General features: G+C 43.1%; 1 protein-coding gene across 2 annotated transcripts; it reads right to left on the bottom strand.

Annotated features, from left to right (window-relative positions):
* Positions 1-29,370: 29,370 nt before the first annotated feature.
* Positions 29,371-142,319, bottom strand: SEPTIN7 (septin 7). 2 transcript variants are annotated; one of them, XM_075586617.1, is made up of 13 exons: positions 142,169-142,319; positions 83,409-83,515; positions 76,158-76,258; positions 73,688-73,822; positions 58,608-58,725; positions 56,661-56,753; positions 55,719-55,815; positions 43,829-43,880; positions 43,296-43,421; positions 39,585-39,605; positions 33,512-33,647; positions 32,415-32,554; positions 29,371-30,439 (listed from the first exon to the last, which is right to left on the bottom strand). In XM_075586617.1, exons 1-13 carry the CDS (start codon positions 142,302-142,304, stop codon positions 30,400-30,402), a joined length of 1,302 nt encoding a protein of 433 aa, XP_075442732.1. In that variant the 5' UTR covers positions 142,305-142,319; the 3' UTR covers positions 29,371-30,399. The 2 variants fall into 2 exon arrangements, with proteins under 2 accessions (XP_075442732.1, XP_075442733.1); XM_075586618.1 differs by lacking the exon at positions 39,585-39,605.
* Between the last annotated feature and the right edge of the window lie 1,860 nt (positions 142,320-144,179).

The raw sequence follows: 144,179 nt of genomic DNA, 5'->3' as shown, positions 1-144,179 counted from the left end.
AAATAATCTATTATCCATATCTGGATGTGTATTTATTGAAATGCCATCTTTATGTTTTTTTACAACACGAATGGTACTGCAGGCCAACGGGGACCCACGGGGACCACCTGATGACCCCCGGACACCTGCAGGGATCACCCCGGGACACATGTGGGGAGCAATCGAGGGCCCCATACACCCATGGGACCACCCGAGGACCCACAGACACTCGTAGGGCCGACCCGGGGGCCCCAGATGCCCACAGGGACATCTGGTGGGCCCCCAGAAACCCACAGGGACCACTTGGAGGCCCACGGACACTCGCAGGGACCACCTGAGGACCCCAGGACACCAGTGGGGACCATCCGGGGAGCCCCGCCGGCCTATGTTATCAATCGTGTGCTAAAAAAAAAAATATGGTTTTATGTGGGGGCACAGGGTGTGGGGTTGTGTATTGGTGCTTACTACATATTTTCATATACATTTTAAGACTAGTGTATTGTAGCAGGATGGCTCTGGAGAAGAACCATGTTGATTTCATGTCCGGGGACCCCCTGCTTCCCGAAATACAGGCCCCGTTATGGGATGCCGGTATCTCCTATGCATGTAAATGTCCTGCGTCACGTGACAGGGACATTTCAATGAATAGGAGATACTGGCACCCCATAACAGGGCATGTATCTTGGGAAGCAGGGGGTCCCCGTACCTGAAATCCATGCGGTTTTGCTCCGGAAACCCCCTGCTACAATAAACTAGTAATAAAATTGCAGAGATTTGCGCAGGGAGAGGTGGCTCTCTCTCTCTGCAGCAGAAACAACTCGCCAGATGATCCCTTTACACAGGAGCAATCTTCACGTCGCCGGCGACCGCTAAGTGTCCCGAGCAGTTGCATAAATTTGTGTTCATGCAACCGTCTCTCTTTCGGTGTTCTAAGATTACCTTTGAGTATAGCCACATTCATATCAAAGGTAATCTTAAAACACCGAAAGAGAGACGGTTGCATGAATTCAAATTTATGCAACTGTTCGGGACACTTACACTGGCGACACACTTAATCGCAGTGCGGCCAGATCCGCAAGCCGGGAGATTTCCCGGCTTGCTAGTGGCCGCCCCTCGACGCGCGGTCACGCGTCTTCGGGAGCCTGCGCCCCCTGCACGCGCGTCCAGGGCTCCCTGAGGGAGCCCTGGTGTCCCGCGATGTGGGGGACGGAGGCAGGGGGTTCCGGCGGACCAGGCAGCGGTAGGGAGAGCGCCCCGATCGGAGGGCGCTCTTCCGCTGCTTCAGCGCGCGCCCGTCACCCTCCGGCGCGCGCCAGGCTACTGCTGCGGCCAAGAACGGGCAAATGCTCGAATAAACTTGGCCGCAGCAGTAGCGGTGGCCTAAACCGAGACTGAAGTTTTGAGAGTCATTACTGACACAAGTGAACTCTCTTCCCATGAGTGCTAAAGGCCATGTCTATACAATCTTCTCTATATGAATGCACACGCAGCTATCTCTTACACATACATATACTCTATGTAATTCTATCCCTATATACCAATAGGGACCACATAGTATCTGCACACACTTTTAGTAATGCAACACTCTCTCCCATTTCCACACCTATACACACCATTGATATACACTCCCACTCCACACACACCTTCTGTAAAGCGCTGCATACACTGTGGGCTTTTCATTCATTTATATTTAAATACATACACACACGCACCACTAACGTTCAGGGACTATTTAACACCTCAAGTCATAAATCGCAACTACACAAGGGGGAGGGATATGCACAGATAACATTCAAAGAGACACTGTTTTTAAGTAAACCATTGCCTGCTTTATTCATTGTAACGCCACCAGAAGAAGAGATCAGTGTATCTCGAAAGCTCGCACAAATAAAAGCATTTTGTTAGCAACAGAACGGTATCGTCTATTCATTTTTGATTATTCAAGCTCGGCTAACATGGTACTGATACCTCTACATCTATATTATATATATATTATATATATATATATTTATAGATATATATATATAAATATATATATATATATATATATATATATATCTTTTATGTATTGGGGCTTTTTATATGCATTGGGGCTTTTCTAATGAGTATTAGTTTTTTTTTATATAGTATGTATTGGGGTCTTTTTATGTATTTTTTTATATGCATTGGCGCTTTTTTATATAATATGTATTGGGTTTTTTAATATGTATTTTTTTGTACGCATTTGGGGCTTTTTTACATTTATTGTTTTTTTTATGAGATATATATATGGGTCTTTTTATATGTATTTTTTTATATGTATTATTTTTTAATGTATTTTTAGGAGGAGGTTTATATGTATTGGGATTGTTTTTTTATATATGTATTGTTTTTTTTATATGAATTGGGGTCTTATCTATATGTATTTTTTTATATGTATTTTTTTTACATGCAATGGGGTCTTTTTATATGTATTGTTTTTTATATATGTACTGGGGTCTTTTCTGTATGCATTGGTTTTTTTTTTTTTAATATGCATTGGGACTTTTTTATATGTATTGTTTTTTTTAAATATGCATTGGGGTCTTTTTTTTTATATGTATTTGTTTTTTTTTTAACCTGTAGCTTTTATATATATATATATATATATATATATATATATATATATATATATGTGTGTGTTTTTTTATATGTATTTGTTTTTTTTTTAACCTGTAGCTTTTATATATATATATATATATATATATATGTGTGTGTTTTTTTTAATGTATTAGGGTCTTTTTATATGTATTTGCTTTTTATATGTATTTTTTGTATGTATTTGGGGTTGGGGAGTTTTTTGTCTTGGGGGGTGGGGTTTTTGGTATATATTTTGTGGGGGGAATTGTGTGACGGGGGAGGGAATGAGTGTGAGAAGGGGGAGTGAGTGAGAGTAGGGTAATTGATGGAGGGGGGAGAGTGAGAGGAGAGGGGGTCCGTGAGGAAAAGAGGGAGTAAGAGTGAGACGCAGGGGAGAGAAATACATGTGAGATGGGGCAGGGACTGAGTGACAGTGGGGTAATTGATGGAGGGGGGAGGGTGAGAGGTGAGACGGAGGGGAGAAAAATACATGGGAAGAGGGAGGGAAATAGAGGGGGCTCGCGAGGTGTGAAATGGGGCTCACAACACTGTCGACAGGGGTGGAGGGCCGGTCAGAACTGTAGTCCTAGGCCCTGGGAAATCTGTCTGCGGCCCTGCATCAGACAGGCAAGGGGGGGGGGGGGAGAAAGACATTGGAGGACAGAAATAGATAAGGGTGAAATTAAAACGAGGAAAGAAGAAGACGACATTGGAATGAAAAACATGCTGGAAAGGGAGAGGGGAGAGAAGAGAGAAAGACATGCAGGGTGGAGTGGGGAGAGAAAGATATGCTGGGGGGATAGGAAAGAGTTGCTGGGGGAGAGGAGAGAGAGACATGCTGAGAGGGGGGTGGAGAGGAGAGAGGTGCTAGGGGGGATAGGAAAGAGATGCTGAGGGGGAGAGGATAGATGCTGGGGAGAGAGGAGAGAGAAAGACATGCTGGGAGGGGGGAGAGAGAAAGATCTGCTGAGGGGGGTAGGAAAGAGTTGCTGGGGGAGAGGAGAGAGAAAGACATGCTGAGAGGGGGGAGAGGAGAGAGATGCTGAGGGGGAGAGAAGAGATGAAGACATGCTGGAAGGGGGAGAGAGAAAGACATGCTGGTGGGATAGGAAAGAGTTGTTGGGGGAGAGGAGAGAGAAAGACATTCTGAGAGGGGGGAGGAGGGAGATGCTAGGGGGAGAGGAGAGATGCTGGGGTTAGAGGAGAGAGAAAGACATGCCGGGAGCGGGGGAGAGAGATGCGGGGGGGGGGGGGCGAAAAGAGAAAGACGAGGGGAAAAGAAGAGAGAAACATGAGGGTAGGGGAGAACAAAGAGACATGACGGGTCAAAGTAGACCAAATGTGATTATGTCGTAACATTTGCAGGCCCCCCATTTTTCAAATTTGTCCTGGGCCCCAAAATTCTGTTGGTGGCTCTGCTAAGCGATAATGGGGAAAGGCAGGGTGCAGACATGCAAATGCACCACAAGTGATGTTTCTATTTCCTACAAGGATACAAATAAGTAACATTTTCACTTGAAGGGTTATATAATCTTACTAAAGAAGAAAGCAGCATTTATTTTCGTTGCGAGCCACATGGCACTGAACCTTTACACCACACCACATGAAGCTACCCGCTTTAGAATAGGTTTTTACAGATGAGCGCTTCCAAATTGCTCTTATTCCAAAAGGGGTCATAAATAACGATTTGGACCGCTGCTAGGAATGAAGGGAAGAAAGCGGCTTGTGAGTTATTCCTGCTCTTCACCGTTACAAAAAAAATCAATGATGTGACCGGAGAAGCAGTGGCATCTCATCATAAATAGAAATCCACCAAAAAGGAAAATTGGGTGAAACTGAAGGGAAATGTATCTAGAAAGCACCATCAAACGGCCGTAGGGAGCGAGAAGGGTCCGGCAGTAATTCATGCTCATAGGGCAAAAATGTGCTGCCTTGCATAATGATGCTGAGCATGCAAACTTCCAGTGCGCTCTCGCTCAGCGTACTATTAGATTATATGGGCCATGTTTACTAAACAGTGCTATGCCATCAGACAGGTTTCACCATAAATATTTAAGTATGGCCCTTTACAGCGCATTAGATTTAATGTGCTACAAGCGGTCTTCCGGCATGGAAGGTGTTCTATGGAGTAACACTGCTTAGTAAATAGAACCCAATGCCTTTGCTTCTAGATCCGTCCTACAGTAGTTACATGTAAAAAGGTGAGGCTGACACGGAGGTGTGTTCAAAGAGTAGAAATCGTTTATTATGATCGCAGCATCAATACGAGTAAAATAGCCAGCTCTGTCCTTTGCATGCAGGACAAAGCAATCAAGAGTACTCTTCTCTGATCAAGACACAGGAATCTTATTCAGGGCTTATACTTATATCTTAGAAAAACTGTCACACAAATTATTCTTACTACAGCTGAACCTCGTTGTAACGCGGTGCTCGGGGGCCACAGTATGAGACCGCGTTATAACCGGGATCACGATTAAAAAAAAAAAAAAAATAGCTGCCGCGATCAGGGATTCCGCATCCGTCAGAGGGGGTGAGCTGGGATAACTCTCCCAGCTCTCCCTGAAGCCGGCGTCGCAGTGGCAGGCCCCTCCCCCCCTCCCCCCCCACACACACACGCAGCACTACCTGGCATCTGCAGCAGCTGATCTGTGTGCTGTGCAGAGAAGCTGTGAGTCTGCGAGAAGGGGGGGGGGGGGCGCAGGGGGAAGATCTCACAGAGTCAGGAGAAGCCGGGCAGGAACCAGCTCCCTTCTCTCCTCCCCCCCAGCAGAGGTACAGGGAGGGAGGGGTGGGTGTGTGTGTGTGTGACAGTGACAGACTGAGGGGACAGTGTGTGTGTGTGTGTGTGTGTGTGTGTGTGTGTGTGTGTGTGTGTGTGTGTGTGTGTGTGTGTGTGTGTGTGTGTGTGTGTGTGTGTGTGTGTGTGTGTGTGTGTGTGTGTATATCAAAAAGAAACTATGAAGTAGTGCCTAGTGAATCCCTAAATGCATAGCTGACAATAAATATAACCAATATAATATATTCCAAGGACCTGTCTAGGATTAGGCTAGATAAATAATAATAATGATATACCTAACCAATATCATAGAAATAGTATTCCAAGGGTTAATTTGTATAATATAACTACTCTAACAACTAGCCTCTAAAACATAACATATGAAATACTGATATAAAAAACATAATGCATTTAATAAAATTAAAATAATATCATAAAAAATAATAAAATGATAAAACCAATCAATGAGTGTCCAGTTCAATCCCAAAATGTAGTCCATCAGAGTGTCTGCAGCCCGAATAAGGGATCACCAATCCCTGACAGGAATCTATATATGGAGAAAAAACAAAAAGGCGCACACCTAGCGTATTACCGTAAAAAATATATATTTATGGGACATAAACTTAGACAAATGCCCACTCACAAAAATAGCAATAGTTATAGCGTGTATGAGAAATATCTCAATCGCCAACCACACGGTCCTCTCGGTGCACCTCGAGATCCCAGCGTTCTCCAACGTCGCTTCTCCACGACTGCGGAAGCGGAACTTGCCTCTCTCAGCACGCGGATGAACAGTCCCTCCGGATACAAAACCGTCAAAAGTCTGTACTAGCAAATGCCAACACTTGATCGTTGGGAGTCTTGGAAGTGCATGCACAGCTCATACACAGCCTCTCTGTCCTCTGCTATGTGAGTGTAAGCCACACAATTAAACCACGCTCCTATAACGGGTTGAGCTGTACTTCTCTCTGCACATACTCCAAATACCCTTGATTAATTATCAATCTTAGAACACTTTTTTCTTCATTTAGCAATATTTGTTCTTAATCCTTTAATACCTCTCTCCATTGGATGGTCTTTGTTTCGTGTTATCTGTTGCTGGGCCTAGCTGTGTGGGATTCATGGAATTCCAAGGTTGGCTTTTTCTTTTATTGCCTTGTCTCTGAGACATTAACTCATTATTTAATGGATCCCACGGGCCAATCTCTCTTCTTCCCCAGAATCCTGAGGGTAACGTCCAGGGGTGTTTCAGGTCCAACATATCCCCCCTTTTGGCCCAAATCCAAATAAGGACCTACCTTCTTCTGACTCTTCTTGGAAGGCATGTGAAGAGAGTACAACATTCCCACGCCTAAATATACTGAATATGATTACTTAATAAGTCGCTTATATAGTATGCTCTGAGTGTAAAGTCCAGGGGTGTTTCAAATCCAACATTACATTTACAAACACAGTTTTGAGGGACCCATATGCTGTTCTAAGAACGACACAAAAGCTTCGCAAGTCATTCCTATTTTTTCAGCTACCGGCTGTTTTGCTAATAAGGTAAGTTAACTTAAGGGATTTTAGCGGTTAGGGTAGTGGGTTAAGGATAGGGGTTTTATGGTGAAGAGTTAAGGTTTTTAGGGCAGAGAATTAGGGTAAGGGGTTAAGGTTATTAGGGTAGGGGGTAGTATTAGTGGTTAAGATCTTTATTGTAAGGGGTAAGGTTAGGGGCTTACCTTGGCAGTTAAACAGTGACGAGATGTCCCTGCGGCAAACTGAGTAGCAGCTAAACACCCCCGAGACCAAATGTCCTAGACTTGTGTAGCCCTGGTTCCTAGCGAACACAGACCACTACCATATGCTGTATAACCTGTAGGCTCACAGGGCCTAAGCCTCTGCCACGGAGAGCCTGGGGCACGCGCAATACTTGATACTTGGTGCAGCGCCTCCACCTGCGACAGCTTCCGCCAGAGGGGAAGTGGTTCTTCGCAGGACCTTATGTACATCAACACACACACACACACACACTGCAATATAACCAACCAATAACTTTACTAGCATGAATAATATGGCGTAACCTCACTTTTCCTTTATCATCAACCGGTGTCCCTCTTTGAGGCAGACACTATACACTGCGTCTCGCAGGACGCTCACTACCCTCCTTCACCGGGTGATCCGACCCCGTGTCCAGTTCCCTCGTCCAATATTTCCCCCACCCTCAAAGGAGACAGTGAATCTGTATGTGTGTGTGACTGCGCAGCCACTGTGTCCTAAATAACTGGTGATACCGTTGGTGCACTTGTAGTTTACCTGCCGGGCACTCCAGTACCCGGTCCTGCAACAGTCTTCACAAAGGATCGATGTGGGCCTAGGTGACGTCGCCCGTAGGTGTCCGGGGCGATCCCACCCAGACGCGCAGCAACACGGCCACGGGGTCTGAGCCCAGACCTCCCGCTGACTTGGAAATGTCCCGATAGTGATCACACACAAAGTAAGGGAACCGGAACCTATTTATGGTCAGTCCCTAGCTCAGCTTCACACTACTGGGGCTCAGGGACTAATTGGGCCTGGGGTATAAGGCCTAGGTAGGGGCGGAATGCCTCCCTACACCGGAGCTCCTTCTCCTTCCTCCTACCGCTGTCAGGATGTGCTCACCACAAACGAGACGGGACCGCGGTGCTGAGGTGGGAAAGATTATTACGCCACCCACAGCCACGAGGGCACGTCTTGATTGAAGAGTGGTCTGGGATTCCGGGATCGGGGTAGGAGAGGTACGGATGGTAGAGGGTGCGGTAGCCAAGTCCGGGGTTAGAGAGAGAGACGTTATCATTTACCGTAAGCCGGAATCGGAATGCCAGAGAGGGAGAGTCGTGATGCCGTATGCCGAGTTCGGAATGCCAGAGGTGCAGGAAGACGTAGCAGAAGCCGGTCCGGTACACGAGGAATCTGTGAAACAGAACTAGGGAGGCAGAGAGTGATGAGTACAACTGGTTCTATGCTCAGCCGACGAGTTAATGAATCTGGAGGGTATGAGGAACCAATAGCCGAGTAGCAAGGTGGGGGTGTGTGAATGGGCCAGGCTGAGACAGGGATAGGTCTAGATGAGTTCCTGGAGGAGGAGCTATAAATCCTAGAAGTATTGGTGAATTGTATTGTGGCATTGAAAAATGGTACTGCGTCTTTAAAAGGTTGGTGCGCCCCTGTGTGGTCGCGCCTCCATGTGGCAGCGTCTGTAGCTGCGTGCGCGGACCCACGCCCTGAACCGAGGGCAGAAGAGGAGACTTGATGTGCGCGCGCGCGCATAGGAGGACCAGAGCTCGCGCCATGGGGAAGGAGTCCATGCGAGCCGCAGGAGGCCCAGGCAGAGCCGCGGGTGAGTAAGGAGCACGCCGTGCGTGGCGGGACTCCTGCATCCTTACAACCGCTCGCTCTGACTCACGTGCGCGCCCCACCACCCATTTTCCTCCTTTCCTAGCATCTCATTGGTCCTCGCGCGTCACGAGGGTCCGCGGGGACTCATAGTTCCCCGGCCTCCCTCCTATCACAGCTCTCCTCCTTCGCGGGCTTTGCCATTATGCCCGCGCATGCGCAACCTCCTGTCGGGCCGGTCCTGCGCCTGCGCCAACCTTCAACATGGCGGCTCCCTCTATCGCGGAACCTCCGATATCGGAGCGTTCCCTACTGCGGCACTCTCCCACCCCACAACAACAAATGTCGGTCAAAGGGGGTCCCGGCTACATCCTCCCCCCTGTGGATTCCAACGTCCCCGCTTGGACAATACCGTTAAACTGGTACAACGTTATATAATGAAAATGCATAACATACGACATTCTCCCCATTCTACATCAGATTGTACATTTCGCTAAACATCACAATCACTGATTTTACTCGATTGCGAGCCCACTGGTGAGCCTCATAGTGGGGTGCCCCAAACTGATCATAGGACATCCTCATTGGAGGCTGCCTTAACTGTTGCTTGGTCACTCCCTCAGGAGAATGACTATCTTGGTCTTGAGGCTCAGGTTCTTCCCTTGTGGGGATTACAGTCTCTATATTATCATGACTTGGTACAAAGCATGGACTCAGCGGGTCCAATGACGAACTTTCTGGAGCCACCCCATGGGGCGTGTGCTCCCGAGCCCTTTACCCGTAGCTCCACCGGGAGGTGCTCTCTGTCGAGGGCCCCTTTGGGAGGTTCCCTCTTGTGGGTCTTCCTGAAAGACTAAGCTCCCTGGCCCCGGCTCGTCTTCCCCCAATGTCGTCTCCCCATCCAATGATGATGCAGTGCACTCCAAATCCCCCTCTTCGACTCTTGGAATAGGGAGCAAATGATTTCGATGCCAGGTCTTCACCCGACCCTCCGAGTCCTTAATACGATAAACCGGAAGGCCGGGCATCTGTGATGCTACCACGTACACTCCCTCCCTCCATCGGTCAGCCAATTTATGTTTCCCCGGTACTCCCAGATTATGGAGGAGCACGGCGTCTCCCGGTTTAATGTCTCTGTGTTTGACTTCATGATCATACCGCCGTTTATTCCCAGCATTTAGCTTTTCGGTAGATTTCTCGGCCTGCAGGTAGGCCCGTTGCAGATTCTCTTGCAGCCTCTGTACATATCGGAAATGAGTAGTATTATGCACCCCGTCCGTGGAGACTCTCAACCGTATATCCACAGGCAGTCGGGCCTCTCGACCAAATATTAGAAAGTACAGAGAGAACCCCGTGGAATCGTGTCGAGTACAATTGTAAGCGTGCACTAATGTTTCCACATGGCGACTCCATTCAGTTTTTTCTACTCCCGTTAACGTGCCTAACATGTCCAGTAACGTGCGGTTGAATCGCTCCGGCAGTGCGTCCCCTTCTGGGTGATATGGGGTAGTTTGGGATTTAGCGATATGTAAGATTTTTAGTAGTTCTCTTATCAAGTTACTTTCAAAGTCTCAACCTTGATCGGAGTGTAGTTGTTGGGGAAGCCCATAATGCATTAAGTAATTCTCCCAGAGCACCTTGGCAACCGTAATGGCTTTTTGGTCTTTCGTCGGGAAGGCCTGGGCGTATCTAGTGTAGTGATCAATGATGACCAGCACGTTGCCGATGCCTCGCCTATCGGGTTCAATACATAGGAAATCCATGCATACTAAGTCCATGGGCCCGGTGCTTTTTAAGTGGCCCATTGGGGCGGCCCTGGTGGGCAATGTTTTCCGCTGAATGCACCGCACACACCGTCGACAGTGATGCTCTACTGCTTCTCTCATTTTCGGCCAGAAAAAAACGATCTCTCACCAATCCAAAGGTCTTGTCGACCCCCAGATGACCGTGTTCATCGTGTAGTGCCCTCAGTACCAAGTACTGTAATCTTTTAGGTAGTACTAATTGCCTCCTATTCGGGTGATTATGGTACTCTACAACTCGGTATAGCAAATTGTCCCGTATTTCGAATTTGTCGGCTTCTCGCATCAGTATACCTACTACATCACCCGGAGCCTGTCTGAGGAGGGCCGGGCGGTTTTGCCGGATAGCATAGCAAATGGCCCCCGTGACCGGGTCTTGTTCTTGGTAGCGCACCATATCTTTCCAGGCTATGATCTTGTCCGGAGTGACGTGCATACCACTTGGGTCTCGATAGGCTTCCGGGATAGCGTTGGATGCGCATCCTAGAGAGTCGGCCACCCTTAATTCACAGAATGCCACTTGATCATTGACTATGGCAGCGGTACAACACAGAGCCCTTATACCAGGCCCCGGGATGTCTTCCCATTGGTCATCATCAGCGGTAGCGGCCAGCCCCGGTCGTCTAGACAGGGCGTCAGCCCCAATGTTCAAGGGACCTGGTTTATATTTCAGGGTGAAATTGTAGTTGAAGAGGGCGGCCAGCCAGCGGTGTCCGGCCGCGTCGAGTTTAGCTGAGGTCATGATATAGGTGAGCAGATTGTTGTCGGTCCGCACCTCGAACGACACCCCGTACAGGTAATCACGATGGCCCATTTGAGGGCCAAGAACTCGAGCTTGTGCACGGGGTAGTTCTGTTCACTGATGGTAAGACTGCGGCTGATATAAGCTACGGGTCGCAGTCCCTCAGGATATTTTTGATGTAACACCGCCCCTAACCCGCCTAGGCTAGCATCCACATGTAATATATACGGTTGCTCGGGGTCTGCATAGGCCAACACGGGGGCCGCGGTCAAACTCTGTTTCAGGTCCGTGAAGGCTTGCTCACACTCTGTCATCCATTTGTCCCCGAAGGGCTGTCGGGCAGGCGTGGCCTTCTGACCGGTGTCTTCCGGATATATTTTAAGAAGACCGTTAAGGGCTTTGGCCCGTCGGGAATATCCCTCCACAAACCTGCGATAGTATCCGCAGAATCCCAGGAATGACCGCAACTCCCCCACATTGTCAGGTCGGGGCCAATTGACGACAGCTTCTATTTTGGCGGGATCAGTGGCAATCCCCTCGGCGGACACTATGTGTGCCACGTAAGTCACCGATGTCCTGCAGAAGCGGCATTTATCCAGGGAGAGCTTGAGTCCTTCTTGAGCTAATCGGTCAAGTACTTTCAGGAGCCGAGCCTCGTGTTCCTCCAGGGTTTTCCCGAAGACTACGATGTCATCCAAATACACGAGACATTCTCGGGGATTCAAGTCACCTAAAGTCTTCTCCATTAGCCACTAGAAGGTGGCGGGGGCACCACATATACCTTGGGGCATACGGGTGAATTGGTAGAACCCCAGTGGACAAATGAATGCCGTTTTCTCTTGGTCCGCGGTACTCATGGGTACCTGGTAGTAGCCAGACCTGAGGTCCAGTACACTGAACCATTTGCTTCCATGTAGGGCGTCCAGGATTTCTTCTATGCGGGGAAGATTATACTGGTCCGGTACCGTCCGATTGTTCAGTGTCCGGTAATCTACGCATAACTTCACTGTCCCATTCTTCTTTCTCACTACCACTATGGGTGAAGCGTAAGGGCTTTGTGACTCTGTGACGATTCCAGCTTCTTCCATCTCATGGAGGACTGCCCGTACATCATCTACGTCTCTAGGAGCGAGCCGACGGGAACGTTCCCTGAAGGGCTTTGTATCATTCATCCAAATAGTGTGTTGAGCACTGCGGCTGCACCCCACATCCATCTCCCCGGTAGAGAATACTGATCGTCTCTCTTCCAGCTGCACTCGTAGCCATTCCTTCCATGCGTCGGACAGTCCGGACGAGCCAAAGTCGAAGTCTAGGTGTGAACCGAGACCTTCCACTTGGGTAGCCTTAACTTGTACTGCTTCATCTACCGAGCTGACGAGGTAAATCCTCCCTATTTTCTGTCCTGCGTCGATGGCCATGGGAAATGGCGAAAGATTCTGGACCATCACATAAATCCGACGGGGGATGGCGGTCGGCCAATCCCGGAATTCCGGTACCAGCCGATATCCTCGGCGGACATCTTCTTCTGGCGTGCTTTCTAGGGAAAAGAGCTGCTCCTCGTCTACTCGTTCAGCGTATGCACACCAGACGGGTACCCTCTGTGTCTCTCCTGATAAAAGTCTGGTCAGCCCCCCGCGGCCGCAGAACAACAGTCCATAGTCCTCCGAGGGTGTCGGAGGGGAATCCGGATTCACCTGGACAAGCTGCAGCTGTATGCTGGACATGGGCAATTCATTAGTTTCTTGTAGATAGGCCCAGATAACGGCTTGTACAATGTCCGCATTCGTGCCTAGGATGATCGGATACTTAGGTGGGCCTTTGGGTTCTGGGCACACCAGGGCGTCCACATTCATGGGGTGAGACTTTCCAGTATTGAGCTGTTGTATTTCCAGGCCCACAGTTACTATGCCGTTGATGGGGTAGTCTGCATTGCTTAGTCCTCTTACTTTGATATGCCCTGCCGATTTCAGAGGCCGCTTCTGGAGGTGTCGATCATAAAATCCTCGATATATGATGGTCACTTGAGATCCCGTGTCCAGTAGCGCGGAGGAGTAGATACCGTCTACTAGCACCTGGATCAGCGCTACCGGTCCCACGCGGTTACTCTCGTCCTCGGGCCCATCGCCACTTTGGGTGGAAACAGGGCTTTCTTCGCTGGCCGCGTAAGCACTGCATATCACGGCATGGGGCGTGAACTTCTTGGGTGACGGGCTCCGGGGGCGGGACTCCCCCATCCGGCAATCATAGGAGATATGCCCCTTCTTCCCGCACTTGTAGCAGGACATATCCCTGGGTGGGGTACGGCGATCATACGGAGGCGAGGTTCGTCCGGCGTACTTCGGCCGTTCCGGGCCTGGTTTATCCGGAGGATCCTCCTTCTTTTCAGCACTCCCTTTGGGTTTGGGGCTGCTGGTTGCTTTAGCCTTCTGTGGGGAGTGAAGCATGAGATGCATTTCGTGCTCTTTGACTTGCTGTAATAGTTTGATAAACGAGGGGGGAGGCCCTCGAGTGAGGTTATCGCGAATCATGTTTGCAATGGGGTGACTAGGACTGGATCCCCGTAGGTATTGTTTGCGGAGGTATTCGTCCATCTGTGAGGCGGTCACATACTTATGGTGCAGCAGGGGCCCTAATGAAATTTGCACACGGTGGATGTAGGCAGACAAATCTTCTCCATCTTTTTGGTTGATGGCATAGTGTTTGGCCCACAAGGCCCCATCATCCTCGGTCGCTCTATAGGCCTCGACGAGGAACTCGATCATCATCCGAGAGGTAAGGTCGGGATACTGTTCTCGGTGAATGCTGATCAGGGTGGATGCCGGGGGTCTCAAGCACTCCAAGAGCCGTTGACGTTTCACGACGTCTGTACAGGACCATTCTTCCATTACCCCCCGAGTGTGCTCCTTCCAGGGGTCTATCCCATCTTCCCCTGTGGGTACAGGTAGAGTCCAGAGAAGGCCTTCAATTTCCTTTGGGAATGCGTGGCCAGGGTGAGTGCTTCTACTAACGGAGGTAAACTTGATGGGGTGGTTAACCAGTCTATCTTATCATTTTGTTTCTGCAGCATGTCACTACGCACCCCCGCTTTTTCGAATACGCTAGACCCGGGATAGCTAGATTCTGACTGACAGCTGCCCGCTTCACTCGCGGGGTAGTGAGCAAAGGGGAGCGTAGGGTCGTTGTCACCCAGTTCCCCCACAGGGGGGTCCCAGAGTGGATAGATAAAGGGGCTGCCGCCGGGCGGAGAGTTGGAAAGCGGCAGATATTGAGGAACTGCAGGTTCGAGGACTACTAGATCTCGCCGGCAATCTACTAGCAAGGGGTTCCACTTAGCATCTTGGTCTATGAGGACATCTACCAGGCGGGCTTTGGCAAAACCCGGTAGTTGTCGTAGGGCCGTTTGCAATGTCTCTAAAGGTAGGGCCATGGGTACTTGGGTCACAGCCACGGCGCGGCGGGCGTTCGCATTTGCCACGCCCAGTCGCGTACTTTCTGACGCGGGGGAAGGGCCATGGTGGCGGTATTTTTTTTTGTTGCTCGAGGGGCACCCCAGGTCTAAGATCTCAGCAGCGCCTCCAAATGTAGCCCTGGTTCCTAGCGAACACAGACCACTACCATATGCTGTGTAACCTGTAGGCTCACAGGGCCTAAGACTCTGCCACGGAGAGCCTGGGGCACACGCAATACTTGATGCAGCGCCTCCACCTGCGACAGCTTCCGCCAGAGGGGAAGTGGTTCTCCGCAGGACCTTATGTACATCAACACACACACACAGCAATATAACCAACCAATAACTTTACTAGCATGAATAATATGGCGTAACCTCACTCTTCCTTTATCATCAACCGGTGTCACTCTGAAGCAGACACTATACACTGCGTCCCGCAGGACGCTCACTACCCTCCTTCACCGGGTGATCCCACCCCGTGTCCAGTTCCCTCGTACAATATTTCCCCCACCCTCAAGGGACACAGTGAATCTATATGTGTGTGTGACTGCGCAGCCACTGTGTCCTGAATAACTGGTGATACAGTTGGTGCACTTGTAGTTTACCTGCCAGGCACTCCAGTACCCGGTCCTGCAACAGTCTTCACAAAGGATCGATGTGGGCCTAGATGACGTCGCCCATAGGCGTCCGGGGCGATCCCACCCAGACGCGCAGCAACACGGCCGCGGGGTCTGAGCCCAGACCTCCCGCTGACTTGGAAATGTCCCGATAGTGATCACACACAAAGTAAGGGAACCGGAACCTATCTATGGTCTGTCCCTAGCTCAGCTTCACACTACTGGGGCTCAGGGTCTAACTGGGCCTGGGGCATAAGGCCTAGGTAGGGGTGGAATGCCTCCCTACACCGGAGCTCCTTCTCCTTCCTCCTACCGCTCGCTCTGACTCACAAACGTGCCCCACCACCCATTTTCCTCCCTTCCTAGCATCTCATTGGTCCTCGCGCGTCACGAGGGTCCGCGGGGCTGCTGGGACTCGTACTTCCCCGGCCTCCCTCCTATCAGAGCTCTCCTCCTTCGCGGGCTTTGCCATTATGCCTGCGCATGAGCAACCTCCTGTCGGGCCGGTCCTGCGCCTGCGCCAACCTTCAACATGGCGGCTCCCTCTATCGCGGAACCTCCGATATCGGAGCGTTCCCTACTGCGGCACTCTCCCACCCCAAAACAACAAATGTCGGTCAAAGGGGGTCCCGGCTACACTTGGATAAGGACTGTCCAGAGAGCAGCGATCAGATTTAGGGGTCAAGTGATTATTGGAACATTGACTGGAGAAGATATCAGCTCTATTAATTTAAATGGGACTAAAATCCATTCCACATGGGGAAGCGGCTTCACAGCACATTGAAAAAGGACCAAAATGTGTGTGGCTGTGTGGCACCAAATGTTTTGACAGTAAAAAGGAAGAAGCTATGATATTGGATTTGCAATAAAGTGAAATTGTCATTGTATACAACATCTTGCCTGACATTTTAATGATAGGCTTAATGACCTGACAAACATAAACCCTAAACAAATGCTTAAGAATCATATTTCAGTGAGACATCCTAAGCAATCTTGTAATTGACTAAGAACATTCACATTGGTTATGGCAGCCATTTTTAAGAGGAAATTATTATCCGGTTGCACTGTATGTCTCGGGGGGTTGTGAACTTCTGGAAGATTTGACAGTGTTTTACAGTAAGTGGGCGGGGAGATTAAAATATGATATCATTTTTAGTGGGTCAAAAAAAATGACATTTGTAAAACAATTGAACGCGATTGTCTTCCTCCACGAATGTAATCACGCTCAAAGTACAATAAACATTTCGCTATTTTATTTGGAAATGAAGAAACATTTCCTTTTTTGTCTGTGCCTCTGAATGGGGAGCGATTGTCAAACGACAAAGTGTTGACTGAATCTTAAGACCGCAATGTCCCTGTTAAAGGGCCAATAAAATAGTAGAGTGGGGGCTTTGCCTGTGCAAACGCCTGTTCAGCACAGTGACATCACACACACAAGAGTAGCTGCTAGAGGAAATCCCTCCCAGGTCTTAGTATCATTTATGTGGAAATGGTGGTGTGCTTACTTTTGATAAAAATAAATACAATAAAGTTGGTAGAGCAGAGTTTGTGGGAGTTTCAGTAGACTCAAGGTTACCACAAAGAAATGGCAGTGAAGGGAATGTCTATAAACCAAGATCAGACAGGTCAGTAAATGTATAAATGCGAATTAATGTTTTGGTTTTTTTTAAAATCTGTTTGACTTGTTTGAATGGTGAGAGGTAACACATGAAAACATAGGAGGCGTTACATGCATCTTTATCACTGTATCAATATGAGTTCTCTGGGAACTTCAACATCGAGCCAAGATTGGTGAAACAAACCGAATGATACTTTTCTCACTAATAATCATTTGCTTCATTTTTTTTTTTTTCCAAACCTCCGCTGCCAGAGGAGCATTGAGAATCCATGTTGTATTAACCTGTCAAACATATCACTACAGTTCAGTCACTGTTGTCCTAGATGGCACTGTACCTTTACCATGCTCAAACAATCTGTTAGACACGGGACTAATAAAGTTTCTTTTCATCTGCTGCCCCCCTCTGGTATTATCGTGCAGTTCGGTTTCCAATACAAAGTGGGGAAAAAAGATGCTGACTTTTGTGCAATGTCAAGTAAATAGCTGGGTAGGGGATGATAATGGTATACTTGTCTTTATAATAGTCCCATAAAGGTGAAAAGTGTGCGCAACTAAGAGCCCACCAATGGTAAACAATGACTTGGTGAAAATCTAAAAATGTATATGATAATGAAATATCATATGTGTGTGGTGTGTGGTGTGTGTGTATACAGTGTAACCCCTCTCCTTACCCGGCTCAAAAGGAAGGTGTTGCACTGGTGTATGGTAGGTGTTGTGCACCAGACTGTTTTATGCACACTTGACCTCAGGGCAGGCGTTCGGCTGGCTGGAATGATAAGCTGGACTGTGGTTGATGTTGAGATGGTGAGAAAGGGTGCCAGAGATTTTTAGTATAGACAAATAGGACTAGTTTATTCACAACAGGACAGGCTTTTGTACACACAGCATCCCTTTTTGAAAAAGTCCTGGCTTGGACGAAACGCGTAAGAGTGTTCATGCTGTTGTACATTGCTGGTTACTAATAAACTTTTTTATATTCATACAACTGGCTGAGTGAAGGTGCTGTGAACCTCGGAAGCAATCTCTATTTTTTCATCTGTGACGTCATATCCGGTTGGGGCACGCAGACGCCAGCAAGCAGAATCCCAGCACACAGAGCCTCCAGGATCAAGCTTGCAGCCGCAAACAGGAACGGCTTTCAAGGGACCTCCAGGATCAAGCTTGCAGCCGCAAACAGGAACGGCTTTCAAGGGACCTCCACGCGATACACAGGGGAGACAGGTGAGGATATATTGGTAGCCGGGCCGTGATTTACTTGGGGGCGCCCCCTTGGGAGGTGTCCCCTTGTACCTCTAACCGGTTTTCCAGTACCCCACTCCCCTTGTTAGTATCGGAGATACCCATATATTGCCTTATTACCTGCATCACCTATATACCGGCGTCAAACCTTCTTTCCTAAACACACTCCATAGTGCCTGGTAGTGGCCTCGATAATTGGGGTTACCCTATTTTTTCCATATGTTGGCTACAAGGAGGGTACACCTCATTCTGGGTTCTCACTACCCGTCATCCTATGCATAATTCCCATCAGATTCTTGTCTGTTAAGTAATCTGCAGTGCTTTTGATGTGAATGGCCCATTATATTCTCGCACTGCACACACTATTCCCTTGTAGTTACAGATAGCTCAAACTGTTTCTCTTAGGCTGCGTCCATGGTATGGACGACCGCGCGGACAGACGCTGAGCGATCAGACTGCCCAAAGGCAGTAATCATGTCTATACGGCGTGCGGGCGCGTGCACGCGGAAGCAGGAGGGGGCACGCGTTGCGAATGAAATCCGTTTAAACTGATTTCTTGGCGAGACGGGCCGGTCACGTGAGCGGTTCGCCCAATAAGGGTGAACCAGCTCCGTGATGTCACTGGCACACCCCTAGACAGCACGCGTACCATGGCCAGGGAAAGCCCCTGCTTTCCCTCAGCCTCCGCACGGGCGAAGTGTCTATGGACGCAGCCTTAGTGGGCCTATTCTGATAGGAGCATTTTTCCTACGATGTAAAATAATAAAGGATGACTTCAGATACTTACATAGGACAAGTTGCACAATTAAACATGGGACAGGGAGAGACCCCCACCTTCTTCTATCCTGATGTCATGGGCTCCTGCTGGGGCCTGAGGCCCAATCCCCCCGAACCTCCATCTTTATGGGCCATGGTGACATAAGAGATCACCATGGCAATTTGGGAGGTGGCAATGACCCTTTTAGTATACACCCACTCTGGATGACAGTGCATCCTTTCTGGAAAGAGGGCGTTGCTAGCCTGGCAGTCGGTAATTAGCAAATTAAAGTAATCACCGTGTTCATACTGCATAAACAACTAAATTAACCCTTTATCTACATAATTGTAATGTATTTTGGGGGGGGGAAGGAGATGTGTGTGGGACCAGGGAAGAAGGGAGGGAATGATTGTGAAAAGGAGGGATTGAGTGAGAGTGGGGTAATTGATGGAAGGGGGGGGGGGTGAGAGGAATTGTGAGAGGGGGTGAGGTAGTGAGTGAGGTAGTGGGGGGTAAGAGTGAGATGAAGGGGAGAGAAATAAATGGGAAGGGGGGGGGGGAATAGAGGGGGCGTAACTCTAGTCCTGTGCCCCAGGAATTCTGTCTGCGGACCTGCACATATACCCTAAGGGTCCCGCTTTCAAACTGATCTCAGCAACAGCTTTATCCGCAGCAAGTGAGCTCTGGCAGCATGTAGGGAACAGAAAAAAAAGGTACAATAGTGCAGACCATCTAAGTTATGTATGAACATTTTTTCCGGTAACTTAAATATGTGGAGAAAAACACTAGGGTTAGGGAGTGATCACAAAACCACACTAATTGAGGCAAATAATGAGTAAATAAATGGTAATCCAAGAAAGTGGGTGCAAACTGTGAACTGAAAAGTGAATCAGAAACAGGGGGGGGGGGGCAGGAGAACACAAATTGGATGTGTCTCCCAAAAGAATCCACTATAATGCACTCCTACTAAATTTAAAATTTAACTTTTAATATATTATCATAAAACATATATTACCAAAAACGTTGTGTATTGTGCATTAAAAATAAATTAAATTGACAATAACTAGCGTCCGTGTCAGTGAATGTGTGTTGGAGTGATCTCAACCAACAATTGGTAGTAGAAACTGATCTCAACCAACAATTGGTAGTAGAAACTGAAGGACACAGAACGCTGCTTAGTCAGGGTATAAACCCCTCTGGGGCACCTATGAGATCAGGTACACAAGTAATAGTAAATAAATAAATAGACATGCACACTCAGTGACTGAGATGTATCGTAAGACTACCGCAGTCCTGCTTAGACTTGTAAACCACAGAGCACTTGAGGATGTTAATTATACATGTGTTGCCATCCAATATATATAGAGAAGTGCTACTGATAGTATAGTGATGGAGGGTGAATGATTCACAGCATAGTGAAACAAATGTTCACAGCATATTGATCATTGAATCATTCTATAACACACTCCAAATGGTTAGATCATATAAAAGCAGGCGTGCTTGCACACTGAGTGTAAGTGAAGTACCCAATTCAGATCTGCATAGATAAGTCCAGGAGACTACAAAACACTACATAAAAGCAGCTCCAAGTAGGAGACTGACAACATGGCGCGTCCAACGCGCGTTTCCCTCCAGCAAAGGAGCTTCCTCAGGGACAAAGTTTCTAAACACTGCTGTCCATGTCGATAAAAAAAGAAGCGGGATAGAGACAGCCATTTCACGTGACCCAAATAAAATATAGAATGTATTAAAGTTCATAATCAGAAGTTGTTGGGCCCAAGATAAATATAAGAAGCAGGTGGGCTGGGGGGGAGTAAGTATGGGGGTCTTAAACAGTTAACCATGGCCCCCAGAGAGTTGTTGAGAGCAGGTGACCCAGGGAGTCTCATTTTGGGCAATGCTGATATCTATGGGTTACTATTATTCCCGGGAAGGAAAAAATTAGACCCTGAAGAAGCTCCTTTGCTGGAGGGAAACGCGCGTTGGACGCGCCATGTTGTCAGTCTCCTACTTGGAGCTGCTTTTATGTAGTGTTTTGTAGTCTCCTGGACTTATCTATGCAGATCTGAATTGGGTACTTCACTTACACTCAGTGTGCAAGCACGCCTGCTTTTATATGATCTAACCATTTGGAGTGTGTTATAGAATGATTCAATGATCAATATGCTGTGAACATTTGTTTCACTATGCTGTGAATCATTCACCCTCCATCACTATACTATCAGTAGCACTTCTCTATATATATTGGATGGCAACACATGTATAATTAACATCCTCAAGTGCTCTGTGCTTTACAAGTCTAAGCAGGACTGCGGTAGTCTTACGATACATCTCAGTCACTGAGTGTGCATGTCTATTTATTTATTTACTATTACTTGTGTACCTGATCTCATAGGTGCCCCAGAGGGGTTTATACCCTGACTAAGCAGCGTTCTGTGTCCTTCAGTTTCTACTACCAATTGTTGGTTGAGATCAGTTTCTACTACCAATTGTTGGTTGAGATCACTCCAACACACATTCACTGACACGGACGCTAGTTATTGTCAATTTAATTTATTTTTAATGCACAATACACAACGTTTTTGGTAATATATGTTTTATGATAATATATTAAAAGTTAAATTTTAAATTTAGTAGGAGTGCATTATAGTGGATTCTTTTGGGAGACACATCCAATTTGTGTTCTCCTGCCCCCCCCCCCCGTTTCTGATTAACTTAAATATGTGCACTCACAATACAACAATTCTTTAAAACATATGTACAAATATGTTAGTATGACTGGGTGAGATGGTTCCTGGCTCAAGATCGCGATCTCGCCGCCACTTTGGAAGCATTCAGTGTTGTCCTTGGATCCCCCGCGTCGCTTCCGGTTGCCCGTTTCCTGGCTCGGTCCCTCTCTCTAATCCTCTAGCCAGGCACTCAAAGACTCAGATGTTTTGCCCAAGAGGTTAATCTACATTAACTTTACTAATCAGAAGCGACTATATAAAGAAATTAAATAATTTGTCATGTTGGATGTGCATCCTTTGCGTTCTCTTGTTTATCCAAGTTCACATTCCCAGTTGCACTCCGGTTGGTACTTAAGGTTGCCAGGTGGCTTCTCCAAAAATAATGGACACAATGGTGAAAAGTGCAACGAGTTTGAGAGACACACACACCCCTCTCACAGCTCTATGCTGTTTCCTCCTCTACTTGGTCCCACCCCCAGACTCCTAACACCTCCTCCCTATTGGCTGCATTACCCAGCAATAGCCAAGCAAGATGGAGGAAGCTGCCCAGCCTCCTAGCAACAGCCTTGCTGTCTCCCTGCTTGGGGAAAACCTACAGCCGCACAAGCTGGTCAGGTATCTATGTCCAGAGAGGTAATGCCAGACACATACATGTCCAGTATTACATCTCTTTTTTTTACTGGACAGTGTCCAAATAAAGGACCGTCCGGTCCAATACGGGAAACCTGACAACCCTATGTACTATTAAATATATAACATTGTACATTTGTGGTTGAGCTCACCAAGATTGTGTACAGTTAAAAATGAGACAATCAGGACAATGTTTTAAAGCCACTTCAAGCACTAGACAATGTAACTTTTCCCCGGTTAATTATACAGCTAAATACAACAATAACCTGAATCCTGGAACTGCCTATTATGACCAAACAAGTAAAACATCAAATGGATTTTAAGAATGCAGCCCACGTATACTTGGGTTGCTTTATGGTTATTGTAATAAGCGACCATCAACAAATGTTTAAAAATCGTTTTTTTGTATCACTATCTGGAAGTCAGTATACCTAATAATGTCAAGCAATAAGATAGAGATATCTACTCAATGCTGTCACTTTCCAAGTATGTGTCCTGTCTAGGACAGCTACTATATAGTTATTTATTCTTCGCGACGCGTGAGTTATAGCTAATGGGAAGTTGCCTTTTCTAAATTAATTTGATGCACTCTAACATACAGAGGAAAAAAAAACAAAGACTGATGTTGGAAGCGTGTTCAAGGCAACTCTCAGGCCCTTATTCCACATGCTGTGAAGCCGCTTCCTGTAGATTTAGGCCGAGGGCATGAGAGGAGTAGCTAATGGCCAGGGGTGGGGGGTGAGTAGGCATGGGCTGGCGGTGGGGATAGAGTAGGCAAGGGTAGAGCCCAGAGGGAACTGGACCACATAGGCCTACCTGTGTCCAGAAGAAGGGCCCAGCTGGAGGGAGAGGCTTGTCCACGCCAGCCGGGCACATAACATTTGTCCCAGCTGTATCCCGCCAGCGGCCCCGATTCTATGGAATTTGCTTCAACAAAGTACAGGAGGGAAGATGGAGAGGGAGAGAGGGCGAGAGGTGCTAGAACAAAAGGTCATGCTATGAAGCTAGAGGGTAGCAGGCTAAAGGGAAATGAGAGGAAGTGCTACTTCACCGAAAGGATGGTGGATTTGTGGAATAGCCTCCCAACAGAGGTGGCAGAAGATAGAACAGTAAAGGAATTCAAAATGCTTGGGGAAAAAACAGCTATTCTGAATATAAAAGAAAGCCAAGGATCAAATAGCATCTGAAGTTTTATGAGAGAGGAGCATGGGCAGACCAGGTGGTTGTTTTCTGCAATCCATTTCTACGTTAATAAAATTCTTTCAAAATACTTCTAATTGGGCAGATTACGTCGGCCCAGTGGTCACTAAAGTCTGTTTCTATATTTATGGTCATGAGATCAGGCTTTGGATTACATTGTGAAGCAGTGTCAAAAGGATACATTACAATGTTTATGCCTGAGGACTTTCCACTTACTGATGATCTACTTTGTTATTTGTCCAAATAAAACACCCAAATTATTCAAATTTATTAAAATATTGTGGCTGTAAGACTTGGGGAGAACAGGAGCAAAAAAAAAAAAAACCCTCTAATTGAAATAAAAATTTAAAGAAGTTATTCTTTCCACTTTGGTATAGCAAGGAGATCCCTTTGACGGAGACGTATATATATACATACACATACACACACACATATATATATATATATATATATATATATATATATATATATATATAGTTAAGTTATGGTGAGTAAAAAAAGTGACAAAAACCCTCCACAGCAAAGCATATAGCAAATGTAAATATACTGTATGCTCATTTGCATGTCTTAGGCAGGTCTGCAAACCCGCCTTTCACCATCACCCTCACACAGCACTTCCACTGCAGCAAGGGATTCTGGGAAATGACATGCAAATGAGCATACAGTATATTTACATTTGATATATATATATATAGATATATATATATATATATCTATATATATAGAATCCACAGAAGCAGCCACTTGCAAGTAGAAAAAATTGGGTGCTTGTCCCATAAAGCAATAATAAACCATACGATACCGTTTGAAGAACGAGATCAGGAGAAAGCACTCTGGTACGTTTGATCCCAAGTTTTTGTATTGAAAAAGACACATAAACCGACGTTTCGGTCCCCCAGTGGGACCTTTCTCAAGGTGGTGCCTTGAGAAAGGTCCCACTGGGGGACCGAAACATCGGTTTATGTGTCTTTTTCAATACAAAAACTTGTGATCAAAATTACCAGTGTTGTCTCCTGATCTCGTGCTTCAAACGGTATCGTATGGTATATATATATATATATATATATATATATATATATAAAAAAAACAAGAAAACAACAGGCGCACTCATGGTGTAGTATATCAATAAAATTTATATAGGACTGAGAAAATAAAAATTGCGCACTCACAAACGTGACAAGATCATAAGCATGTATGAGTAAAAACTCAATCGCCAGCGGTGACAGGATAGCGTCTTCGGGCTCCACCGTGTGCTGCAGATGTCAGTAGCTCCGTGGCCTCCGTGTACCGAACGCTTCCCCACTCCAATCTCGCGAGAGTCGTGACGTCTGCAGGAGCTCTTAGGTGACGGGAGAATTTGAACAATCTCTTGTCTCCTCTCCTTTTACCCGCAGGATACAATACTCTGAATAAAGTCCGTAATGGCAAGCTTGTGGAAGTGCACAAATGTACAAATATTACAAATGTGTTGATACAAATGATCCGAAACACACCCTACGCGTTTCGTCCTTAAGACTTCGTCAGGGAGTATAAAGCACAAATGGCTGCAGACAATTTATACATATAGTGACCAATCAAGACTAGACATTACTAATTACATAATTGGCACCATAAGAGTGAATTCTAATGTTAACTCCTTTCACTGCTGAAAAGGAACAACTACATATATAATAATTGTTACAAATACAGACAATATATTCTATTAGATAGAAATCAGTTGATACAAATATATATATGAATATACATAAGAAAAGGATTGAAATGCGCAAAAGGATAGAACTGATATGAAACATACATTCTATATAATAGGTAAATGTATGTAGACATAATATATGGGAAATTGCTATGGTTAAATACAAAAGATTCAGAGGAACAACCATTATCAACATTATTAAATAATCTAAATATAAAAATTAAATAAGTATTAATCAAGGAAAATGAATTTAAAATTAAAAACACCTAAATAAGGATGGAGGGATCACAGAGAACAGAACACAGATGCAGAGAAAAATGGTGACCAATGCCAGAAGACATCACAATAAACATCACATGCGATTGTGAATAATATCGTAAGTAATATAATAATATAATAAAATAAATAATATTAATTAAAAAAAATAATATATATATATAAAATAAAAATGAAGATAACCTCAATGTCCTTAATATCAAAAGGGAGATTCACAATGATTATATATATATATATATATATATATATATATATATATATATATATATATACACATACATACATACACACATCTAACCAGACTAATGTCAGAGACATAACACAAATATATCAGAGATGGAATTGTAAAATACCTTATATATAATAAGACATATCAATATTAACCAAATGATCTTTGTCAATCTGAAGGGAACAAAAAAACTCGTTCAAACCAGACCTCCAGAGAGACCAGTCAATAATAGGGATCAGAAAGCTAGACCACTGTACTAATGTCAATGGTATCATTGAGACCATTGGGATGGAGAGTCCCCAAAACATATACCCAATATGTTTCCCTAATACATATTTGCTTAAATTTATCCCCCCCCAGAAAGGAGGGTGAAATGTGCTCTATGCCCATAATGGACAGAGAGCAAGGATCCTTGGCATTTTCTATATATATTTTTTATATTTTTATGTACATATAATCTTTTGTGTTTTTTATCCGTATATATTTTTTTACACTTATGTTTTAATCATTTATTGGTTGCAGTTTTCTCACAGCATACAAGGATTGTGCTGGAGGATTTTGGTAGGCGCTAACATTTTTTCCTTTTTTGTTTATACATATATATATATATATATATATATAGTGTATATATATATATATATATATATATATGCAAATATAGCTGTGTGCTCATCTGCACGTCTTAGGCAGGTCTGCAACCCCGCCTTTCCCCATTATCACCCAGCATACAGCACTTCCACTGCAGCAAGGGATTCTGGGAAATGACATGCAAATGAGCACACAGTGTCACTTTTTGCCTCAATAACCATTTTTAACATGGTTCCCTATAGGCTTAAGCTTGCTGCATGGTCACAGCTTTGAGCACAGCCAGGGTTAAGGTGCATACCCAGAAAACCACCCACAGACAGCTGTTTCGACCTTGATGGGTCTCATCAGTGTGGGGTTGATTTTACTGGGAATGCAAGAGAGGCTTATGGGATAGGCTAAACCATAATACTGAGTTAAGTTATGGTGAGTAAAAAAGTGACAAAAACCCTCCACAGGAAAGCAAATATAGCTGTGTGCTCATCTGCACGTCTTAGGCAGGTCTGCAACCCCGCCTTTCCCCATTATCACCCAGCATACAGCACTTCCACTGCAGCAAGGAAATATATATATATATATATATATATATATTTTTTTTTTTAATTGATTAGGTCAGGGATTCTATTTAATTTTTCTGCAGGAAACTTTAGTTGTTTTATTAACAGTGTATATATTAGAATGGTAAGTAAAAAGTAGAAGAACGGCGGTCACTGCTCCTCTGAAAAAAACTCTCCAACCAGGCGTATAAAACAAAAAAAACTTTAATGCATCAAAAAGAACATCCACATGTCTATGACACTCTGACGCGTTTCGTTCTGGGAACAGAACTTTATCAAGTTTGATAAAGTTCTGTTCCCAGAACGAAACGCGTCAGAGTGTCATAGACATGTGGATGTTCTTTTTGATGCATTAAAGTTTTTTTTGTTTTATACGCCTGGTTGGAGAGTTTTTTTCAGAGGAGCAGTGACCGCCGTTCTTCTACTTTTTACTTACCTTTCTTCATCTATTGCGAGCAGGAGCACGCCACCGCTACATACAGCAACAACAGCAACGTTCCTTTACAGCAGCATCCGGCAGTTCTACAGTTCAAGGGATGATGTGCACCGGCTGAATTAACCCTTCGATCACAAGATGCAGGTGAGGATAGCAGTAGCTGGACCCGTGATTTACTCCTGGGCTCTGTCTAGATAGGGCTCCGTTGTATCTCTACCAGCCGTGCTACAAAAGCCCCCCATCTAAGATAAGGGTCTACAATTGAAAGTTTGGAGGATTTATTGAATGTCTTATTTTGTTGCTGCGGTGGTTTCACTCTGATTCTCTCTACTTGTCCACATTACCTGCAAGGTTGTAGCATCAGTCTTTTGGGGATATCCCTCATTTTTTCTATATATTAGAATGATTATTAATACATTCATTACCAACAGGGAACACTAGAGGACTCTGGTCCTCAAGCTTTTCACTGTGTACAAATACAGTAGATGATTACATCAATAGTGAGTGACACTCCTTTATTCAACGTATTATTGCAAACTTTGAAGTTCAATACACTCCTACAGACAAATGGGCAATTATTTATTAACAAATAGATTTTACAAAAGTATAACAGCAGTAATAATTAAAATCAAAGGGCAAAAGCAGTTTGCGATCCAAATAATCTTTGTAATACTACAGTACATTCCCAATGCCATTTTCCCAAGAATTAAATGCGACTGCCTTAACACTTGGTACAAATTCCTTGTGCCCAATACGTTCATGACATACATTCATTTCAACTTGTATTAGTATAGTTTATTATTGTAGAGGTATCCAAATGGGTGATTTGTGGAAAGACATACAGATCACGTTGTTCTAGGGCAAGGCTCTTACCCTAAAATCAGGATACAAAATGTGAGAAGAGCCAGATAAGTATTTTAAAGTAATTTCAGCTATATGTAAGAAGACCAACAAATGTTATATTCACTTAGTTTGAATAAAAGAAAAACCTGAACATTTAACATTAAACAAAAGCACTTATTCACAATTTTTATTATTCCATCGAGGAGTTACGTTCCAGTGGGAAAACAGGCACACCACCTGCAATGAAGTTAGTCTTATTCAGAATTACCAGAGTAAACCAGTGGGACAACTGGTGGTCGAATACCATTTGCACTAGAGCCTTGTGATAAGGGGAATCTCTTCACAGAACTGTCCGACTTTTGTCTTTGCATATTGAGGTGCTGAATAAATAAGTCCCTTCTGTACCAGAGGAAACTGTACTGCAAAGAAATGCATTGTTTTCTCACCGTCAGTGAGAGGTTAAGAATTGTATAGTGTGGAAGCATTTGTTTTAATCTCTACTGGTTCCTACCATCATGCATCCAAGTGTTTACCTAGACATTACATCTTATTTCTACAGTCGTTTATAGAATACAGTAATAATGAAACCAAAACTAACTATAAATTAACAGATTGAAAAATCTTTGTGGCAGGGACTCCTTTTCCTAATGTTACTTGTATGTCTGAAGCACTTATTCCTATTATGTGTTATATCAGTGGCACACAAACTTTTTTGCCCTGCGCCCCCCTTTACCTTCTCTAGAGCCTCAAATGACGCTGCATTGCTATGCCGCAGGTCATGTGACATCACGTGACCCCCGGCGTCATTCAACACCGCGTCGCCATGGTGACTCGTTGCCAAAGCCGTCGGAGTCAAGGTAAGAGAGAGTTGCAGAGACCTCGCGCAGTCCCCCAGCATTTCATTTAAATGCTTTGGGGAAAAGCGCGGGGCCTCTGTAAACCCCCCCCATGTTATATTAGGTCACGTGTATTACCGCTGTGACTCACTATGTACATGGATGGCGCAATAAAAATAAAGATATACGTAAGATACATACAGGCAACATCTAGGTTTAATTAAAAAAAATACAATTTCTCCCTCAAACTGTTCACTCGATAAGCTTCTGTTTGCTTCAAAAGTTGATCTTGTGTAAGGTCCAAACGTTGATTGCATTGCCTTTATTCATTAAAAGTTCAATCCTGGGCAATTGATTCTGTATCATAATATAGATGACAAGTTCAAGCCAAGAAGATATATTAAGCAACCAGGAAAGACAAGTCGCTTGCAGTATTACATCACAACATTGTTTATTATGTGACTTTGTACAATACAAACAAAAAAAATACAGAAATGCAGTATATGAACACAGCTAAATGCAAAATTGTGATGTTCCTCTCCTCGCGAGGCCATGATTCCCATTTCTAGTAAAACATGAAACAGACTGCACAATAAAGGTAGGAACAGACTGGTCGTTAATTTCACCTAGAAAGGACTTATCAATGCATCGTTCCTGCTGCTTTACCACAAAAATGTAGGGTAGGATTTAAAGAGGAGAAAAAAAAAAAAAAAAAGGTTTACTCTCTGGTTCCTACTGCAAAGAAATAAGCTATACTTTAATTCAGTAGGACCAATACTTGGAAAAAAAATATCTAAAGTAAATGTTATTACAAAAGGAAGCAGTAATTCGATTCTTCTGGCTAAAGAAGTTACTAAATGGAAATAGAGTATACTTAAAGAATTCCCCAAACACAAGAGGGTGCTTCTAAAAAAAAGCCTTCTGTGCACTGTTAACCTATATTTCCCATGTGTAGTTTTAAACAATGGAAGTGTCAAAATTAGGGGAAAATGTAAATTACAATAAACCGTATGCTGTACTGTATGGAAGTCTTGTATTACATATGAGCGAGTTAGAAGATGCAACAAAATATGGCGTTTTTATCTTCATTGTAAGCCAGAGTCCTTGTATTGTGGAATATCCTGCTACCAGCCCCCAGAACTTGATTATACAACAGTAAAATGCTTTATTATCTTGCTTTTAAAATGAAGTCATCGGTTAAAAAGAGAGGGAAGAAAGGGGAGCAATTACTTGCAGCGTATAGTTCTCCAAGTATGCAAAACTTAAAACAATTCAAGGCATCTTAATCTCCATCAAGAATAAAAAAAAAAAAAAAAAAAAAAAAGGTCATGCCGTTTTAATCCAACATTTATGGATGCAACTGGTTTCAAAAGTGGCTGAATGGTTCCGACAAACACTGATGTCTGGGCTGGCAAGTTGGCAACTGATAGAGAATATGGTGGTCAAGGAATGATTCTAAAATATCTTCCCTTTCTTCTTATTTTTCTCCAAAGTTCTGTGGACACACACAAAATTATTAGATTGCAAATATAAAGAAAAATATCCACATAGATCAAAGATATTGCAAAGCAAATATTAGGTAGGTTTTTTTCCTCCTGATCTTACAGTCAATGCAGAATCTCAAGACACACAAAAGGTCTTGAGCATAAGTTTTTTTTAATATGAAGGACTGTTATTCATATGTGTATGTATATATGTAGAAAGAAGATCTGGAAGCCCAAGGCTCAGAAATGATAATCGGCATATAGAAATGAAGGACCTATTTTCAGGTGGATCGGTTTACCTGCTAAGAACAATGGTCTATCATGTTACTATGGCGATGATGATTTCAATTTTAACATTGTCAAGGCATTGATTCTCTTTTTAGCTACGTCGCTATGACAACATTTAGCGTGTGCTCCAACAAACACAAGATTGCAGATCAGCAACGTGATATACGCACAGGGGTGCGCAATATTTTAGTGTGTGGCAGTGTGTGGCAGTTACATAGGCCTCCTGCCTCTTCCCCAAGGCATTTCAATGAAATGCTCTTCCCCAATGCAGAGAAGAGCCACCAAATTAATAAAGGGGGTGGACAATCTAACTTATGAGGAGCAGCTAGCTAAATTAGATTTATTTACATTAGAAAAGAGGCGTCTAAGAGGGGATATGATAACTATATACAAATATATTCGGGGACAGTACAAGGACCTTTCGAAGGAACTATTCATCACAAGGGAAGTACATAGGACTCGGGGTGATCCCTTAAGGTTGGAGGAAAGGAGATTTCACCAGCAACAAAGGTAAGGGTTCTTAATTGTGGATGTGATGGCAGATACAGTCTTGCAAAAAAAAGTTGATTTAAGGGCAATACCAACATTTCGACCATATAAGTAGTCTTTGTCAAGGTGAGGGCCCTCACCTTATGCGGTCGAAACGTTGGTATTGCCATTAAATAATTTTTTTTGCAAGACGGTGTGCCTTGATGCTTTCCTTCTACTTCTACACCAAATAAGTAAACATGGGAAGGATGTTGATCCAGGGAATAATCCGATTGCCAATTCTTGGAGTCAGGAAGGAATTTATTTTTCCCCTTATGAGATATCATTGGATAATATGTCACTGGGGTTTTCTGTTTGCCTTCCTCTGGATCAATAAGTAAGTATAGATATAGGATAAAGTATCTGTTGTCTAAATTTAGCATAGGTTGAGCTTTTATGGATTCATGTCTTTTTTCAACCTCATCTACTATGTAACTGTGACTGCGCGAGGCCAATGTAACTCACTTACCTAGATTCAGACTGCTTCGGGCGAAGCGACCAACATTAAATGAACCGCGGCATCATTTGACACTGCGTTGCCATGTGACCCCACAGCGTCATTTGGCGCTTGATAGAAGGTGTCGGGGGGCACGAGCAGTGGGGGAGAGCAGGCAAGGGGCGCAGGGTAAAAAGTTTGCGCACCCCTGATATAAAAGATCCAAAAGATTCCTCTACTAGTTGGACTCTATGTTCCTTTATCAAATATCATCTGGACAAATGATCCATGCATATTCTCAATATATGTACGGCTTACTATTGTAGCTAAATCAGGAACCCAGTTAAAATAAAATAATAAAACTTTATTACATCAAAATAATCAGTGACTCTGTGCCTTTATTTACAGTGTATATTATTTAAAATCCCTTCAGGAGTTGGGTAGATTATATGCTCCGATTACCAAGTTTGTAACTTATGAATACATTTAATAATGTGTCTTTGGTAGGTAGCTTAGATCTACTGTCATATACCTATCCTCATGCACCATGTCATGATAAACACAAATACAATTGAAGGCAGAGCGTTTTTTTCCATTACATAGCACCCCTGGTATAGTACACTATGTTTAACCAAGTTTCATCTTTGACCCATTACACTGTGCTATCCAGCATATTTTTGGTGTAGTCTGCTTAAGTCAGAAGATGTCTGGGAAATGTGAAATATTTCAGTAACCTGGAAGAATTCTGCTGTTCCAGTATGCGCTGCTGAGCTTCCCAGTTTAACTTTTCTTCCTCGAACTGACGCCGTTTCTCCTCCAGCTCCTTGTGCTGAGCCTCCAAGTTCTTTTTCATTTGTTCATGGCGCCGCTGAAGCTGCAATAAAGCCATGAAATCAAAGATTTAATTAATACAAAGTGGAACCGGATAGATCTTTATTGCAGCTAAACTGGCTATTTGCGGACTTTCAGCAATCCTACGCTGGTATTTTTCACATAGTATTGTAATGCTGGTTATTCACTGAGAGACCCTTCACTTCATTAACTATTACATACACAGACCATGTTCTATGCCAGTGGTTTTCCACCATTTTTAGTTAAGGAACGCTATAATGATAATGTGAAAATTCTGCAGAACAGCAACCCTCTCTAACATCGCGTCTGAGATCATATACATTGTAAGGAACCCAAACCCTCTCAAATATCACGTCTGAGATCAGATGCATTGTAAGGAACCCCAACACTCTAATAGCGTGTCTGAGATCAGATCTATTGTAAATTCTTCTGTATTTTGTACAATTTTCAAATGACCCGAAATTTGCAGGGAACACTTTAGAGATGCCCAAGGTACCCATCGGCTCCTAGGAACCCCATGTGAAAAATAGTTCTATGTATTCAACCAAAGAATTCCAGAATTATTAGAATAACTGATTAGATAGTTGGCAAAACCATCTGATGAAGTATATACATTTTTTTTTAATGTTTTATTTGAAAGGTCTTTCTTTTAAATAAATCATTCACATGACAACACAATAAAAGAATAATACAGAAATAAGACTAATGGATGTTTACTGTGGTCATGCATTAAGACACCCACTGGTGCTGCTGATCTTAAAAGATAGAACATTAATTAAAATAATGACAAAGTGCACCAAAACTTGCATTTGGGCAAGTCACTCTCCTGTGTTTAAGGGACCAAAAATAAGATTGTACACGGTCAGCAATATACAAGTGTAAGTATTTGTAAAATATATCATTATACACCTTGTGGAAACACTTAACCCTAAAAGATTTGAGTGAACTTTATTAGTCTAGAAATCCAAAATGTAAATACCTCAGCTTCAGAGTCCTTAAGTTTCTGAACTTTTTCTTTGACCTTCATCTCAAAGACTTGCTCCATTTCCATCTCCATTTTCTTCATCTTGGCCACATGATCCCTTCTCTCCTCTTCCATCTGAGCCAGGGGGCTCCTATAACATATTAAATCCACCAATTACTTGAATTCGTGCTGGGAATTTAACGAATGCTTAAATAGTCACAGAAGGGAAGACCAATGTTTAATGACATAACGATGCAACGTGATCTAATGTATAAATGCTTCCACCATATGCAGATTGCAGACAACCACCATGAAACAAACTTCAAAAGGTTTCTTGCTTTATTAAAGCGCCACAATATTTATTTTCTGTAAGATGCAAAACAGATCGCATAGTAGCAAGTAGCTTGTTCTAAGAAACAAATATACCGACCACTTAAAATCCCTTTAAAAAAAACAACTGAGGATTTTACCCACGTCATGGGGTCCGACACTGCAGGGACCCCATAACGTAGTGGCTTACACCCCGGGCTTTCTGCTTAGTCTCGGGTCAGATTGCGTTATGCTCTCCTATGGAATGCTGAACCCAATCTTCCAGGAACAGGACTCCTGTTCCGTTTGCCTCATCAGACATCACAATCACGGGATCACTCTGAGCAGAGGCCATGTGATCGATGTGTCAGATGGGTTGTGGCACTCTGGTGCCGGAGGAGCTATGGGACAATGGTGCAGCAGCTCCTCAGGTACCCAAAGGGTTGGTTATGTATGGTAGAAAGTTTGATTTTCGATATGCGTCATTGGACACATTTTTAGATATTCAAAGATTATGACAAAGATCTATTAAAGAATGAAAAAAGTTGCTGATGGAAAAACAATAGCTATAAAAAAATAAATCCTCCAGCGTTTAATAATCCAAGGAAACATTATACACAGACCTACATAGTAGGTAGGATTTTGAAAGGAAAGCTGCTTTGACCACAAACAATTGCTGTATTTCCACACTGTACAGCAAATGCATGGAAAATATCCTTGCAAAAAAGGAAGTGGTAGCTGGAACCTTTCAATGAAATAAGCTACTTAATGGAAATAGCACATATCTGGAGACAAACCAAGACGTGGTTATTACAGAAATAAATGGCTTTTCAATATACATGCCTTGTCAACGTTCACATATATTACAACTAAAGATTATTTTTATGTAACCTCACATGACATAGGCTGGGAAAAAGGATATAATGCATATTATACTAAGAGCACGTATCATACTTTGTAAATACTATACAGTGGGCAGTCGTTTTGTAGAGTTTGAAAAGCTGACATCCTCCAATGTAATAATTTCTCAGAATCTTCCTTTTCCAGGATGACAAAGAGTGGCATTCCTTTGACATGAGATTTTAAATATTACTTTGGCTGTATCGTAACATAATAGCAAGTTGTATTTGGCAATTAACCAAACCCTGTGGCATTTACCTACAGCAGACACAATTAGGAAACCTGACAGAGGAAGAAGGTATCATATCAGGTGAGATACCATTTCCATGCATGCAGCAACATTAACAAGACGTTATTTGCAAAATCATGAGGAGGGGGGCTGGAATGAGCTGGCTTGCAGCGTTACATTATTCTGCATGATGCGTGCATCACACACAACTTATTGTTTACATTGCATGATCTTTTACTGAATGATGAGGCAGAAGCAGGTGTGAGACTAATTGAAGAAATTAATGTGAACCAATTAAACGGAGGAAACAAAATATTTATTGCAAAAGGAAGGATCGCTTCCTCCCAAAATACACTTGAGGGCATATTCTATATCCACCAAAGCGTGCAGTCTGGTCTTTTTTGGCCGAAAATCCCCATGGGGATTTTCAGACAAGACTGCCTTAACGGCCACTTCGGAATACATAGGATAAGGCACTTGAAGCAATTGAACAGTTCCCAATTGGCAAAATTACTGAGTAAATATAGCACCATTTTTTATTTTTTTCCCCCATCCATTTTGTTTCTCTTTAGGGAGATTTAAAACTGGTTCCACTTAAACAGAATGGGAAGTTTTGCACTAATTCCAGCACTGGCGACCACCTGGTTCCAGAGACACTTATTGCTGAAGGTAGAGCGTTTGTCCCCTCCAGAGAAAACAAAATGGCGATTTAAATTTCCACCATTACGCGGGACAACAGGAAGCCACAAATTCAACAGCACCCCGGTACGGTGACCAGCCCCCTTAAACTATTATTATTTTTTTTGTACTATAAAGTCTGCAGAACTGCTTATGCTGGTACTTCCCTGACCAACCATATTTTATACAACAATATTTTTAATTACCTCCCTCCGGTTGTCTTTTTGCTTTCTCTCCCCTCACATCACTAACCTCAGCGATCTCGCTCTTCATTGTCTCTATCAACACTGTGAGCCTCCCTTCCCTCTCCCTTCATCTGCCTCAGGATGTCTCTTTTCTCTCCTTTCTCTTTTGGTCGTTTAGTTCCTCTCAATCTCTCGCTTTCCTGTCGGCTTCTCTCCTTTCCTCTCATTCAGGATTGTCCCTGTCACCTTCTTCTGTGCGGCTCCCTCCAGCGTCCGATTGTCTCAAACTATTTGACGTCTTTTAACAGCTGCTGCTTTTTCCTTTAATAGCCAACTCGTGGTAACATTTTTTTTAAATAAAAATTAAAGTGCAAGCTTTTAGGACACATGGGTCCTTTTTTAGGCAGATTTTTTTTTTTTAACCTTTATCAAGTTAACCTGGCTACAACAGATATATGTCTAGCATCTTTGTCCCTCTGCATCTACTAGTCAAAAACCCACCCTTCCATTTCATGTGATATTGTTAGTGTATTTAAGTGTGCCTATATTGGTTGCATCCCATTCTTACGTGCCACATTTTGCCCCTCTGCAACTGTGAGACTTTTTAAAGAGCTCAGATTTTATGTACAACAGAAACACAATAACCATATAAGCCTATGTATACCCTTCAGTGTTATAGTCTGATCTATACATCTGCTCTTTCCACCATACACCTCCGATCCTGCAATATCTGGTAACTTACTCCTCCTACCTGCATCTCAACATGCCCAACTTATTGCTTTTTCTGTTTGTTCACTTCTTTGTAAATGGTTTTATTTTTTCAACTCTCCTCCCATCCACATTGCTTCATCTCTCCTTATCTCCATATTTGCCTACACACAGCAAAACTATTTACATGACTGTACCAGCTACTTCTGCACTACGCCGTAAAAAGTCCCCTCACAAATCCTCTTGTCTCCTTTCGCTCTCGCTACTCCCCCTCTTGCTGCTGGTGACAGCTTATCTCCCCCTATCACCTCCTTTCAGTCACCACTACTCATTCCACTTACCCAGCTCCTACATGGTCTTGCTACTCTCGAGAGCTTCGCTCCATTGACATCTCTGCTCTGGCATCTACCCTGAATGCCAACTTACACTTTCTTAATCCTCTGCACCTGACAATCTTGTCGACTCTTACAACTCTATCCTCTACTCCATATTTGATCTAAATGCCTCTTTGGGTCCCTGGCACACCCCTGTCTCTAACCGACAGCCTTAACTAAACTCATTCACGCTTCCTTCGCATTTGCTCCTCGGGGTGCCTATTGCGGAAATCTCGCACTCATGCTGATTTTCTACACTATTCATTTCTCCTGTCGTGTTTAAACGCTGCTCACTAATGCCAAATACTACTTCTCCTCACTCATCAACATTCACAAATCCAATCCAAAGCCGTCTTTTCTCTGTATTTTACTCCCTCCTCTGACCTTCTACCGTCCTTCACTTGTCCTCAAGCCGTTGCTGACCACTTTAAAGCCAAGGTGGATGCCATCCACAATGAGATTTATTTGGTCCTTTTCCCCTCCTCTCTGCTTCTACCTAAACATCCTTCCACTCTTGACTACATTTCTCCTGTTAAAGAGCTGGAAGTTTTAAGCTGATTTTATCTTCTCCCTCTATCACGTGCCCTCCAGATCCCATTCCCTCAAACCTCAACAGAACTCTTACTCCTGTCTTAGTCCCCACTTCCACCCATACCGTCAACTGCTCCCTGTCCGTTTCCCATAATCTATAAGCATGCGGTCACACCTACTCTCCAAAACAACACCCTTGACCCCAAGTGCCTACCACCTTGTATTCCCCTCCAGCCTCCAACCTGCTAGAATGTTTCGTGTTCTTCCGTATGATCAGCTTCCTTAACTCCCATGCCCAGAGACTGTCCTCACTAAATTAGCAACTCTATGAAGCAATATTCTAATGTAATTTTTTCCCAACTTATCCTACTCACTCCCTGCTGCCTTCGATACTGTTGATTACTTCTCCTTCGTGTTCTACAGTCTGGTTTTCCTCATCTGCCCCATCGCTCATTTTCTGTCTCTGTTGCCAACAGATCTTCGCCCCCTGTTGGTCTGTCTGTTGGTGTACCTCAGGGCTATGGTCTGGGACCTCACCTCTCTCTACACACTATAACTTGGTGACCTCATCTACTCTTATGGCTTTAGGCATCCTCTATGCAGATGATATGCAAATATATCCATCTACCCCATAACTCATACTCGCAATCCAGTCCCAAGTCTTTGATTGCTTCATTACTATATTTCCATGGATGGTGCTCTGCTGCCTCAAACTTAATGTCCAATACTGAGCTCCACATACAATATTTCCTCTTACACCTGTCCTACTATCCCCTTTTTCCACCACCGTAAACTGAACTACAATTTATCCTCTTGTTTAGGTGTGACATTTGACTCTCCCCTTTCCTTCCCCATTTACAATTTGGCTATAATGTGTTGCTTCTTCCTCTAACATTGCCAAGATCCGCCTTTTTTTCTGTTAATCTACTAAAACTCTAATTCATACACATACTCTGGAGCAGGGGAGTGCAAGATTTTTGTTGGGGGGAAAGGGGGGCGCAGTGCATACAGAGGCCCCGCGCTCTTCCCCAAGGCATTTAAATTAAATGCCGGGGACAGCGCAAGGCCTCTATACTCTACCCTACCCCGGCTCAGAAGACGCTTTGCTGTGGTCAATAACACCACAGGGTCATGTGACGTCAGACGACCTGTGGCGTAATTTCACACCACGTCACCATAGCAACGCGCAGGGTCATTTGACGCTCTCTGAAGGCGAGGGGGGGCGCAAGCACGGGAGGAGCAGTGGCAGGGGGACGCAGCGCCAAAACTTTGCCCACCCCTGCTCTGGTGTACTGTAATATTCTGCCAACAGGCATCCCAACTTTCTCCTTTGCAATCAATCCAACATTATGCTACTAGAATAATTTCACTTTCTCCAAGAACAGTCCCTTCTCAGCTCCTCAAATCCCCATCCCTTTTCAGATCACCTACAAAGTTCTCCTTCTTACCTTCAAGGCTCCCCACTAATCTGCTCCTCCCTACTGTACATACCAGCTTTGATCTCTCGTTACGTCTCTGCTCGTCTCCTGCACTCTGCTCATAACACTCTCCTTTCCACCTTTACTACTCACTTAAACTTGTCCCCCTCACTGTCCCTTACACGTGGAACTCCCTCACATCCATATACGACAAGCACCTCCGCTCCCTAGTAAGTCAAACCTTAAAACTCACCGCTTACATGAAGCATTTCATTAGTCTGGACACATGGCTACTGTCCCACACCCGGTGTCGCGCCAACTAACCATAGTGGCCAAGCACTGCCATGTACTGGCCTTATTCCCTCACCTGCCGTCTCCAAGTCTCCCAACATCCCACTTAGATTGTAAGCTCTCCAGGGCAGGGATTTCCTTTCCTATTGTCCGATTGTGTTTGTTGCACTTATTGTATTATCATTCCCTGTATTGTATGGTCTCCTTTGTAAAGAACCGAGTACATCGTGGGCGCTATATAAAGCTATACATACCTTTAAACCTCGACTTGTGCACTATTATGCTGCCGGCTACTCTGGCAATGAAAGGATTGATACTAAATGATATCGCAATACAATGTTTTTTTTTCTTCCTGAAAATAGTCTTTTGTTATCTTTAATTTTGCTTTGGGGGCTGGGAACAAATAAAACAAAAAGTTTTTTTTTGTTTGTTAAAGTTTTGCAAAAATGTGAAAGGACCACTTACATGCCTTCAACTGGGTCAAATCTAAAACAAAAACACAAAAAAATATAACGACTTAGCATGCTTAAATTAAAACAAACAAAAAGCAATTAAAATAAAAGCTTAATTTGTGCGATTATCATAAGGATAGTGGAAAAAGGTAAGAAATGTGCAACTTAAAAGCAGGATTAAATTTTTTTTTTTTTTTTTTTTTTAAAGGAGACAAGGTTAGTTAAGGAAGGCAGCTAAATATTGGTTGTAGATTAGTAAATAGGAGTAAATTATTGCCAAGATTACCAGGCGAATTACAGTGTGCAGTAGTGCCTCAGTGACAGCTCCATCAGTACACATGCATTTATAATGCTTCACATTCATTTAATAACATTCACAGGTTATTAGTGATTAACTTATGAATTAAAGAACAAATCCTACCGGCAGATTCTATTATATATATATATATATATATATGTTATATACTGTATATAGATGTACCGTGTTAGCCGAGCTTAATAATCAAAAATGTATAGACGATACCGTTCTGCGGCTAACAAAATGCTTTTATTTGTGCGAGCTTTCGAGATACACTGATCTCTTCTTCCGACGGTGTTACAATGGATAAAGCAAGAAAAGTTTAACTTAAAAACTGTGCATCTTGGAATGTTATCTGCGACTGAAACCTATCCCTCCCCCCTGTGCAGTATGTTATGACTTGAGGTGTTAAATAGTCCTAGAATGTTAGCGATGTAAGTGTGTGTGTGTATGCATGTAAATATAAATTTATACTGCGCTCACAGTGTATAATACAGCGCCTTACAAAAAGGTGTGTGGAGTGTATACCAATGGTGTGGGTAGGTGTGGAGATGTAAGAGGGTGTTGCATTACTAAAAGTGTGTGTAGATACTATGTGGTCCCTATTGGTATATAGGGATGGAATAACAGAGTATACGGTCTCCGGAGCTGAACCCCATTAATTTCAGCTCTGGGACCCCTTGCTTCCGGAGAAACTTGCCTCCGAATTAGGTGCCGGTAGCAATTCTCCTCGGCTGACAGGGTTCACAATATGTCCGCTGTTGAAAGCTTTCGTGTCTTGCGGGCCAATTGGAAACCGCAACGTCATCAGTGTGGCTTCCTATTTGCCCATGTGACGTGGGAGAGTTCAACTCTAAAGCCCTGCTTGCTCAGCCGGAGCTCCTATCGGTACCTACTTCGGAAGTATCTCCGGAAGCAGGGGGTCCCAGGAGCTGAAATGAACAGGCGTTCAGCTCCGGAGGCCCCCTGCTTCAATGCTATATACATTTTTTCAAGTGCTCCTTTGAGACTTGGAATCATCTCCATCTGAAAATGGTGCTCTGGATTTACGGCGATATAAAAATTATTTTTCAATCAGTTGTGCAAACTTTGCTGGGACGCGTTACAACGCACACCACTGTACGTCTTGCAGATGTCGGTCCCATACAGAATGAGAGAATCATTCATTTATATTATTTTTGGAGTGCTTTTTCCTTTTGTGGTATGTACACACGTCATTCTCCCACAATTGTTTCAAATGAAATTGTGTATTTTAACACGAAGACAAACTCTTGTTCATTCTGGCTTTCACTCCACTGATATGAATTATTCAATTGCTAAAATCAACACAACACTCCGTATTACATGATTATCTATTTGAACTTGAGACCAAAACTGTCCAGTCTTTGGAAGTGTATCATATCTGCAAGGATACATCTATAAAATGGAGTTGCATGGTGTTGGATGTAGAACATCTGATATTGTTTTGGACACAACGGAAGTAGCAAAATGGTCATCAATTCGTTTTATAATGATGCTTTCTTTAATGCCCCACTGTTCTGTTAAAACGTAGGCAATGAAACCACAAGTTATTTTGTATGGTCAACATAGGCATGCTATTTAGGAAAGAAGGTTTCTCAAATACTGAAACCCTATGTGAAATAACCCTATTGTTAGATACTGAACTTCTGTAATGCTTATTCTCTGGCAGGCCAGAAGGCGTCTCCACACAAACAACGACTGCGCAACCTGAACTCAGACTGGCCTCTACATGAAATCAAAACCAGATCTCTCATATCAGAGAAATCTAACCATTCAGCCATCTACCGGCCCGGGGGACACATTCCTGACCAATCTGATCATTACTGAACAAGTCGGTCATACCTACAGACTTAGCAAGACTGCCGTGATTGAAGAAGCAAAAGTCCAACAGCGCCGGAGACCGTGTCTGCTGCCGTCATGTCACAGGGAGTCACGCTTCCGAACGGTACACATGCACCATTAATCCTCCGGTGTTGCGACCGCGGCAGCGAAGACCGTTAGCTTTGCTACATCTGTACATCCTCATTTCTCCAGCACGGAGGGTTTCCCAAACTTTTATATTTGCTTAGAACCCATCCCCTCTTGAACCTATGGAAGGTTCTCAACCATTTTGTTTTCCAGATTAGGGTGTTGACTCAAACCGGTTCATACTAGGGCTTTCACTACTGGAGGAATGTAATGGAGAATATGGTCTTCTATAAAGGTTACTAAAAATAAGTATTTTCTGTGGGTTTTATTTCAACTGCAATAGCAGAGAAGTTGGAACAGTGGAGATCCTGTCTACTAATGTACTTGTTTGAATCTCTACACACATTTCTGAAATTATGAAAATCTGCAAAAGTTCAAAACATAGGTTCAACATCAAGGGTTCAATTATATGAAAGGCCATACTATTTGTGTAATTATACACCTGGATAATATATGCTTTAAACATCTCAGACATGGATCTACAGATACAGCAACTATTAGTACTGTACACTAGCAGAGATCCCCTCCCAAAAAGACTGCAGGAGAGAGCAGCTTTAGGCTATTTGTACGGTGTTTCAGGAACCATTGCTAAACGTTTGGGAACCCCAGGTGGTCCATGAATCAATGTTTGAGAACCATTGAAGGACACTGCTCCAAATGTCTAGCAAATGCTGTTAAAATAAAAAAGCAATTAAGCATAAACACATTTTTGTCCACATTTAATACCCCTATTAAACGCATAACTGGAATTTGCAATCGATGTTAGATCTAAAATGCATGGCCGACAGCTTTCTAAGGCTTGTTATATAGTGCGCGTGGCTGACGTCACAGCGTCAGGCCGCGCTGCGACTGGCGAAAAATGTCTCGTTTTCCCCCAGATCTTTCGCGCCAACGCTCACGGCCGAGCGCGGGCGTCTGAAGTATAGCAACAGCAGGGCCATACCCTGTAATTGACGCGCGCACGGTAGCGCACGCACTATATTACAGCCCTTAGAGACTGCGCAGAAAAATGTTTACTTGAGGATGGTGGAACCACTGATGCTGGTAGGTGGAATGAGAGGTCGTAGTGAAAGGGAGATCAAGAAAGGCGAGTTGAAAGGTATGTGGACACAAAGTGAAAAAAACAAAGTGAAAAAAAAAAAAACTTCTTAAAGCAGCAGCTCATGCTAATCACCATTTATTATTTAATCTGGTGCTTCGACCAGGGGACATAAAAGTTTGAAATCTTAAGTGGATAAAATGAAACTCTCCTAGAGCCCAGTGCAGTCCAAAAGGTTCTCATAACCACAGACGCTACAAGAAATCATGATATTTCACATAAAAAAACATTATACGAGTTAAACTCAAAGGCAAGGAGGGTTGCTGCTTTAAGAAAAGAAAAAAACGTGACGGAAAATTAATCAATACATTGCGGTTACCTCCTGGAGAGTCACTTACTTGGTTAGCTGACCCTTGTTTTTGTTGTTATCAACACCATTATAAGTCACAGCTGCCAGTTTTCTGCTCCTGTAGTTCTCATAATGTACGTTATTAGTGACATCCTTGAGATCTTGCATGTGAGTTCTGAGAACAAAACAAAGCGAGATGCCAGCTCAGCCTCAGCCTGCTTCTGTTTGCCTGACCGCAAAGTAGCTAGTTAACTTTGATATTCACTTTAGTGCACTTTACACTGCATGTGTACTTAATACAGTGGTACACATTCAATAACATTAGCAGCATTACACCAAAAAACATAACTATTTAACATCAAATTCACAGGGAGGTTTGCATCCGGAAGAGCCGGGAATGCTTTGCAAAGAAGTTGCAAGCCCCTTTGACAAGTTAAGGTTTAAACGTAGTGTTAGTGGTTGAATTGACATTTTTATTTAGACCCAATGCTCACATTTAAATTGCAGCCTCCTGCATCTGAAGTGCTAGATGTGGTTGTTACTACAAGTGTGCAGCACGGCCATGCAAACCTGGCTACTTACCTTATCAACATGTTCCGCAGAATAGTGAAGTCACAGTGCTCACTGTTCTCAACTGTTAACAACAGAAAAAACAAAAAGCACATCAGACTAGTAATATAAACACATAGTCAGTGCTGCAAATGTGAGCAGACATTTTTCATTTGCAATAAACGTTTCAGTTTTACGCCTTTTATTCTTCTATCTTACTGTTGATGCCAAAAAAAAAAAAGAAGAGGGACAAAGCAGAGCAAGCAGACATGCAGTATCGTGCAGAGGCGGCCAACTCCAGTCCTCAAGAGCCACCAACAGGACAGGTATTAGGGATATTCCAGCTTCTGACTGAGCAACCGATTGAGCCAACTGTGCCGAAGCAGTGGTGTCACTTGAGGACTGGGGAAATGGAGTTTGCCCCTCCCCCCCCCCCCCCCCCCGGTATAGTGAGTAAAGGTACAGATTATAAACTGCAGCCTTGTTCTATACGCAGCGGTGCGTAAAATGGGGGCGCAAGACTGCCTGCGGGGAGGGGGGGGGGGTTTACAGAGGCCCTGCGCACATCCCGAAGGCACTTAAATTAAGTGCCAAGGGAGCTGCAGGGCCTCTGTAAACCTTTACTTACCTTGGCTCCAAACGCGGCGCCATGGCAATGCGGCGGTCATGTGATGCCACGTTGCTATGGCAACGTGACATCATGACGCCGGAGCCGAGGTAAGTGGGGGTGCGGAGGTGAGGTGACCGCTGGCAGGGGGGCGCAGGGAAAAAAAGTTTGCACCGCCCTGGTGTAACAGACCTTTACAGAAATATTCTATTACTAGTTTCCCAGCTAACTTGTGGAAAAGGAGCAAAAGATGCAAAAAAAAAAAAAACCCCAAAAAAGTTAAGCCAATAACTAAATACAAAGCTTTATCACGTTTCTAAGGGAAGTCATACTAACTTCCTATTTCTAACTTTAGAATTGTAAACAATGTCCTTTTGATCTCCAGTTCTCCAAATCATTATTTTCTGTGACTTCACACACTTCGGAAATAATGCTGGACTTTTATTTGAAAGGCTGGTACTCGCAGGGTTCCCAGAGCAAATTAGAGAGAAAAAAAAAATACATAAACTGGCACAAGAAATTCCTCCCTCGTGGGTTTTTAGGAGACCAGGCGCTTAAACTGAAAGTCGAATAGAGAAGGAATTTAAAATAACAAGTCGCTGCAAAGCTCCCAAAGAATACAATGAAACATTCGAGAAATATTCCAATGTCGTCATTTTAACCTTCAGTTATATAAACATGTATGCTGATGCTGTGCTAGACAGTAGGCCTAGACCAGATAATGTTTTGATGTTGCGAGAAAGTGGTCATTTTAAAGTGCAAGGTGGATTAAGGAGTCCCAGGGACGAGGAAAGTACAGCTCCACTTAGAGGTCTGTTCGGGACGAAAATCCCTGTTGAAGTTTATGGGGAATTTGTGTCTGAAAACTACTGTACCTCTGCAGCAGTTGGATAGAGTGAGCCATGTTGGTAAAGAAAGTTATTGTTTGTATGACACCAACAAGGTATGCAGCACTTTTCTAATTAGTATACAGACAAGACAGAGGATAAAATAAAAAAGGATACATACAATAAAGATGTCCTCTAAAGCTGGATATATATTTTCAGAAATTAACTTTACATTTTTTTCTTGACTTTATCGTATGATATAGTCTGCAATCCCAAATCTGTTTGCAGGAGCTTTAAAATGCAACATTATGTGTGTCTTTATTTATATTAATGTACATAGGGCTTCACAGCATTAATACACGTGACAATCATATACATAACAAATATAAAGACAAAGTGGAGAAGGGCTTTAGATATAAAAGTAACCTTTAGGAAGAGGCGTCCCTGCTCCGAAGAGCTCACAATCTAATTGGTTGGTAGGAAGGACGTATAGAGACAGTAGGAGGGCGTTCTGTTAAGCGCGTCTGCAAGGGGCCCAGGTTTATGTATGCAGTGTAAAACTATCACTCATAGAGCTACTCTGGTTCCTTAAGCAGGTGTGTTTTGAGTTGGGTCTTAAAGGTGGATAGAGAGGGTGCTTGTCGGGTACTGAGGGGAAGGGCATTCCAGAGGTGTGGGGCAGTCAGTGAGAAAGGTTTAAGGCGGGAGAGGGCTTTAGATACAAAGGAAGTAGAAAGAAGACATCCTTGAGAAGAACGCAAGAGTCGGGATGGTGCATAGCGAGAAATTAGGGCCGAGATGTAAGGAGGGGCAGAAGAGTGAAAGCTTTAAAAGCGAGGAGGAGAATTGAGTGTGTGATACGGGATTTGATAGTAAGCCAGGAGAGGGATTTCAGCAGGGAGACGCTGAGACAGATTTCAGAAAGAGTAGAGTGATTCTGACAGCAGCATTTATGAAAGATTGTAGGGGAGACAGGTGAGAGGCAGGAAGGCCAGATAGCAGGAGGTTACAGTAGTCGAGACGGGAGAGAATGAGGGCCTGTGTTAGAACAAACCCCCAAACTAGGACAACAGTGGACGTAGAGCTGAAAATAGAATTTTGCAGGCACATTGCGCTACTACATTGAAGAGCTTACAATCTAATGTTGGTACCTAAGGCACAGGAAGATATTGTAAAGTGATATCCTCAAGCTCACAAGAAGCTAATGCTGGGACTGACAAGTGGCGTATTCAGTTATTCCAAACATGTCGCTGAACTAACAGTTGAACCATATGAACGTGTTACAGTGCCATGTTCTGCACCTACATTATTAGGTAACCTGCAAACACAGGTGGATTCACGAGAGTGTTAACTGGCTCTGTGTATGTACTGTACCTGTGCCTGTCCCTTCAAGCCCACCCAAGCAACCTTGGTTTTACTGACAACTGGTAATACTGGTTTGCTTTATAGAACCAGTCTTCTTGTTCAAACAAACAGAGTGAACTGGGATGTTAACATATAATGGGAATACACTATAATAAGGGGAAGAAAGTACAGTTATGTATGAGCTATGGGAAGCTTTCTTCTAATTAGCAACAGTGAATGAAGCTTACTGCCTTTTTTTACCTTGTGGGAGGGTATATAAACTGCACTGTATGTACTTTGTTCTTTATCTTGACATACTGTAGGTCCCAAAGTGAATCGAGATCGATCCTGCTTGAACGAACACCTTTTTTCTTCACTAAAGACCATTGAAGCGCCTGGATTCTCCTTCCTTTACTACACACAAGTTACCTTCCTGGCTACTTGATGCTGTATGCACCTGTGGCAGGACTGCTATAACATGAGGGTTACATATTGTATTGATAGCATTTTTACTATTCCCATACAGTAAAGGCTTCATTATGAAGTCAGTTAGACGTTATTACAAATTTGGAGATTTACCTATTTAAAAAAAAAAAAAACTATAAAAAAAGTGTACAAAAGGATTAAAGATATGTTGGTGTTATGGTCACAACGATTAATGCCAATTTTTTCCCTTATATAGGGCCGATTGTACACAGCGCTGTACATAAATATGTGCGGGCACCAGCCTTTGCCCTCAAGAGCATACAATATAATTGGGATTCCTGTGGCACTGGGACATAGTGACCTGACCAAGGTCACAAGAAAGCGGACGCTGGCATTTCAACAGGGTTCACTCGCTTCAAAAGGCAGCGATGTTACCCCTGAGCTATTCCTGCAGCACTCGACTCCTATTTGCCCCATGTACTGTAATTAAAACAAAACCCCATTTTTCATTGAATTTCAAAGTTAGGAGCATGTTTAAATGTATGGCTTGTGGTGCTACTAAAAGATTTAAGGCTGTTATATACTGCGTGCGCGCGGCAGTTTTAGTTGGCTGAGGTTAGTCAGCCTTTCTATAATGGCACCGTGCGCACGGCAGGGAGAGTGGAACCGGCCGACAGGGGGGTGGGGGATGAGAAAAAGAATGAATTTGCTCCGCTACCGACGCTGAAAATGTAAGTATATGTGTGTATGTGTATGTAAGTATGTATGTATGTATGTATGTATGTATGTATGTACAATGTTATTAAAAAAAATTATTAAAGGATTCATTTATTTATTTGAAAACTTATTTAAACACACACACACACACACACACACACACACACACACACACACACACACACACGCGCACACGCGCACACACACACACGCGCACACACAGTATATAACAGCCCTAAGATGCTCTTTCACATATGTAAGAACTGTAGTTTGAGCTTATTTAATGTAAATATATTTTAATTGTAAGCGTAGAACACACAATCTACTTGATTTAGCAGTTTATCAATACTGCTACAATGCCTCTATCCTTTTGTTTATGACGAGGCAGAAGTGTACACACACACACACACACACACACACACACAGCTGCCAGACATCTGTTTCTAGAACAAAGTCTTTAAAGAAGATTACATTCTTAGGAAACTGCGTTTCATTTATCTAGATCAACAGATACATTCCTGATCAGAGGCACATAATTCATCCTGATAGTGATCTGTCTGGTGCCAGCAAACCACACGCACACGCACACGCACACGCACACACAGAGATGAACTCTGAGGAGTGATGTGATGGGCTTTTGACCTGTGTTGCTGGCATCCCTGTATCACTCCAATACGTCTCTCTATAACAGGAACACGGCCTATATTTATTACATGAAAGAAGCAATCCAAGCAATACCCTACATGTGTTTTTTTGTAAATAAATCAGTTATATAGTATTAGACAATACTACTATTTTTTTCTTCAATCAAACTCTTAATGACATTTTTAATGAGCTTTAATATACTGAGCATACTTTGCTTCCTATAGCAGGCTTTATCCCACCTCCCCAGCAGTGCAAGATCTTTGTAACACTTTCCTGTTTGTGATATTTTGTTGCCAATATTCCCAGCAGTTTGAGCTGCAAACTGCAACAATAGATATATTACTAAGGTAACATTAAGAATACATTGTAGCTGCTGAGTTACAATGACTGAAGGATTGATTTGAAACTGAAAGGCAGCCATTTAGTTAACCCTGGGAAGAAGGATCTTTGCTGATCGATCACGGGAGAATGAATCGATCGGCATATTAGGAAAATAATTTTCAATAAAGGTAAACAAAGGATGAATATATAAAAAGGAAAAAATATTTTTTTTTCTATTCTTTTTAAGCTGCTTGGATTGCCTCTTAAACCCCCTTTTCTTGTAGTTTGTTTACTCAGCAACGTGTTTCAAATAATAGTAACTCTGAAAAGAAACTCAGTTTTACAGATGGGTGACAAACAGGAATTGCCAAATGCATTCACACCTTGTATAATAGCTACGGATTATCTGATTAGGACTGCCTCACTTCAGAAAAAGACATTTGTCACTATTTCATGGTCAAGCAGCAGCAGTTTTAGACACATTTGTACATTTTTGTGTGTGCAGCAGACTGCTGTGTGTAGCGTGGGAGGAAAGGCAGAGGCCGTGGCAAGAACAACAGATAGATGTGTCACAGAACACATTTGCAACTTGATCAAGACTTGCCTACTACAATAAAGAGGGCCTATTGTCTGTCACTGTGCAGGCTAATTTAGTTTATCTGGAAATCTTGCTTCGTGGGGCCAGCATAATGTATTCGATCTTTCACACACTCTTGTGCAGTTATGCATTGTTGCACATTAATTTGTATTTTAAATTGCTTTGTTGGCTTCAGTTGAGTTTCACTCCCTGGTGCAGCAATAATTGTTACTGTACATCTTTTGTTGGATGCTCTATTTTTATCCTCCACTTGAGCGAGAGTTGAATTTCCATACTGGTTACCATTGTCCGCATCTAATCAAACCTGCTGTAAGATATTCATTCCTCATTACATGCACAATTATTTTGACAACATAACTGTAAAAAGTGGACTCACATTTCTTCACTGAACATGTATTTATTTTTTATTTTTGGGTGAACGGTAAAATATTTTTCAAGCTGACTGCGCACAGTAGAATGCTGAAAAGTTCATCTTTATCACGTAGGGTTGCCAGGTGTCCAGTATTAAACCGGACTGTCCTGTATTTGGGCACAGCTTCCAATGACTGAGCTGTAGATCAGAACCAACGCTAATACCACCCTAACTCCTGTTAATAGTTTTAAATACTTGGGCATATGGTTTGACTCCCATTTAACATTTGGGATACACACTGATACCCTGACATCCAAAACCTATGCCAAACTAGATGTACTTTATGGAACAAAGCCTCCCTAAGTCTGCTGGTCAGAAAGTGCATCACACAGCAGATGCCAATTATAGACTATGGGGACATAGCACGGCACCCCAAACTCACACCTTGGAAAACTTGATACCCTCTACAACTCAATATGCTGCTTTGTTCTCCAATGCAATTACAACACATCACTAAGAAATGCTCAAAGAACTAGATTGGTCATCACGTGAGACTAGGCACAAAGTAAATCTCTCCTGTCTTAAAATACTTTCTCGGCAAGCTACCCGTCTATCTGAACAAACTTCTCACCCCTACCCCATGCAGCACTTATCTGAGATCTGACTCCAAAAGACTGTTCATGGTCCCAAGGTTCAGCAAAGTATCCGTCCGTTCCTCCTTCTCTTACCGTGCACCCCACAACTGGAAGAATCTACCGGAGACTTTCACAGCCACCACCAGTCTAAGTTCTTTCAAAACTAAAGCTGTCTCACATTTTAATCTGGTCTGTAACTGTTACATACGCCTATAATATATATTATCTTTAACGGTGCATGCAATGTCTTGTACATAATGTAAAACAAATATAATCACTGCGCTTCTCCATATAAGGAGCATGCAGCTAGTGAAGAAATTGGCCATACAAATGTGCAAAACAAACAGTGAATCCCTGCGCTTCTCCCTTTGGGATAGCAATCAATGGGGAATATATATATATATATATATATATATATATATATATATATATATATATATATAAAATCAAAGGCTCCTTACCAGGCAGACCAGAGAATCCAGGGAATCCAAAGTAGGCACAGCAAGGAAGAGACAGCACACTTATTAGCAAAAAGAATTGTATTAGTAAAGCAGGCACAAAACACCAACGTTTCGGTCCTAAAAACAGGACCTTTATCAAGGGAGTGCTGTTAGGACCGAAACGTTGGTGTTTTGTGCCTGCTTTACTAATACAATTCTTTTTGCTAATAAGTGTGCTGTCTCTTCCTTGCTGTGCCTACTTTGGATTCCCTGGATTCTCTGGTCTGCCTGGTAAGGAGCCTTTGATTATATTCATTCATATGGGACTAAGCACCTGTCTTCATCTGTATTTGTGTGCCATCTGCTCTGTTACATATATATATATATAAAGCAGAAAATAGCCGTGTTAGTCCAGTTGCGATAGGTTGCGAAGGTTTCAATGTATTAGCCATTGAAACCTTTGTATATCAGTATTGCTGACCTGAAGAAGAGAGGATAACTCTCGAAAGCTTGTCCTGTGACATAAATTGTTAGTCCAATAAAAAAGGTATCACCTAATACTGAAGAACTCATTTATTCTGATATATATATATATATTTACACTATCCCAAAAGGAGAAGCGTTGGAATTCACTGTTTGTACATAATGTATACAGTGCTCACTTATGTAAGTACGTATTTGTAAGCATCTATTATTTGTCATCATAACTATGCCCAGGACATACTTGAAAATGAGAGGTAACTCAATGTATTACTTCCTGGTAAAACATTTTATAAATAAATAGTAAAAAAAAACTAGATAATACTGGACATATGTGTCCGGTATTACCTCTCTGGACATAGTGACCCGACAGGCTTGGGGGGCCGCAGGATTTCCCCGAGCAGGGCTGTTGCTAGAGGTTCCTCCATCCTGATTGGTTTCTGCTTGATAATGCAGCCAATTAGGTAGTGGTGTCAGGAGCCCCGAGGGTGGGGCCAAGGAGAGGAGGAAACAGCATGGAGCAGTGAGGTGTGTGTCTTTAGTTCTCGCACCTTTCACCATTGTGTCCAGAATTTTTGGAGAAGCCACCTGGCAAGCCTATCTTTATCAGATTCTTACACCAAGTGGAAGATGTTTGGAATACTAAATGGCGCGTGACAAATTCTGAGGGAACCGGGGATCCGGTGAAACACGTTAAGTGACTTCTGCTGCCGTCGTGCGGGACGCTGACTGCGGTGCTGCCGAGTTCTCTGCTAAACAGGTGAATCCTCCAAGTACACCAAACCAGGAAGTGCAGGAGCCAGCCGCAGAGGGGACAGGAGACGCAGTGTAGCTGTGGAGAGGAGCGGTGTTCACGCAGAAACAACCCAGCTAACGCCAGCCTGTTTCTTGTATCTATTCTATGCTTGTTATTTACTAGCATCATGTGAGTGCAATACGTTTACCCATCTATAGATAAAATAATGTTATCAGGCTATTTCTATGTGGTTTTGATTTTTCTATGAAGGTTCCCTAAATATACCACTGTATTGGATATGCTTAAAAGAGCTAGGAGTATGTGAGTACACACTCTATAGCAGGCAGGGGTGCGCAAAGTGGGGGGCGTGAGATCCGCTGGAAGGGGGCAGGGGTTTACAGAGGCCCCGCACGCTTCCCAAAGGCATTTAAATTAATGCCGGGGGAGCTGCAAGACCTCTGTAAACCTCTCCTTATCTTGGTTCAGACGCTCCAGGTGACGCGTCGCTATGGCAACGTGGCATCAAATGCCGCCGCGAGATCAGATGGGGGAGGGGGGGGGTTCGTTTAAATTGCGCCTTTTTTGATATCACCATTTTCACGTGACAAATTGTGCATCAAAACACAAAAAGGCCCATGGTTCAGACAAACGTTTGCAGCGAGACCATTTTCTCCCATACCTTTCCTCAAGATTACGGATCACAGCAGGTCTTAGGGCTTGAGCTTCGCGGCGCCGCGTGGCTGCATGCTGGGCGATGTGTGATCATCCCCAGCAGATGGATGATACGACACACCACACCCCCACGTGACGCACTCGGCCTCCTGTGCAGTGGGACGCGGGAGGGGAGAATTTTAAAGCTGCTGCTGCCATGAACTCTTGCACACCTCTCAGATCCCCGAGTGGGGTGCAGCGGGGACGGGGGGTGTGAGCTTGTAAGATAAGCGGCTGGCAAATAGTAAATAAACTGGCAAATAGTAATTATGTTTTCTGCCCCAGCTCCTATCGCGCACAGCCCCCTGTCCCCCTTCCTAATAATCAGCAGCCAATCAATGAAAACGTTGGACATTGATTGGCTGCTGAAACTGACGTCGCGCTGCTGCAGCCAGGAATCACAGTTTGGAAAGACTCCAGCTACAGCAGCAGCGACAACGCCGTGCTGCGCAGCCAATGGTAGTCTCAACAGTGAACACTACCATTGGCCGCCAGGGATCTGTGACGAACGCGCGCACACGTCGTGTAGCGCGGTGTGTGCTCCAGCCCTTAGGAACAACCAAGGCCTTTACGCACAGCCTGCATGTAAACAAGCTATTGTTTGCTTTTCCAAACAACTGGTTTGGAACAGGGCTCTGAGATGGGAGGAGCGGACTGAAGCCATGAGACTACCGAAGATTTTTTAGACAAAGCTACACCGCTACAGTTTAAGGTTTCAAATTGCTAAAATAGGAGCACATTTTGAAGTGGCTCTTTCTTCCAGTGCAGCGGTTTAAATTTTATATGCTAAAGCCCCATTTCCTGAACGTCTAACGCTTAAAAGAGCCACAGTACTTCCTCGGTAACAAGCTCATGTCCATGGTTTGTTTTTTTACTGAATATTGTGGTGGATTAAGTGGCATACTCATTTTTGAAATAGTGTCTTCTGCTAGGGAGCATTGCTGTACAATGTATCGCGGGGTGCCCTTCCGTACTGAAGTGTCGAGAGATATTTTTACAGATGTTGCATCAAGAGATTCTTGGTTTTGTTTACTTCGCTCACAATAACCACTAAATAATGCAGCAAATTTATGCGGAGATCTGTTTGATGGAAACGCTCTGATTCAACCCACTCCTTCTGCAAAGCTGAATTTTTGGTTAGGTTTATGGACTTGACTGCTACTGTAGTTTCGTGTTATGTAGTGCTTGATGGCAGACACACTTATGCTGCAGCGAATCACGTGCGCATGTTCGGCGCGATCAGAGTGATAAAACGGAATGCTCATGTCCAGGGTGAGGGTGCGGGCACGTGCAGCTTGGCGAGATAACCAACTTTGATTTGGCTGCCCGCTGATGCGTCACGTGAGCCGTTCGCCAGCTCCGTGATGTCATGGCCGCGCCCCCCTTAACTAGCTGGCCAGAAAATCCCCCGTCTGAGCAGAGCGCATGAAGTCACCGCACACGAGCGCCAGCGTGCTCGCTCCCTGTCTGGCCGCAGCCTTACATTAACGATAGAAAGGCTTTCTTTTATTACCCCAAACATTACAATGTGCCTGGATTCTCCAGGATTATTTACCAAATGTATGCAATTGTTGGTCTCTCTTGGTTGAACTAATATAAATGTACCACCTGGAGTACGTATCAATCAACTCAGACCTATAAAAATGAACTTCCTATAAGCACTTAATATTCACGCTTCACACAGAATTTGCTGATCTATCAAAAGTGGAAAACGTGTTTAGGAATTGGAAACCGTAGGACATTTAACGTCCGGGTTCCTCAACTTTCAAGCAACCAGCAAAACCTATTCTTGTTGATAGATTGTGCATGAGTGGAGTCTGACACTTATCAGAAAAGACCCCTGGGTGTGTAATACTCACTGTTTGGTCTCATTACTTTGCTTGTAACATGTCATTATTTGCACATTACTACCTATGTAATTTTAGGTCTGAGTACTTTTTTTTTTTTCTTGAAAGGAAACCACTTTGAAAATATACAAATGGATAGGCTTTTCCAGAAGTCACTCAAAGAAATATGGATGCTGACATTTGTCCACTAGGAACCATTAAATGCATTTTGTTTGGGAACAACGCCAAAAAAAAGGAACGTCAGAGATAACGAAGACGAAATCATTTTTTTTCTTCTTTCCGTTTCCCCTGGAAGATCTATCCCAGAAATATCTTGGATAACAAATCCGTGTTGCAAGCGAACCACTAGCAGAGATATGTCTCAGCCGTTCACTATAGTATGCTAAAAACACGACCATCTGCCAGGAATTTTAACCGCTCTCTGTTCTGTGTTGAAAATGTAAATAAACATTTCAAAAGTGAATAGCCTGGGAAACAAGAACTTTAGTTCAAACGCAGAAGCTGAATAGACACTTTATGCTCCATGGTGTGCAGAAAGGTGAACAAGCGTTTCTTTAGACAATACTTTCACTGTTACTGTAGATAGGAAAATGAACTTCCCCCCTCTGTGTTATCCCTGAAGCAGCAATTTTGGCTGATCCCTTTCCCCCCTTCTAATCCATTCAGTTACCCAATGACGTACAGAGTATGTCATGAAAAGTGGCGCCCCAGGGGCCCTTATGTCGTACGCTGTACGCCATTTGCTAGTTTAAGGGGCTGTCTGACGGCCCTAATCCGGAAGGAATCACGTGATCGCTCTGAAAAATGGGCACATGACCAGGAAGTACCAGTGGGTCCATGGCCACTGGGCGTGGATGGGGGGGGGGGGGGGGCGCAGAACACTCTGGCACTTAAGGATTGACACCACATCCCTCCATCAACAGGCTTCAAACTGTGGGGTCCTCCTAAGATGAACCACTATTTACCTACCTACCCACCCTCCTCTCTCCCCATTCCAGGAAAACAACATGGTCGCCAATACGCAGGCCAACAGGAAGTCGTAACAGATGATGTTGCAGCTTCCTTCAAGATGATCACAGGCACCATTGCTTAAAAAGTAATCCGGCTTTTCATACTGTAAGTATCTCTGGGACAGGGGTGTCCCTGGCGCTGAAAATATAGTGGTTCCGCTCATTGAATTTTGGGCAGAATTGCGGCTTGAAACGCACAGTGTTATTCATTTCCAATGCATGCTCACCTTCTGCAACGCCCCATGGATATTGTCTTCCTCTTACTCTCTTGCCATTGACTTCTATAATTGTGTTACTACCCACCACAGCAAGAGGTAAACGGTCCTAGAAAAACAAAATCGCAGCAATATAATGAGTTCCAAGTCATTGATAGCTTTTTTTTTTTTTTTTAAATCTCTTAAACTAAACATTTAAATACTGCAAGTGCTGATTTCATATTTATAGCACAGGTATGATATATTATCTAAACTGCGGTGTTTGTCATATATTCTACACATTGTGGAGTATTGTGGTACAATTAAACAAGGTGGCAGAACAGAAGCACTCCTGCTTACAGATGTAGCATACGTTGTAACTCCCGTTAACGTGAAATAACGTGCAGATTATCTCCGTAACCAGTGTTTCCAATAGCGATACTGGTAAATAATGGGCCAGCGTTAACACATCGCGATAATGGTTGTGGTAACATCTGCTACCTCTGTAGGCTTTCATTTTAAATGCCAATTTACTCGTAGTTGAACAATATAATTCTTGCATTACATGAACGCTCGTAGTACACTGTATATATTCTTAATCAGCCATTGTTTATTCAAGAATTTCAACTACAGTAATGTTCTTTTTTTCAAGTCATTATATTGATGTTGGGCTTGACATGGATTCTTTCCAGGGTAAATACTAATTTTGGCAATCCACATGTAAGGACTGAAAAGTTGGCATTTGGCATTGAATTAACTATGATTAAGAATATACACAATTTGACAACCACGGAATGAGAACATAATAATTACGTCACCACACTATATATTAAAAGTGCCAGATTACACAGAAATACATTTTAGAACTCTGAAAACAAGACTTCATTTGCAACAACTTTAAATTATAGTCACATTTTCATTAGAAGTAGAATCATTTTGGCAGAGTGACAAATCTAAACACAAGACTTCAAAAACCTTTGTTTTCTTGACCAGCTTGTTTTCTTCTTCATCATCAACATCAGGAAATTCATAGATTTTTATTTTGTGTTCTTGAATTTCTTTCATTATCTAGAACACAAAAACGATTTATTAGAATAAATACCAAAAACTCAATGCCAAGTGCCGTTTTATTCGAATGATCTTGATTTTCCTTTACAAACTCCTCTTAACGGTAACGTTAGTAGCATCCCAATGTCTAATACAATTTAAAATAGTTGTATGTATTGCTGATTGAGGCTACTACAAAGTAAAAATGGTAACGGGCTGCACAAACATGATGCCTTAAAATAGGGTTTTTAGGTTCTTCAATAAAGTAATTAGCTAGACTATACAATCATAGGGCAGTAAGGAATATAAAAGATACTGGGTTATCATGAAAGAGGAGGCGGCAAATAATATACATATTAACCCATACAATGTTGTACGGATATACAAAACCTTGTTCTCCACTGTTGACACAAACTCTCTAGGAATAAAGGGCTATGGACCACATACTGTTGTCACATCCTAGCTGACAATAATGGGGCACAACTTTAGTGAACAAGACATTCAGGTCATATTTACTCAAATGTGCTAATCCACGAGACACATTCCTATGCTGGTTACCACCTTACAACAAGTGAATGGGCCATAAAGGGCGATGTTTACTAAGGCGGGTTACTTTATAAGACATTTCCGTGCCAGAGAACAACTTACAGCCCATTTACTTGACAAGGCCGAAAAAGAACCATATTTAACATGCCGTGCTTGACGTTGTCTTATGAGGTACCACTGCTCCGTAAGCATGGGCCTTTATCTCAAAAAAAAAAAAAAAAGCTTAAGCAGAAGCAATAAGGGGTTAATGCAAAGACCATTAAATAGAAAAGATGGAGGATGGGGGGGGGAGAATGGTCAAAGAACAAAAAAGCTCTTCTTAGTGTGTTAAATTGTCATTTATATTCAGGAACATGGAGAATCACAATGTTTCAGGTCCTAACACGGACCTTTTACGTGATGAAAGGTCCGTGAGCTGAAACGTGTTTCTCCCAAGTTTCTGAAAATAAATGAGAATTTAACACAGACGAAGTAGAGCTTTTTTGGACTCCATATTAGAAGAGACCTTTTTAAAGCAAGCCGTGGAGGGTGATTTAGTACCAGTTAATTTCCAATCTTCTACAACAAGCCTCAAAATAAGATCAGTAGTTTAGATAGATAAGAAGAGGAGAGAAGAATACCTGAAACAAATATGGGATAAAACTTCTAATAAATACGCGTTTTCCGAACAAGAAACCACGCACTAGCTGACATGTGATAAGTCACAGGATACCACCCAGAGGGGATTCAAAACGGCAGCTTCGTATCTCTACATAATCCTCAATGTTGTACAACTGAAGCCTGGCGTTCTTATTGGGAATCTTGTATTTCAAATTCAAGGTTGTGGCCAGTACTGTGGCCTAGATAGTCGTATGTAGTATGGTCTTCTGAGATCCCCGTTTCCCCCACTGACGTATCACAATAAATTAATGTTCCTTTATTGTAACTATCACTTTAGTAATGTTGGTATATTGTCTGCTATTAAAGTAGTTCCTAATGATCACCATTTTCTTGGTATTTTATGTTTTACTTACCTTTAGTTACTTTTACTCCCAACACTGTGCAGTGTAAAGGATGCCATAGTAACCTCAGAAACTAGAGATTACGAAAAGTGTGATTTTTTTAAAATACTAAAATAAAGCAAGACATGCTCACGGGGCAAGATACTATCACCATATGCATTCAACTCATGTAAGGCTTCCAAGCAGGAGTGCATGTAATCCTGCTGGTTATGTCAAGTCTTGCATTGTTGTACCTCATTTACGCAAACAAGACTAATGGGTTAGAGATATCTAATGGCAAAGTTAAAAAAATTGCTTTTTTTCCCATGTTAATTAAGCATCTAATCACCTGTTTTTTAAACTGCTGACATTCTTCTGGTGTGAGGGTATCGGCTTTGGCAATGAGTGGAATTATATTAACTTTTTCATGCAGGCGCTTCATGAACTCGATGTCCAATGGCTTCAGTCTAAGAAAGAGTGGGGGAAAAACAAAACAAAAACGATTCAATAACGTTGTACAAATTCTTTAGATGGGTATCTACTTCACTCTAAATCAACATTTGGGTTACTGTTTGAGCTTGTCTCAAGGGCTTCATACATTTGTTCATTTACAATAAGTACAGCTCGATAGGCCGTGACCAATCAACAAACAACTGCGGGTTTATAGACACCATTGTCCAACCACTCTAGCAACTTGTCTGCCAGCTTCACGTTACCAAGCAGGATATCAACATCTAGTTTGTGGTTATACCCTACAATAGACAAATGTAAGTGTTCTTCCCAGATGTTGTATACAACCTTCCACATTCATTTTACTCTTCTTCAGGTGAACTTTTGAATCTTTAAACCAGTGGTTCTCAAGCTGTGTGTGTAGGGGCACCCCTGAAGGATTTTTAAAATCACGGGACACCCCTGCTCTTCAAACCCAACCCTCCCTGCTTACACGCAACACTTACTATCCTTTATTCGTTAAACGCCAACATATTGAGCAGCGCGGTAGAATGGGGTACATTTATATATATTGCATAAACCGTTGCATACAAGTGACGGCAGCCGTGCACAAACAGATACAAAGCGGTAACAAGGGCCCTGCTCGAGAGAGCTTACAATTTAGAGGGAATGAGAGACGATGTTGAAACAAGAAGGTATGGTTGCTGCTCATTGTAGAACGTGTGGCTCAGGTTGGAATATGGCACAGTCTGATTAGCTGAAGCCATTAAGGTTTTCGGCAGGAAGGGTGGGTAACATAGGGTTGAGACCAATGGGGTCAGATGGAGGGGGGGAGGGGAGGAGAGTTGAATGTTAGAGGTACGGTAAGTAGGCTTCCTAGAAAACACGAGTTTTCAGGGAGTTTTAAAGAGAGAGAGTCTGATGGTGCATGGTAGGGAATTCCAGAGGGGGCAGCATGGGAAAAATCTTGCAGGCGGGTGTGAGAGGAAAGGCTGATGTTGTGGGCAGAAGATGGGGGGCATCTAGGTATGTTTTCGTGGATGAGGGCCGAGATGTAAGGGGGGTGGGGGGGGGGGGGGAAGTGTCGTTGAAACATTTTAAAGTCATTTCTAGGGTTTTAAATGTAATTTTAGAGGCTATGGGAAGCCAGTGTACAGATATGCGTACTGGAGCGGTGAGTGCCGTTAGATGAGTGTGGCAGCAGCATTTTGGATGGATTGGAGTTGGGATAAGTGGACAAGGGGAATATCAACTAAGAGAAGGTTTGCAGTAATCGAGGCGGGACATGAGTGGATAAGGATTTTAGTTGCATCACGAGTGAGAAAGAGGGGGGAGCTACGTTTCTGAAATGGCTAGAAGGTTGAGAGAATTGGAAATGAACTGGACATGTATCGCCATGAGTTTGTTGCAGAAAGATTGTTCCATGAGGCACAGGAAAAGGTAAGGGAGAGGTGTAATAGGGATAAGGTTGGAGTGACTTGCAATGCGTGGTGAGGAGACTGGGCAGGGTGTGAGACGTGAGAGGATTGGTATGTGGGTAGGACCAGGATTGAGAGCCATGCTGCCACAGAGTAAGGCTGGTTCTATAGTGCGCGTGCGCACACGGCAGGGAGCATGGAGCCGGCCGACAGGGGGGAAGTTGAAGAAAATAAAGAATTTGCGCCGCTAAAGCCTCTGAAAATGTAAGTATGTGTGTGTATATGTATGTACAATGTTATTAAAAAATTATTAGTTTTATTTATTTGAACACACACACACACGTGTAATAACCCATGTCCTGTATGCAGGTCACGTGCTCACAGGTGTGCCGTACGTGACAACGGTAAATAAAAACACCACTCGTGGTGGCATTTACATGTCTGACAGGTCTGCAACCCTGTCTTTCCCCATTATCGCTTAGCAAATAGTGTTTCCACTGCAGCCAGGGATGCTGGATAATGACACGCAAATAGAACATTGTCAGTTTACTTATCCATTTTCACATGGGACTCCTATGCCTGCCGCATTACACAGCTTTTCCCCACAACCTGGGTTAAAGAATTGCCCAGCCAGTAACCCTACTCAGACAGTGGTTTCGACCTTTTGGGTCTCATCAGTGTGAGATTGGTTGCTGGCTATGCAACGTGAAGCTGGTGCGTGGGTATAACCAGACAAAGTTATGGTGGGTAAAAAAAAAGTGACAAACTCTCTCCTATATAGCAAATAAAAATACCACTTGAGGTGCATTTGCACATCTCAGAAAGGTCTGCGCACACATTTGTAGCAGAAATGGTTGAATACATATACATTGAGGTACTTCATGATATAGTAACTGCAGCATACTGAATATTTTATTTGCTTTCAAACTTTTTTGGGAGCAGTTGCGCTTTGAGGCTTAAACATATGCTATTAAAATGCATCCACTTGCTAAATAATATCCGAGCACAACATATTTTCACTGGGGCATACCTCTGAGCAGCTGTGATTTAAGGCACCAAAAAGCCCCCCATCAGACCTAAATAAATTAATTAAATTATTTGGCAAATAAAAATACCACTCACACCTCAGACCAACTCTGACTTTCCCCATTCTCTCTTAGCATACAGTACTTCCACTGCAGCCAGGGATTCTGGGTAATGACATGCAAATATACAATGCTTCCACTGCAGCAGGGGATTCTGGGTGATGACATACCCAAATACTCTAGACAAAAGAAATGCACACACACGCTAATGATAGATACATGGCTTACAAAAACGGCAGGATATTGGTCAACCCCAGGAAGAGACCTGACATACTCTAGAGAAGACTAAGCAACCATGCAAACAGAAATCGGCTTTCTTCTTGCCAGACTAATTTCTGTGCCTTGCAGTTTCCTGTGGTAAGGATATAAACGATACATTTATATTACAAGAGCCAACATTCCTGAGCGGTGCGGTAATACTCAACCTTAAAGGTGCGCTGTGCCACTTTGTCTGCAAATGTGTTTTTCCTTTTGCAAACTACGTACAGTATATAAAGAGCTATTTTAAACCAACAGCTGCTGAAAATGGTTTATAAGTTATTACATAGAAAAGGGCTTTTCACTTTAAACCTCATCTCAAAGGGGACTGCACCAAGTGTAGGAAGCTCCTGTAACAGGCCCGTTATTTTTCCAGCTGTTGGAATTCATCTTCCACTCTACCGAAAACGTGACACACTCCGGGGTTTGGCCGCTGAGGAAACCTTCACCGCAGCCGCTCCAATGCTTGACCCTCAGCCGCCGGCAGCATCGCCAATAAGGCAAGTTCATTTTTAGTTCAGGGTTTTAGCGGTTAGGGTAGCAGGGCAAGGGGTTTCAGGGCATGGGTAGCATTGGTACTAGGGTTTTTTGGTCAGGTTCGCGGCTTAACTTGGTGTCGAAGCAGCCAGCGGAGAAATGTCCCGAATGCGAGGCGGGTGCTGGCTAAAAGCCGGTGGCGATTTGTTTGCGGTAAAACAGCAGCGGCCAAAATGTCCTAGACCAGAGTAAAATGCCAATGGCTCATGCTACAATCAGCATGGCGTCTCTGTGATCAGACATCCAAATTCCCCCAGAAGTGAAGCCAGGACCTTGCTGCAGGAACAACAGCTAACTTATGGGTTTATGAATGATATTCAGGAACTTGCCCCTGACTCTTTAAATTGTTTTATTGTGTATAATAGATACATTTTTTGATATATTATACTACATTTTGATAGTGTTTCCACATTTGATTCCATCTGTGCCCACATTTGGCAGAATTGTCATTAAAGCTGCAGACCAAGCAATAGCCTACATGTGTTTTTGTTGAAATAAATCAGTTCCGTACTATGAGAAAATACTTGTAGCATATTTTTTTTAAACAACTCTGAGTTACATTTTTAATATATTATATTTTAAAAAGCATTCTTTGTTTCTATAGTAAACATTTACAAAGTCACATCCCCTTCCTCTTCTGAAACAGACTGTGGCACATCCCTTTTTGAGTCCTGCCCTCTCTCTAGCAGTGAACCAATTGTATCTAGTGACTGCCTGGTCACATAATCTTCCCCATAGAAATGTGCATCTTTGGTTCTCTTCTGCTTTACTGAAAGTCATTCAGTAAACCCCCGAGCTGAATCTTCTCCGATTGATCAGTAGAGAATGGATTGATCGGCAACTAAGCTAATTACTTATTTTGTGGATTCTATTGATGCAGATATTAAAGGGGGGGGGGGGGAGGAGAGAGGGGGAGTAAATAAAAAAATAAAACAGCTTGGACTGCTGCTTTAAATCCTATACTACTAGATGTGAGGTAAAGGGTTAACTAGAGATTAATTCCCCTTAAAGAGTTTCCCCCATTGCCTCCAAAATTATTTGTGTACAAATGTCATTTTTCATCTTGACCGCATAATTCAGGTAGCCCTGCCTCTTTGGATTTATAAAAAAAAGTTTGAAGCAGGGGGTCTCCATGGCAGAACCGCATTGATTTCAGCGCTGAGGACCCCCTTCTTCCTAATATACGTACCTCTAAAAAGGTGCAGCTCCGGCTGGCCACCCAATATGGTGGTTTCAAGATCCCGCATCCTAATAGGAAGCCGTGAAAACATCCCTTGCGGCTTCCTATAGGCTCACTGGACCTTTAAACTGAAGATATCCCGGCAGAATCTTTAGAAAGTATCTCAGGGAGCAGGGGGTCCCAGGTGCTCAAATTAACACGTTCAACTCAGAAGATCCAATGCTTCATACCTAGGAGGAAATAATGGTTTCCCCCCCAAAGGTAGAGATGATTTAATTATGAAATACTCCAGTAGCTGTCTGCTTTGGAGACAGGTTATCTTAAATTGTAATTTTATGCACATTCGTTCCTGACCACTGAAACGGACACTGCTGCATTATTTTCTCAGTTAGCGATGAGCTAACTAGGCCGTGATGAAAGCAGTGGATAATGCGATCATTTCAGGATTCATTATTTTGCTCTTCACAGTAAGGCTGCACTTATAGTGCCAGCGACAGCAACGTCGCCTCAAAACAAATGCATTGCGGCCATCGCATGCGCTTACAGTACGCGCGACGGCTTGGTCGCGATCGCTGGAAGTCATCTCAATTTAATTTTTCCAGCGACCACAGCCTGATGTCGCCGGCACTATAAGCTTTTGGACGTACATTTACAAGGCTAATATTAACACATCGTCATTTATGAACAAACAAGTAAAATGGTTTAGAAGGCGTTAAATGGCAGGTTGCTTTCAATTTATTGAAAGTGAAGAAAGCGCGACGTACCACCGGAACAAAAATAGACCGGAGAGAGGGCAACTACAAAAATAAACTTTATTCACTCATAGGACCAAGTGACCGACAAAAAAATCGGAGCCGACATGTTTTGTGCCCACGCACTTTATCAAGGCTTTCGATATATTGCAAATCAAATTGTTAATCAGGAGTAAAGCTTTAAAGAGTTTAGAAGGCTGGAAAAGAAAAGGCAGCAACCACAAAAGTAGTAATATTATAGACCAGTGGTTTGCGAAACCGTTTTTTTACTTTGAGTAACCCTGCTCGAAAATATTTGCTCTCTGGACCCCTAATTAAGTTTATTGCCTACTCATACAGTATTGTGTCTCGAGCTCGTGACACAGCTCCGCTTAGTAAGGGTTGAAACTGCACCTCAGAGTGGGCAGGCAGCATGAGTGGTACAGCTGTAAATCACTATAGGAGCTTCCAAAGTCAAGCCCCATAATGCCTTCCCACTGTGGATGCAAAGCACTATGGGGAGCGACTTTGAGAGCTCCTGCTGTAATGGATCGCTATATCACCTATGTGAAGGTGCAGTTTGGAGCCTTACTAAGTGCATGGTCCCCACACGGGATAAGGAACCCACTACACCGCCTGAGATCCACCATTACAGATTTTTTGGGCCACAGACAAAACCCTTCAGGGCTTACTGTACCTGAACCGGGGTCGCACAGAGTTTATCCCTTGTCCACCGACCTCTAGTAACCTCCCCCCCACCCCTCGTTCCTGAGATGGCGGCACCGAGCAAGAAGACTTTCTTGGTACACACAAATGGCCGCGGTGTCAGGCATGCTCTCGCAGACAATAGAAAGTTGCAACATGATTGTGAGACTTTCTATTGGTGAGCCCACAGCCAAGATACTACAAAGATATCACAATATCGAAATGAAATGGATCCGTTCCACAGTTGAGGTACAAGCAGAAAGAATTTGTATTCAGACATAGGTGCATCACAACTTACCAGGGACATGAGCCCCTACACATTTCATGACGGAAGTAACGAAGTAACGTCTAACGAAACGCATAGGGGAGTGTCTTGGTGCCAATCTTCACAATGTAACTTGAGTTGCACCTACAGTATGTCTGAATAAAACTATGCTTGCACCTCAACTGTGGAATAGATCCGTATCGTTTATACATTGTGAAGTCTCTGTTGAGACTAGAATTTAGAGTTCACGGAATTAAGGAATCAGAGTATGTGAACATGAATACATTTGTAATACTACAAAGATCATCTACTTTAACGTCAACCGTGGGATCTCTGGAGGTCGGGAGACCACGGATAAGTTCTGAGTGCCCGCCTAGTTTAATATTCATTTAACCGAGGACAATAAATTGGGAATGCTGATCAATTGTGTTCTCTATCCTTTGCCCTCCCCAGTCTCTGTCAGAGGGCCAACAGAGATAATTAGAGGGGGCCCGGGGAGAGATTTTGCATCTCCAGACTTTCACACTGTACACTGACATCACATAAAAGCGAGTTGCTATAGGAAACCAAACCCTTGCTACGTTTCAACTTAACCATGTTGGAAAATAAACTTTAACCCTGCATGCACCGCATTGAAAAGCAATGTATGGCAAGCTCCCCCTGCAGTGAAAGGGTTAACAATTGTGGCGGTCTATATTTGTTTCATTAAACATGTTACTATCAGTGGTTTCACTTTGGGTTCAAGGGACACTGCACTCATAGAAATACATGGCGTTTCTAAAAGTAATTCCTCACAGTAGAGCTCATGCGTGTTAGTACTTGTTGAATATTATATGGCACTGTTGGCACTGGGGATAGACAGCAGTGACCATGGGGTCTAATCGTTCGAAAGCTTTGATCATGTCTGGGCTTCTGTTCCATGGGAAACTTTAGAAATGAGAAAAAAGTGCAGAGAAGTTTTATTACATCCAAAATTACAATATACAACCTAGAATTTAACTTTTCCACTTATTTAGTGATCAGTGTCATCTGTTATTTCTATTTTGCTACAGTTTGGAATAAAAGGACATACTTGCGGCTTTGTAGGTATTAAAATTACAATGCACTTGGGAATCTGCATGGTTAACCTGCCATCACTACCCGCAAAAAATAAATACACACACACACACACACACACACACACACACACACACACACACACACACACACACACACACACACACACACACACACACACACACACACACACACACACACACACACACACACACACACACACACACACACACACACACACACACACACACCAGATCAAGGGAATAAGTGCTTCAGACATAAAAGTAACATTTCGTTAGAGGAGTCCCTGCTCTGAGGAGGTTACAGTCTAATTGGTAGGTAGGAAGAACGCACAGAGACAGTAGGAGGGAGTTCTGGTAAGTGCGTCTGCAGGGGGCCAGGTATTGAGGGGAAGGGCATTCCAGAGGTGTGGGGCAGTCAGTGAGAAAGGTTTAAGGCGGGAGAGGGCTTTAGATACAAAGGGGGTAGAGAGAAAACATCCTTGAGCAGAACGCAAGAGTCGGGGTGGAGCATAACGAGAAATTAGGGCTGAGATGTAAGGAGGCGCAGAAGAGTGTAAAGCTTTAAAAGTGAGGAGGAGAATTGAGTGTGAGATGCGGTATTTGATAGGAAGTCAGGAGAGTGATTTCAGCAGGGGAGACGCTCAGACAGATTTAGGAAAGAGTAGAGTGATTCTGGCAGCAGCATTTAGGATAGATTGTAGGGGAGACAGGTGAGAGGCAGGAAGGCCAGACAGCAGGAGGTTACAGTAATCAAGACGGGAGAGAATGAGGGCCAGAGTCAGAGTTTAGCAGTCGAGCAACAGAGTAAAGGGCGTATCTTTGTTATATTGCGGAGGAAAAAGCGACAGGTTTTAGAAACGTTTTGAATGTGAGAGGAGTCGAGTGTGATCGATAGATCAAGAGAGAGATATAACAGTGCCAGCAGCCCAGTACTATAATTCCAATATAATTGTATATCTCATCTAAAGAATCTAACAGCAGGATATCATTTTGAGCACTTAAGGAAAACTACAATGACTTTTAAAGTACCAAGTAGTCATTGAATGCAAGAGAAGGCCACAGTGGTTTTATTGTGGGGTAATCCAGTATTTCAATCTGTGCCCCTATCACGCCCAGAGCGGTCACAAGGCATTAAAATCCAATCCTGGACCCTCGGAACGCAAAGGGATTATAGAACAACCGTGCCAATCACTAAAAATACATTCAAATACAGAATAGCTAGAAACAGCCCTGATACTTTGAAAATGCAGAATAACTGACAGTGGCGTTCAGAAAAGTTACCCATGAGACATTCAAACTGTGCCCTAGATCAGGGGTGCGCAAGATTTTTCAGGGGGGCGCGGCGGTTGCTGTGGCCCTGCGCTCTTCCCCCAAGGCATTTAAATTAATGCCAGTGGATCGCAAAAGGCCTCTGCAACTTCACTTACTTTGTCTTCGGCGACGCGTTGACGTCAAGTGAACCCGCGGCGTCATTTAACACAGAGAGCCGGAGACAAGGTAAGGTGAGGGGGGGCAGCAGGGAAAGATTGCGCACCCCTTCCCGAGAGCAGTGGTCCCCAACCCTTTTTTTGATGAAGGAACCTTATGTGAAACTCTGAGGAACCCCCAACCCTCTCTAATACAGTGTCTGAGATCAGATACTGTACATTGTAAGGAACCCCCAACCCTCTCTAATACAGTGTCTGAGATCAGATACTGTACATTGTAAGGAACCCCCAACCCTCTCTAATACAGTGTCTGAGATCAGATACTGTACATTGTAAGGAACCCCCAACCCTCTCTAATACAGTGTCTGAGATCAGATACTGTACATTGTAAGGAACCCCCAACCCTCTCTAATACAGTGTCTGAGATCAGATACTGTACATTGTAAGGAACCCCCAACCCTCTCTAATACAGTGTCTGAGATCAGATACTGTACATTGTCAATTCTTCAGTATTTGGTACAATTGTCAAATTACCTGAAAATTGCAGGGAACTCTTTAGGGACGTCCGGGGAACCAAAGGGTTCCTTGGAATCCCTATTTAAAAACCACTGCCCTAGAGCAGGGGTGCACAAACTTTTTTTTGTCTGCGCCCCCCTGCCTGCTCTTTCCCCCCCAATACTTTTTCTCCGGCGTACCATGTTACAACGCAGTTAGAAGCCGCCTGAGACAAGGTAAGAGACTTAGAGGCCTCGCATGCTCCCCGGCATTTAATTTAAATGTTGTTGGGAAGAGCGCAGGGCCAATGTAAGCGCCGTCCCCCCCGCTCCCTCCCCCCCCCCCCCAGAAAAAACTTTGCGCCTCCAGTTTGCGCACCCCTGCCCTGGAGTATACCCAAGGGCCGGCTATTCTCCGTTCTCCAGCAGCCTCTGGGACCTGGGGTTTGATGTTACCAGGCTTGCAATATCAGACAATTATTCCAGTATTTAGTATCAGTTCACTGCAGCTCTACATGTGCATTCCCCAAATATCAAGAAATACCGACGACAAAACAAATTGAAAGCACCTAAAGGTTAATTTTATTGATCGGCATCGAATTGACTGATAGGCATCTCTCGGATATAGAAACCTACAGCAGAGTTTCACAAGACGAATGATCAAAAGGAGCTACATTTTCTTGGCCATGTTATTAGGTATCCCCCTTCAAATGGCTTCCTTGGCATTAAATCCCACACGTCACAATCTATTTCTCAGGTTCACTGTTTGCATTTAAGTACTACTGAAAAGGTTCAGCTAATGGACATAAGAAGTTGCCTTTCCCAAGGTGGACACTTGCATACACAGATTCATTACTAATGGAACAGTAATGGGTCCTAATAGGAGACAGAAGGGTTTTGTCTTTTACATTGTAGTGCAGCTATTCTAGTCCCTCTCAGAAATTCACATTGAGCCTTCCAATAAACGAATATTGTTTCCTTAACCCAAAGTTTACAAAAGATAATTATTCAAAAGTTACAAAAGCAGCCATATAGATATATATTTTTCTTTTGCACTTCAAAATATATGTGTGTATATAACCAGCAGAAACCCCTCCAAGTGTGTAATAAATGTAATGTTACCAAGTAGATCAAGAGCAAATAGCCAAATGAACACACTCTAAAGTAAAATCTTCAAAAGAGATCACAGCATACGGTATCTACCAGACGTCTCCTTGTCCCCCGATGCCTGGGAAAAGAAGTATGCATTTAAATTTCTTCCCCCGGGAGAAAGGTGGTGGTGACCTTTGCTGCAGCAATAACTGCGGGAAGTGCATCATTCGGACGTCACGGAAATCTCATCTCCTGAATGGCACCGAGCAATCGACCAATGGAGACACCGACCTGAGGGCAGCAGGGGAAGGTAGTGCAGCAGAGCAAAAGGAGGTGCCACTCAGCGACAGCTCACCAAGCACGCAGCGCTCCTAGAGAAACAGACTCCAGCACAGGACGGGAACACAGAGTAGCTTTTGACTATACTGACGGCGGTCAGGCGCGCTCCCTCAGGGTGATGCGCCGCCCAAAACCTGCACTGTATGCAGGAGACATAGGGATGACGTCACGTGAGCGGTTCGCCCTCATTGGCTGAACTGATGAGCCTGTTGCTCCGGAAAATACAATTCTTGGATCTGCTTCAATTTTGCGCGTTTGGCCACCTCGTTAGCCGCAAGGTCGTGCGCTCTTAAGAAAACTTTTGTTTATTTTGGCAGCGCGCGGCGTAGTGCGCTCTGTCGTTTTCGGTATAATCACGGCCTAAGACTATTGGAGGTACCAACTAATAACAACTGCTAGCTGTGATATGCATTACAAGATTTTACTTTTGTGAGTGTTCATTTGACTAGTTGCTTTTTATCTACTTGGTTACATTAAATGTATTATACCGTGGGAGGTGTTTTTGCTCTGTTTTATTGCAGGATTGATTTGGAAGGTGAACGCCTCAAGTGGATTGTACGAATGGACTAACAGTACAAACTTTCTCTTTCGGATTTATTTCTATTTGTGTTGCGATTTTCAAAGTCCACCTTTGCTTCTATTCTTCTTGCCTTATATTAAAAAAAAAAATCTCTCATTCTTCTTTTTGGTCATCATCTTGGTCTTTTGGAATTCAGTTGAGTACCAACGATGTCCTACGATGTTATTTCTTCTTACGATATGTTCAGCTCACTGCCATTTAAATTCATTTCTTCACCCTTGTGATGTCACAGACTTTGGGTGATACCCAGAATACATCTCCCTACTGAAGGCACAAAGGAAGGTTCCCTTGAAATATTGTCTGGTTTCTTCCAAATGCGGCCCCTCCCATCTTCATTGATTTAATTCAAAACATTCCCATCTATTATTCTTTGCCGGCAAAGGTCGACAGTCTACAATTTCTTCTATTTCTCCTAATTTATTTCAATCTTCACAGACTTGAACACTTTTGTTGAACAGCCTTTTGGTCTTGTTGATATCCATAGAGGCCCACATCCTTACTTGCTTCAGGGAGTTAAAAAGTGTGCGTGTGCAAAATAACTACTGTATGGGACAATATAGTGAGAATAGAAATGTTTATTTTCACCTAATCGAGGCAATAAAAAAAATAAACTACAAAAAGGACGTACTAGTTCCTTAACCACTGTTCAAGAATTATACCTATTCGAGAATCAATACATGCATGATCCACTGAAATGATTTATTCCATATGTAGGACATTATCGTGTTTTAGGCCCGGGACCAACTCTCTTCCTTATTCCTTATCAGCATGAGATGTTATCATTAAGACCTGAAAGAACATGGTATGTGGTTTTAAAAATGCCTTTGGTTAAGAACAAAGCTTTACAGGGAAAGAATTTGAAACGGGCTCTTAAAATTGCATTTTTAACCGAGCAGCAGAATATTATGTATCTGTTCAAGAATCGTATTCAAGGGACACAGGCAGCTGAGAGACTAGACTAGTTAGTCACAAATAATTTTAATGGCTCTGTGCTTAAAGGCCCTACAACTTATGGTAGTATATGTAGTCGAGGGAGAGAAGTAAAACGGGATACAAAATGTCTACCTACAACTATGGTTTAAATGCAATTCTTACAAGCAGCAAAACCTGGACCAATATAGAATGGGATTCTGAAGACATTTGAAGAGACGACCACTGTGGAAACACATAGAATTAATTGTAATTATACCATCACGCAAGCAAGAGCTGCAGCAGACAGTTATTTAAAACACTTTTCTAGACTAGAAGATTCTTGCCAATTCTTAAACTCGTACTATTTTATGGCCCAATATTCAAAAAATATAAAAATTGTATGCAATATAATAATTAAACAGTTAAAAAATATTTTTGGGTATTAAGACAGGTGGAGGGTGCTTAATAAACGGATATAAAGAATGTTGTTTAATATAGTACAGAAGGCCAGGTTTGGTGGGTAGAAAACAGAGCAAGTGAAAGGCAACCTGGGCAGGGAGTTGATCACCTCATATGAAAAGTTATGGTCTTCAGAAGAAAAGAAAAAAAAATAGGAAACTTGATCCTCACCAGGTCTCAATTATGTACATACCATCGTTTTGTTTAGCACTTAAAAACAAGGCAGAAAACGGTCTTAGATTAGCAGGAATGGCAGAGCCAAAATGGCTGGAAACTACGATCTGTGCTTCACTCCTTTGGCTAAATTATCTATGGTGCTAATTAGCCGCAAAAATGTACAAAACGCCACAAAAACCAGTACTGAAATGTGTCTTAGCAGAGGGGCAAAGCCAGGCTAACCGTTCAACAGGGGAGTATCGGAAGGAGCAAAGAGTACGAATGTGACAGATTTAAGAAGTTACATCTGGGCGACATTCTCCCCCCCCCCCCCAACCCCCCCATGAAACACAACACCTATAATTATTTGTAACTCATTTTTTGAAAGTTTGCTTAAAATATTTACAAAAATGGAGCCTTGGAAGGGGTTTGATGCCCCCTTGTGTGTGAGGTCACTGTGTATTCAACAAGAGTTCAAGCAGGCAAACCCCTCCAACTCGTTCTCCTCGTCCCTTACCTTTATTGACTCTCTGATAAAGTCTGGGTGGGATAAGGGTAGACAAACACTCCCTCACTCAGAGGCCCAAAAGAAAAGGAATTTGTGCTTCATCTCCGAACCAACAAAAGACAATTCTTTGCTGTCAGCATAGTTACATTTGTCAAAGGAAGCAAACGAAGATGGTTAAACTCTCTACAAAATGTTTTTCCGTCTGCTACCAGGTATTGCATCTTTACACAGTGTTGACTAACTGAAACAGTAGAAGGAAAGACTATTCCTAAATGCACCATTTGTACTCAGCAACTTAAGCCCAAGTCAAGCAGCCGAGGGTTAACTCCGAGTGCTGGACGGGCTGGGAAGGGGCTTCAAGAGCTGTAGTCTTTGTGAATTCCGCTGGTCAGCTCCATTCTCCACAAATTCATTTCACTAGTTTGTAAAATGATTGCTCCCCTATCCCAGGAGATAAACTGTAGGTTAATCATACTGTGTCAGCAGCAAAAAAACATACATTCTTGACAAAGGAATTTGGAAAGCAATGCAATCTAAAGTTTAAGGTCAGCCAGCGTCCTGTAACTTTTTTTTCTGTTGATGTTCCCACAGTGAAATATTCACAATATGAACTTGTATATACAATCCAGTGTTGTTTTGTCTTACAGTAGCGGAAAGCTTTTATTTCATGCCGCGCTAGCATATAATGGCATAATACAAATCATGTAAACATAAATAGGGAGCGAAACGTCGGGTAACTGTTATGGGTGAATAAGCATCTTGAAGCATCTTTCTTGAGACCAAGAGAGGGGGCAGTGGAGAAGGTGTATACGACCACAAAAAAAAGCTGAAGGCACACCTTGTATATACAAGCGAGTACACACGTCACAGGTAATAAATGATATATAAAATTGCACCCTGATAAAGGTTCCTTAGTTGGAATGAAACGTTGGAATGTTCTCTTCTCTACAATACCTGTCTTTTTGGGATTACTTACCTGGATGTGCTGTGCCTTCACCGTGGCTTGGTGAAACACAGACACACCCACCCAAGGCACAACCAAAATCAAACGGTATGGAACACTGCCCACAAAATATTGTGGGACATATTTACGAAGCGGTCCTATTCAATAAAACACCTTATAGCGCTGTAAGACACCTTTATGAGCGATTCTCTCGTACAGGCTGTAAGGCGTCTTCTGGAATAGAATAGCACCACTTTATAAACATGGGCCTAAAACCTGAAAACAATATGAAGGGAGACCAAAAAAAAAAAAAAACAATACAATAGAAATGCTAGAAAGCCAGAGAATAGTACCGTTGAATGAATCGAAGACCATAATAAACTATTAACCATCCCCCATCTGGGTATATGCTACATGAAACTTACCTGGGTTAAATGAGACACAGTAAAGCAAAGAAAAAAAGATCAGTGTAGGTAGATGTGGTGAAATAAGCCTAAAACATTTCAGTAAAGGACTCTAAATGAATCTAAATGATCACAAAGCAATGCCTGTTAATGTAACAGATTAAGAGGGGAGGATGTCAAGTTTTAGCATGACGCTCTGTTATTGCATTCAAAAGAAAGCTACTTCAAGGAGCTTTCAGTTCCAGCTGCTCAAGTGTTCTACCTGTAGAAACCCCATCATATTCTCCCAAACAAAACAAACGTAGGGCAAATGTGTGCGTCTGTGATAGCGCTGTAGGTTTTCATTGCAGAAGGCACTTCAAAATAAGGGTTGGTGTTGAAATGAACACGCTGTTTTCAATACTGACCCATGACCTGACGGAGCGATGAAGTATAGGCAGCACTGCACGCGGTTATCTGGCATTTGACGTCTGTTCACGCGCGATTCTGCATTCAGGTAGTCTTCAAATTTACTGTCAATGTAATCAATAACCGGCTGCCAACTGCAGAGTGAACAGAAAAGAAGACTTGAAGGCCAGGCAGTTCCATTTAAAGGAACAATTCATGAGTTTTTTTTAAATATACGATTGAAGCAGGGAGTCCCCGGAGCTGAAATCCATTAATTTCATCTCTGAGAACCGCGGGATGCCAGAGATACTCCCCTCCAAAAGGGGTTACCGGTAACTCTGCAAAGCTTTAAGCTTCCGCGTCACGCGGGCCAATAGGAAGCAGAACCTGATGTCACGGCTTCCTATTGGCCCACAGGGCACGAGAGCTTTCAAACTCTGTCATTACGTCAACCCTGCTAGCCGAGCAGCTGCCGGCACCCCCTGCGAAGCCATCTCTGGAAGCAGAATTAATGGGGTTCAGCCCCAGAGACCCCCAGCTCCAATCCTATGTTAAAAATATAAACGTTTTTAAAACAAAATCACCTGCTTGGATTGTCTCTTTAACACGCAACGGGTTATGCTTTCTAAATAACAGCGACAATAGATTTCTGCAAAAGGAATCCTTTGTTGCACTACCCTGGACAAATGCATCACTGTCAGGGTAATGGCAGAGAGGTTAAGAGGACACACCATCTGTTTATATTTCTGTCTTGTGAAAATGAACATGCTAGAACATGCAGAAGCCGGAAGTATTACTGCCCATTTCAAAGCATCTCCCACTCAAAGAACAGGAACACTAACAATTATGGGGGTCGTGTAAAGATAACAATATAGGACTGAAATAGTCAAACCTTTCAGACTCCTGAGAAATAAGACTGTGATTTGGGGGCAGCAGTAGCAGGCAGCACTCAGCCCACGTGGCAGACCCTGGCAATGCACTGTGTGCAGGGGCTTCCACCGACACCTCGAATGCCATTTAATCTACTAGAAAAACATGAAACTACTATACTGTGATGGAGGGTTCAGCTGTTGCTTATTATTTTAGGTTAGACCAGTGTTTGGTTAAGGAACCCTATAATTATATTGTAAAATTCTGTGGAACCCCAACCCTCTCAAACTGTCTGAGATCAGGTGCATTGTAAGGAACCCCAACCCTCTCTAATTGCGTGTCTGATATCAGATGCATTGTAAGGAACCCCAACCCTCTCTAATAGTGTGTCTGATATCAGATGCATTGTAAGGAACCCCAACCCTCTCTAATTGCGCGTCTGATATCAGGTGCATTTTAAGGAACCCCAACCCTCTCCAATAGCTCGTCTGATATCAGGTGCATTTTAAAATTTCCTGTATTTGGTACAACCAGACAGACAAAAAAAAATAGTGTGTGTGCTAGATAGTTAGATAGATGTAGGTACAGCTACCTCTCTGTCTCGATATAGATATATAATAAAAACAAACAAAAATTACAAAAACCCTCCACCGTACAGTGTAAATAAATAACACTTGTGGGTAAATTTGCATGTCTGGCAGGTGTGCAACCCTGTCTTTCCCTCTTATTGTTTAGCACACAGTGCTTACACTGCAGCCACAGATTCTGGTTCATAACATGCAAATGAGCAGTGTGTCACTCTTTACTACTTACCCGTTTTAACATGGACACCTATAAGCTGATGCTGCCGTATTACACAGCCTTTCAGCACAGCCTGGGTTAAAGTAGTATTTGGTACAATTTTCTAATGACTTGAAAATAGCAGGGGGCCCTTAAGCGATACCCGCAGGACCCATGGGTTCCTAGGAACCACGGCTGAAAAACACCGAGTTAGACAGCAGTAGCCATGGGTAATCTAAAGCATTGCTCATGTCAACAGATCACGGTCACCAAGTTATATTTTCCCTACAGAAAGATGTATGGGTCTGGAATGCAGAGACACTCGCTATAATTAAATTACACAATGCACATCTTTAAACCAAAATGTATGTAGCAATGTTCAGGCAAACTGTACGGAGAAACTATTTCAGGCACACATTCAGTGGAAGGTCTCCAGTGCCAACAATGTGAACGTGAAATGTAATGAATGTAAACCGGTAATCAATAATGTACACAGACCAACTGGATACTGAAAAGTGCTTTGCTACTGATCAGTTACTGGACCATTCATGCATTATAGCCTTCGTGATGTACGACCAGGAAATGCACTAGGATATAGTTTGTCCCCCAGTCTTTCACTAACAGTGTGAGAGATTATAGACTGCAGTACTAGCTGTCATTGTGGAGCAGAGGAGGAACCATGTGCAACAAGGAATGGGACCACATTCGACTGTTGCCTAAAGGATTTACATTCACGGTTGAGCATTTCTATTTCACCGCCCAAAATTAGAACTAAAAGCCCTTATGCATAATAGTGCAGACGAGATGTCGAGACACAAAATACAGAAGTGGAAACATTACCAGTTGCTATTATCCACTGCATCTCCGAATCCTGGTGTGTCTACTATTGTGAGAAGAAGCTGGACTCCTCCTTCTTTGATTAAAACCTTTGACTGCTCCACCTAAAAAAAAAAAAAAAAGTTTCATTATTAATCTTACAGTGATCTTATCAGTTTAAACCAATGTGTCTAAAAGTATATAGCTATTGTCACATTTCCTTTTTCTGGCCGGCTTTTCAGTTTGAAATCCAGTTGGGACTTGCCATGTGGAAGAAAACCTAGGAACCTGGTTTATCAAAATTGTCCACAATTACCACCGTACTTCCCTAAAATTATTACATTAGATACATTTCAGAAGACACATGCTAAAGATCCTATTAACAGTCAAATCCTCTTATCTGGGCCTGCCATTGTACCATAGTGTTATATCTTATATGGTTCCAGTTTTGTCTCTAATTGTACTTCACTAAGCACCTCAGAATATTGGCACTGTATGACTACACAACAAGGTAAAGGTTGTCAACCACATCCCAGACACATGGACACGTGTAAATAGATTAACTGTATAAGCATTGCAAGGGTCAGAGCTTGCTGAAGGAAAGTTCAGACCATTCAAAAAGCCGGACTCACAGACCTAAGAACAAGGGTTTCCCGAGAGGCCATAAGCCTCGGTTCCAAGCTATGCGGATAATAGAAACCCATCTGTTGAGGGACAACGAACTGACGGTAACTGCCATTTAGTTTAACCCACAACGCCCCTTAGTTAATGACCCCCATCGCTCTGCCCACACCCGAGCAGATCAGAGTGCGAGTCCACTGCTGAAAATCAGAGTCCCACAGAAAAGAAAAAACAAGGGAGACGAGCAACTGTGCGATACATTTTCTCCCAACTGCTGTCTTCCTTCATCACATCTTAATCTAGAGGCTGAAATTCAAATAAATGCCTGGTTAGTAACACAGGGTGGTCTACTGTCAATTGCTTGCAGAAAGGGAAATGGAAAAAATATGTGATCCACACACACACAAGCAGCAATCCAGCCAAGCGATTTTATGTGTGTAAAGATTGAACTGGACTATCATCACTGTATTATTTGTTTGTGTGGTCTTCTGAGCTGCGGATTCTGAATTTGCATTAATCCTACCCACCAATAAACGTTAAAATACATTGAAGAGAACATAATTGGATTGTCAATGACCGAGATGGGGGCCTGGCACATTAAGAGGTCTAACACAAAGGCAGTTTTTCATTTTGTTGAAAGGATAATGGACAGACTAACAGACATGGGGTGGGAAACTCCAGTTCTCAAGGTCACCAAAAAAAATGAAGTATTAGGGATATCCCGTGCTGTTTTTTTTTGGCAATAAAAATAAATAAAAAAAACAGCAGGTTAGTTTCCACTAGGCACCCCCTTCCCAGTGTCGGCAGCATTGTGAACACACACACACACACACACACACGCTACATCAACCTGTGCAGAGCATGGGCTGGAAAAAAAATAAAGGGGCCAGTACAGCTTACCACCTGTGCTGAAGCAGGGATATTCATGCAACCTGACCTGTTGGTGGCCCTTGAGGACTGGAGTTGCCCACCCCTGCATTAGACAATTTCGAAAAAATATAATCAAGACAGCAAACTTATATGCACTTCTGTATCACCATAAACCTGGCCTCGCACATAAAAAGTAAACAAAAAGCGAGCTACAGAACCTGAAAACATGAAATGCTGTTTGCACTGGAGAACGGGGTGCCGGGACGGTTTCTTCAAATCGCTTAGATACGACGCTGGAATACTGTGACCTATAGCATTTACAGTGTCCATACATGGTCAAACACACGCACAAAGCAACATCTGGAAACGATCCAAGAAAACATAACTGTAAACCAGTGTCATTCACGGTTAAACATCCAACTGTATCCCATCATCTGCTTTAGCAAGAATTCCCAAGGGGCTCATGGAAAACAAATTAGCTGGGAGCCCTGGAATTTCAAACCTTTCTCAACAGATCTACTCCAAATGGCTGCTTTCCCATGCACTCCCCTAAGGCAGGTCACTTCCATCCATTTTAAAGAGCTATTTGTGGTCCCAAGTGTACGTCAATTAAGGGGGGGTGGGGGGTGGAAGCGTCTAACGGAGAACATTCTCCTCCCTAAGAACACAAATAGATGCTTCTACATGCAGTGTGGGACAATGGCTGGCTACCAAGGGCCTAACCCAAACAGTGCTTGTGGGGCCAGAAAGGCCATGCTCAAAGTACTTCCTGAGTATGCAATACATGTTTGGGAAGTCCACAAAGCTGCTGGAGCCATGTGTACATGCCGCTCTTCCACTACAAAGGTACGGGAAAACACATGAAAGAGAAATGTCCCAGATTAGACATCACCCTTACGTGAAGTCTTTATCAGTAGTAGTTAATACAAATCTCGAGTGCCAACTCAAACTCGGATGAAAACTATAATGCTCATTTAACTTTTATAGGCCTGTCAAGGAACGTTGCAGTGCTTTCACCAAATGGAAGTGTAACACTTACAAAAGAATTGTAAGGGCGTGCATGTGATCGTTTTGATCTCTGGATTACCTTGACACAAAACAAGCTCATTATGCTCAGCAAGATTTGCTAACCACTAGTTCCTGGTTTCGTTACTTAATGTCGAAAAAGGCGATGACTTTCAACTCCATGTTTCTTGCTGTACGTACAGATGCTTACACGTGTCTAACTGCACTTCTGTTTAGTGCTGCTGACTTTATCAGCCGGTGCTGGTTTTTGAAGTATCGCTAGGACTTTAACTCCGCCATTTAAGGCCAGGTCACTGCTGGCTACTGCAGTGCCCGCTGTGTGGCGCTGTGGCAGACGCTACAGGGACAAGAGCCGCATCTCAATGGGGCCAGGGCTGCAGCGAGGGGGGGCCACCGCGCCGACAGAATCTCCTGCTCTCAAGATAAGGCTGCGGTCCCAGTCACTGCCACAGCGCACGGCTCGGCGTGCGCTGTAAGCACCGCCCCTCAATGGGGGAGGGCCCAGTACGCCCCTTCCCGCTGAAGGTGCCGCCGCGCCGTGCTGCAGGTTTTTTTTCAACTCAATAGAATGGAGTTCAAACCCTGCGACGGAGGCGTGGCCACGCCCCCACCGGCGGTTCACCCAATGAGGGCGAACTAGCCGCGTGACGTAATGGCCACGCCGCCGCAGTGTATTTATACATTTTAATGGCAGAGTTATACTGGGATATGTTTTTTATCTGGAAGGGGGATGGGGTAGAAATGTCACATCTGCATAATAGACAAAAGTATTAAAATGCAGGGTCACGGGTGTCTGATCGATAACCCCTCCATTATATCAGTAATTACAGGCAAGGAACCTTGCACATGAGAATACCTGTAAGTTTCCAAATTCTAGAGCTTTCAATTACCCTTACTTGAGATCAAAAAACCAAACATCCCAGACGGTTTTATAGACAGGAAGGGACAGGAATGTGTGACCCATTCGAGCAAGTCTTAGGCTGGTATTATACTAAGAGCGGGCGCGCGCAAGGCAATGATAAATACCTGTCTCCCTATGACAGTGTAGCCTGTGCTGACGCACGTGTGCACGGCAGACAGCGTTGGCGCGGCGGCTGTGTGGAAACGCAAACAAATTTGTATTTTCGAGCGGCTGCCGTTCCACGTGACACTGAGCCAATCACAGTGCGGCCTACCGTTGTGATGTCATGGCCACGCCTCCTAGCCACGTGCGTCACCGTTTGGCCTACAGGCACTAAACGCGCCAGCGCTTACTATATTACATGCCTTACATTGCACAGTTTGAAACCCACATAGATAATCAACGCCACAACATGATGTCGTTCTGAAAAAGTAAAGCTGGTCCCCACTTATGCGGGCCAATTTTTCTTTTGTATTGTACAAACCGCTTTTGTTTTGCTTTTTGTCACAAATTATCAGCTGAAAATTCTACTCTTGGTTTCTGATTGGAGAAACAGTACTGAAAAAACATTTGTGCAGGTCCTCTTTAAATGTGTATTTCTAAACAGCGCTTCACAACACAGCCCTGTTCAGGGAAGCATTTGGAATAGCTACAGTAGCACATTCATTAGCATGGTATGCGCTACAAAAACAGCCTGTGACCAAACCTGTCCATAGTTTGTATGGCTAAAGAATGAAACTTTATTTTAGATTTCACATAGCGCTTTTCTCCCAATGGGACTCAAAGCACTCCACAGTTACAGTACAGTGCACGGTACACAGCACACCGGATTTCTTGTAGAGACTGTCCCTGCCCAGATGAGCTTACAACCTGAGGCACAGGGAGATACAACATGACCTGCCCAAGGTCACAAGGAGCCGACAACAGGAATAGAACCAGGTTCCCCTTATACAAACTCAGTGTCGTTGTTTAGAGTCGACACTGTCTTCCCTCACTGAACTTCTCCGTCTAGAACACATCTTTAAGTTCTAAAAGAACCAATAATAGTGGCCAAGTCTTAATGCTTTTACATTATGGAACATCCATTATATCTTGCCAAGTAAGGGTGCAATGGTAATAACACAGTTTGCAATTATCGAACGTAGTGCCCCACCTATTCTGACCTGGCCTCCCTTGCGCATGTATGTGTGAATGAGAAGGAGAGAAGAGATGCACTAACTCACATCCTTTTTGTTGTTGATGGTTATGCTTTTTGTACACCTGTATCAGGCCTTTCCCTTATTGTCCAGAGGGGGAAGCGAGAGAAAGAAACAAGTTTGGTGACTGTGCAAGTGCTGAAAAAACTAGAAACCACGCGTCAGAGAAATGTATATAGGGGCATATTTACTAAGCTGTGGTTAGTAAGGTAAATTATGGGTTGGCAACGTTTACTAAATCTGGGACTTGTGCAGGGTTAGAAATTAAGTTTTCACTCGAGACCCTTTTATACGTGGATGGTAAAATAAAAAATAAGTGCATTGACCAATTTGCACCATATCTGCAGCATTTTCAAAAAACAAAAAACACTGCTAGTGTGCATAATATATCAGTTAACTAGAAAGAAAACGGATATCTCTAAAAAAAAAAAAAAAAAAACCTCCACTTTCTAGGACACATAAAAACAAGAAAACAAAACTAAAACAACTATTCATGACATTTTGTTTGTGAAATCCTCAATATTGGATGTGAAACAGAATACCAGTCTCTGCGAGTCTCTATTCATGCAGAACAGACAGACTCCCTATTCATAAATGATGTGACGGAAATACTTGAAGATCTCTGCAAAGCATTGCCATTATTTTGCCTTTATTCTTCTTGAATTTGTTTTCACTTCCCATAACGGGTAAGTCTGAAGCCAACTATTAGCCTAACAGCAGCAAAATATGTATTTGAAATGGATTTCTCATCGTTACGGATATAGGACTACAAAGGGGTTTTATTTTCTTTAAGTCACTGATCTGTATACCATTTGTTGTTCACATTGCATGATAGAAACAATAATCGACGAACCACCAAGATTATCTTTTTGGAAAGTTTACACTGTCATTTTTATAACTCAGTGATTTTCAACCTTTTTTTGGTTAAGGAATCTTATGTGAAATTCTGAGGAACCTCAATCCTCCCTAACAGCGTGTCTGACATCAGATGCATTGTAAATTATTCTGTATTTGGTACAATTTTAAAATTACTTGAAAAATACCGGGAACCCTGGTTGAAAAACACTGGTAAAACTAGTAGCATTTCTTCTACAACCAAAAGATCCCCTATCCTACTTACAATGAACCAAATAAAACCAACTTGTGAGCACATTCATGTTTCAGACAGGTCTGCAACCCTGCTTTTCACCATTATCTCCTAGCATACAGTGCTTCCACTGCAGCAAGGGATTCTGGGAAATTACATGTAAAAGAGCACTCATTACTTCTTGTCCATTTATCATTTGTCTACTTACTATACAAACTTCTTGTCTTAAAAGCAAGCAAAAGCGTAGCAATGTTGTCACATCACTGTTTATTCTCACTGACCATTACAATCTACCAACTACTCTTTTGTTGCATTATTATTACTCCATATAATGTATTATTATTTTTGTGACACCTGAACCTGGGGGTAATTTCTTGTCGTTTTATTTTCTTCCACAAAACAGGTCTGTGGGGTCACAAATACAATGTCTATTCTTTCTGGTCCTGTATTACTACTGACCGCTGGAGCAAATCCAGACCCCATAGCTACTTTGTGGCCACCGTGCAAGTATTCGTGTACAGTGGACAAAACGGATTGTTGCTTGGGAAACAGGGAGCTACAAATGAAGCTAAGAGCGAGCAGAGCAGATCGCTGCATTACGTGCAGCGGTGCCTTTAATGGCACTGTCCTACGTAGTCAAACATATTGGCGTTAATGTGAAGTAAAAGCACTCCCCCATCCAAACCCTGGCCTAACATTTTTTTTACTGCTTTCACAAATGTGCTGTTCACAATGCTGTACTAACTCCAACACTCTTTGATGAAGCAAGGAAGAATTAAACGCATCGAGGTTACATTGCACGTCATCCTGCTGCAGAGTATGCCAGAATATGGAGGACGTACATACCCACAGGAGATCTTACAGGAAGTGCTGTGAACTCACCAAACACAGGAAGACTCCAGCGCGCGGAGCACTGGGGGAGGACATGGACGACTCGCTCTCGGGGGACTCCATTTTTGGTGATCACTTACGTTCACCAACGCATAGTACGTTGCAAGTGTGCATATACTTTTTATTGAAGCTAAATTTGACCTTTTTACTGATCTGCACTGCTCTCTGTGTATTCTTCTTTCTTCTGCGCTACAAACCAGCTTATACAAAATCTCACGCACACAATGTTCTTCCATAAAGTATTTACCTAGAATCTGTTGGAGCGTTTCAAAGTAAATTATGTCATTACAGCAATATGATAAAAAAGGCAATGTGAAGGCAAGGCGTTCCACAAAAATTAAACTGGACCAGCTAAGAGTGTCTTTATTTGGAAAATTCAATACTAGGGGCTTATCAGTAGGAAATATGTTGGAGCAACTTCCCAAGCTCATCTCCGCAGTAGAGCTTCCCTGATCCTGTTACCATTAGCTGGTCACATGGTAGAATACTAAGCAACTAATTGAACGCCCATTTGTTTACTGGTCGCTGTCCCGTGGCTTCAGTGCCGAAAACAGCAAGTTTTCCTACATCCGTATTTTGCTAGTTGCAGAATTGACCCATCATGCAACTGTGTGCAAACGTATTTCTCAGAATATAATACAGCGAAGATTTTATTTTTACGCTCCCAATATTTTGCCACATACCTGTACAGTTTTTTTAATTCTGTGTGATGGACCGGGATAATCCGGGGCATATAAATCCGTTAAGAAGAGTGAATTGATGAGCGTGGATTTTCCCAGACCAGATTCGCCTATGGGGGAAAAACAAAATATTATGGTTACCATATTGCCATCATTAAAAAAAAATTTTTTTTTAAACTTTCCTGAAACTATCAAAAAACAGTGTCAATAAGCAATACATTTGAAGATAAACAGGAATATAAAAAAATAAGTAAACATGGGAAGGATGTTGAGCCAAGGAGAAATCTGATTGCCATTACTGTCAGGAAGGAATTTATTTTTCCCCTTATGAGACATTGAATAATGTTTCACTTTGGGGGGGGGGGGGGGGGAGGGAGGGGTTGCCTGCCTTCTTTTGGATCAATATACTGTAAATACAAATATAGAATAAGTATCTGTCTAAATTTAGCTTAGGTTGAACTTGATGGGCATATGTCTTTTTTAAACCTCATCTACTATGCACCAATAGAACACCTGAAGATTATATTGTAACCAGGAGTTGCTATATGAAGCACAGTGTGTGGCAAACCCTACATCACAATGGTTTTTTTTACATTATATTTTTAAATACGAATGCCAATTTTTGATATTTCAGCAGAAACTGAAACAATCAGAAAATGCAAAAGGAAACCGGTTTAAAAAAATAACAATTACATGAAACTTCCTTTCCACGATCAAGTCTAAAGTTAAACAAACAACAAATCGCAACCGATAAGGGAGGTCTCGAGTAACATTCACACTTGGGGATAATACATACTTTATTACATGATGGGCTATACCGATCACAAGGTCACACCCCAAAACCTTTTCCCACTCCCACCAAATAAAATATGATGGGATGTGTCACCCGTTTACAATTTGGAACATCGTAAATATGAGCAAATACAGTCACATAATGAAAAAAAGAAGCTAACAAATTCGGTCAAAACCTCAAGATGTGTTAAACACACTATTTTACAGGTGTAGCCCTAGTAAGAAATAGGGCTATAGTTCTATCCTCCTCCTGGTATAAGCCCTGGTAAGGGCAGGTTGCCAGGAGTTATCATGGGTTTCCCCCACTTCAAGCACTTGCTTTGAGTGGTGGAGGTAGGTCACCTGACTGTGTCAAAGCAAGAGACACGGGGGCGGTGCCTGCTGATGTCATAAAAGAGCAGTGCACTTCCTATTTAGTCTAGTTAGTCTGTCTGTCACTGGCTAATCCTGTGTGTTACAAGTGTTAGTTAGTGAGCTGGAGTTACAGCTGGAGAAAGAGAGTGATCAGCTCATGAGTAGCGCTGATCCAACCATGGTGTAGGGAGGTGGACCAGTACCTCTCACCCTGCTTAGGGGGTGAGGGAAGAGTTAGCCCCACTCTGGATGCCCTCGATCCAGAGTGGTGGCAGGGAGGGACCATCCAAAAGGAGAGCAATCTAAGTGGATCAGACACCCTGTACCTGCCTGTCTGCTGCTGCTGCTGCTGTGAATAAAGACTGCTGCTTTTAAAGAAAGACAACCTGTGTGAGACTGGAATCTCTCATCCCTGTGTGGGAACATTCCTGGTAAGGATTCCACCCCGCATTCCTGGGGCTTACTAAAGATGGAGGCGCTGCACCACTAAATGAGAACGAAGGCATCCACCCCAGAAACCTGTTCCTGTTATCCCCCATGTCATCGCGGGAGACTCAGGCCCTCCTGTTGCCAGCAGGTATGCACCACACAAAGACATGTAGCCAGACCCAAGTACACCTTAGGGGGCCCGATCTGCGATTGGCCCCGGGAAAAGGGGTTACACAGGGAAACAAGCATTTCTGAAATTTATTTCAATGACAATGCAAGAAAAAAAAAAAAAGAAAACAAACACAACGAAAAATACTAGTGGTATAGCAAAATTTTCAAATACCACAGCTACAATATTTTTATTTTTGACGAACAGAATCTTATTTTCTTTAGAACGAAGAATATAGTGACAAAACTAGAGTTTTCCAGCAAATAAATTTGCTAGTGTGTGTGTGTCAAACCTCTCCAAGGTTAAACTGAGCAGGTATTACTATGGAATTGAGGCACTAATTAACACTTGTCACACGATGGAATAGAGACCAAAGCCCAACAATCAATCTGACAGTACTGTACAACTCTGCACCTGGACGAGCTGATTCAGACAAGTAGATGGATGGAAAACAAGCGCAGAGAAGACAGACCATAGTGATGATTATTTTCAGATTGGGGCAGATACTCCCAACTACCTAACTCAGGGGAGCGCAAACTTTTTGTGCTGCGCCCCCCTGTCTCTCTGCCCCCGGCTCTCGCGCCCCCCTGCCTTCCTTCAGACGCGTCATATGACGCTGCGTGGGCGTGTGACGTCAGGTCACATAATAGACGCCGCGTTGCCATGGCGACGCAACACAGACGGCTGAATCCCGGTAAGTAAACAGTTGCAGGGGCCTCACGCGATCCCCCGGCATTTAATTTAAATGCCTGGGGGAAGAACGCGGGGCCTCTGCAACTGCCCGCGCCCCCCCAGCACAATCTCCCGCCCCCCCTGGGGGTCACGCCCCCCACTTTGCGCACCGCTGACCTAACTTATACTTTTAATGTTGGCACTGTAATCCTAGCCCTATAAAATTGCCATATATTTCAAACTGTTTGATGATCACGAAGCCTTGCATTACATGAATAAAGGTGAACAATGATGGACCTCTCTCTATAAAAAGGTAAAGTAAAGAAAGCAACATAAGAAATGTAAACAGCAGCAACCAGGGTGTCCCGGGAAGTCTGACGTCTATGGATCAGCTTCAAGGGACCCCTGATCCAGGCAATATCCCAATATCTGCCGATTTAGTTACTAAAACCAGCCTTTCATTACTTGTTGGTAGCACAGGCCACTGGCAAGATGGCTAGAAAAAAAACAATGTTAAATATTTATTTCCATATTAAACATAAGAACCATTCAACAATATCCTCTAGAAAACTTGACAACACTGAAAAAGCATATTGGGAGCCAATGTTAAGGACTGCTTGTGTTTCGTTGCTAAGGTGGGGACCAAAACTGAACTCCAGGCATAAGGAAATCTGCATTGTGGCCAAGACGCATCTAAATGTGGAAAACCTCCCAAGAGCGCTCAAGATGGAAAAGTAGAACATAAAATAGTGAGAAAAAGGGGTTAAAACAATAGTTTATGTTGGAGGAAGAAAAGTTTAGAAGGTTTGCTCATATCCTACTAAAAGAATCCCATGTGTAGAACAGTTGCAGGTTGCACTTAATGCATCATATCCCATAGGTTTTTAATATTGCATGCTCACATTGTATTATAACTGCCCGCATTACGTTCCTGCTGCATACAACGTTAGAATATTATATAACGAAAAAACACACTTGGTGTCTCGTACAATCAGGTTAATAAGAAATAGGAGTCTACCATAGAGGACTTGCAGTTATAAATGGTGGGGGTAAAATACTTGATAAATAAATGCATGTCTGTTTCCTAGCGAAATACTAATATTTTAAATATCATTACATTTACGCTTTTTTGTGCAGCTCTATCATTCGTCTCCATACTGTTCCAAAACAGAAGTAGTAAAAGTACAGCTCTTCCATCCGTAAATGTCTGAAAATATGCGGTGAACAAAGTAACGTTTATAAAAAAATCCATCTTTCCATTTTTATGAACTGTAGTATTTTATGTTCTCGAGCTGTGGGCAATTTCCTTAGATCTGAAAAGGTAATGGCATCAAGGCCCTCGGCACAAATTCTCTTCAGAGGTTGCCATCACACTTTTTTGTATTTTTAAACATTTTTTAACTTTCATGAGAACAATTTTTTTAAACTCACCACAGTGCCACGGAACCTGTGACCACGTGATCACTTCAGCAGCCATTATATGATTGCCACTGCCACCCGGCTGATGAAAACTTAAGTGGAGGAGGAGGTGCTATTGAAGCGGTCAGCCTGAACGTGTAAAATGAGCATTTGTGCCAGGGCTGGTGCTGTACCAGGTACACTAAAAGGTTAACGCTGGGGTGTGCGGCTCCTACAGAGGCCCCGCGCTCCGCCCCCAAAGCATTTAAATTAAATGCCAGGGGAATGATTACATTATTCTCCTAAGGAAATTGTTGGATGAAGCCTTAAACAACACTGTTTTAACAAAAGCTGAGTTTGATTTTTTATTTAAAGATTCCCCGAAAGTACCCATTTTTTATCATTTGCCCAAGGTCCATAAATCCACGTCAAACCCACCTGGTCGCCCCATTATATCGGGTATAGATTCCCTTACTGCGAATCTTTCGCAGTATGTGGACTTCTTTTTACAGACTTATGTCAACCAATTGCCTTCCTATTTAAAGGACACATCTTCTGTTCTCCTCACCTTTCAGGATTTTGAATGGAAGAACACATACAAATGGATAACATGTGATGTTCAGGCATTGTATACCCACATTCCACATGACAAAGGCCTGCAAGCTATCCAATTCTATTTAAAGTCAGACACTACACTGCACCATTTAAATACTGAGTTTATTTTGAAATCAATTGATTTCATACTGACCCATAATTATTTTTTATTCCTAACAGAGTTTTTTCTACAGGTTTGCGGAACTGCAATGGGCACGAGATTTGCACCTAGTTTCGCAAACCTGTATATGGGTCAGTGGGAGGAACAGAAGATTTGGAATAACAATCCCTTTAGTAAACAAGTAATCATCTGGCGTCGCTATATCGACGATATCCTATGCGTATGGGAGGGGGATGACTCATCAATCTGTTCCTTCCTCTCTTATCTAAATACCAATGATAGGAACTTGACTTTTACACTTGTGTCTGATCCACTCAGTATCAATTTCTTAGACCTGCAACTAACTGCAATGGACAACGGGACTGTCTCTACCAAAGTCTTTTTCAAAGAAATTGATGCTAATAATCTACTTATGGCAAGCAGTAACCACAAAAAATCGTGGATTACGAACATCCCCAAGGGCCAATTTATTCGTATTAAACGAAATTGCAGTGGAGAACAAGACTTTGAGACACAGTCTGAATTACTGTTTAACAAGTTCCTGGAGAGAGGTTACTCACGTGCTAGTCTGACAAAAGATCTTAATACAGTCCGTTGTATGGATAGGCAATCAATGTTAATCCCAAAAAATAAGGATGTTGAAATTAATGACCAGAGTAAATTGATTGAGGTACCTTTTATTACGACATATAATTCTATGAACAAGAAAATTGAAAGGATTATACAGCGTCACTGGGCAATTTTATGTACTGATCCAGTCCTGGGTGACCGAATTACAGACGCTCCCAAATTTATATACAGAAGGGCTAAAAACCTGAAAAACACACTAGCCCCTAGTGATGTGGGTTCCAATCCTGTTAAACCATCCACTTGGCTTGGAGATAAGCCAATAGGGAACTTTCAGTGTGGGAAGTGTTCTACATGTAAATACATTCACCCAGAGAGAAAAACTTTTAAGTCATTCACAACTGGTGAGATTTTTACGATTGATTCATTTATCAACTGTAATTCCACATATGTGGTCTATATGATTAACTGTGCATGCGGCCTGCAGTATATAGGCCGCACAAAAAGATGCCTAAAAACTAGGATTCAGGAACACATTAGGAACATAAAAGTAGGCTATGAGAAACATAGTCTCTCCCGTCATTTTGCACTACACCATAACAAAGACCCTTCTACTCTAAAATTTAAAGGTATCAAAGTAGTTCCCAATGAAAGAAGGGGAGGTGATAGGTTAAAAAATCTCTCACAACAAGAGACTTTTTGGATATATCAAATGAACTCATTGAGCCCTAAGGGGTTAAATGAGGACATTGATATATGGTCTTTATATTAGACCACAGTCTCTATCTATTACCATTGCTCTCATTTGTCCCTGAATCTTGAATGATTGTAATTCTGTGCCTCTAACTTTGGCTCTTCTCTTTCAGAAGATTCATTCTTCATGCGCCGATTTTATATGTTATATGTATAATTTTTGTGTTATTTGACCTAGATATGCAATGTTATATATTTTATATTGAAATGATTGTATTTTTAAGCCTTGTGAGACACAGCATTTTGTGTTTGTAATCACAAGCAATTAGCTACACATGTAATCAATGATACAGCAATTAGACACCGCAGCTTTGATTGGAGGAAGTTTGGTATATATATGCACAACCTCCATCATTATGCATACACTCCCTGAAGAAGTAACCTAGTGTTACGAAACGCGTTGGAAAGAAGGGTGTCTTTGCTCGTTTCCCCAAAGTATTTTGTAGCGTCTCTGGACACTGTCAGTAAACTTATTTACTTGACGCATGTGCGCTGTACACTCCGATCGGTTGGGAACTTGACACGCACGCCGTGCGTTCCAGGAGAAGGTTGCCGGAAGCTTTTGGGCGATTTGTGACGTCATCGCCGGGCGCCCCGCAAGAAGCCCCGCAAGAAGCAACACGCCGCTTGGAGCCGTGTGCTCTGGGACTCCTACTGTAGGACATTCACACAACATTGGAGCCCACAACAGATGAGACGTTTGCTGACACATCCCCTGCTGTGATCCCCGCAACTGTAAAGTAAGAAGCAGACGAGACGCTTGCTGTTACACCCCCTGCTGGTACTTACCAAGGGTGCTACCTCCGGTCATCACATGGTGTGGTAAACCTAACAACCAACTGCTTGTAACTATTACCTTGATGTACGCAGATTTATTTATTTTTAACCATAAAGTCACGTTTTATACTCCATTACACTATGTGCGTTGTGCGCCTTGTCTTTCTGTTTTTTGTATAGTTCCTGGGGTGTCGAGCCACCCCCAAGAGAGGCTGCAGACCCACGTCAAGTGTCACCCTCACACAAGGTTAACAATATTGTTTCCTAAATCACGGTGCACAGGTCACTTTTTGTAAATTACTAGGTATTAGCTGCGCACTAATTTCTTTTGTCTTCACGATTGCGCATGAGGCCTCTAACTCACCTGGTCTCCGGCGGCTTCTGGCGATACGGTGTGACATCAGAAAAGTAGGCGATCCGGAGAGGAGGGGGGGGAGAGCAGGGGGGGGGGAAGAGCAGGCAGGGGGGGGGCGCAGACAAAAAAAATTGCGCACCCCTGGGTTAACACATTCTATGTTTATTATATAAGCTGTGTATACAACTACTAGTGATTTCCTCTCAAAAGCAATGGTTAAGAAGCCTATGGTTTTTATTCAAACCAAAACTACAATATCATTTTTTTCTAATTCATGTTTCTTTCTGTGTAACCTAAAAGGATTGGACCTCAAAAAACACAGTAAACAAAATGTGCAATTATGAGCACTTCTAATTGATGTTTGGTCATTTTCACTCTGCTTTACATGACCCCACCGAGAACCAAGTAGAGAGGGTCAGAACATTTCCTGCCTCAACGCTCAGCCAGTGACCTATTTATCATCTGCCTTTTCTGATAGCGGGCAGCCAAAAAGCTTATGCCTGGACACAATGCGATATTTAAAGATAACACGGGGAAAGGCCTCTTGTACTTTAGCAACTAATCCTGTGCAAACTACAGGGAGATATCCGGTTTCTCTAAAAACAGCTTTTTCTTATAACTATCCAGCTTGCTTAAAGGTTATGTAAGCAGAGAAGTCCCAGCAGCCAGATGTCTACAAATGAAGCAGGCCTTGATTTTGCTTGGGGATTGCAGTGAAAGTTATACTAAACTGCCAAAGACGCCATATGGCTCCGAACTGTCCACACAGACATGAAGAGAAGTGAAGTACTCTCACCAGAAAGCCTAAATGGGAAACAACTGCTGTACACACAACTTGCTTTAGGGACAAGATGTCCCTTTAGATGTCCCTTTGCTTTAGATGTCGCGGCACCAACGTATTAACGCTGTGGGGTGTCCCACTGAGAAGCATAGACACCCCGCAGCAGACACTGTCCCGTGCGCCGCAAAATTTAGCTTGTTAGGCTGAGGACCCGCTGAAAGCGCCCACAAGGCCTCCGTGCTTGATGGTGGCGCGTGCAAGTCACTGCACCGCGATCTGCAGTGAAATTTTTCGGCGCAGGGGGGGGCGCGGCCATTGAGCCCGGTCAGAGGGGTGAAGGAGGTTGTGGGTCCGCATGAGAGGAAGGGGGAAGCGCCGACAGCTCCAGGAAAGTACAGCCCCCGGTGACTATAGGCTCACCAAGTGACGCGTCACCGCTCCGGATCACAATCCTCTGGCATCCCCTGGCGGCTGACGCGTCACAGCGCGCCGTGAGCCTTGCAGTGAGGAGGGACTGGGGCCTGCTCAGGAGGAATTCACGTGCTGCTGAGTGACGCACACACAGCCGCAGCGGCTCCTCAGCCTTAGTCTGCGCCACTGGGGACACCAAGGCTTTCTAGATCTGAAGGTCAACTATGTGCACGGGGTAGTCCTGCTGGGAAGAAACACTGTGCACAACTTCTTGCAATAATCTTCCTTAAAGGTTCAAGGCCTGGTAGTGGCCCAAGCAGACAAAGTCGCAAGTAAAGCAAAGATTTGAGTGATGTTGTCTCGTTACAAAATGAAGCAGAAATTCAATGTCTTTGGGGCCTGTGATTAGCGGGAGTGTTTGTAAAGCGAGAGCTTCCTCTACCCGTATCCCACCAAATCCTGAGAGACTTCAGACCAAAGAGAAGATGAAACCCCTCCCAAGCTCACCGTGTTTACAAATTAACAACAGATCGAAAACTACTTACAGATGTCCTATTGTGGTGAAAAGGCATCAATCGCCCAGATTCAATCCCTTTAACATGTTCTTGACATTAGTAAACGTTGGCCCTAGGAGTGACAGCTCCTTTAAAGAGGCAATCCAAACCCTTTCACTTTTTTTCCCTACTTTTTCATTTTTTTAATACAGGGTTGAAGCAGGGGTCTCCGGAGATGAACCCCCTTAATTTCAGCTCCGGGACTCCCTACTTCCAGAGAGACTTGCCGCCGAAGGGGTTGCCTGTACTTCTGCGGTTTAAAGCCCCCTCCCCACCCCACCGCACATGGTCACGTCACAGCTTCCTACTGGCCTGCAGGGCCCGGGAGCTTTGAAATAAATAAAAAATAAAAAAATCGGCCATTATGTGAACCCTGGAGTGGCTGCCGGCACCCACTACGGAGGTATGTATTTATGGAATCAGGGGGTCCCAGGAGCTGAAATTAACGGGGTTCAGATCCGGAGACTCCCTGCGTCAATCCTGTATTTTTTTATTTTAATTAAAATTAAAAAAAAAAAAAAAAAAAAGAAAGGAGCGCCCCCCACGGATTGCCTCTTTAAACCAAATGTAATGGTCTTTACACTTCGTTTTTTTGTATTTTCGATGGGGACATGGGGTAAGATGATCGAATAAGGGTGAATTAGTGCATTAGTCACATGGTGAATAAGGGTGAATTAGTGCATTAGTCACATGGTGAATAAGGGTGAATTACATACGTTAGTCAGTTGGGGGAAGGAAGGAGATAGGGGCTGAATATTTGCTGGTGTATGTCCTGCTCAACACAAAGTAACAGCTCCGTTCCAAGGAAGTGAGCACTGCCACGTCCCATCTTACCGTATTTAAAAACCTTTAAGAACTGAATTAAAAAAAAATATATATATATATATATATCTACATGGGTCTAATATGTGGTTTAAAAACAGCCTGTCCATCTAGGATCTGACACTTTCCAAACACATCACGGCCAATGATTCATTTTGGCATGGAGGGGAATCTTCAAAGAAAAGGAAATCAAGACTTCTTAGAAGTCAGAATTCTTTCTTATTCTTTGTTTCTTAATTGATCCCATTTTGTGATATGGAGTCATTGGAAAGCATGTGAATAAAAATGAGAGGAACCAGTTCTGGGAAAGGCAGCAAATCCAATGCATTACTCTCCATGCTCGGACTATCTTAGGAGGCTAAGTTTTTGGTACAGTAAGTGTCCAGCTTGTATAGGTCATTCAGGGATGCACGAGTATGTGTCAGAACTACAAAATGTTTTGTAACGTTATTCTCACATCTTATGGAAGAAGAGTTTATAAATATGTATGATCAGTCCATGTATAGGTTTTAGGGAAGAGGCTTGCTTAATATTGTTCAACAGTTTATTTTCACATTACTGCATAGACAAGAGAGCATATGGGCCATGTCTACAAAGTGGTGCTATTGCACAAGACTCATGCCAGCGCTGGAAGGCACATTTACTAGAATGGGCTGTAAAGTGGCTTCCGGTGCTGGAAAAGGTCTTATGCAATAGCACCACGTAGTAAACATGGACCCATATTATCACATAAACCAGCAGTTTATCTTATGTATATGTAAAACCGACACAAACTCAAACAAATGCTGCATATATCCGTCTGGCTATATTGACGTCTTTCACTCCCGGAAATACAAGCGCACTGCAGATTCCTTCGCCAGCAGAGAAACTCATTTATCATCCACAACGCTGACTTATTCTACACAAGCTTGGCAGATCCCCAGCATTTAGGGGTCTAAATCACCAAGCTTCAAAATTGTTAACCCAAAGTAGTAAATAGGAGTTGATGAGCATTATCCATTTCAGACCTTGGTGATTACATCCACAGAACCCTTGCCAGAATAACTCAGAGTTGGTTTGATGCTTCTCCTGCTGTCCTAGCTGTTTAGGAAGAGCGCAGGGAATTAAGGCTTTAAAGAGACAGTGGTATATACACAATTGGATATACCAGGCTCAGACTGCCACTAACTGCATGTGTTTTTTTCATATATATTCTGTATGCAGTGTGAAGAAATTGGGGCGCACACACAAGTAGTATAAACCCGACTACTGGAGAGGGTGCAGCTATCAGAGTACCAATGTATAAGGTAATCCTGTGTTTACAGAGGTCCCGCTCGCTTCCCGAAGGCATTTAAATGAATGCCGGGGGAGTGGCGAAGGCCTCTAAACTTAACTTACCCTGCTCAGACTGCTTCTGGAGCCGTGTTGCCGTGGCGAATAAATAAAGGTGCGGTGTCATGTGCCGCCGCGTTGCCATGGCAAGGCGACGTCAGAACGCCAGAGCCAAGGTAAAAAATGGGGGAGCGTCGAGGAAGGGGGGAGAGCAGGGTGAAGTGATCTACAAAAAGGGATAGGCACACCATAACAATGCAAAAAAACAAAACAAAAACACTGTCAGGCCAATAAAATACTTTTTTTTGCATATTTATGGCGCACGCATGCACGCACGCACGCACGCACGCACGCACGCTGTAGCACAATCAAGAGAGAAAAGGAAATTACACTGGAAAAAAAATGTTAAAGCCCAGTAAATCCTTGCAATAAAACAGAACTGCATTGCAGAAGTTGAATGTTTTAAGCTCTAATTGGAAAGGGTCTTGTTGAAGCATTTCATTTTGGGGAGGAACCACTCTACATCCCTCCTCCTAAAAACAACATGCTGCAGAAACATACATTTGGAGGAATATGCGCTACGGTGAGTGGAAGATTAAAGTACCTGATCCGGAGTTAACTGCCATTGACTTGAATGGCAGTCAACAACAGATGTGGCACATTAATCCGCAAAGGACATTAGCGAATAACCCCCCTAGAGTCACCGAGAACACACAATGCCCAAGAACAGAACAGAAGAACATTCAGCAGCCAACACAGCTTTTTCCAAGATCTACAGTACTATGTAGTGGCATTTTAGAACTTCTACTGCAGCGGTAGGTCGGCTTTAGTAGGAAGCAGTGAAGCCATGTGGAAGCCAACTATGTTTTCTAGAGTCTCTGTTCTCTATATAGGGGCCTTAGAGACCTGGTGTACAGACCCCTCATTTCTATGGACTGCACAACCATAACTATTTCTTAATCCTGAAACCAAAAATTGGAATTCAGAGAAGGATAATCCCCTTGAGTGCCATCCAGAACTAAAGGGGTTAAAAGGACTAATAACTGGTGGGAACAGAATTCCTGTTATTTCACAGATATATTTTTACCTCACAATCCCTTTTCTTTTATGCGATCTGGGGTTTCTAGACAAAGATGCCTTTACCAATTAAAATAGCTGGGACAGTTTAACAATGAGTTTGTTCATTTGCAAGACAAAATCAAACAAAAACCCTTTAGATAAACAGATCTCAATTATACTCTGTTTTCCAGAACTAGTTAGAAAAAGAAAACGGCAATTTGCATACCTTTAACGGGCTAGTGTATTCATTAGACCAGCATTGGCAAAAAGAAAAAATGCTAATGAATCAATGGGAGCTGTGAATAGTATCCACGTCACCTGAGATTGACTGACAAGAACGTGCTATTTTAGAATGAGCATTTCTATTTCCTCTCCAGTATTAGTCAAGCAATAACACATTGCAGCTTGAGTTGTCATCCGTGTCGCCTTGATTAACAAAGCATTACATGTTCGAACAGAAATTGGCTCGTTAGCAGACGAGAACCGTACCGGTTTCTGCAAAACACAAGTTTATGATCCACCTGTAACACCTTCACAAAAATAAATAACAATTAGTAGGGTGCTCCCCTAATTACCAAGATACCTGATGAATCATGTCACACCCTCAGCGGGCTGGTGGTTTGAAACTTGCTATGCCAATTCAAGCAAATCTGCCATTACAAAGATGAGTAATATTTCCCAATTTTTATTCATGATGCTTAAACTACTTCAGGGTGGATTCAGGGAATACAGATGTTTTGTCTTTGTTTTATCCAAAGAATGTATTTTTTGTTTAAACATGTAATGCAACGCCATGATCAAAATGGCTACGGCAATTCACGATAGGCGTTCCCCCCACGTTTTACTAGAGAGGCAGAGGAGAAGCCCTTGTAGACAGGTGTGTTGGGGGGGGGGGGGGGGGGGGGAGGTGAGGACGCTCCTGTGACATCATGGGAGCAGAAACAGAAAATTGAGGTGGGGAAGCCAAAAATTAGTTGTGGTCCGCATCTGAAACTAAGATGTAGAACCCTGAAGAGGAACTTGACCTTCATTTAATCTTGTTTATATTTTTAACTCTTAATATTCAACAGACTACCATAGCACAAGCATAACAACTCTATCAACATGGCCCGTTTCAATAGAACATAATTATTTTGAAATGCATATGCAGTACACAGATATAAGGGAGGGCACGCGTCATAATAGCCGTCGTCCACCAACAAACAGCACCAGGCCATGAATGACATTTAGTGCCAAAAAAAGGTACTAAGGCGCTCCTATACAGAGTGTTATATGTGATAATAATAAACAATAATAAATCACTAAGAGGTGTAGAATTGTGCGCTTAGAGAATATATATAATAGAATAAAGTGAACGTGCAAGTGCAAAAAATTAGGTAACAAGGTCGCAGCTCAACCCTATGAAGAAAGGTCCTGGTTTACTTCTGTACAGTTGTGTTCGAAGCTTTGGGGAGCGCAGATATCCTGAACTCCTGAAGTTAAGAAAACGAAACGCTTAGAGTATCCATAGTAGGCTTTGTCGATATTCTCCATTCCAGAAAGAATTACTGCCCGTTCCTCTCCACGACACGAAAGGCGCCGGAAGTGACGCTCAGCGGGAGCCTGGCAGATTTTGAATCGGAGCAGTGGAGATATCGACCAGTCACTCATCTTTAGTTTTATGTGCCTATGCTGCCTTGTATTCATGCAAGTGCAATACCATTTTTTGTCCAATACACACTTTGAAGTATATACAGTGTTGCACTATTGTTTCACGGAGGATACTTCACACTGTGACCACCATCACCAATATACCAGGGAAGCTAGAAGTCTGAACATCTTGAATTTAATGTTGGAAATGCTGTTTTTTATCTGAAAACTTGTGAGTTCCCATTTTGCGGAATCCTCAAGAATTGAAATAATTTCTGAAGCTGATTACACTATGTAGTATACATTTGTTCTTCATATTTGGTGATATCTGCGCTCTCCAAAGCTTCGAACACATGAATGACACTTAGCAGGTCGTTCCCATCTGTACTCCTTGCTTCATGACCAGCAGTATCAAATATGGGGACATTTTGACATTCCAACCGGCTTGAATTGGGACATTCAATACAAATTAGGGGCATTTTACAACCATAGATATGCTTCCAAGGAGCATGAACTGTCTCATTTCCTGTACAGCCATTCACACCCAGCAATAATGCAATCGCAATCTACATCTACAGGGAAATCAGGTAATAGGTTTGAAGGCTGAAAAAGGATAAGTATAACCACTAATTCTTATACCAACAGATAATCCTCAACGTTTTACTACAAGGTTCAAGCTATGCATGTAGCTGCATACAGGAGTGTTGGTGTGATATATAAATATCTTCATACAAGTACATGATTACATGGCGGGCACTCATGATGAGAATAGTGCTGCTGCCTGGGTGTTCTGACAATAGATTCAGTATCAATAGGATGGAAGGAATCAGGCACTCATAGGATTTGCCGCAGGGGTGTAATTTATTTCTTTACGTTTTAGATCACTGTTTCGATCCCGGCGCGGAGAGAATGACCCGGGCAGAAACATGGACTTAAAACTTAAATAAAGTAATGCACACTTGGAACGAACACACACACTTTCATTTTTCACTTTCTTTCTCCAATTAGAGAAATAGGTATAAAACATCAAATGTGAAGTGCACTACTTATGTGTGTTTGTGTCTATAATAACTTTTCACCAAGGAACTTGTGCACTCAATCTTTGTGAAGGAAATGTATTTCTGTTTTTGCCAGTTTAATTGCACTGTAACCAAGATAGCATACATGCTTTATTTAGCCCTTTAAGCCAATGATCAGCAAGAGGCAGCTCGGGGCCACATGTGGCCCTCAGAGGCTTCACTTGTGGCCCCCAAATGCTGACCCACCCCAGTAGCCCCTGCTCATTTCTCCCCAGTGTAGAGGGAGTGTAGATGTTGCTGGTGTGGATAACAGCTTTTGTCCTCAGCCTGATGACAGTGCTAATTACTAGTTCCTAGTGGGACAAATGTCATCAGAACACCGGCACGAAGAAGCTGACTGGAGGGGGCAGAGGGAATATATATATATATATATATATATATATATATATATATATATATATATATATATATATATATATATATATATATATATATATATATATATATATATATTTATCCTATATATGTGACCAACGTGCAACCCATTTCAGTGCTTATGACCCGCCCATGTTGCCCTTGGAGGTATATCATGTTACCTACCAAAGCTTTAGGCACTCTGATATTTGACAATGTTTATTCCACAAGATAGGAGGAACCTACACTAAATGCATAATATTTATTGTTAAAATGTAGTTTACCTTGATGGGGTTAACAGGCTTATTCATTTTCAAAAGATGTAACAAAATGACTGGTTTAGGATCAAAATGTACAACTGCAGTAATAAAATGCAAGCCTATTTGGGAGTGCACGATTTTTGTAGTTGTATGGCCAATTCCCTTTTCCTAGCAGCATACTCCATAAAGTTATTGAATTAAATAGGGTTACCAATACATTCTGTTATAGGGGTAGGAGGCTCACATAATTCTGTTGTGAGATATAGATATAGATATAGATTATATATATATATATATATATATATATATATATAGATTATATATATATATATAGATTATATATATATATAGATTATATATATATATATATATAGATTATATATATATAGATTATATATATATCTATATATATCTATATATATATCTATATATATATATATATATATATATATATATATACTGAGTTAAGTTATGGTGAGTAAAAAAAGTGACAAAAACCCTCCACAGGAAAGCAAATATGCAAATATAGCTGTATGCTCATCTGCATGTCTTAGGCAGGTCTGCAACCCCGCCTTTCCCCATTATCACCCAGCATACAGCACTTCCACTGCAGCAAGGGATTCTGGGAAATGACATGCAAATGAGCACACAGTGTCACTTTTTGCCTCAATAACCATTTTTAACATGGTTCCCTATAGGCTTAAGCTTGCTGCATGGTCACAGCTTTGAGCACAGCCAGGGAACCATGTTAAAAATGGTTATTGAGGCAAAAAGTGACACTGTGTGCTCATTTGCATGTCATTTCCCAGAATCCCTTGCTGCAGTGGAAGTGCTGTATGCTGGGTGATAATGGGGAAAGGCGGGGTTGCAGACCTGCCTAAGACACACACACACACACACACACACACACACACACACACACACACACACACACACACACACACACACACACACACACACACACACACACACACACACACACACACACACACACATATATATATATAGAAAATGCCAGAACACTCACTTTCAATTCACTAACCACTGGCCAGATCAACTATAACTGTGCCTCCTGAAGCAGAGAAAACATTGCATGGCTAGGAAAACGCTCTTGTATTGCTCTTGGTGCGTTGGTTAAGGCCAGGAGTCACTAAGCTCTGATGAGGCGTATCACAAGTCAATGCTGCATTGAGTTGCATTACACCTCAGAGCTTAGTGAACCTCACTGTAAATGTCAAACTTGACACACTGACCACTTGGTTGGTACCTTACATACTGTTTTCCAACATCATCTTGTACAAGTTAGATACTGTGAGAAGTATTAAACTGATTAATGAAAAGCCCACGAACAAAGAGCAGTGTCCAAAAACGTGTTCTGGTCCTGCTTACACCGGCAGATCATTTATCAGCCTTTTCTTGAAGTTTCAGCTGGCAAGAAGATAGCCATCTTGAGCCGCTCAATACTAAATATAGATATAAAAATGTATAAGGGGTGTGTGTGTGTGTGTGTGTGTGTGTGTGTGTGTGTGTGTGTGTGTGTGTGTGTGTGTGTGTGTGTGTGTGTGTGTGTGTGTGTGTGTGTGTGTGTGTGTGTGTGTGTGTGTGTGTGTGTGTGTGTGTGTGTGTTTTATATTTCATGCCAAAAACCCTCTTCCTTGTTTTAATGCAAACCAGCAATAGGCTTAAGAAAACAAAAGTGAAAATGTTCTAACTTTCTGCGCTGCGGCCCCCTGCATGCTCAGGCCCAGTGCTCACCCCCCCCCCCCTAAAACCGGTGTCAAATGATGCATCGCGTGCTCCCCGGCATTTATTTTAAATGCTTTGGGGTAGAGCACGGGGCTTCTGTAAACCACCACGCCCCCCAGTTTGCACATCCCTGACCTAAAGGCTGAATTTTCAGTACATATTTTAAAAAAAAATAAAAAAAATTATATATATATATATATACTGTATATATATATATATATATTATCATTGCAAGCATGATACATTTTGAAAGGCGTTATTTTTTCCTATTTTGCATAGCCTTGGGAATATTTTGAATTCAACGAACTATAGTTGAGCTCAGTGTTTCCCAAGGGATTTATGCTAAAAATTAAGGAAGGATTCAACTGTAATCTTAAAGTTGCAATGATCAAATGTCAGTCCTAAAGAATTGATAACATCACAGTACTGGTACTTCTTTTAAAAAGTGCATGCAAATAGATATTCGCTACTAAACAAAAATCTACAGAAGGATTTTATATTGAACTAGCTGAGAGACCCGGCGTTGCCCGGGAGTCACACTGCCCCCCCCCCAAACATACACTGTCGCCCCCCCCCCACACACACACACTCTCGCCCCCCCCCCCACACACACACTGCCCCCCCCTACACACACACACTGTCCCCCCCACACACACACACACTGTCCCCCCCACACACACTGTCCCCCCCTCCCCCCCACACACACTGTCCCTCTCCGTGACTCGCGCTCCCCCGGCGCCCGCTTGGTCCCCCGTGACTCGCGCCCCCCCCCCCCCGACGCCCGCGCGTGTGGGACGGTGGATATGGTGTTTGGCGGGAGATCTGTGGCGTGCGGTGTCCTCAGGAGGAGGAGCGTGTGGGCCGGTAATGATGGTGTTTGGCGGGAGATCTGTGGCGTGCCGTGGCCTTCGGAGGAGGTCCATGCGGGCCGGTGACGATTGTGTTTTTGGCGGCTAAAGTGAGTACCTAGCGTTCCGGCGTGGTAGAGGTGAAGTGGAGGGGAGGGGTGTGCGGTGTCCTCCGGAGGACCCTGCGGGCCAGTGCCGATCGTGTTTGGCGGGAGATCTGTGGCGTGTAAGGGTCTGCGGTAGCGGGAGGGAGATGCGGGCTGGTGCCGATGGTGTTTGGCGGGAGATCTCTGGAGTGGACCGGGGGGGGGGGGGTCGTTGAAGAGGCAGTGTGCAGTGTTTGGTGTTGTGTGAATGTCTGTGATCGGCGGGAGATATGTGGCGTGGACCGGGGGGGGGGTGGGGGGGGGGGGAAGGTCGAGGGTGGTGTTTTGAAGAGGCAGTGTTTGGTGTTGTGTGAATGTCTGTGATCGTGTGTGTAGGTGAACATGCGGTGTTTGTGTAGCTGATTCTGTACCTGATTCCGCAGTTCTGTGTTAGCAGACGGTGAGTGTTTTGTGGTTTGAGAGCTGTGAAGCGTGGCCCCAGAGCAGTGAGGGTTGAGGATTAGGTGCTGCAAATGCAAAGCGTTCCCAAAGCTCAGTGAGGGGTGGGACAGTGTAGCAGTGGTAGCTCAGTGAGGGGTGGGACAGTGTGGCATTGGTGTTGGACGCAGGCCAATGAGAGTCAGTGAGGGGTGGGACAGTGTGGCATTGGTGTTGGACGCAGGCCAATGAGAGGTGTGCGGGGGCGGGCATGGCCTGAGCCGGAATGACAGGCCAAAGGTGCTATGCGATTGGCCCTTGGGACGCAGACATACAGTGCTTTCAAAAATATATAGTAGATTATGTGATTTGGATCAAAAAGGTGAAATGTTTGTGTATCAACCAAGTGGGTCTACAGCACAGATCGATGGACTTAAACAAGCGGTTCCCAACCTTATTTTGGTCTGTGTCTCCATATTCCAAAAACACAACTTCCCACAGCTGTCCAATAGTATCCTAGTATCTCTACATTATATATACAAATACACCGTGTTCAGGAAAACAAGGACCCCTTTTTGTTTATCATATCTTATATATTTCTCTCCCTCAATCCCCATGAACATTTGCACAATTGTAGGTCTGTTATGTAGATTAGCCCCATATAAACACAATGTACACAATCAACTAATAACTACATTGGTGTCTGTTCTGACTCATTCAAACTGTGGCAAACTGAGGCAGACAGCTTAATTCCATTCCTATTCTATACATAGAGGCACCTCTTATTCTCTGAAATGTTCTATTGGGAAAACAAAACAGATATTAAAGGGGGAAAAGTACAAGGAAATACAACACTTGGGGATGGAAATATGCAATAGAAATAGGGATAGGTAAATGACAAAGCTTCTCACATGGAAGCAGTGGGAGAACTGCCCAGCAGCGGCAAGCTCAAAAATAGGAAGGAAATTACACGGACAGAGCAGGAAATAGCGGTAGGACTGCACCAAGTGACAATGGGAGGGAGGAGTGGCAGTCCAAGTTAAAGAGGAGAGAAGGGAGGGTTGCCAGGGCAACACACAGAAACCAAGAAGTGAACTGAAACAGGAGACAGAACAATGTCACTGTATTATGTCAACAAGTACCAGATACACGGCAGTAGGGTCAGATTTATTAAATGAGAAATAGGAATTTTTCTTTCGTAGCTCATAAATGTGTTAAACTGTTGTAATCTAATCTGAAACACTAAGATTACTGTCAAATTTGAGTTCAAAAGTGTGTTCAAAATGTCATCCTGCTTAAACGAACGCTCAAGAAAAGACCACCACTGCCGGATTACATAATCAATAATCTGCTGATCCATCTGCTCTCCCCTCCTGAACGATACAAATTCGCTTTTTTCAGTCCACCTAGCGACCATGCTTGATCAGAAAATATTTTATGCTAGAGTAATGCTTGCGCCGTCAGGCACTTTATAACGTGCTTATCTTCTGCGCTAAACACCATTTGTTAACTGTGCACTTGAGATCATCATGCCAGCAACAATTCCAAAATATATTTATTAGATTAACAAATAATTACCTACATGTAATAATCTACTGTGACAGACCTATAATTGCCCAAATTTGCACGGAAATTTTGTGCTTTTTCTGCAAGATACGACGAAAAACAAAAGGAGTCCTGTTTTTTCCTAAACACAGCATATATAGATTGCCTCTGAAAGTAAATAGAATAGAGGGTGCTTAGTATACTCCTAATTTAAAAAAACAAAACAAATGTAACAAAGTGTCAAATGTTTTTCCAATACTGGTATCATGTGATGGAGGGGTGGAGATGTATTAGTCAACACCGCACAATCCTCTTGCAGTTGAAGGCAGTGGCGCACGCAGAAATGAGCAAATTACAGCAAAATGCCTAATTTAGTGATGCCACGTATTTATAAATGGTCTAGTGCCGTAAAAACAGTTATTGTTGGCGATTGGTCCACCGCAAGTATAAGGTAATCAGCAGGGCTGGCAAATTGAGGGGGACGGGGACGGGGACACATGGAGCTGAAGGACTGCAGCTGTTGCTCAGCGTCTACTCGCCCACATTGACCTTACATAGCGCTATGCAATCGCTAGGCATTGTGGGGCACCACTTCAGGAACCATCAGCAGCAGTCTTTTCTGCACTGGGCCTCCACCGAAAAAGAAAAAGTAACCTACTGCAGTGGACCAGGGAGCCGGAAAAGGGAGAGAAAATGGACCAATATTTTCCGGGAAAACTAAAGCTATTTTAGGCTTCAAGATATGGATCACCTAGTAAGACACTAATTAGTGCAACTACCTGTAAACTAAACGCCATAAAGGCCTGCTCTGAGTTCCCCTAGTGCATGCTAAGTCAGAATGCTGGGAAACGTAGCATGCTGGGTAAAACATTGTCTTGGGTATTGTTTAGTATTGCATTTCCAAAACTCAAGGGTAACGCCCTCTTCTTGCCCAAGGGCTTTCCATAGCCTTCCACTCAACCATCAAAGGTATGTTGCGGTTGCTCTAAGTGGAGACAAGACGAGTACACAGAAATTACATTATTTTTTTTTACAGTCCTCAAAAAAAAAAAGAAGAGGGGAAAAAATGCATTAGTCAGAGGTTTATCCTACTTTGTCTATACTGCAAATTATAATTTGTCACGGCATTCAGTATTCAACCCCCAGCTTTCCAGCAGTTTATAACAGGAAGGATTTATGGTTAAACATGGCAGTTCTGTTAGTTTGTTAGGTCTGATTTACTATCCAAAATGATTTAAAACCGATCTTCATATAGCCGGCCATACAGCAAACCCTTCCGTAAAGAATTTCACAGGCTAATTACAATGTTGGCGTGGCCTCCAAATAGGGGTGTCAAAAGTGTTTTGTCTACCCTTACCCTGGCCCGTTAGCATCGTAGGCTGAAAAATGGGCGATTGGTTCTTTCTGTACAAGCACTTGCTGAACATACAGCGACATCACCCCAAAGTGAACCCATCTCCCCCAATCTTGGCAACTTTAATTATTTCAAATACTTAAGGTATTTTGATGCCAAAAAGGCATCACCTCTTAAAGCAGCAGTTCACACTGACCGTCATTTATGCATTCTTTTTCTCAGTTTTTTTACTTCCTTTAACCCTGCCATTTGCTGCTGTTTCTAGCAACGCCGCCAATATAAAAGTCTGTAGTTCCACTTTTGAGATGTTCTTTGCCGAAATGGGAAATGTAAATGGCCACTATCATCCCATTCATTAAAACGAGGGGTTAGCGTGGCAACAGCTGATGCCAGTGAAATAATAAACAGGTGAAAACTTAGCAAAAGGAAGACATTGAGGCAGGAAAACGATCAGCACAAATAACAGCACTGTACAATATTAGGTCTGTTATGGTGGGGTCTCCTTATAAACACTAGTGATGTTTAATATGGAGTACTTTTTTGGTGTTATTGCTTACAATGTGCATTTCATTTAAGGACCTGTGCAGAGTGTCATTTTCAATATCAGGAACAAAAATGTGGTAATTGAAGCATGTTATTGCTTTTCCTCTTTCAAGCACAGGATGTCCAATATTGACTTGCATATAAGTATTTTACTTTATGTGATGTGCCTGTTGCATGCTAATACGCATATGCAAATAGGGCTAAGTCAGTAATTGGCAACACGGTATGCTTAAAGTGCTGTAAGTGCGGACTTTGAGTCCTCAAAAGGGCCACGTATTGCCTCCATCTCCCCCCTAGTGCACAGCGAGAAGGGATGCAGCCTCTCCCGTTTCCCTCCAGTCAGCTGCTTAATGCAGGTGTGCTGATGAATCCTCCTCTTACACTGGGAACTAGTAAACAGCACAGGAGCGGTGCAGTATTTCCTATAGCATGGTCACCGAGCCACGGAGGGAGCAAGGAGTAGGGAAGATTTGTAAAAGCAACGTCTCCGCACTGGGGCAAGCAGCAGGTGAAGTCCTTGGGGCCGCATGTGGTCCACCAATGGGCAAAGCATTTTAAATAAACCTTAGTGTGTACAGTATGAATGTTTGGGAAGATCTACAATAGCATTACAAATTATAAGACCGTATTTGAGATTCAATGGTGACAGGCAACAAGTCGCCGTCTTAGGTACTACAAATGGAATGGTAGGTGATTTTTAGGAAGGGATTTAATGTACCTGCATTGTTCTATTATGGGCAGCAGTAAAAAGAAAAACAAATGATACATCTGCTGGCTCACTGCCGCATGCATTGGTTAGAACAATACCATTGGTTATGGTTTCCAATGAGCTTTTAGTAGCTGGAAAATACACCCTGAATTATGCATGCCTAAATTGAAATGAAGAAGTCAATTAGGACATTGAATCAATACGAAAGGTAATTATATATAATTATATATGAAAAAGCTTAGTTAGAGTAGAGTTCAACATTGCCGTGAAACAACCGCCACCAGATGATTTTCATGACCCATTTGTCCTTTAGAAGTTGGAGTTCATTGCAGAATGGTGGCTTTTCGTTTCTTCCAGGCACAGGTCCCTGCCCCGTGGAGCTTACAAACTATGTTTTTGGTGCCTGAGGCACAAGGAGATAAAGTGACTTGCCCAAGGTCACAGGGAGCCGACACCGGGAATTGAAACTCAGTGTCAGTCAGAGTCTGAACTCACTGAGCCGCTCCTCACAATATGACTTCTCTGTTTTGTGAATTGAACTGAAATACTTATTTAACGAGAAACATTTATCTTTTTGAAGCCTCTTTGGTACGCGATTTCCATAGGGAACAATAGGATCACTATAGAAGTCATATGTTAAACCTCTGGCTACTAAGAGCGCACACCAGAATTTGTTTTCCGTTATCAATATTTCTGAGACTGAAAACTGCTGGCGGATTTAGGAATGAAGAATGCCATAAATATAAAAAAGGGCAAGGGTACTCAAACAGTTTTAAGTGTGCAAGCAGAAACATCTCCGTTCCAGTCACTCTTCCACGCCGGTGCTGGCAGCTGCCATGGGAAGAGCTTCCTGACTACCTTCCACTAAAGGAGGAAAGAATCCAAACTGGTTGGCGCTGTACTAAAAGATGAGCCTCGCAAACATCTGGCACTGATCCATGCCGTGAATAACACTCTTCAATCTTGCTTGTAAAATGATTTATGGGAGGAAAGACACATGATTAAATGTGATAGAATGCTTGGATTCATTATGTATTTAACTCGTAAAGTAATGAGAAACCGCACATGAAACAGCGCAATAGGTCAGTCACCTAATGGTCTTAGCTGCCACGATGGAGCCTTTTGGAGAAATAAAAATGTATATAACAATGCCGCAGGATGGGCTCTCTCCCCGAAATTTTGTCTATTCCATGGTTACATGTAATTAAGTAAATGCAGTAATATGCCGCTTTTGGCATCTTTATATACATCAGTTGAGTGAGTGTTGAGGAGCAGGACTTTATAGAGGGTAGTCGCTCATTTTTAGCATTACTACTTTGTGTGACGTAGTGTCGCTATTTGAAGTCCGACATGTTGTTTCATATAGCAGCACACACCAATGTAATGTGATGGTATCACAACTTCATACATTCGGGCATGCACGGTTTCCAAAACTGACGAGATTCACCTCTCGGGGTGGGAAGCACCTTTTTAGCAATAACTATCCAAGCACTAGATCAGGTGTGCACAAACTTGTCCGTCAGTGCCCACTGCCTGCTCTCCCCCGCCCCCTTACCTTGTCTCCGGGGTTTCTGACGGCACAACGGCATGTGACATCGCGTTGCCATGGCAACGTGACTTCATGTGACCCCACGGCGTCACATTGCCATGGCAACTCCTCACCAGAAGCCGTCGCAGACAACGTAAGGCTGAAGGAGCAAGACACTGACTGGTACTGAGTTTGAAGCAGAGGAACCCGATTCAATTCCCGGTGTCGGCTCCTTGTGACCTTAGGTGAATCACTATCTCTCTGTGCCTCAGGCACCAAAAACATATTGTAAGCTCCTCGGGGCAGGGACCTCTGCCTGCAAAATGTCTCTGCAAAGCGCTACGTAAAAACTAGCAGCGCTATACAAGAACTATTATTATTATTAACTTACAAAGGCTGTGAGCGCGCTCCCCCGGCATGGATATGGTCATGGCGACGCGTCAGCACAACACCAAATCAGCAAAGACGAAGCAACACTACAGAGTTCTCTCCTCAACCAACATATTGGGGCCTAGTGTTGATCATGAGCTCTACTCTGAAGAGTTCATGTCAAGCTGCATCTTTATAATATTGGTTGTTAAGTTACCTTGTCTTTATTCTATTGTTTTTGTATTATAAAAACTGGGCTCTAGACCCTTTTTTTTTTTAATGTATTTTTAATTTAAGTATTTCTGTAATTCAAAAAGTAAAATAAATACGCAGAGTGGAAATCAAACTAAAAAAAAAGTGAAAAAGAAATGGAGATCAGCCATAGGTTTCTCTTTCATGTTTTATACCAATAGTTGAAAGAAAAAGTTCAAGAAGAGAAGTTATAGATGCACCCTCCATCCAGACTATGGTGATGCTGGGAGTAATCGTTTAAAGCCTGAACATCCAATCAGTGGTTCTCAAACGGTGGTCCCTGGATCACTGGTGGTCTCCAGAGACTTTATCAGTAGTCACAGAACCAATCAAAATGCACTTCCACTAGCAATATCTTGCGGTCAGTATGTTTTATATCACTGCTAACATATCAGTGTTGAAATTGGCTGGTTAGATGTCGGTCCAGTCTTTGCGATATAATGTATAGTAGACATGTAAAAGTTAACCAAACAATAGATCAAGTAAAGAGATCCCCAAAACAAAATCAGCAAAATTAAAATCTGAGAATTCCTCTTTAGATTTTTTTTTTTAAGGGTTTTTAGTGCATGTTCTGCTGCCCCTAAATTTACCAGCTGCCATAAAACACCTGGTAACCAACATCCCCGGATAACATTGGAGGTGAGGATGTAGACAAAACCCGTTCGCAAAACCTTATCTAATCTGGAATTCAGTTTAAATGTAGATAATAAAAAACAGTTTAATAGCACGTCAAATTGGAAATGCAAGAATAACCAAATTACATGCATCTTGGCCAACTGTTTAAAAGCTTAAACACATGGAAGAGCAAGAGATTATAGGCCATCAGCAGACACCTACCACCGCAGTTTACCAAATATGGCGCATGTCCCATTAGATAAAATGAGCCATGCAGGGTCTTCTGGCGCAATTTTTTTTTTGTGAATTCGGATGAAATCTAATATTCATCTTTAATATGTTACATAGTTACATAGTAGATGAGGTTGAAAAAAAAAAAACATGCGTCCATCAAGTTCAACCTATGACGCATTATTGTGGCGACAAAAAAATGGGCAGCAATTCTTCCAAGAAGAAATCCCCCACACGTTTTTTTTCTTGCATTGTTAATCTGCAATTGTTCCATATACAGGATAAACAAACTCTAAAAAATGACTATTAGGATAATATGGGCACATATACAATGGCGAGAAAAAGTTTGTGAACCCCAATGACAATTATGGAAACTAGTTTATCCATAATAACCTTCTTGAATCAAAAGGAGTCTTTTCTAAAATATCAAATAAGGTTTATATTAACCAATACCTTGTCTTTTGCAAAAAAATGATGTATAAATTAGACAAACAATGAGTAATAAAGAGTCAGGGTATGTGCAAAAGTAAGTGAAACCATAAATTAAAGGGGATAATTAGGTGTTTAAATAATTTGGTAGATCAGGTGTGTATTTGGGAAGCTCCACCCTAAAGATCAGAAATTTGAGTTTGGTCTTCACCATACAGGTGTGTTGAAAAACACGTCATGCCGCGATCAAAATAAATCTAAGGACCTCAGAAAAGCAGTATGCTCATCATTCTAGAAAGGGTTACAAAACCATTTCTAAGGATGTGGGGCTCCACCAATCCACTATCAGACAGCTGGAGAAAGTTCAAGACCAGTGTCAATACCTAGAAGTGGTCGTCTTACCAAAATCTCTCAAAGACCAACCTGGCAAATCATCCAGGAAGTAACAAAGAACCCCAGAGTAACATCCAAGGAACTGCAGGCCACTCTCGCCTTGGCTAATATGAGGAGTATTCATGATTTAATTATTCGAAAAAGACTCAACAAGAATGGTGTTCATGGAAGGATAGCCAGGAAAAAAACACTGCTCTTGCTCTTTAAAAAGAACATTGCTGCCTGTCTAAATTTAACACAAGACTTCTGGAACAATGTTCTCTGGACAGACAAGCCAGAGGTAGTGAGGAAAAAATGCAGCGCCCCAATTGATTTAAGTTACCACAGTTAAATTCAAGTAGTGAAACATGGAGTGGAAGTGATGGTGAAAAAAAGATTAATCCACATAAAATGTGTTTCAAATAAAATTATAAAATAATATAACGTGACCTTAAATTAGGTATTAAATAGTCGGCTGCTATCCACAGGAGATGGCTCAACAGAAAGGAAAAAAGGGGACAAACGCACGACTCAGTGTAGTATAAAAAAATATAGTGGGTTTAGATAAAGGGTAAGTATTGCACGTACAAAAATTCTGTTCTTTAAAGCAGGGGTGCGCAAACGTATCTTTATAAGCCCCCCTTTCTCGCTCCCCTCCGGCTCGCGCCCTCCGCGTCAACTGACGTCACGGGTTCGCGACACGTCACATTGCCATAGCAACATGATTTCACATGACCCCGCTGCGTCATTTGACACCGGTTGCCATTGAGACGCGTCGTTGGAACCAAGGTAAATAAACCAGTTACAGAGACCTTACGCGATTCCCGGCATTTAGTTTAAATGCCTTCGGGGAAGCGAGGGGCCTATAACATCCCCCAAGGGGGTGCTAGATTGTTTGGGGGGAAGGGGCGCCCCCCCCCCCCTTTGCGCACCGTTGCTTTAAAGCATGCCATGCAACAAACGGCATGGGTTTACCACAGCTGATCCACATCTACAATGGTGGAACAGCGTCGTCAGCTGCTGGATCACGGTGACCACGGAACTTCTCTGGAGCTGCTTCCTATCCCGGTAGAAATATAGATGGTAGCCTCGGCAGGAAGATGTTCTTTCCTCTCCAGAGACCCGCATTATAGAAGCATTCAGGGAGTCCAGGGCTTCCGGAGCACTGAAGTAAATAGCACCGGCATGGCGACTGTTGCTCTCTGACAGAGAAAAGCAAAAAGCTGTATTGTTTGTCAAAGGTAGACCTTTTTGGCTTCAATGAGAAACGGTATGTTTGGCGAAAACCAAACACTACGTTGGAAAAGAACCACCTCATACCATGAAATCTGCATTGTATCATAAGAATCTAGAGGAGAACGTCAGGTCATACATCTGTGAGCTAAAATGGGTTATGCAGCAAGACAATGATCCTGAACATACAAGCAGATCTACAAAAGAATGGCTGAAGACATTCCATGTTTTAGAATGGCCTAGTCAAAGTCCAGACCTAAAACCCATTAAAATGTTGTAGCAGGGCCTGAAGCAAGTGGTCCATGCAAGGAAGCCCTCAAAGGTCACTGAATTGAAGCAGTTCTGTACGGAGGAATGGGCTAAAATTCCTCAAAACCGATGACCTACCAGCAGTTACAGGAAACACTTAGTTAAAGTCATTGCTCCTCAAGAGGGTGCCACGCGGTACTGAATCCAAGTATCTCACATGGATATTGAATGTTGAATCATTTTTGGATAAATACAGGTTGACAAAGTAAAAGAAATCCTAGAATTGCTCCAAGGAGTACTGATGCTACAAATCGTATGCAGAAACCACTATCAAATGTCCAGAAAAAATATACACTGCATAATAATAAAGCCAACTTCCGTTCAGAGTCCCATTGAAAAATAAATGAAGCATAAACATATATTCACCCCGCTTGAACCCTGTATCGTGGCGTACCGCGGATAGGGGCTGAGATGTGGTAGGGAGGATGTAAAGCCACAACACAGCTGCGTACCCTGAGAAGGAACCATAAACAACTGAATGTGTCGCCACCCTCCGCCACTGCCCTCATACATCCGGAGCCACACGGGGACAAGGTAACCTCACTGCGGAGGTGCAGGGGGAGATAGAATAGGGAGTGCAAACACTCACATACTTGACACGACGGGTCTATGTTCCATGCGAAGCGGTCGGTGTTCAGAATCCAGCGATGACGTCGGGTGCCTCTGAACCGGAAGTGAAGAGTAGCGTGCTCCAGCCCAGGGAAGGAAACCAAAAATAGAACAAAGAGTCTTTGACAAAGTCCCAGGCTGGGACGAAACGCATCAGAGTTCGCTCTGTAGCACATTTTTTCTAGTGTATATGCACAAATAAACTACAACCTTTTTATTGAATTCTATTGCGTGTGGATCTCCTATCTTCCAATACCTGACGGCAGCAGTGCACCGCCTCTTTGTTCTATTTTAGGTTGACAAAGTATCATCTTTTTGGGTCATTTGTTTGATCCGGTTATCTTTTCTTTATCTATTATTAGGACTTTGAGATCGAATTATGTTTGAAATATGGAAAAATCCTAAGGGGTTCACAAACATTCTCATATAGGTACACACACACACTTTTTTTTTTTAATCTGGTTTACAGATACAGGGAAGTGTAGTTGATTCCTGAGCCCATCAGGGAACCAAGTGCTCAAGACGCCAACCGGCACCATTTGTGCAGGCAGACTGGATTATAACAGCTTTCAATCACAGAGGCAGCTTCCAAAGTTACGCTGCGCAATGCCTTGCATCCGCTGCCGCTATGCATTCTGGGGGAACAACTTTGGAAGTCTCTGTGGTCAAGATGGGTGTGATAGTGGGTAATTACTATTTTCCTTGACTGGTGAATCTTCGTGGTATTTTTCAAGCCCTGCACATACAGCATGGCATTTAATTAAAAATTAACAAAAATTCAACTACATTAAAATAAGTACTTTAAAACAAGCCATTGAAGTATACATCGCGTAACCTTGTTGCCTCAGCAAAAAGGCACATAATGCTTTTATTTATAGAAAACTTGTTTGAGTGCATCTAGTTAAACCAAACTAGAAATTAGTATTCACATACATATCTTTTAAGACATTCACAAAACACCACACAGAACAAAACGTTTAGATCAATTTTTTCAGGGAAACAAATGTTTTACATTTGCCAGTAAAAAAAAAAGCTGTGTGTGCTGTGCACGCGCATAGTAAGTGAAACTTCTTTGACTTTTGTCGCAGAAATTGACTTATAACGCGCGTGCTCGGCACACATGTGTCAGTCAGTGTATGTGTCAGTCAGTGAGTATGTATGTTCGTGTGTGTCACTCAGTGTGTGTATGTGTGTCAGTCAGTGAGTATGTATGTGCGTGTGTGTCAGTCAGTGTGTGCATGTGTGTCAGTCAGTGTGTGCACGTGTGTCAGTCAGTGTGTGCATGTGTGTCAGTCAGTGTGTGCATGTGTGTCAGTCAGTGTGTGCATGTGTGTCAGTCAGTGTGTGTGCGCGTGTGTCAGTCAGTGTGTGTGTGTGCGCGTGTCAGTCAGTGTGTGTGTGTGCGTGTCAGTCAGTGTGTGTGTGTGCACGTGTGTCAGTCAGTGTGTGTGCGCGTGTGTCAGTCAGTGTGTGTATGTGCGTGTTTCAGTCAGCGTGTGTCAGTCAGTGTGTGTGCGCTTGTGTCAGTCAGTGTGTGTGTGCGCGTGTGTGAGTCAGTGTGTGAGTCAGTGTGTGAGTCAGTGTGTGAGTGTGTCAGTCAGTGTGTGTGTCAGTCAGTGTGTGTGTGTGTCAGTCAGTGTGTGTGTGTGTGTGTGTGTGTGTGTGTGTCAGTCAGTGTGTGTCTCTCTCTCTGTGTTGTGTGAATGTCTCTCTCTCTGTGTTGTGTGAATGTCTCTCTGTGTTGTGCCCCCCACCCCTCCTCCTCCCCCCCTCCCACTACCCCAGGCGGAGCTGTGGACTCCCAGCCCCCCCCCCCCGCGACACGTGGTCCCGTTACCCCCCTCCTCCCGCCTCTCACTACCCCAGGCGGAGCTGCGGACACGGAGCAGCGGACTCCCAGCCCTCCCCCGGCGACACGTGGTCCCATTACACCCCTCCTCCCACTACCCCCCTCCTCCCTCCTCCCATTACCCCCCTCCTCCCGACTCCCACTACCCCAGGCTGATCTTCGGACACGGAGCTGCGGACTCCCAGCCCCCCCGGCGACACGTGGTCCCGTTTCCCCCCTCCTCCCGTTACCAAAGCAGGAGTGACAGGGCAGGGGGTGGAGCCTCGGCCTCAGCTATCCCACCACGGAGCAGCGTACTCCACGGCGGGCAGCACCACAGAGCCCGTGCCGGATGAGGGGAATTAAATACCCCTTAACACACCTTACGTGACAGCGAATCACCGGCTGCCAATTAAATTTTGAGGGCTGCCGCCGCCGCATGTCAGCGGGTGGGGGGAGCAGAGCTCGTTAGGAGCTGCGGCGGCGATTACCCTCCATGATCCCTGGGCTCCTCTCCTCGACCCCGGCGGCGCTCAGTCAGCGGGACGCAGGAAAGCGGAGGTAGGGAGGAGAGAGGCTGCACGGCATGGCAGCGGCCGTTAGGGGCGGCGGCTATCGCCGCCGCATATGTCACGGTGTGTGGGGGGTGTGGGGCTCGGGGGGGGGGGGGTGATTAGGAGCGGCCGCATCTGATTTGTGGAGCGGGTGTGATGTCAGTGTTGGGGTCGGGCTGAGCCAGAACACAGCCCGGCCTCAACTGCCAGCACTGACGTCACATCCGTTTCATTTCTGTCTCCACAATTCTTTTTTGCCCCATCACGAATGAGGTGCCACTAAGGAAGTTTCACTTCAAAAATAATTTTAAACCTCTTATTTCTTCCAAGTCAATTGAATTTAAACTAAAGTTTTACCCACGTTGCATTTTGATTTCAAACTTCCGGGGAGTGGAAAAATAAATGAGAAGGAAAGGGCAGCTAGTTTTCGTTGACTAATGCAAAGTGCCGTTTAACCCGTTCCAGGCTGAAACAATACAATGTATCTGCACAGAACGTGATCTCAGCATTCCATTGATGGTAAACACGTGAAAATGCAAGAAAAGTCCAGGGGGGGCGGAGGGGAACAAAACATGGGGAAACCAAAAGGAAGTTGAAACCTCTATGCATAGTCATAGACTTGGGATGCTTCCGTCCTGGCCAGTCAGGCCACTGGATTGTCGGTGGAATGTAAAGCACCAGTGGCCATTTTAAAATACAACCCATCAAAAAATATATATACTTATGTACAAAAAAAGTACCTGGAAGAGATAAAAGAATAAATCAGAAATTGCTAGTGAGAGGTACTTCTGTACACAGCACTAACCAAAGCAGACTAAAAAGTCACAGTACCATGTATGGTACAGGAATAATACATCTTACAATCTTATTTTGCTACCTGCAGTTAAAGAAACTTACAAGTGAAACACTGTATACTATTCTCTAAGACAGCGCTGCGCAAACTGGGGGGCACGCTCCCAAGATTGTCTGCGGGGGGCGCGGGGTTTACAGAGGCCCCGTGCGCTTCCGGAAGGCACTTAAATTACTCAGATGGCTTCTGAAAACGCGTCGCCACGGCAACACGATGTCATGACGCCTGAGCCAAGGTAAGAGGGGGGGGGGGGCGCGCGGAGAGGGGACCAGCCGGCTGTACAGAGAAAAAAAGATTGCGCTCTCCTGCTCTTGGACAGTGGTTTTCAACTTTGTAGGTTAGAGAACCCTATTATTTTGTGAAACTGAGGCATCACAAAACGTCTAATAGCATGTCTGAGATCAGATGCATTGTAAGGATCCCCAACCCTCCCTAATAGTGCGTCTGAGATCAGATGCATTGTAAGGAACCCCAACCCTCTTTAATAGCGTGTCTGAGATCAGATGCATTGTAAGGAACCCCAACCCTCTTTAATAGCGCGCCTGAGATCAGATGCATTGTAAGGAACCCCAACCCTCTCTAATAGTGCGTCTGAGATCAGATGCATTGTAAGGAACCCCAACCCTCTCTAATAGCGTGTCCGAAATCCCAAAACCCAAGGGTTACTCGGAACCCCCGTTGAAAAAAAATCTGTTCTAGGATTTGCTCCATACCCTGTTAGGATTGAAATCTTGCCAATTTCTGTGTTTGTTTGTAACACTTCTCGTGTACTGCCATTTACATTTCACTTTATAAAGCTTCTAGCAAATTATAAGCACCGAGAATATTGGAAATTGTCAGAATAAAACCTTGTTTCGCATTTGTTATTCCTAAGCAAAACACAAAAATCAAGGTTTTTAAGTACACTGGGCACATTCCTATTTCTTTGAAATAAAAGGCAAGAGGACAAAAGCTAAAATCAAATCTAAATTGTCTAAAATTAAAGTAAATAATTACTTGAGTAGCATGAAAAAACCTACACCAACAAAAATTGGGTGGATGGTGCATGGCTCGTAGCATCAGAATAGTGACTCTTGGATATATAATGGGCATTTCAGGTCCCCTAGCCTTTCATCACCTGGTGGAGGGTCAGATGACCCAAAACTCTGGTCTTGTTTCATCTGATCAACCTGATAAAAGGTACTGTGGTCTTATCGGTTTGTATAACAACTACACCATGATATAGTGAAGACAGATAAGGCACGTTATATAGTGCCGGGCGCGTGCTGCGCCGTGCGTGCGCACGGAATTTTAGTTGGCTGACGTGAGTCAGCCTTTCTATAGAAGGGCCGCGCGCGCACGCACGGCAGGGAGAGAGGAGCCGTCAGACAGCGGCGAAGATGAAGAAATTAATCTTTTCGTGCCACAAAAAATATTTATTAAAGTTTTTTTTTCTCTTAAAAAAAAAAAAATCTATCTAGGACTTACATTTACTCACACAACCCATGCACACTCATATACTCACGCATATATACACATACACACATATACTCACACATACACACATACACACATACACAGATATACCTTACCTGCAGCTCCCGGCACTATATATAGGAAAACCATGAGGCACGTGCACACGCGTTCGCATAAGAACGCGCGGCCGCACCCTTTATATAACAGGCCTAACTCAACAACGTATCAACATCTCCCGCCACAAGTTCCCCAATGAGTTCCAGTTTCTAACACACTGCAGTGTTTACAGCAGGAATTACCTCTACTCACATTTAACAGTGTTTTTTTTGTGTTTTTTTTAACAGAATCCGAACCGAGAGCGTCCCCCCCCACCCCCTAAGATGAACCTCAATCTTTGTAGCGCTAATGACCCCTGGTTTCTGATTTACCTTTTATGGGCCCTTTTGAAAAATCAACATACCTGCCATCCACCGGCAAATAGGATCCCTCAATTTTATCATAACATGACATAGCAGCTTTCTATTGGACGACCCAAGTGGCCATATTTGATTTCACTGGCATATAAAAGTGTGTACAACCGGGTGGCTTGAGGATTATCCCGGAACCGTCGCTATTTTTTACTGATAGGCGAGTATGTGTCTGAACTACATGATGCTATATGATGTTAACCACAATTTTTACCTTCTGTCAACACTGAAAGGTATTAACATTAAAGAAGCAACTTTGCTAAATGCATACTACGAGGATTCAGGAAGCTTTATGTGTTTTGCATGAGTATACATGTTTGGAGTGACAATCCAATCTTGTTTCATGGGTCTATGTCCAGCGATGAGGGGCATAGGATCAGAGAATCGACAAGCCATTCCATGAAGAGTAAGATTTGGAGAGTCCAACTTTCTTTTTGATACAAACAGGTGGGGTCATCAGAGCTAGGACCAGCACAACTCAACTCTGGGGGTCTGGTTATACAAAAAAAGAACCATCCAAAAGTGCTAAAAAGATATTCATGTCTACACAGAGGTATTTTCACTAACGTGCATTTGCCTTTATCAAGGAGTAACAAAAACTTGGCTTTCAACAATACAACGCAAATCATTTTTGCAAACAAATACTTAATGATTAGTGTCTTCCCTACACCGTCCATTTTCTATTTAATTGTGAATTCGAAGTACTCATGTTATAATATTGCTAGGTCTTGTGGCTAATGCAAGTTCTCTTTCGCAAGTAACCATTAGAATCTGCTCTCTATTGCATTGCCACTAGTTTTTTTTTTTTATTTAGTCATAAAAATGTCAGCCAGATCGGGTTTACAGCAGGGGTGGGTTGTATGCGTGTTTCAGTGCAGAAGGTCTGGGCATAAAAATTGGCATGTGTGACTAGAAAATGAGATTTCAACTAAGGGAGTGTCCATGCGGGAGCACGTGAAATCTCAATTTCCACTCAAGACCCTTTGGGAAAAGATCTGATCAATGTTAAACTATTACGCAAATTAGGTTTCTTGTTTATTTTTTTTATTTTAAGACACTGTCTGCATTTATTATAACTATATGTTCCTGTAATGATCTTTTTCCTGTAAGCTAAGCCCTGTATTTTTTGTATATTAAAGCAAAAACTTTAATAAGTAATGCTTGGTGCTCTGAACTGTTGCATGCTTTGTAGGGCGTAATGTATATTTTCGGACACATTTTGTTACAACAGATTTTTGTGGGTCAAGTGCACAGATTTTCTTTAATAAACAGGGACCGAAGACCCTGGCAGATACATATTTTGTCTGCGTTTATCTTTGGTGGTAGCAGATTAGATTGCAACTGTGCAAGTGTAAATTTAAACTCATTTGAAGTAACTTGCGCAGGAGAAAAGGGAGTTGGCTAGTTTAGCCTTGTGTATTAACCCTGGTTGCATATCCAAGTCATATGCTCACAAATGTGTTTTTCGGAACAGATGGTATATTGGGACTGATTGAGGGAAGGTATTGTTCATTTTCGGAAGGTGAGAAGTGGGTCCGCTGGATAGCTGTGTATTAACCCTTGTCCCATATACAGGTCACGTGCTCACAGGTGTGCCGTAAATGACATATTGGAACCTTCAATTTAACGTTGCTATATGTTTCACTTTATTCGGAAGACTCAAAAGGTACATAACTTTTTTTTGTGTTTACGCAGTATTCAATGCTAGTCTTTTGCACACCCAATTTGCGAGGAGAGAGCTAGAAGAAAGCTTTTAGTGCCAAAGTAAGACGTGCTTTGCAGGGAGGGCAAAGCTATTTCCGAAATCTGTCTTGGGGTCCCCCCTGCTGAAATCCCTCTCCTGGCTTCCTATAAAATCACGTATCTCACACTCAATTCTCCTTCTCACTTTTAAAACTTTACACTCTTCTGCGCCTCCTTACATCTCAGCCCTAATTTCTCACTATACACCATCCCGACTCTTGCATTCTGCTCAAGGATGTCTTCTATCTACCCCTTTTGTATCTAAAGCCCTCTCCCGCCTTAAACCTTTCTCACTGACTGACCTACACCTCTGGAATGCCCTTCCCCTCAATATCTGACCAGCACCCTCTCTATTCACCTTTAAGACCCATCTCAAAACACACCTGCTTAAGGAAGCATGAGTAGCTCCATGGCTGATACTATATACCTCATACATAAACCTTGACCCCTTGTAGACGCACTTACCAGAACACCCTCCTACTGTCTCCGTACGTTCTTCCTACCAACAAATTAGATTTTAAGCTCTTTCGAGCAGACTCCTTTTCCTAATTGTTACTTTTATATCTGAAACACTTCTCCCCTTTGTGTGTTATTTATATTATTTGTTATTTATAGCATTGTCACGTCTATTACTGCTGTGAAGCGCTATATAAATAAAGACATGCATACATACAGGCCTTTCCTCACCCTTCCCCATGTGATCGAGCTGCAAGACCTACTGCCATCTCTGCTGAGAAACGGTTGCGGTTTAGAAGGAATCTGAAGCACGCTCACGTTGTAAACTCTGCAAAGTCTGCATATTTATGGCTGGTTTCAACCTCATACCAGGAGCAGCACTCGTTTCACAAGAACTTTTAGAACTTTTAAGGATTGTGCCAATCCTGGGGGAACTAAAATCGCCGGGAAACTACCATTGCGCGTTTTGCAGTTGAATAAATAACCCCTTTGGTCTTTTAGTCACGTCAGCATTAATTTCCATGTACATCTGCTGCTGTTTCCTGCTAATTGTGATGTCTGCTTTGCGAGGGAGCTTAAATTCTTCTCTTTTTTTTTTATAGCATGTTAACGTCGACAAAAGTAACTTTTAACATCTGCAGGCCGAGCTAGCAATTGATCGCTTTCCAGAAAGGTGATGCAATGCGTCACACGGTTAAGAATATTAACTTCATCTATTAACTTATTGCAGAGGTTTACTGCTAAAATGAGCCATGGAACTGCTAACATCAATATAAACTGAAACACGTTGCCAGCTAAGAAACATTGAATGACTGCTCCAATCTGGTGCAGCCTAGTACACAGGAACAAATGGAAGGCGTTTCTGTTTATTTTCACCCTATGGTCGTTCAGGTATTGAATTACAGATATAATGACATGTGTCCACAAAATGCAAAGCGATTTCCAAACAAATAATGTATGTGGGTGTGTATACACGCACAAAAACACAACACAATTGATGCAACTGCATGCTTATTTGTGAGGGAGGTCCCAAACAAACTGTTTCAACTTTGTATTAGCATAATTGGCTCTTAGAAAATGTTAACTGTTAAGGTAACTGTCCTACTTATTTGTATCTTGCAAAAAATGAATACAGTATGTATTCTTTTTCACAAAAATAGGATTTTTGGCGCACAGCCAATAGAGTGGGTCGCAAGAGGAAAGAAAGAAAGAAATGCTTTATTGATCCATAGTTGAGAAAACGGAGGTAAACACCCTCCTACGCATTTCGTGCATATAGAACTTTATTAAGGTTTATACCATTACATTACGTATATAAACGCTTATGGATCCAGCACTGGAGCGCTTAAATCACTAATTTACCTGTATTATTTTTCAGCAGGATTTAAGCATATCAGCTGCTAATGTTCATTTGTTTGAACAACGATGACACCATAAAAATAGAAAAAGCAGGCAATTTACCTTCATGGCAAACAGTTTTATCACCAGGAGACATTAGATAAAACCATGCAAAGCATGTGTTTCTGTTCCAAGTCAGGACTGACCCTTTAACCTTTCCAGTGTTCTTATTGCATTCAGCAAACATCAAACCTTTTCTATACATGTCTGGTGCGGATGGCAGCTGTGGCGCTCAGATACTGCGAGGCCAAGGTTGAAGAGGAGGCCCTTCTGTTAGGTTCCTGATGTCAGTGGGGAGAAATCCTTGCAGTAACAATCGTGTGACTCAGAAGACAGAATGGGGGTGGCATTCCGTGGACTTTCTGGCAGCAAGAGGTGGCTAGAATGGCAGACTTGTAATGGACTAGCACATCTAGTGGGACAATTTTTCCAAAGCTCGGTTAAAATCATTGACCTTTCTACAATTCAGGGGTGAACACTTTTTTTTTTTAATTTATTTTTTTTACACTTGGGAGCAAGCTAGAATTTTTAGAAGCCAAAGTGCAGCAGTTCTGGTATAATACGCCATGACCTACCACCCACCCTTTGTCAACGGTATTGTATGTCAGTGTGGATCCGTGATACACAGTATTGTATGTCAGTGTGGATCTGTGATACATAGGGCACACCAACACTCCTCCCCCTCCCTCATTAAGAGCAGGTGCGGGCAAAGGCCTGAGCTCTCTGCCTCAGGAGCCTCTGCCACTCGCTCTCCATCCCCCCGTACTACACAGTAAGAGGAGCAGTGGTGACTTGACCTGTTAGTTACTGCTGTGGCTGGTCACTGCACGCCAGATCCTGCTGGTCACTGCACACCAGATACGGCTTTGAAGTTGCGCTAGTGAAGCAGGATTGGGCGCGCTGTTGCTGGTTGTGACTGACAGGTCAGCAACACAGGCGCCAGGGGGTTCAATTTTAGATGCCCAGACTGTTTCAATCCCTGCTACAATGTCTCCCTACCGTATTAGCCTTCACCCTTCCTGCACCGTTAATTTACCACCCTTTCATTTAAGTACTTTCCCTCCAGTGTCTTCACTTCCTGCTTCGAAGCATTTGCTCAATGTATAATTTGAATGGAGCCGATCTCGTCTCTAGCACAGGAGGAAGAAAAAAAAGAAAAAAGTCTTGATAATATAACATTCAATAATCTTTCTGAATTTTGTAATTAAGCAATATGGCATAACAAACATATTTTCACTAGAAGAGTCAGGACATGAGGTTGTCGTGGAACACCGTTCTGCTGACCACTGTAATGATACATTCACCCCATTCAACTTTCAAAACTGACCAAGTGAAGTCAAAAAGACTGCATTTAGTTTTGGTCTCCTCCCTCCCATTAACACTCTACACAAGACAAGATTTCACTGCTTATCTGGAGAGTGATAATCTTACGGACGGACATATACAGCGCTGGAGAAATATAGATTCCATCTAGCCACAGTGCACTTGAAGAAACCTATGAGGTTTTGAAAGCCCTGCACACTATAATTTCAACTATGAAGTGAAATGCATGCTTACTGTGCGTGAGGATCTTCCCAACGCCACTATAGCTTTTCTTTAGACAACCACTAACCTGACTTGTGACCAACTTCCTCACTTGCTCTTTCCAGCCTTTAAAAGCGGCCTTCCTGCCACAGGAATGTAACTGAATTGTGAGTCCTGCACAGTTTATACCATCAATCATTGCAGTCTAGGTTACAATCTGATTTACTTGTTTTGAGGCAAATGTAGCGTGCAAGTGTAAGGCCTCGGACACGCTTACCGCTGGCGTGCTGAGGCTCAGGGAAAGCGAGTGCTTTCCCTGGCCTTGCGGTTGCTAACCGCAAGCGCTCTCAGCAGGCCATCAGGGGGCGGTCCGGGGGCGGGCCAGTGACGTCACAGAGCCGGTTCGCCCTCATTGGGCGAACCGCTCACGTGACCGGCCTGTCTCGCTGGCAGGCGGGGGAATTTTAAATTCCCCTAAGACCTGCGCTTCCGCAAGCGCAGGTGAGCCCCTACTAAAGCCGCTCTAATTGCAGCTGTAGGGGCTCAGTGCTGAGTGGAAGCGCGCGTCAGCACCCTTCCGCCAGCAAGCGCCAAACATGGCCAAGGCCTAAGAATATTGTTTTGTATAGCTCAGTAAAGTCTCACGGTTTCCTTATGGAATAGGGCAAAACACATGGCTTACTTGATTCAAGCACTAGTAGAAATTACCGTTTATTCAACAAAACATCTGTCCTGCTTATCTAAAACCTTTAATGTCCTCATTTGATTCTAGTTCTTCTAAGCAGGAACATCCTTAAAAAGGTGCAACAAACTAATTAAAAATTTTTTTAAAAAAAAGTTTTTTTTTAAACCCTCTACAACCATTATTGTTTTAATTCCAGAACTATCTTCATATTTTGACTTGGTCATCACAGGAAATGAAAGTATTGTCAATTAACTACAGTTATCAATATTTTTTAGAGTGCGTTGCTTTTCTGTTTCATTCCCCTCAAACCCCGGTGTAGATATTGTGGGTCATAAGTTGTCTATAGCCACGAAGATGCCCAACAGCACGGCGAGACACTTTGTAAATATGGCCCTGCGAATATTTTCCTAGTACGTCAGTTATAAAAACATCCATTACTAAATGAAATACTTACTGTAGAAGATATCTAAAGAAAAAAAAAAGAAAAAGAAAAAAGAGCAGACTGAGGACTGTCCTAAAGAGTGCTTTGAGCTTGTGCCTTAATCCTAAAAAAAAAAAAAAACACTGAAAAAGAACAAAAAAATACAGGAAAATGCAGAATACTGCTTACACTGCCAGCAACAGTTTTTGTACAGCGCTATATAATATTCATATAATTTAGGGGCTTAATTGGCACTGAAGCTGTTAAGCCTTTTCCCTCATCACACATTTTGCATCCACTCCACCCATTGAAAGAGCGACCATGTGTTACACATTCCTTTCCTCTGAATGCCTTTCCCTTCCTTCCTCTCCTGGATACTCCTTTCTTCAGAGAACACTGCAAATTCCACCAACCAAAAAAGGTTTTCGAAAGCTTAAAAGCATTACTGCAGCATCTTTTCCCTGCAATATGATGGAGGGTTTAATTTTTTTTTGTTTTTTTAGAACGTCATGGAAAGTAAAAGTCGCTCACTTTTTGGTTCAACACGGAGTGGAACTCCAGATCTTAGAAGCAAACAGCAGACACAAAGGTGTCATTTCTTTACCACGTTTAGAAAACGTGTCCCCCAATACCCTCTCCGCGCTTCCCATGAACATTAAGTTAACTCTTCAAATTAAAGAAATGTTTTCACATCTTCCAATCCTATTGAAAAAAAAAAAATCATTTTTTTTTAAAAAAAAGGGAGAAAAACACCCGTTTGCATCTTAATAAATCTGTAAAAGTAATGTAGTTACTGAGCATAATACAGTCACTTATTTATATCACTGCTGCTTTATATTACCGATCCGGTTAAGGCGGTGTGTTTATGGCATGAGTTGGCACTAGCGCTATAGAAAACAATGGTTAAGGAGATAATGAACACGGCATTGAACGTGTTATTTTGCACATTGTTCTGCGTTAGCGGGGGTAACATCAGCTACATGTGCATATGCTTCATCTTTTAGTGCTCCTTCAAATGAAAGAAATGGATAATGCTCTACATCATGTATTCAGGTTAAATCATAAATAATAAAAAAGCACCAACGTTCATGTGATACACTAAAGACAGCACAAGCCCTACATAAACAAACTTCCTCTTGGAAAATGATACGTGCAAACCAAACCGTGACAAAAAGCTTCTACAGTCCATTCTCCTTGCATAAGACACACCCATTCACAAATATGACCATGTCGTCATAAATAGAAAGTCGTGACCTCATCTCCCAATGACATCACAGCTTTATATTTGTCTCAAGAGTGAGCATTTTGTGCCAATATTTGTATCAGTGCTGGTACCGTATGAAAAGAGGGACCCCTGGAAGTTGGGGACTACAGAGTAGAGTGGATTTCTTTTTTGGCTGTGAATTAAATGATGTTATTTACATTGTAAACCCTGCACCTCATGCGGTGGTTAGTCCCTCGAAATGTTGCGCTGTTATGAATGTTCTGCAAATAAAAGATGGCAAATGTTCTAGTACTGTAGACATGCTTATTGAGTGAGCGCCGCTGAGGAAAGAACTGTACACTGTTATTTAGTGGCTGAGGAATCCCTGCGTCTGCCCTGCTTGCATCGCTCTTGCAACGGACCTCCGCCAGATTAGGGCAGGGGGCATGTATAATAATGCAAAATATGTGCATTTCAAGAAGCAGGAAAACACAACCCACAAATACTTATGTGTGGGAGTTATAAACCAGCATTGAATGAGCATAAGAAAGGTACGGTCAATTATGGTAGAGACAAATCTGTTTACTTCACGGAAAGGCAAAAAGAACAATAAGTGTATTGTAAGAGCCCTTGCACTGCAACTTCTATAGCTCCAACGCTATCAGGTACAGCAAAAGATAACTCCCTTGTTGCCTGATAGCCATCACTAATTTGTTTTGCAAAGGTGCAGTGTATGTGTGTGTGTGTGTGTGTGTGTGTGTGTGTGTGTGTGCGCGCACACACACACAAACACTTTGCATAAAAAGATTGTCATGTGTTTACAAAGCCTGGAAGAGTGTACATTTCAGGCACTCGTTACAGTATTTGCCTTGTGGCTGGGCAGCCAGACAGGATACACACATTAGTCACACTATTCACAATGCTTTTCTCGGGACAGCCCAAAAGTGATTATGTTGTGCAGTTTTAACATTTGGACAGCAGCGTTACAACATAGTGTGTGGGTTGAAAATCTTAATTGTGCCACTTAAGTGCTGAATAAACCATTTTTGTTTTAAACAGCTGTGGATTAACAACTATGCATTTCTGAGGGAGAGGAGCTCAACCAGGAGAGAAGAGGCCCCAAGGTGTTTCAGTGAACATTTCACTTGCATAATTAATCCCAGGAAGGTATAAAAACAGCATTCAAATCAGAGATCACATTAACAAAAAACATTGGACATTAAAAGATTTGTATTCAACAAATTATTAGTTGCACAACATTATTGTTAATGGGTGTGCAAAAATATCAGGACACTGTCTAACCAAACTGGAAATTTGACAATATGAGACACTGTACACACGTACATTTATAAATATATAGCGGGTGGAAATCATAATGGTAGAAAAACTATGGATTAGCTATTCCTGCTGAATGTTTAGCTCACAGTGTAATTGAAGCCATATGTGGATTCCCAGATGATCCGACAAATGGTTTCAGTTTCATTAGGAAGGAGAGAAAGAAAGCCTGAAAAATATTTGCAAGGGAATGCTTTCTTGGCACTGAAACATCATTTACGTTTTACCACTAGGAGTGGCTCGTCCAGACGACGATTTCAAAATGCCGGTCGTAATGCACTGCCAAAACGGTAAACTAATGAGAAAAAGTCCATTATAAATGAAGGCATAGATCCACACAGCTGTGCAGGCAAAATATTTCCTGTTGACTTTATGAACAGGCAGTATATTGTAGCTTGCCATTCTCAATGCTGGAGTTTTTACACACGCACCTGTCCAACACAAATAAGTACTGAAGAAGTGCTGGACACCTTCCCATAATGCCTCTTTTGCCCACCCAATATGATAATTTCCCAAGGTTCCTTAAAAAAAAATAAAAAAATTAAAAATTGAAAATATTACAAATTTACCTGATTTATGGATTTTATATCCCTCTGTATGGTGCCTGAGGCTATGTCACAAATATTAGAATTATCAAACTTCACTGGATTTTACCATCTCTGCTGGGAGGCTATTGCATGCGTCCACTTTATTTTTAGTGTATTCTCGCATTTCCCATAAATGCTCACAAAGTCACTGGCACGGTGTCCCACTTAGAGGCCGGTGGTGTTCAAAATGGTGACCCAAACACGCCTTCAGGGGTCATCCTGACGAAGGAAGGTGCTCTTCTCCCCCTCCTCCCCCAAAACATTGTGCTCACTTGTTTCATGCACTGATGGTTTATTAAACTGCTGTATGTTACCGCTGAAGTGGTGAATACACAGAGTGCAGCTGCCTTCCCATAAATGCTTGCCCCATCTTCATAGCACCCCCTCAACATGATCCTCACATGTCAGCGGGCGACCGAGGTGAAACAGGAGTAAGGGGCAGTAAATCCAGAAGCGCAAGAGGGAAATTGTCTCTCTAACCAATTGACATTCTGCCTGGTCTAGTCTACAAACTATACAATAAAATACAGAGACACGCAAACATGTTTTAAATACTGGTAGATGGCCAGCAGTAATGGGTAATTTTTAGTGAACCAAAGAAGTAAGGCCCTGGGTCAACAACGATTATTATAATATTCTCCAAACTTAATAGTTTACTCTTTGTTAACTTAACCAAGCTTCAAAATAGTCAACGTGTCATTCACAATTCCAAAATCTGACTGTATGGAGCCAGAGGAAACATGTTGACAAGACGTTAATATCAGAGTTTACTTAATATGTCCCTATGACGCAAGCTCTGCCAATCAGTAGGTGGATTTCCCATGCTTAATTAATTTACACCATTTAAATAATGTCACTTAGCCCAATATAACAGAACTACGCAAATAACGGAGCATGGAAAAATGTATTAAAATGACATTGGTAATTGCATCACCAAATCTATAAACAGGACGTAACAATTTAATCAAATTGAGCCTGTCTAGAGAGAAATAAGTCATTTGTCTGGTTGGCTGAAGCACAGACCAAAAAAAATGACGGCGCTCCCACACTAATCCTACAAAATGAGTAAAAGTGGATAAAAGAAAACAAATAATCATAGGTGATAAGTACTCAGTATGAAAATTGCACAAAAACCTCCGGTGAGGACTTTTTTTTCCAAAAGGCCTCTTTTTCAACGTCACTCCTCCAAAATCCAGAAGGAGCAGACTCACCCCAGAAGAGAGAAAATAATATAGTGTACACTGTGCAAAGTAAATGTGGAAAATGTGAAACTGAGCCTGGCGCGTATGTCAGCCCACTTTCTAGAAGCTAGGAATAATAAAGCTCATCCAATCAGTGGCTAGTGTGTGTCTTAAGGCCTCGGGCAGGGTCAGCGCCAGGCGCGCTCTCGCTTACCAGTGAGCCCCTGCAGCCGCAATGAGAGCGGCTTTAGCAGGGGCTCGTGCACGCTTCCGCAAGCGTGCGGAAGCGTAGGTCTTAGCAAATTTTTAGTTTCAAGCGCTGATGAGAGCGCAGGGCCGGTCACGTGAGCGGTTCGCCCAATGAGGGCGAACCAGCTCCGTGACGTCACAGCCACCCCCCGACACGGCGCGCGGACCAAGGCCAGGGAAAGCACCCGCTTTCCCTCAGCACGGCTGCTGCAACCCTGGACGCAGCCTAAAGCTGTCATTGCTTGCGATTCCCAGGGAAATATGGGTACGGACGTTCTCCCCAATTGGTGGGTATTCCCTCAGAATAAGAAAAGAGACATGGTGCAATCCAATACTGACAAAGTTTAGTACAAACATATACACCAAGAACGCACACTTTGTGCATGTATGACAGGCATTAAATATAGGGGAAGCAGCTGGGCTTGAGTCCTTGGTGCGTTTCTGGGGCTTCAGACACTTTCTGCAGTCCTGTAGTCCCCTCGGTGTTACCAGGGAGCCACTTCTGCACCGCTCTCCTCGCAGGCTTCTCGGGCGTCTGATGTCACTTCCGTGTGCGCTCCCCGCCTCCGGCATCGTCAGGAATGTGTAGAATTGTCAGGTACTCCACCAAACGCTCTCCCCCTTTACAATCACTGTGCTTTTCACAGCTCAAAGGGCGCTTTGTCAGGAGTATGTCCCACCCCTCATTCTCTCTCTATTTAAAGACCGTTTGAATCAATTAGCGATTAATTGGGGGCAGATAAACATGTTTTGCCATAAGGTGCTTATTACAGACATTCAAGATAACGTTAAAACATTTAAAAAAATAATTAAAACCCATATTAGCAATTTAAAACGCCTGTTATTAATATAAGTCGCTATTTTAATAAAAACACATAAAATTTCCAAATTATATATTAGAAACAGATTTGTATTGTAAATGAACAGAACTAATTAATCCCTTCAACTTAAATAAAAACTATTCTCCATAATAAATATCCCAATGACGCAAGTTGAGGGAAAAATATCGTACGGGAGAAATAATAAACATTTGATTAATAAAACATGTTTTTTTAATCAAATGTTTCTTATAATACAAATCTGTTTATTTGGTAATTTGATGTGTTTTCAAAAAAAAAAAATAGTGACTTAAATTAATTACAGGCTTTTTAAATTGCTAATGTGTGTTTTAAAAATGTATTAAAGTTATCATGAATGTCTGTAATAAGCACCTTATGACAAAACATGTTTATCTGCCACCAATTAATCGCTAATTGATTCAAACGGTCTTTAAATGGAGAGAGGGTGAGGGGTGGGACATACTCCTGACGAAGTACCCTTTGAGCTGTGAAAAGCATAGTGATTGTAAAGGGGGAGAGCGTTTGGTGGAGTGGAAACAAAAGAAACAGCGCACAACGCCAAATAGTGAAGCAAGTATTGCTATATATTAGTAATTACAGGGTAATAAATCTGCGTACATCAAAACAGTGGAATAGGTGCATTTAGTGTGTTTCACACAAGTTACCACTCAGCAACTGTTGTCAGAAGAGTCTGGAGCTTGCTTCTCTCAGCGGGGGCGCTACGTTGGTTCAGGAGCAGGATTAATGTCCAAAACCCCTCATCCAGCAGTATATCGCTCCCAAGGGCATTTCCCTTTACAGCAACCAGGCTCCGTTGCAGGTATTGGTGCTTGGTGGGACCGCTCGCGCTTCCAAGCCGTCTGGTGCAGCTCAGCGAGCAGATCCACTGTGCGGGGGTGAGACCTCAGCTCTGCAAGGGTACACTCGGCGTGCCACGTTGTCGCTCCGTCACGGGATACTGCGTGATGACGTCACAGTCTCCGCAGCAGCGAGGGAACCGGCAGGGAGGCAGTCAAAGTCTCTCAGAGTCTCTCATAAGCCCAAAATTACCACCGGTAGTGATACTAGCAGGGTGAAGCCAATGGAGGCAATGGCAATATTAAAGCACTAGATAAAAATCATCCAACATGTTTCGTAGAATAAACTACTTCTTCAGGGAATAATTTGGCCATTACCAAATCTACGAAACATGTTGGATGATTTTTATCTAGTGCTTTAATATTGCCATTGCCTCCATTGGCTTCACCCTGCTAGTATCACTCCCGGTGGTAATTTTGGGCTTATGAGAGACTCTGAGAGACTGACTGCCTCCCTGCCAGTTCCCTCGCTGCTGCGGAGACTGTGACGTCATCACGCAGTATCCCGCGACGGAGCGACAACGTGGCACGCCGAGTGTACCCTTGCAGAGCTGAGGTCTCACCCCCGCACAGTGGATCTGCTCGCTGAGCTACACGAGCTGCACCAGACGGCTTGGAAGCACGAGCGGTCCCACCAAGCACCAATACCTGCAACGGAGCCTGGTTGCTGTAAAGGGAAATCCCCTTGGGAGCGATGTACTGCTGGATGAGGGGTTTTGGACATTAATCCTGCTCCTGAACCAATGTAGCGCCCCCGCTGAGAGAAGCAAGCTCCAGACTCTTCTGACAACAGTTGCTGAGTGGTAACTTGTGTGAAACACACTAAATGCACCTATTCCACTGTTTTGATGTACGCAGATTTATTACCCTGTAATTACTAATATATAGCAATACTTGCTTCATTATTTGGCGTTGTGCGCTGTTTCTTTTGTTTCCATTTCTGAGAGTGTGGGGGGTGCTGAGCCACCCCCTGTGTTTATAGCAGCAGACGCCTCTACCAATACACGGTTATGTGATATAATTTCTTCTTATATACACCCTCACTGTGGTTATTGTGATTTATTTCTTGTTCACTTATCTATGTGGTTTAGTCACTGCACTTTATTTATATTCCATATTCTGGGTTAGATAGTAGCACACAGTATTTTCTCTGTTTTTTACTGCGTTGGTGGAGTACCTGACAATTCTACACATTCCTGACGATACCGGAGGCGGGGAGCGCACCCGGAAGTGACATCAGACGCCCGAGAAGCCGGCGAGGGGAGCGGTGCAGAAGGGGCTCCCTGGTAACACCGAGGGGACTACAGGACTGCAGAAAGTGTCTGAAGCCCCAGAAACGCACCAAGGACTCAAGCCCAGCTGCTTCCCCTATATTTAATGCCTGTCATACATGCACAAAGTGAGAGTACTTGGTGTATATGTTTGTACTAAACTTTCTCAGTATTGGATTGCACCATGTCTCTTTTCTTATTCTTAGGGAATACCCACCAATTTGGGAGAACGTCCGTACCTGTATTTCCCTGGGAATCGCAAGCAATAACAGCTTTAAGAAGACACACACTAGCCACTGATTGGATGAGCTTTATTATTCCTATCTACTAGGAAGTGGGCTGACATACGCGCCACATTTTCTACATTTACTTTGCACAGTGTACACTATATTATTTTCTCTTTTCTGGGGTGATCCTGCGCCTTCTGGAATTTGGAGTGACTGAAGCACAGACCCAGATATTATTGCTTTATAGAGGGGGTGAATATTCTATATATAAGCTTTTACAGCTCTTTTATTTCATGTAAACTCCAATTGCTAAATGAACAAATATGGATCAAAAAGGATTAACCAATTACAATGTATTTTAAAGGCCTTTGCTACACAAACGTAGGAGTTTATTTGCAAACGTCCAAAAAGTACTGTCATGATTCTGAAAATACAGGCAGGAAAAATAATGACTTTTGTATGCGTTTTGCTTCAACACTGACTTCGTCAAAAAGATATAGTATAAATGTGTCCAAACTGTTCAATAATTACCCAGCATACACCAGTTTGGCTTGGCACCCTGCTTCCTTGATAACAGGACTCGTGCATAAAAAGGATAATCCTGGTAAAATCAAACAGCCATGATTAATCCCTCATACAAAGAGCTTCTGAGCGAATATTTGTTACATGTGGCATCAGGCAACTTAAAGAGCATGGCCAAATGTTTACTGAGCTGGCACTCCTCTGGAACGCTCAAATTTCACCTGAAAGGTCTTAACAACAAACCACGTCCTCCATCACACATCCACGGGATCATGATTCTAAAAGCGCTCATTGTTATATCCCGTCAAAAGATCACATCAACCAAGCAGGTGATGCCCAGTTTGTAATAGGTGTAGTTTCCTCGGGTGAAGACATTAGAGAGACTGTTTTGCCGGGCTTGGCACACTTGAGCGAAATGATAAGTTCAGCTCAATTCCTTGGCTCCGGACTCTAGTTGCTTGAATAAAAAAAACACAGGAAGCTTCCCAGCCCGAACCCAAGCAGCCTGGGGGATGGGAAAGGGAGCTGCTGCCAAGAAACAAAAATGTTTTTAACCTTTACATGGACAAATCAATGATCCTGCCTGGCCTGCAATGCAAAGACAGAACAGAAAGAAGTCGGCGAGAATGCAGTCCCCTCACCTTGAATGACTGACATTTAACAGCTTAGAACACATGCCACCAATTGACTCTTGAAACCCGCTTCGCGTTGCCATGCACTATAAAAACGTTCTGCATTTACATTGATATTTACCTTATCTATAGGTCTTCAAATATACTCGTATATACTGTGTTCATATATAAAAACAATCCTATGTGCTGCGTACCACACACTATACTGGAATTGTGAAGCGCTTTGAGTCTCATTGGGTGAAAAGCTCTATATGAAATAAAGTTATGATTATTATGATTATCTTATACTATATTAGTGAAAGCACTGTATGTTTGCCTGGATGTCCGGTGTCCCTAGGGGAAATCTCATTGGTCCCTTGGGCCGCCCGCCCCCGCACACCTCTCATTGGCCTGAGGCGGAGTGACGGCCCACGCCCACACACACACACACACACACACACACACACACACACACACACACACACACACACACACACACACACAACACAGCAGCTCTATACACACACACACACACACACAACACAGCAGCTCTATACACACACACACACACACCCTCTGTCCGCCCCCCTCCCCCCCCCTCACGTGCGCCGTCCTGCACTGGCTCCGGACGGGAAGCGCGGCCCTCCTACCCCAGCCGCTCCCTTACCTCCCCGGCGCTACCACCCGCTCAGGTAAGTCACTGCGCGTCCCACCTCAGCCTCAGGCCCACTGCGCATCCCGCCTCAGCCTCAGGCCCACTGCGCATGCCGCCTCAGCCTCAGGCCCACTGCGCATGCCGCCTCAGCCTCAGGCCCACTGCGCATGCCGCCTCAGCCTCAGGCCCACTGCGCATGCCGCCTCAGCCTCAGGCCCACACACACAGGGCGCTTCCTACCGCCGCTCAGCCAGACGCCACATCGAGCGGGCGCCGGGGGGGGGAGCGCGAGTCTTAGGCCCACACAGGGCGCTTCCTGCAGCCGCCTGCACGCCTCACTCAGCAGGACGGCACATCGGGGGACCAAGCGGGCGCGGGGGGGGGGGGGAGGGGAGCGCGAGTCACAGGGAACGGGGAGGGAGTCACGGGGAACGGGGGGGGGAGTCACGGGGAACGGGGGGGGGGCCACCAGCCGAACCAGCAGGGGGACGGACGCACGGAGGAGGGGGGGGAAATGCCCATACATAAATTATGACAATACATATGCCCACTGCTCTCCACCCCCCCCCACTTCCCTTTCCCCCCCACACTCCCCTTTCCCCCCAAGCGCTCCCCTTTCCCCCCCCGCTCCCCTTTCTCCCCCCCCCCCCCGCTCCCCTTTCTCCCCCCCCCGCTCCCCTTTCTCCCCCCCGCTCCCCTTTCTCCCCCCCCCCGCTCCCCTTTCTCCCCCCCCGCTCCCCTTTCTCCCCCCCCGCTCCCCTTTCTCCCCCCCCCGCTCCCCTTTCTCCCCCCCCCCGCTCCCCTTTCTCCCCCCCCGCTCCCCTTTCTCCCCCCCCCCGAAACCTTTACAACAAATACTCACCTATTGTTCCACGAGTTATAAATAATACTACCTATTACGCATTTACATCCCGGGCAACGCCGGGTCTCTCAGCTAGTTATTAATATACCCCTTCCCTTGTAAGCTATTCAAACTAAGGAATGTCTTCCTATAATGTTTTGGTGCTCTTATCTTACCTCATAACTGTAATATTACCCATTTCCCAAAGTGCTGCATACATACACACAGTAATTATTAACATATGATACACTTTTCAATGTCTTTTAAAGGAGCAAGACATTTCCACATTTTTGTCATTGCCATTCTATTTACTAATTAAAGGGACAGTCCCACATAGCGAGTAAAAACTCTTACAACCCATCAATTGAATTGGATTCTTTTTTTTTTTTTTTAAGCAAGATTTAAAGAGAAGTTTCATTTATTTGCTTCACGTAAAAAAAATGAGTGTTTCTATTTTCTTCAGACCCATTTAATTAAAATGTTTATCGGCTAATTGTTCTTTTCCGTTATCGCTTTAAACTAATTATTCTGCTACCATTAGTCAAACAAAATCAAAATAGAACAACTTGGGATGAACCACCTCCCTGCACGTGCAACCGTTTACAGCTTGATCACTAAAAAGAAGGAACACTCCAAAGCATTGGGATACTATGGAGACATTAAAAGTCACAACAAATTATCTAAAAATACTTAAATCTGTCCACATCTGCTTAAAAACAGTGTCAGTCCCCTACATTTACTCGGGCGTACGTGCCAACACCATCATCTCACTTGGGTTTTTTAAGGGCCATGTCCCTCTTAGGACCAAAAGCTGCAGCAAACCTTTAAAGTACCAGGCCCCCCAACTAAACTCTTCCCCCGCCCCCCACCTCCTTCAGAGTGGACTGCACTATTTTCTGCACCCGGGAACCCCTGTGCACCGGTGAAGTTACAGGGTTTTAAAGGGAATTTAAATGGCCGCCCATCCCCATTGGCCCACAATGTAGTGGCCATTTTGTTTCCCCTAAAAGGGAGATTTAAACCTGGCAACTTCGCCCGTACATATCTTGGGAAGTGGGGTATTGAGAGCAGAAAATAGCATCGTCCAGTACTGGAAGATCCACTCTCCTTCCTCCGTTCCCATTCCGCTACTTGCAGGGGTTTCAAAGTGCACTTAGGAGACCGGGCACCACCTAGGTTCCAATTATCCTTTTTAGAGTCACTAGACATTAGCCATCAATGTCGTCGGACTTATTTTCCCTCATCCGCTTGATTATGGTGAGAAGATTCTGGGGAGTTGGTTTGCTACACTGGTACACGTCTCAGTTAGTTATATGGGAAAGTAGATCCATTGTTCTGAATAAAGATGATCTACTCAGAAGGAAGGGCGTCTTACTACAGGCGGTCTTGATTATAAGACATGCAATGTTTTTTGCAACACGTCACACACACAGCAGCTGGCCATAGTTGAATCTGCTTTCTTTCCAAAAGCAAAAAGCTCATCTGGCCATACCAAAGCGTAATGAACCCGGCACATAATTCCATTATCTCCACCATATGTCCGGCATTTTGCAAAATCCAGGCAGCACTGCAAGGGGATTGGATTACTTGCCAGCAAAAATCAATGCGAATATGAAGAAAGCAAATGGCATAAAAATTAAAGTATGCATTTTAAGTACATTTTAACCATTTGGGAGCTACAATATATTGGATGACGGCCAGACAATTCTTCCACCAACGTCTATTACAAGGCTATTCCGTGCCTTACTAAATATTTACACTAACAAAGGTTTGTCGGCATGTCCAGCAAAAAGCCAGTTAACCTCATTTCTAACCCAGTAGCAAACATTTTTACATAGTAGATGAGGTTTAAAAAAAAAAAAAAAATAGAAAAAAAAGACACGTCTATCAAGTTCAACCGATGCTAAAATGTAGATGACAGATACTTATCCTATATTTGTATTTACAGTATTTTGACACCAGAAAGGCAAACAAAACCCCCCAGTGAGACATCATCCAATGCGGTCTCATAATGGGCACATTATATTCCTTGCCAACTCCAAATATTGGCGATCAGATTTCTCCCTGGATCAACATCCTTCCCATGTTTACTTATTTGGTATATCCCTGAATACTTTTCTAAAAAGATGTCCAACCTTTTATTGAAGATGTCTATATCCTGTATCATATTACATGGGCTTGAGATGAATATTCAAATGCCGTCGCAAGTTCTGTTTTAATAAAACCTAAGATCTCTACAAACCGAAGGGGAAAAGAAATAAAAGGGGATGGATAAATGAAAGATGTGTCTGTAGTGCCCATGATGATGCGCTAGTTAACTTTTCTGGCCATTTGATCTCTGCTGCCTGCACTGCAGCAATGTCAACAGCTCACAGCATGAAAGAAAAAAGCTGTAAACAGTATTATGCAGCAAGCACTGTAATGCCTGGTGAAACGCTGCAGCTGCAGTCATGAAATAAACAAAGAACTCGTTATAGATCCAACAAAGTAACCGTTTCCTGAAGCGCAAAGCATACGGCTAAGGCCGCGTCCAGGGTGAAGCTGAGCGCGCGTGCTTGGCGCGATCAAACACATTGCCACAATGTGCTTGGCCAGCGTGCCCGTGAGCGCTCCGCTGCATGCCGAGACAAATGCTTTTGAATCTGTCGCATATAGAAAAACATAGTAATGTACTAAACAATTTGACATACTGGGGCTTCTTTGTTTATTCTAGTAGACATTTCCCATTAGCGCTCCAATTGACACTAAAACATAATATTGTGGGTCTGGGTTTTGAGCTCACTCAGATTGTGTATGTCTACTTGTATAAATCGTGTCTGTTCTTGCTGTATATGACAAGGCAAAACTATTGCCAGATATTGTCAGCTGTTGGCATACTTTGCATGCCAGTCTGAAGGAGAAGGGGCTTTCAGGGTAGAGCTCTCTTAAAGATGTCGTCATCATGAACGTTCATTTTCTTACAGATTTAAACACCATACTGTACAATAGGGTTTCTGTTTTTACATCTAGTTTTTTCCCCCTGCTCACTGATTTTTTTTAACTGGGTTTCATTTCTGAGCCCAGAACGCTAGTTAAAATGGCTGCTAAGTCCCGCCCACTACCCCATCACTGGACTTCAAGGAGCTTCATCGGTGAGATAAAAAATGTTTCATTGACAAATGTCTGGGAATTCTCCATTGGACGCCGCTCTGTGCTGCCCGGTTGGTGGTTGGGCTACCATGAAAACACTCGAATGCAGGCTTTCGGCTTCTTTAAGTTAACATGTAAATGCATATAAAACACTGTTGGGAAAATAACATTAAAGTTGGGTAGTCTTCTGACCTCACTTAAGACTGGTCATTTTCGGGTGAACTTCGCCTTTATATCACGCTGCCTTCAAACAGATTTAGTCCACACAAACAAAAAGCTTACAAATCAATGTCTTTCGGCATCCATTCTTTAGCTGCTAAGTCTATTTAATTCAGGGAAGCGGCAAGTCCTCTCCGGGGAGTGCAGCATTCTCATTGAATGTTTGTTATTTATATTTGGGAATAAACGCACATAAAATTACACTTCAGCCCAATTCCTTCTGTACTTATTTATAGGAACAGAGCTGCGAGACGTATTTCTATCCCACACATATTTGCAATGCATTCATCTTCTGCAGATACATGAGCGGAAGAGACGTGGGGGAGAGGGAAGGACCCTACAGACGAACCATATGGGTCTGTGGTTGCCAACGACACAACCATTCGAAACTGGGCCCATGTTCACGAACGCTCACGCTGGGAGACAAACCAAACAGACTTGCACAGCGCCTTTTGGAAGTACTGCTTGGTAAAAATGTGACATTACGCAGCAGCTTCCATTCCGAGCCGTAGAGAGTCTACATAAGAAAACACTCGTTAAGGGAAAGCAAAGCAGTTACATTGATCTCAATTCACCAGGAAGCTAGAGGAATGTGCAAAGCATTGCCAAGCAAGGAGTTGCAGGCAGGGCCTGAAGGACATTTCTTTCTACATGCCGCTTGCTTTTAACCAAATGTGCTGTGCCATCTAACTGCCCAAGAGGGCACATAACTAAATATTTCACATTTCCCGTTCAATATTTAGCCTGAAGGAAGCCAGGGAATTTTGTATCCTTGGGACATGCTCTCATGGGCTTACGTTATGTAAAGGTTAAGGGGCCTAGTCACCAAGGCCCAGGGTTAACGTACTGGATCCGGCAGTAACTGCCACTGATGTAAATACCGGTTAAAGTGGCAGTCTGCATTGATCACATTGTGCATGTAATTTTTTTGTTACTTTAAACAGAACTCTTCTTGCGGTTTTTAGTTTTAAAATCTGATGCTTTCGTTCAGGAGATAAGTGTTTGAAATATGAAATGTCTGGGAGGTTAAAATGAAGTTCTACCCAGAGCCCATTGCAGTCTCAAAGTTACCATGGTAACCCCCTCACCAGCTAGAGATTAGAAAATCAAGATTTTTTAACAGCACAGTTTATTTCATTTATTTAAATGGCAGAACATGCTCAGGGGGCAATATACTAACAGTATATAAGTTAAACTCCTATGGGCTTTTGGGGGATTGCTGATTTAATGTCGGATCAGGTGCTTTAACCTACAACGTACCTTTAAGCAGCAATCCCTGATTGCGGTATTTTATTTTTAGGATTGAAGCAGGGGGTCTCTGGAGTGGAACCCTATTTATTTCAGATCCGGAGAGCCCCATGCTTTGGGAGATATTTACCTCTGGTTTTTTTTAACCCGGCATGAATTGCTCCTTTAATGAGCCATGTATATTGAGACCCCTCTCTTTATATGCGATAACTGCAATCACGTGCTGATTGCCATTGACTTCAATGGCAGACCACGTGCAATCCAGGTGCATGAGCAGCTGGTGCACTTTAGCGAATCTGCCCCCAGGATTACTGTAACTGTTTGAAACATTGTGTACACAGAAAAACACCATGACTAATTTATATCCCCGTCCTGAGGCTGACACAACCACATCTTACTAGTGACGGTCAGAGGCGTTCATTATACCAGGGGTGGCCAACTCCAGTCCTCAGGGGGCCACCAACAGGCCAGGTATAAGGGATATCCCTGCGTCATCAGCACAGGTGGCTCAATCAGTGGCACACTCATTCTGACTGAGCCACCTGTGCTGAAGCAGGGATATCCTGAAAACCTGACCCGTTGGTGGCCCTGGAGGAATGGGAGTTGCCCACCCCTGATTTACACAAGAACGGGAATGCTGTCTGGTTACACTTCCACGAGGCTAAAGATGCCCAAGTGTACTTCATTTGCTCCTGAAGAGATGCGTAAATGGACGTCAGACCACGTACTTATTAACAGGAAAATGTGCAGGGTGGTAACCCAGGCATCACGCACATTTTTAGTTAGAGGATCACATGGTAGCAAAGGGGCAGAAACAGTGCTAGAAGGGCCAATAGTGACGTTCTGCATAGCAACATATACTGGCGTGTGAACAAAGTGAAACACGCACACAAAGAAAAACTGAATGTTTAGTAGTCTGAAATCGCTCTGGTCAGGCACCACCAGATTACATTCATTAAGAATAAAAATGTGCACACACACAGCAGCACTCCACACAATGGTAAAGTGCTTGGGTGCAAGCCACAAAAGGCGATATGTGAAAGAAAAAGAAAAAAAGAAGGCCCACAAGGGCTTAAACAAAATATGCAATATTAAACGAAAAACTGGTCAACATTTCAGCGCTCAACAGAGCCTTTTTTCAAGGCAGCACAGTTTTAAAAGCAGCACAGTTGTGGTCTAAAGGTGCAATCCCACATAGTTGGCCAGTTTAATTTCTTAGGGGCTTCTGAATGGAGACGTCTGCCACACTTCTTATCTGCTATAGAATTTTGGGTTAAATTCATTGAAGAAAAATGGCAGTGCGCCGTGCAAAAGCTAATAAAGCGCCAGGCTGGGCGCGAAACACGGTCGAGTGTAGCTTTTTATTTGCTTTTCTAATGTGCCAGTAAAATGATCCAGTCAGCATTTGCCTGCACTCCAGCCCTCTAGGTTTTTTGTGGGATGCCAGGAGTACTTCAATACATTTCATATCCGAGGCGATTTTTGAGTCAAAATGAACCTTGGACTATTACAGATGTATACCCCGCATTGTTAATGCAGTTCTAAGGCTTTATTCGGGGTTGGGGCCCGACATCCGAGATCGCTCCCTCTCTATGGGTGCGGCTCTTCGTTCCCACGTCCCAGTGTACGCCTAACGAAGTTGCACCCCACTTTACGGGCATAGAAGTGTTTGTACCCACAATTGAGGATTTATATGATCACCCTGGCCGCGGAAGGCGTTGTTGACATAAAGACCACCACCACTTTGGATATTTTGATAGCAGTTACCACTGAGGTTTTGCGATGCACCAATATTGGATCAGGTTCAATCTTCGTTTAAAATATAAAATAAAAGGATTTTTTTTTTTTTTTTTATGAAATCCGTTCTGTTTTTTTTTAAGCTGGGTTTTATAGTACTTGCTCATTAAAAAAAAAATCTATGAACAGTGCACCAATTTATAAACTGGAATCTGGGTCAGTCTTTGAACTGCTATTTAGATAGACATTACAGTGACTAGACTACATGTCTAGTTTACTGAAATGGGCCGTGATCCTACGGATATTTCCTTCTAAAGCTACTGACACTTGCTAGCCAAAGGCTCCATTCCAAATTAATGCAACATTGTATTCCATCCCCTCAAGGACAAATATAGGTTTTGTTCCCTCACAGAAATAGAAGGAACAAAGAAAAACAGAAAATAGAGTATATCTGCAGAGAATCACAATGTCTTAAAATGCCTATTTTGTGCAGTAGTTTCTAAGTTATTGTCACAGCCAACTGAGTATTAATGAACAGAAAGGGGTTTCCTTGTTGATTTCAAACGAGGGAAGATGTAATTAATTATTTGTATTCAAACTGTATCCTATTTGCAGACATTTACCCATGAAATTGAAAACGGTAATATAGCTGTTTAAAGCTGCAGTTCAGTCTTTTTTTTTTTTTTTTAATTTATTTTTTTACTTCAGTAGTTTCATGTGTGCAATCTCTAATTACCTAAAGAACTGCATAGCTGCCGGTCAATTCGTTCTCCGTCTATTGATCGGCAAAGTTTGGCGACATCTTTAAATATGGGGAACTGATTTATTAAAAAAACCACACATGCAGGATATTGCCTGAACTGCAGCTTTAAGGCCACGTTTATAGTGACGCCGACGCGACCGATGACGTCACCCGTCGCCACTGGCAAAAGTTAAACTTCAGTTTGGAGCAACGCCGCTGTCGACATGGCCAGTGACGTCACGAAGGGGGCGGGCAGAGTGGAGTAGGCGCTCTGTGATTGGTGTAGAGACAGTCACATGTGGCGACTGTCTCTCCCAAGCGCATGCGACGGATTCAATGTATTTGTTTTCGCGCGCCGTCGCCGGGCACTATAAGCGCAGCCTAACAAGGTGCTACCCCACATAACCAGCCAGAAAAACAACAGTTTAAACCGCATAATTGGGTTTCCGTAAACAAATCTAACCATAACAGAAAATATGTATATATGTTCACATTTCTGGCAAATAATTACAAGTTGAATTTCTTAAAGGGCTATGAATGAGGTAGATTCTTTTTATTTTATTAACCCTTATTCCACACTGTCCTCCAAAGAGAGGGGGAGAGAAGGGGACCGACTGACATCACACAAGAGGAAATCAAACCCATTGCACATCTCAGCTCCCCATGTTTACAAGCCAACATGAAAAATGATTTTCAAATACCAGTGACTATTATGAATTATTCACCATGGCAGAAACTCTATATTTAATGTATTACGTGTGTGCAACAATTGAAGTTCATTGTAAAGGGGATCTAACTGTTTTAGAATAAATCAAGAGAGCAAAATTGAGAGGCGCTCTGAGAAGAACTTAGAAATGCCTGTAAGAGGACCTAGCTGGCTGCTCCGAGCAAGCATTAGCTGGCTAATCGCCAAGTTAAATAAATACAGGCACCTCAGAGGCACCGTTCATCAAACAAAGTCCCAAAACGAAAACACCTAGGAAGGTGAATAGCTGGACAATAAGAATCTTTTTTTTCCAGTGAGAAAACATATGAAATTGTTTTGCAATCAGGTTTATACATTGCAGGTCAGCACATTTCAGTCTTACACTGTTATTTAGATTAGTAGTGTAATCAAAACAGCAAAGGGCTTTATACATACTTCTCAAAGGCCAATTAGAAGCATAATATGCCAATTAAAAGGTAGCACTCATCAACTCCCAAACCTCTGCACTCTGGGTAAAAAGAGCCGGAGAATATATAAACCATGTCAAAGAGCAGGTCTTCTAGGAGTTGGCCACCAAATATCTGATGAAATGTATGTAGTTCTTCCACTCTACAGTTACAACTAGAGTGAATAACTGGGATTAGGCATTTAAGATGACAAAAACATTTCTCAAAGGTTGCTTTGATATAAATGTGGCAATAAAGAAGACAGGCAATACCAAATACTTCCACTATATAAACATATATGTGAGAGAGTGGAACTTACCTACTACCATAAGTGTGAATTCAAATCCCCTTTTCACAGATTTCCTGTAGACTTGGTTCGGGAGATTGGCAAACCCCACATATCCTTCAAGGTTCTTCTGTTGCTGAAGTGAAGAAATAGGACACACTATTAGCATATTTTATTATGGTTAAGAACTAGTTAAAGGGGCGCCTTTACAAAATCATAACGGTCTCCTTTTCAGTCCCAACAAAGTGCAGTCTTGCTACTTTGCTTAAATATGCGTACTATGATCACATCCCAATTTTGATGTTAGGACAAGTTAAAATCCAGTTTAACAGATAAATACATTAATATATACAGACAAACAATAGTGAAAATCAATATCAAAAAGAGGTCAATACTGGCTTTTGGATAAAAAAAAAATTATGCATTCTCAAATGCCATTTACATTTTGATAACACACTTTATTTGTGCCATCAATCCCTCTAACTCCAACTTGGTGAAAGTTCTGCGTTTCCACCAATGTAAGAATAAACAAGAAACCAGTGTCAATGTGATATATGATGGAGAGCCATTGAACATAATTGGCACTAATCCTCCTTTCGGTAAACCAATTGTTGCTCCACACCTAATTTACTCCAGTTCAGAAAAGATCTGTGAAGATAAGCTGTTTATACCCGTGCATCAAATGGGCCGTAATTATATTTTAATACACATTAAAGGCAGTTATTTAAAGATTTTTGATCAATCACATAATTAACCCTTTGCGCACCACAGGGGCTTGCAACGCCCTGCTTCACATGGAATAAAGTAACCAAGGCAAAATACATCTGAAAAGGTGCTGCAGTCTGGAACCACTGTTGGGCTAAGATTAAAACCCTAGGGATGGCGCATGCGTGACGAGCACAAATTGCATAACCCCATCAAGCCGCCCCTAGTGCACGCACGACGGAGTGCGATGGCGCAACCGCGATTTGAAAAGACAAAAAATGCTGTCTTCAAGCGCGGCTGCGTGACGTCTGCATCAAGTGAGCGGTGCAGCCAATGAGAGCGAACCAGCTTTGTGACGCGTCCACCACGCGTCCCCAATCGCCTGCAGCTCAGTTCACACATCGCTCAGGTGTGCGCGAGTCTATGCGGTGCGACGCGCATGCACAAGTACGCACTATGATTTTAGCCTTGGAAGTCACAGTGCATTTATTGTTATCGTTTATTTGTGAAGGGCCAACATATCCGCAGTGCAGTACAGTGGGGTTACAGAACAAAAACTAAATAACATACAAATAAACTTATTTACAGACTTGTTTTGCCGCCAAGAGCTGTCATGACTCAATGGCAGCACAGGATCGCAACTATGTAGCAATGTGAGACGTTTAAAGAATAATTCATCATTCTGGGGGCTGAAGGGGTAGCTCGGTGGTAACGTCACTACATTAGAAGCAGGTGAACCTGGCTCGCATCGGAGTGTCAGCTCTCCTTGTGAGTTGCCAAGGTCACTAGTTCCCTGTGCCTCAGGCACTGTAATTAGATCATAATCCATGGGGCAGGGACTCGCTGTGCCTGCAGAATGCTACACGCAGCGCTGCGTACACTGTCCACACTATAGATTGAAAAAAAATATTATTAAATGGCCAGATTGAGGACACGTTTGAGGGTTATTGACCATTTCCCTAAAGCCTTGGTTAGCGGAGGAATTCACTTTAACTGGGGAGAAATGCAAAGCACAATGCTTTCAAATGTGACTCGATAGGATCTTCATTAATTTGGCTGTTAAAATGATTGTGCGTTAAAAATAGGGAGATACTTACAGCTACTTTGTAAATAATGCATTGTCGGCATTCAAGGTTTCCCAGCGTTGCAGGAATCACCAGAAGATGTCCACACGTTGCAGTCATCAGTTCAAGTATATAGGGAAACAAAGACATACACAAAAAGGAGAGAACAAAAAATGAAAGTTAGTTATCTGTAAGTGATTACTACCAATACAATTTTACATTTAAAAAAAGGGGGGGGTAACATATGTTAATGATTGTACATTTGAAATATTGAC

This window comes from Ascaphus truei, chromosome 2 (genome assembly GCF_040206685.1).
Source record: "Ascaphus truei isolate aAscTru1 chromosome 2, aAscTru1.hap1, whole genome shotgun sequence".
Classification (NCBI taxonomy): domain Eukaryota; kingdom Metazoa; phylum Chordata; class Amphibia; order Anura; family Ascaphidae; genus Ascaphus; species Ascaphus truei.
The sequence above is the reverse complement of the archived record's forward strand: the minus strand, read 5'-3'. Positions and strand labels throughout refer to the sequence as shown.

Bases quoted from the DNA above. Each gene is read 5' to 3' on its own strand.
- SEPTIN7 (XM_075586617.1), bottom strand. From the start codon at position 142,304: ATGCTAATAGTGTGTCCTATTTCTTCACTTCAGCAACAGAAGAACCTT. The intron at 58,726-73,687 runs GTCAGTATTGAA...ACTCTTTCTTAG, and splicing joins ATCGCTCCGTCAGGTCATGG to ACTGAAGCCATTGGACATCG. The intron at 32,555-33,511 runs GTATTTACATTT...GCTTTATTGCAG, and splicing joins TTAAGGACTCTGAAGCTGAG to CTTCAGCGGCGCCATGAACA.